At 38.3% G+C, this 144179-nt stretch overlaps 2 protein-coding genes and 1 pseudogene across 7 annotated transcripts; all 3 read left to right on the forward strand.

Moving 5' to 3' along the window:
• The first annotated feature begins 18670 nt into the window (after positions 1 to 18670).
• ZNF280D (zinc finger protein 280D) lies at positions 18671 to 98867 on the forward strand. Of its 4 annotated transcripts, XM_080934823.1 has the most exons (22): positions 18740 to 18755; positions 32553 to 32596; positions 33037 to 33098; positions 36283 to 36429; positions 39210 to 39275; positions 39376 to 39515; positions 46272 to 46389; positions 50185 to 50355; positions 50745 to 50854; positions 55388 to 55611; positions 58619 to 58776; positions 59166 to 59266; positions 60238 to 60384; positions 65051 to 65185; positions 66894 to 67201; positions 67321 to 67461; positions 71795 to 71857; positions 75565 to 75683; positions 75831 to 75867; positions 87980 to 88025; positions 95816 to 95871; positions 97050 to 98867. In XM_080934823.1, the coding sequence occupies exons 3-22, from the start codon at positions 33071 to 33073 to the stop codon at positions 97648 to 97650; spliced, it is 2916 nt and encodes a 971-aa protein (XP_080790949.1). In that variant the 5' UTR covers positions 18740 to 18755; positions 32553 to 32596; positions 33037 to 33070; the 3' UTR covers positions 97651 to 98867. The 4 variants fall into 4 exon arrangements, with proteins under 4 accessions (XP_080790950.1, XP_080790949.1, XP_080790952.1 ...); XM_080934824.1 differs by lacking the exon at positions 33037 to 33098 and having other exon boundaries at positions 18671 to 18755; XM_080934825.1 differs by lacking the exons at positions 18740 to 18755; positions 32553 to 32596 and having other exon boundaries at positions 33083 to 33098.
• A 23060-nt stretch (positions 98868 to 121927) lies between these two features.
• Positions 121928 to 122478, forward strand: LOC308434069 (large ribosomal subunit protein eL18-like; annotated as a pseudogene). Its single transcript has one exon. The product of its transcript is annotated as a large ribosomal subunit protein eL18-like (transcript).
• A 2459-nt stretch (positions 122479 to 124937) lies between these two features.
• LOC308433900 (general transcription factor IIH subunit 3-like) lies at positions 124938 to 125949 on the forward strand (the record flags this gene model as incomplete). 2 transcript variants are annotated; one of them, XM_080934036.1, is made up of 2 exons in its annotated part: positions 124938 to 125426; positions 125556 to 125949. In XM_080934036.1, 2 exons carry the CDS (start codon positions 124938 to 124940, stop codon positions 125865 to 125867), a joined length of 801 nt encoding a protein of 266 aa, XP_080790162.1. In that variant the 3' UTR covers positions 125868 to 125949. The 2 variants fall into 2 exon arrangements, with proteins under 2 accessions (XP_080790162.1, XP_080790161.1); XM_080934035.1 differs by having other exon boundaries at positions 124938 to 125949.
• Positions 125950 to 144179: the final 18230 nt, after the last annotated feature.

Here is a 144179-nt window from a genome sequence, read left to right on the forward strand (position 1 = left end):
AGCGTGCAATGGTGTGCTCATCCAGGGAGAACTTCACAGACTATCATCTTTCATCTAAACCAGACTCCCCCAGCTTAAGAAGTACCACTTCTATGCTCTGATTCAATAGTACACAGAAGGTATTTTTTTTATACTACATTTTCAGTTTTCAAAACCATGTGTTATTTACAGAAAATAGAATTCATGTGTTTTTGATTCATTTACACTTAACTCATTAAGAAATTCCTGCTAAACCACTTGGTATTCAAGGACTTTTCAGTTTTCTAAATAAGTTTCCAAAAGGGTTCTTAAAGATATGAAATGGTGTTAAATAAATATGTACATGAGTTTCCAAATCATGTTCATAATTTTTCTTTAGAATTCTGTGCCTTTAATTAGTAAGATGTGTATTTCTCTTAGCCAGAAAAAGATTAACGTGTGAAAATTAGCATTTGTTAATGCAAGAAAACCTAAATTTATATATAAGAAATTAAAAATATAAAAAAACTCACTTATGTATGTTACAGAAATTCAAATGCCAGACATCACAAATATTAGAAAAGATACTTAAGTTTTATTTATGTGTATCTGCAGCTGACAGTGTGTATGTGCATGAAAGTGCTGTGCTCGTGGAGGCCAGAAGAGGGCGTTGGGTGTCCTGGAGCTGCAGTGACACCTGTATGTCAGCCACCAGATGTGACTCCAGAGCTGAATCCATGTCTTCTAGAAGAGCAGAAAATGCTCTTCACCACTGAACTGTTTCACCAGCCCCCACAACACAATTTCTTTTAGGAAGAAAGCAAATTAATTTACTGAGCACATACTGGGTATTGTGTCCTGGGCTTAGCTTTTCATATGTGTGTGTGTGTGTGTGTGTGTGTGTGTGTGTGTGTGTGTGTATGTTAGGGGATTTTTTTAACCACATTTTCATAGAAGAGAAATCAAGAGAAGGACAAACTAAATGAGTTTCTTAAAGCCACACACCTTATTTATAGACAAAGCCGGAATTAAAAATCTTTATGATTCTTAAGTACAAATTATTTCTGCCTCCGACTGGATTTGAAATTCAGACATCTAGCGGAAAAGTATCTGATACGAACAGCAGGGCTCCTATACAAAGCTTCTGCCAGAGGGAATGAGGCAGGGTGGACCGGGGTCCCCTGACTGATCTGAACTGCTCCTCAGCTCTAGCCCACTCCCACTACAAGTTTGATGCAGCACAGTTTAGTTCTTTGAAATGACATATTCATTTGTATTTCACCTTGCGAATTTTCAGTGACTCTCCAAGACCTTAGAATATAAAGTGTTATATTCACTTTGTTTTAAATGTACATATTCAGCTCCTTCTTCTAATAAAGCTTTAGCTTTGGTCAGATTAAATTTAATTTCACAGTCACAAATCAATATGCACAAATGTTTTAAAGTAAAACATGAATGTTGCCATGTTAATTATTTGAACTTACAATTCAGTGACGTTACCTAATAAGACACTTACACCTGTGTGTGACCATCACCCCGCTTTTTCAACAATGTTGTGAATTTTTCACAACTTCTGCTTATGACTCTTGGTCTTGAGTCTAGATCTAAACCTTCCGCACTAAGGAAATCTTCCTGATCTGGGCTTATCTGACTAGTATGTACATTTAAACAAAGGCACTTCTGCAGACTCTGGGTCAGGTGGTTTGAATTCACACTCTAACTTACTCCTCATATCATCATGGCCAAGTGACTCAAACTTAGATATTTCTACAAGTGGTTTTAAAATGTGTGTCCACACGCAAACATGCCCATGAATGCATATAGCGATTTTCTTCACAACCACCCAGACCGCAAGCAAATAAGATGCCTTTAATACACAAATAGGCAAACTGTGGTACCGTCTTATGATAAAATACTGCCTGATGATGGAACTATGTGGCTCCGCCAGCTGTGAAAGGACACGGAGGAACTTGGAGGCGCACACGGAGGAACTGGGAGGCGCACCGCTAAGTGTATTAGTTACTTTCCAGTTGCTCTGATTAAACACCTTTGATGAAAAACAGTTTGATGAAAGGGTTTACTCAGGCTCACCATTGAAGAGCTGAGTCCGTGATATCATCGGGAGCAGGAAACTGGCCCTTCACATTTTCATTTGAACACAGTACAGCAGTCTTTTAGTAAAGTTCCACTTCCTAATGCTTCCATAACTTCTTCAAACAGTGCCGTCGACTGGGGACCCTGTCGTGTTCTATTACACTATAGAAAACACTTATTTTCTAAATAACCAAAAAAGGAAAGCACATTTGCATGAAAAGGCTATGGTGCAAATGATTCTAAGCATATAACCTTCTGAAAATGGCAAGACTATATACATAGACAATAAGACCAGTGAGTCCCAGAAGTTTAACTGGTAGGTGGGAGGGATGTAAACCACTCTTTGAGACACTGTAAAGGATATTGTCAAACCCATAGACTTTCACAATACAGAAGGAACCCTGATGGAAACTATAGACATCTGCCACAGTGTACTACAGTAAAGCAAAATGTTAATAGAGAATTTAGGGAAAACGTGAGGAAGTTATCTGTATTTTCTGTTCAACATTTTTGGTGAATAAAAAAAGTCAATTAGAAGTATATTTTTTAAAAAGTGTGTATGCTCTTTCCACCATCTTGGCGCCTGTGGAGGCCTGCTGGGAACAGGACTTCCAAAGATCACAAGTATGTCCTGAAGGCTGTGGTGCAAGGCCACTTTTGCTGGATACAAGCGAGGTCTCCGGAACCAAAGAGAGCACACGGCTCTTCTTAAAACTGAAGGCGTTTATGCCCGAGATGAAACCGAGTTCTACTTAGGCAAGAGATGTGCTTATGTGTACAAAGCAAAAAACAATACAGTGACTCCTGGAGGCAAACCAAACAAAACCAGAGTGATCTGGGGAAAAGTAACTCGGGCCCATGGAAACAGTGGTATGGTTCGTGCCAAATTCTGAAGCAACCTTCCTGCAAAGGCCATTGGACACAGAATCCGTGTGATGCTGTACCCATCCCGGAATTAAACTAATGGAGAGTAAATAAATAAAAGTAGATTTGTGCTCTTGTAAAAAAAAAAAAAGTGTGTATGTGTGTGTGTGCGCGCACGATACAGAGTCCTAAGAATCTTATACTTATTTAACCAGAATAATAAAAGGAAAGGTATAAGGGAGTAATGCAGAGGTGAAACTATAAGGAAAATAGCTAAGAATATTCCAGAAATGAAGAACAACTTCATCATTCATGATGATGATATATATGTAGCAAAAAATACTAAAAAAACAATCCTCGCCGGCAAGGCACCAGCCTATCCTCATCTCCTGGAGACTCTCTGACCCGAAATCTCTCCACCTGACCTGTTATGTTTCCATGGTGGGCTGTGGCCATGCTGTCCCCACACATTCAAATTCACACAACTAGCTGGGGGCCACTTCTCAAAAAACCAAACTTTTCCACCCTACCTTTCTCTCTGGAACCCGGCTGAGTGGCTGCATGAAGGAAAACACCGCACCAACTTAGTTTAGAATCAACAGGTAACACAACTGCGGTGCAGCAACTATCATCCTATTTGTGAGCCACTCTAAGTTAAATCCTCCAGTGGCGAATCCTGGCGGATCTGCCACCTAAACCAGGGGGCATCTTGTTTGTTCCATCTTGTCCTCCAAGCTCTCCCATCCAGGAGGAAGTCACCTTTTCCAGCCTCTTCTCGTCCTCGCTCCCACCTACTCCTTGCCCAGTGATTGGTCCCCTGAAATCTTTATTCATTAGGGGAAGGTCCTGCCACAAAAGAGGGCTGGAGAGATGGCTCAGCAGTTAAGAGCACTGACTATTCTTTCTGAGGTCCTGAGTTCAAACCATCTATAATGGGATCCAATGCACTCTTCTGATGTGTTGCAATATCCTTTTCAACCCAATCGCCAATTTGTTGCATTTTCCTCTTCAGCCCAAATAAACCCATTCAATGAAAACACAACTCAGTAATTAGGAAAACAAGCTGCAGTCTATTTTGGGCAGATTTACCACTACACTCTATTCCCCTCCTAGGAAATCCCTTCTCACTTGCCGTGAACAGTCCTCCTGTTCCCGTTCTGTCCTCTCCTCCTTCTCCTCTGACTCCTCCTCTTCCGTTTTACTCTCTGACTCCTCCTCTTTCATTTCCTTTCCTTTTTCCCACCTCCTCTCCTGTCTAATCATGTATTGCCTTAACATAAATCTACATTGATGTGTGTCTAAAGACAGCTACAGTGTACTCATATAAACAACAACAAAAAATATAGTTCACTTAGTTAAAAATATAATTCGCTTAGTTAATTGGATTATAAAATCAATCAACATTCAACCACAAAAGTTACAGAATTTTGTTACAGAACAATTGTGAAACAGTGGAATGCGCCACCAGACAGAAGAACTGATAACGTTGTAGCTAGTTAAGAACACCGATAATTCTCAAAATTTAGAACAGCAGGAGTTTGAACTATCTCCTGACCCCATTCCTGTTCTGGAGTATGTGACCAAGAGGATTGTGACAACCAGTCATGTAGCATGAAAACCTAGAGTTCTCCCTGAGGTATCTGGATAGACCCTGAATATTTTGCCAATGAAGTTTCCCTTCCTGGGCATTCCTTCCTGCAAGAGGTATTTGATCTCTGGTTCACCATAAGGCATATGCATCCTCATCCATCATGAATAAAACAGTTTGGACAAGCAAAGACTGTCTCCTTCATCAAGGACTACCACGAGGGTGAGGGTGCGCCCTTCTTCATACAGAGCAATGCCTAAGTCTCCAGTAGAGGACCCCTCTGCCAGCCCCTCCATACTCCTGGCACTTACTCGGAGCTAAAGTTGGATTCTCCCTGTCCTAGGCTTATCCCAGGCTCAATGTTCCCAACTCCTGACAGTCCCCAGCAGTGTCTCAGTACACAGGTGAATGGAAACCAATATCAACTCCAGTCTCCAGTAGTGTCTGGGTGCACAGGAATTTGAGACTCACAACCTCCATCCTAGTCCTGCTGTTTCTCACCTAGAGAAACACAGGCTGAAACCCCTTTCTTAGACTGTTTTAGCTTCCCTGATTGGCGTTTTGGCAGCCCAACAAGCCATGGGTAAGGAAGAAATACAGCCTAACACCCCAGTGTTTTGCCTCCCCTGAGCATCACATCTGCAGCATTCCAATGTCCCAGTGGCAAGGCAGAAATGCAGAACGACAAACTGTAGGTCCAATTGCAAACTCTTAACGATTTTCAAAAATTAACGGGAGATATTAATTGGCTGAGACCTGCAAGTGGATTAAGTACATAAAAGTTATTTGTTTCAAACATTAAAAGGAGATCCAAATTTAAACAGTCCAATATGTCTAACAGAAAAAGAGTTAATTCTTGTAGAACAAAAGACTGCAAGAAACATATGTCGATTGAATTGATCCTAAACTTGATTGTATTCTGGTTACTTTGGCTTCAACTCGTTCTCCTACTTGGCTCATTATGCAAAGGGACAATAGTATTCTGGAATGGATTTTCTCAGTTCATAAACAAAGTAAAAATTGAAGACACATATAGAAAAGATTTCTGAATTAATTATAAAAGGTAGAATAAGACTATGTCAATTGTCAGAAACAGATCTGGCTGAAATATTAGTACCTCTTACAAATGCTGGGATTATGTCATTATGGGTGATCAATGAAGATTGGCAAAGAGCTTATAGTAACTACTTGGGCACAATTAGTAACAAATATCTGAAAACAAACATATACAGTTTATAAAAAGACATAATTGGACCCTTCTATGTATTGTAAAGAGACATCAATTCCAGAAGCACCAACATTCTGTATTGAGACAAATAAGACAGGAATAGCAGGTTATAGTCAGACAAAATAAGCAAGGTGATCAAAAGTCCACACACCGCAGTTAAAAACCAGAATTATATGCAACCCTTATGGTATAGATTATCCTGAATCTCTTATATAATTACTGATTCTTTATATGCAGAAAGAGTTGTTTTGCATATAGAGACTGCTGGATATGTTCCTGATAACTCAGAATTACCTTTATTATTTATGCAATTGCAACAAGCCATCAGAGGTAGAAACCTTCCATTACATATTAGTCATCTTTGGTCTCATACATGTGTGCCAGATTCATTATCTCAAGGAAATGATAAAATTAACCAATTACTAATAGAAAATGTGTTTGAAGTCTCAAAATTTCATGAGAAACATTATATTAGTGGGAAAGATTTATAGGAAAAATTTCTATCACTTTGCAACAAGTCAAAGTGATAATAATAATAAAATGTCCTACATGTTATCTATATAACCAAAGTCCAATAGCTGATGGTTGTAACCCTAGGGATACCAAAAAAAAATTATATCTCAAAGATAGATATTTTTCATTTGCAGAAATTTGAAAACAAAGGTATATATATGATACCATTGACATATATTAAGGGTTTCAATGAGCAACAACTTTAAGTTCTGAAAAGGCTAATTTTATAATTATATACTTATTTAAAATAATGGCAATTATGGGGATATCTGCACAAATTAAGACTGATAATGCTCCTGCATATTACAATATGAAGCATGTTAGCGATACACCACACAATTCCACAGGACAAGTAGTTAAAGAAAGATTCAATCATACTGTAGCCATCAATTTTTTACACCGTACTTTTTAAAAATAATTTTTATTTACTTTATTTATATGAGTACACTGTAGCTGTCTTCAGATCCACCAGAAGAAGGCATTGGATCCCATTACAGACGGTTGTGAGCCACCATGTGGTTGCTGGGAATTGAACTCAAGACATCTGGAAGAGCAGCCAGTGCTCCTAACCACTGAGCCATCTCTCCAGCCCCCACATCCTACTTTTAATAAAGGTTCATTATGTCCTCTAGCCTACCACTCAGCAGAGATAATGAAAGAGAAAAGTTATTAGAACGGGGGGCGGTACCTATTCAGCAATAGTTTTGGGGGGCAAGCTCAATCTTCTTCAGCAGCAGTTCAGTCCTGTAGCAAACCTCAAACATGACTCAGCAGCTGCAGACCAGTCCTCTATGCAGGCAGACACCACACATGAAATTGGCCTGATAGGAGGCCATGTTAGCTGCAAGCTGCCGCAGGAACCTCAGGAGCAGTTCTTGGGTGAGTCTCACAACGCCAGCATTAGCACAAGTTGAGGTCAACAATGCTATGTAAGACAACCAATGCATGCATGCCATTAGCAGAAGAATAGCAAGGCAGAGCAAACCAAACCAATGCTCACTGTCTGTGGGGTCATATTTATATTATTTCGCAGGTCCTTTCACATGTTTGCTATATCAAAACATCCTTTTTACCTGTATGCCCCAGCAAAACATCATTTGATATAACTGACTTTCCAAACCTTAAAAGAGATGCTTATTAAACAAAAAGGAAGAGTAAGAAAACACCAGGGACAGACTAAATAGTGCTTTGTTAACTCTAAATTTTTTTAGTGTTATCAAAAAAAGAAACAATAGCAACTGGAAGACACTGGGTTATCAAAAACAAAACAAAACAAAACAAAAAAACCCAAAACCAACCAAACAAAAAAACCTGAGGAACTAGGCCAACCCATATACTATAAGAATGTGTTGACATTAGAATGGAAACCTGTAATAGTTTTAAGATAGGGATGGTCTCTCCTGACCTGTTGATTCTGTCCCGGGTTGATACGACTGCCCTGGCGTTTTCTTTTCTCCACTGCCCAGCACAAACATTACTCCAAAGCCTGATAGCTTTTCATGCAGGTTTGTATATTAAATTCTCAATCCACAAACCCTCTATACAATAAGATTATATCCAATGGACAAAGACACAAACTGCCCTTCCGTATAGATAAAAAGACCTATAAAATCCCTTAAGAATATTTATATCTACTTATCGCCAATTACGTCCACCAGGATCTAGGTCTGCTTTCTCCAGCTCCATCTTGATTCCCCCCCCCCAATCTCTGCTCCTCTTCTGTTTTCCTACCTTTTCTCAGCCTAACTCTCATGTATCAGCTAACATCAATCCACACATAAGCAGTTTTAAAATGTGGTGTAAAGTTCTAGTTTATGGTTCTTATTGTTTTTGTATGTGGATTGTTAATATTACAGAAAAAGACAGTGTTTTTGTTTGTTTGTTTGTTTGTTTGTTTAACATGAAGAGGAATATGAAGTGGAAAGTTTTGTATTCTTTGGAGGCTTAGTTGTGTCATGTGATGTTTTTCTGGAAAATTATGAGAGGATGTCTTGCTGAAGCAGACACATGCTGATTCAGCCGTGCCTCACAGTTTCTTCTAGATTGAGCTGCTGGTACTGACTCCTGTTTGGTGTTTGCTATTGAACTGAACTGCTGGTTTCCTGACAATGAAGAGTGGAGTTGCCCCAAAGAACTACAACTAAACAGATCCACAACTCCCTTTTCCTTAACCTTGTTTCTCCCCAACCTCTGGCCTGTGGGTTAGAAGGGAGGTTGGAGAGTTTAAGAACCCTAAATAAAGTAGGTCTTGAAAAAAAAACATCTAAGACTATGGGGTTTAAGGTAGGCTACTCCAAAATAAGAAACTAACATCTTGATGCTCCATGGATACTTTGGCATGCAGATTTTAAGGGAAAGTGTGATGGTGATGTACAATATTTTCTATGCCAAATAATTGCTGCTATGATTGATGGTATTGGATTTTGGAACACTGGCAGCCCATTTGTAGTTTACAGAAGAACACATTTACTTTCTGAAGATAACCTCATCCTTATTCCTAGCACTGATTGCTCTGGCAATACTCCAAGCACCAGGTGGAGTGATTTTTCTATCCAGTTAGTTTTTTGCATGTTTTAATATTCAGTAGCTACCTCCAATTCTGTTGATTATTAAGATATGCGGTGCTGTGTTCAATTAACAACAATGAATCTTTGTTTTCTAGATTTCTCTCTCTCTCTCTCTGTGTGTGTGTGTGTGTGTGTATACATGCTTGCATGTGTGTGTGTATGTATGAATTTCAAATTCAGAGCTGTTCACTATTTTCTCAATGATTAGTTGAAAGTAACACTAAGAAGAAATACTTGCAAGACTGCAGTTATCCATTTCTCTGATACACTAAAAATCTATCTCCATGTGAAGACTCCTGCCAAAAAGATGCACATTCAAAGAGTTTTGCTCTCCTGAGAAATAGAAACAGGCCCTACATTTATAACCTAGTATCTTCCTGCTTCAGAGAGATGTATTACTCAGAGAAGCAGGATGTAGGCATAGCTTCAATTCTGTCCTTTAAAAGATTTGTTTATTTTTATTTTATGTGTTTGGATGTTTTGCCAGCATGTCTGTGTGCCACATGTGTGCAGTGCATTTGGAGACCAAAAGACAGCATTGAATCCTCTGGAATTAGTGTTTTAGCTGATTGTGAGATATCATGTATGGCCTCCAGACCCCAGATGGACAGGATGACACACACACACACACACACACACACACACACATAGAGGGGGGAGGGAGGGAAAGAACCTGGGGGAACAGAGCAAATGAGCATGCAGGAATGCAGGGCAGTCCTCTTATATGCAGCCCACACCTGGTGGATGATGTAAGCTGTTGCTAGGTCCCTGGGAGGAGCCTTGTGGAATGGCCTGTAAACTATGTCACAGTAACTTCTCTTGGAATTCTTTAGTCTGAACAGCAGGGGGAGTTTAATTCATAAGACAAAGAACTCTAGCAATACCACAGCTTTCACCTAATCAACATGTGTATTAAGTCACATGATTAAAACAGTCCAGTGAGAACCAGGGATTCAGGTGGGGGTTTGATTTTGAGGTTTAGGATCCTCTCTGGAATCGGCTTCCTCTCTTTAGCATGGATCTTTCCGACCCTCCCTGCTCTCTGTGCTAGCTTTATTATCAGCTGTCTCTTTTCAGCGGCAGAATAAACAAGGATTACAATGTTTCCGGTATTCATATTCTAACTCTGCACTACCTAGAGAAAGGGGAAATATCTTTTCCCTGCATCCAGACAAGAGTCCTGAGCTTCATTCTGATAGACCTCTGAGTTTGGTCCATAGAAAACTCCAGTTTCTCAAACTCCAAAAAGCAGTCCAGTGAGCTTAACCCTAGCTATAGGACAATTTCTGGTCAGAGAGAAGCCCAGCACTCCTCAGGAACTTGTGAAACTGGTTCCATCTACCAAAAGGAGTCATTTCCCTTCCCTCTGGCTTGGGGACTAGAGGCTGCCAGTGCTGCTATTAGCATATCAAAGTTCATGCTGGCCTCCAGCTCCTTCAGTCTGGCAGGAGTCTAGTACACAGTTCAAAGTCCACAGCAGCAAGGAAAGAGAAACCCTTCTCAGCTCCTCCCCTCCCCCTCTCCTTTTTCACTTCATGTTTAATTTATTTTAGATCAACTGTTTACCTCTCTTCAGGTCAGCATTTTAATGTAAGGAGTATCTGTCAAGCCTATCTCATCCTCCCGTTAGAAATAATTCCAGAGTCAAAAAGAAACAGGCTCCTATAACAGGTCCCGAGACCTTAGAGCAACCATTCTGACCTCGATTATCACTGTCTGTTCTTGGTTACCAGGATGCGGTTTGTGCTTAAAAGACAAAGAAGGGTGAGGCTAGGGGCTGCTTGATTAGGGCAAGTTCCCCAGGCAATACAGACTTTCTATTCAGCATGAAGAGTGTCTTCTACCCTTTCAATCTAAGTGTCTCAGCAGGTGAAACTTGACCTCTGATCAGAAGGTGCTTTGATTGTAACCCAAGTAGTGACTGTCTTTTTCCCACTGGCTGGAGCACAACTTTGAAGTCTTTGTGATTCATTAGTTTTAAAAGAATTGAGGGTAAGGGAATGAAAGAAAGCAGGAAGGATTTGCTATTGAAGTCACTCCAGAGAATGCCCTGGGTCCTTAGAGTAAACAAAGGTTTTAGCAGGTGAGAGAAAATTCAAACATTTGCATAAAGGTAGGTGGTGGAGATAAAAATATTTGAATTTGAAATGTTTTATATGGGGGGCTGGAGAGGTGGCTCAGTGGTTAAGAGCACTGACTGCTCTTCCAGAGGTCCTGAGTTCAAATCCCAGCAACCACGTGGTGGCTCACAACCATTTTCAATGAGATCTGATGCCCTCTTCTGGTGTGTCGGAAGACAGCTACAGTGTGCTCTCATATATAAAGTAAATAAGTCTTAAAAAAAAAAGCTTTTCCTTGAAAGCAGTAACAGTATTCCTCATTCCTTGCTAGAGTTAGACAGCACGTCTCAACCTCTGCCTTCCTTTGAGGCTCATACATTAGATATCCTTCATATATCTGATAGTTACATTATGACTCATAACAGGAGCAAATTTACAGTTGTGAAGTAGCAACAAATACAATTTATGGCTGGGGGTCACCACAACATAAGGGTCACAGTCTTAGAAAGGTTGTAAACCACTGAGGTAGACGGAAACAAGAGCCAGTAAGTCAACCTAGTGTTTGGTTTCAGACAGGGGACAACAAACTGAGGCACATAGCCAACCTGGCCTCTAGGTTCTCCCAGCATCCCTCAGTCCCTACCTGGCATACCCTACCCCAACCCTGAACTTTCCAGCCCAGGGGTTGGGCTATCCTAATTTCCTCAGAGGCTCTCATCTACATACTCCAGACATTTTGCTCTCCTCTCCTCTCCTCTTCTCTCTCTGCATGCTTGCAAGTGCTCCATCTTCTCTAACCCTTCCCTTTCCCCCCATGGTGACTTCCCTGTCCTTGTTCCTTGGGGATAGTGAACTCATCTACCAGAGAGCAGCTTCTCAATAAACCTGACTTAAAAAAAATCTAATCTGGCTTGAATTGGCTTATTTAGCTGGCAATGGAGAAATAACCAACTGTAAGATTTCATGATTGGCAGAAAAATGATACCCCAGACTCAAATAATATGCAAAAGCAAAGAGTTTTATTCTGCAGAAGTCCAGCTTGCTGGGGTCTACCATTTACCAAGATGGAGCCACCTGGGTGATCTCTCAGGCCCAATTTAAGGTACATTAGAATTCCAGGAAAGGGTACGTAACCTTTATGTTAATTGGTTGGCTCTGTTGAGAGAGCAATTTTGGGGGGTTCAGACTCCATCTTAGAGAATCTGACCTAAGGTTGAACTCAAGTGAACCAACAGGCCGGTACCTAGCACCAATTTCCAGGAGACCCCCCAACAAGACCTGTGTCTCCAGGTTAACCTCCAACAAAACCTGTGTCTAGTACCAGTTTCCAGGTTATTCCCCAACAAATCTGTGCCCCCAGTTTACAAGCCTAACCCTGATACTTCACTTCCTAACAGCCACCAATCAGGAGGACAGCAGATGTTAAGTTTATGGTTTGGGTCCCAGCACCAGCCAATTATGCTAAAGGCTACAATAACCCTCCAATTAGATGCTTGCCAGGCATGAAACACTCACCTCTTGCCTGTCACTTTCTATAAAACCTTGTCCTGATGAGAGATTGTGTTTCTCCACCAAAACCGTCCTGTGGTTGGTGGTGAGTTAAGCCCAAGCTTGAGCTTGTGAATAAAGACCCTAGTAGAATTGCATCTGATCATTTCCTGATTGGTCTTTTGGTGTTTGTGAAAGTTTCCGGGTACTACACTATCTCTAGGGACATTCCAGAATCATTGTTTGGGGGTTGTGGTGGGGGGCTGCTGGAAACTGTTGCTGGGGAAGCCTGAAAACTGTTCTGGACTTGCTGCCCTTGCCTCAGGCCCAGTGGCAGGTCACCTGATTAGTTGCCAGAGGCCTAGGGATTTTTTAGTAACGACTTGCCTGGATTTGCCCAGTTCTGGGAAACAGAGACCTAGGCCTAGTTTCCTGAACTGCCAGTTTGGAGCCTGTCATGGAGTCAGCCTGTCTCAGGCCTCTCACTATCACCTAGGACTGCTTAATTCTGTAAGGATACGACTGCCCCGGCATGTTTCTTTCCTCCACCACTGGGTACAAACATGACTCCACAGCCTGGTAACTTATTAAACAGGTTTATATATTAAAGATTCAATCCACAAACCCTCTACAATAAGCTTACAACCAATGGACAAAGATATAAACTGCCCTTCTATATGAGATAAATAGACCCATAGAAACCCTTAGAAATAATAACAACTTCATCAAGCTAGAGATGCACTGAGAGAAATCCACATATCAGCTTCCATCTTTGTTCCTACCAGAATCCCCTCTTCTCTCTCCTCCTCTTCTGTTTTCCTAACCTTTTCTCCACCTACTTCTCCACTGTCCAATCATATATCACCTTAACATCAACCCACATATCACCCTTTCTGTTTACTTTAAAAGAAAAAACCTTTCCCTCAAATGTAACCTTGCTGATGTAACCTGTACCCCTAAAAAGTATAAAAACTGATTATTATATCCTTTTGAGGTCCCCTTTCAGTCACTCGACACGAGGGGCTGATGGGGGGCTGATTGAGGACTGACCCAGAAGCACCGGAAAATAAACCTCTTGTGTTTGCATCAGTCTCCAACCTCTCAGGGTTAGAGTTAGGGTTAGGTCTCATTCAAGGGAGTCTCCAGGTAGTTAAGGCTCAATTCAAGTCTTACAGTTCAGCCTTGTAGTGTGTAGTTTTATGAAAACACCCTTGCTCGAGCTAGGCTCTGGCTAGTGGTGATGGTTCTACACTGACCATCCAACCCTGTGGCTGGCTCTGCCAACTGCCAGGGACCTCCTGGTGGCTGCATCCTCTCTCTTGCCTACCTGAATCATCATGGATGGGAAACACCAGATAATCTTGTTGGATGGAAGCTGGAAAATGCTATCCATTACAATCAGGAAGGGAATGGTGTCCTGCATGACATCAAGTAAGGAGGGTGAGTGCTGTGAGTGTCCGCAGAGTTGAACACACAGCATGTAAGAGAGGTATGAAGCATTAGTGGTCAGTGGAAGCAAAGCTCTTAGAACAATAGGAAGGTGTGGGGAGTGAGTCAAGAGAGCAGAGATCAGTGAAGCCAGATATGGGGAACAGGAGGGAAAAAAACCTCAGAGCCTGCTGAAGTTTCTCACCAACTGAGAATCAAAAATTCCACAAAATCGACATTTTTCTGTGAAGGTTGTTAACACAAATATAACATTTCCCTTATATAATGATATTTTCAGACCAGGCAGTAATGATACAAGTCTTTAATCTCAACACTTTTGAGGCACACCTTTAATCCCAGCACTTGGAAGACAAAGGCAGGTGGATCTCTAGGTTCTGAGGCCAGCCTGGTCTACAGAGTGAGTTCCACAATAGCCAAGGATACAGAGAAACCCTGCCTTGTAAAACAAAACAAGATAAAACAAACAAACAAAGAAAAGCCTAAACTTTTGCTCTTGTCTATGTGTTAGGAACAGAGAGGACTTTATGGGCCAGTTTGTGTTTACACAATATAGCACTGATATACGTAGTCACAGGGCCCAAATGATTAATGTTAGACTTTGGCAAAGGGTGTCCGGTGTAGGTGGTAATGAGTCAGCACAAGGTGAGTCATATCGGATGTATGGGGAACCCAAAAGTAAATAGTGGTTCAGTAATGTAATCTGTCATAATTATTCCTGGCAGAATGCCATTTTGTGTTTGTGTGTGATTCTGTATATATGTTGATGTCTAAGCATTAGCTTTTGCCTAGGCTAGCCTGCCTGAAGTAACCTGCCTATATATGTCTCTCTATGTGTATGTTGGCCTGTGCATGGTCCATGTGTGCTTTTGTGTGGCTGAGTGCTCGATGCCTAGAGAGCTGTGCACTGGTAAATAAATCATGTCTTATCTACCTGCAACTTTACAAATTCTCTTCAACCTCCCGGTGTCCAGTGACACCCTTCCTTTGCTGACATTGGTGCATGGTAGTCATAATATACACAGCTGTAAGAAACAGGTTGTCGTCGTCCATTTGCAGTAGGACTTTCCTTCCACACTTAGGCTGGCGAGGAAGAACTCTATGAGAAAAGTCTGTGATTTTAATTGAACCAGATTGGAGGTGTGCAGTCTAAGCTTCAAACTGTTCACTGGTTAAGGCTTTGGGTCCTAGCCCAAGGAGATGGGGAATTTGGGAGGAGTGAAGGTTCAGGGTTATAGGAGAACAGGAGTTTTTCATGATAGGAAGATTTTTTTTTTTTTTTAAACTGCTGTCTTGTGCCAAATCAGTACTCCAGTGGTCATTTTTGGGTCTTTTCTCTAAGTCAGCATAATTGTATGTTTGTAACTGCTTTTCTTTTTCACTAGTCTCTTGAGCTTGTTATTATGTTATCTCCAATACTCATACTAACTTTCCTAACTCTTCTCATCTCTTTTAACCCTATGAAACTTCTTCCTGATAAACTCCAATTCTCTTGTGTACTGGCTCATCCTGAAATTCTTTTCTGGGGCAAAGTGAAAATCACATCCTTACTTGATTATGTCCCCCAAAAGGAGTTTTAAGGATGCAGTAATCAAAATCATTCAAATGTTATTTCTTGGGGAGATTAATTTGGAGAGGTAATCAGCATGTTGGCTACATTAATGAGGAATACCTGCAAAAAGTTTGGAGCTGTAGAGAAGAAACTTAAAACAGGAAGACAGGTTTGTAGGAACCAGTGTTTAACTAACAGGAATGGAAATTAAATATGTGAGAGGCAAGAATTTAAGTGTTGTTCACACTTGAGAATTAGGCTACTGCTGTCATTGATCGTTCCTTTTTTAAAGATTTACTTATTATTTTATGTATTTGAGTACACTGTCAACTGTCTTCAGTTGACAAAGGGAATCAGATCCCCAGATGGTTGTGAGCCACCATGTGGGTGCTGGGAATTGAACTCAGGACCTCTGGAAGAGCAGTCGGTGCTCTTAACCGCTGAGCCATCTCTCCAGCCCATCATTGATCTTTCGAGAGCTCTCAGTGTAGGGAACTTTCTGTTCTGATCAGGCTATGCCTTGCCCTGATCGGCTCCATCTTGCAGAAGCAGAATGACAACACTCAGACACTCTTGTTAGGCAGACCGATGTTTTTAATTTATTTTTACCTTTTGGTTTTTCTAGACAGGTTACTCTGTGAAGTCCTGGATGTCCTGAAACTCAAGATGTAGACTGGGTTGGCCTCAGACTTGGAGACCCCACCTGCTTCTGCCTTCAGAGTGTGTGCTGGGATTAAAGGTGTGCACCACAGCCACCCCACTGAAGCAGATGGGCTTGCTTATACATGCCCTCACCTTGCTAGAAATTCCATTCCTTTCCTTGCATTACAACCTACTTGTTCCATGTAATTTTAAAAACATGTTACCTCCTTGCCCGGTGCCATGGCCCACACTCAGACCTCTCCCGGTTCAGCTCTGTGACTGGTCACTGCCAACTCACTCAGCTCTGCTAACAGTCAGCTGGTTGTTTTTCCAGGGAGCTGTGATCTCTCCCGTAGCCCCTCTCAGCTGGCTTCCCCAAGCCACCACCAACAGTTCCAGCTGCCCTTTCTCCTCCTGCCCACCTTAGCTCCGGGGATAGAAAACACTACAACTTTATTATTTTAAAACTAGCCAGATAACTCAGTGGCTGGGTGAAGAAATTCCTGCCCTAATTCTATCAGCCCGCTCTCTCCAACGTGCCCCCCCCTCAAGTGGAAGCCACAAACTCTTTTTTTAAAAAAATATACATTATTTTATTACAAATTTAAAAAAGAAAAAACAAAAAATGCAACACCCTAAAAAAATCTTTTTACTGGTAATACAAATTACTATGATGCTTTTTTTTTGCTACCACAAGAAATTAAAGAAACCATTAAATGTTTAGAAACATTCAACATCAAAAGCTTTAAATCTAACTGTACGTTGTAACTCCTGAAAAAGCTACAAACTTTTTAAAAAGTATTTTCTCTACAAAGAATCTCATCAGCTATACAAAAATGTTGATCTGCACTTGAATTTCACATTCTCAGCAAAATTGCCTGAGCACATGTACTCCACTTTAGGACGGCCACTTATTCTTCATCCTCATCTTCCTCCTCTTCATCATCTTCTTTCTCCTCCTCTTCTTCCTCATCTTCTGGTTCATTCTTCTTCTTTGAGCCTGTTGGCCGACCAGGACCCTTCTTTCCTACTTCACTTTTGCCCTTGGCTCGGTATGCAGCAATATCCTTTTCGTACATCTCCTTTAGTTTAGCTGCTTTCTGCTCTTATGGTTGCTTATCTTTGGCAGACTGCTCAGACCACATCTCACCCCTCCCAAAGGTGATAAGAAAGGAAAGACAAAAGATCCCAATGCTCTGAAGAGACCACTGTCTGCCTTTTTCCTGTTTTGTTCTGAACATCGCCAAAAGTGAAGCCACAAACTCTTAAGTGGCCCAAGACCTACATGACTGCAGTTTCCTCCTCGTTCCAAAGCCTGGTCTGAATTCCTTTCCCTGTGACTTTTCTCTTCTCCTAGGACTCAGAAGTTCCAACTCTTTCCTTTTGCCCAGCAATTAGCTTCTGCCTTTTGTTATTGACACACTCAAGAACCAATTAGGAAATAACACCTCCCTCAACACCTACTCCTTTAGAATTCCAGCTGAAACATGCAGCCTGGATTGAGCAATTACTGAGTTCTGGACTTTCTGTCCATAGCCAGCCACTGTTGCTGTAACTCATTCTAACACACCCCCTTTCTATGCACATAGATTCATTCTCCGTGTTCAGTTACTCTAGAGAACCAATACAGGCGCCTGGCACTGGGATCGCGACTGCAACGACTCACTTTCCGAATGTATCAGCCTTTTGCTTTTGTCCTCTGAAATCTGCTGGTCTTTTTAAACCTTTTGTACCCATTCTCTTTGTGCGAAATGTATTGTGCTAGTATTTAAGACCAGACTAAAAGAAGCTGTGATTGCCAACAGCCTGACAGACACAGGCTACTTGGTAAAAGGTAGCGAATGACAGCTCATAGTATGTGAATTTATGTGTATCCGTGTTTTGTCTGTACATATGCCCCTGCACCACTTTAGTGTCTGGTGCCTACTGAGGCCAGAAGAGGGCGTCAGATCCCCTGGAACTGTAGTTGTGAGCAGCCATGGGGGTGCTGCGAGCCGTCAGGGCCGGGCCCTCTAGAAAAGCAACAAGGGCTCTTACTCATTTCACATCTCTCCAGTCCCCGTTTTATTGTTTAATATAAAATCTGACATCGTGCAAACACACAAATGTCCATCTACGTTTCGGACACAGTATGGGGACAGCTTCCTTACAGATCCGACCGACCTACGAAGTATTCTTACAAATACATCGGCCATTTTTTTTTCCCACTTCCAATTATGGGTTACTATTCATCCAATAGGAATGAAAAAGATACCCAAACAAGAGCGCACTTTCAAAAGACAGTGGGGGAACATGACGGAAATGAACTCCCTTTCCTCACAGGTTCACTCTTCCTTTCCCTTTAACCCTCGCTCAGCGAAGGCCGGAACTCACTGCTTGGCGCCTACAACTCTAGGCCTGAGGTGGCAGGTGAGCCCCACGGCCTGGCTCGGCCCGGTCCCCGCGTGGCCTCGCCCGCTGCCGGGGCACGACCGGCCCCGGCCTTCGAGGGCCCGCACCACGGCGCACATGCCCGCGCTTGCCTCCCGCGTTGGCGGGAAGACGGGGAGCGCGGACGCGCGAGGCCGACCCGGAGCCTACCCATGAGGCAACGCGGCGTGGCTCGCGACGGCCCCCTCCCCCATCGCGGCGCCCGGCAGCCCGCTCCGCGATGGGAGCCGCAGCGGTTGCGGCGTACGGCCCGCGCTCCTCCCTCGCCTCCTCCTCTTTCTCCTCCTCCTCAGGGCTCCAGTCAGGCCGAGCCGCTCCGCTCACGGTAAGCGTCCCCCGCCCCGCGCGGCCGCCCGCCCGCCCGCCCGCGAAGGCCCTCCCGCGCGGCCGCGCCGCCGCACTCCGGGGGCGCAGGGTGGGGGTCTCGGGCCGCGGCGCGTCGGCGAGAGCGCCCGGGCCGGGCAGGGGCCGGCTGCGCGTGGGCCTGGCCCGCCATCTTGCCCGGCCTGGCGCGGGAGGGATCCCGGCGCGACGAGGCGAAGCGGCCGGCTGCGCGGCGGCCCACAGTACAGGCCGCTCAGCCTTCGCCTCGCCTCGTCGTGTCGCCTCGCCTCGCCTCGCCGCCGCGCAGGCTCGCCCGTCGCTTTCTGAGCCCGGCTGTGCTCTCAGGGGACGACTCCTCTCGGTCCTTTGTACCTTGTCCACGGGTGTGTGGTGGAGACCCGAGCTCACAACACAACCCACTCGACTCTTCACACAAGAGCTGAACCCCAATGGCGTTCGCAGCAACAGCCACAGAGGCCCTGCCTTTTGCTAGACAACCGCTCCTTTCTATCCACCTTTCTTGTCAAAGGAATGTCCCCCACTCTGCCATAGGTTTCCCGCTATTGTCTACCAGAGAAGGGCTTTGAGGAGTCTGACAGATTTTCCAGCTGAGCTTTGCAGGTTTCACTTAATAAACCACAAACGAGTGATCGAACTGGGGTTTTAGCCTGCACAAGAAGATGGTGTTTTCACGACTCACCTGCAGTTGTAACCCATTAGGAAGGAAATATGCTGGAGAGAAGCATGGACGTTAACCTGCTGCGAGCATGGAGACTTGGCTTTACGAAGACTTTTAAACATTTGGCTTTATTTTCAATTTGGACTGAATCATCTACATACTTGGACGTCTTTTAGTGCCCTTAAGCATAAATTCACACGAGGAAAGTAGAGTTTGAAAGTACAAAAGCCGCCTTTGGGCATCTGTATGGTATCTTGCTTTGAGAGATGACTCAGGCTGTTCGGATGTAAATAACAGGAAGGTGAAGGGACTGGGTTTGAGGACCTGGAGTTTTTGATGGTCCAACATCTGCACCAAAGCCATCCTTGAGTTCTTATGTTTAGATCTGTCTTTGGTGTCAATGTAGACCTTTGGCCCCTTTAGGAGAGGTTTTTGTTGGGAGAGCTCTTTTGAAGGTCAGCCTCAGAAATGACAATGAGAACACTTGGCTACCATGGCCAATTACAGGACCTTGAGTTTTATGACTCCTCACTCAGTGCTTACCTCATTATTGTATGCCCCATTTTCAATGCAGTGAGGTTTCTGAGAATAAGCTTAGGCCTCCACATTTAAGAAATTCTCCACATTTAAGAAATTCAGTTTGCCATTTCTTTAGACCCTAATTTCTGGATCATCTGTTATGTTTAGATGTTATAAGTAATCATGTTTTTTCAAGCATATTGGGGAGTTGAATATAGCATATTCTGATGCCTACTACTTAGTGTAAATATTTGTAAACATTTTGTCACATTTGCTTTGTCTCAGTCTGCCCTATATGTGAATGTTTGTTGAAGATGTGACAGTTCACCCCTAAGTACTGGGTCTTATCAGTAAATGAAAGATAAAGGCCATTTTCTCTATAACACAATACCATCATCACACCCAAGAAAAATAAGAACATTTGCTAAAATGCATGTAGTACTCTGATAAAATAGATTACACTCTAGGAATGACTGGAATTAGGAAGAAAAGGAACAGTTTTGGAGACTATAATATGCTCAGTTTAATCAATTTGTAATTGGCCAGTCTGGTGGAGTGTGTTTTTGATCCCAATACTCTGGGAGGCAAAGGCAAGTGGATCTTTCTATGTAGACTAGGCAAGTAGGGTGGTATAGTGAAGCCTGTCTCAAACAAAAGCAACAAACAAAAACCTTTGGAATTGTTTCTGTACTGTGGTAAGGCCTAGAGATCAGTTGGAAAACATTCTGCCTTTGAAAATTTGGACTTTAGTAGCAGTACTGAGCCATGAGTTCCAAACTAGTAGGACTGTAAATCTCAGCATCTTACTTCTCCCTGGTTTATGCCTATCATGTCACTCCTCCAGGCCACTGTTTCCTTCTCAACCCTGTGTTTTGTAGAAGAGTAAAAGAATAACACCTGTTTTGTTTAATAGATAGTTTATAACTATACAAATAACTTTTCAATATCAATTGTAGCAATTCCTTTTTGACATTAAAACAGCTTTAGGTGACAGGACATTTATTATTGGCAACACTGTTATTCAAACGTAACTTTGGAACTATGAGAAATCTATAAAATATTCAAATAAATTGTATAATCTTGAATAACTCCTTCTCCCTCTTTTGAGGGACTAAAATACTTTTTATTTTCTCACCTATTTTTCCCCCTTCTTCTTTTGGAGATTGGGTTTTACTATGTAGCCCAGGCTGGCCTCAAAGTTATGATCCTCTTGCTTCAGTTTGGGGTTACAAATGTGTACCACTATGCTCAGCCTCAGATTGTTTTAAATCATGATTGAAACAATAGTTTGAATTGTGTAGTAACTTATATTCAAAACTGTATGTTTAGACTTTTGGATCATTTCTGCAAAGCAGTTTTTGTTTTGTCTTTGAGACAAGGCCAGTCTGGCCTCTAACTAGAAGATCCTGCTGTGTAGCCTATCCTGAGTACTAGGATTACAGATTTGCACTACCATACCTGGTTAACTTTTCAATTTTTAAAATTTTTTTATTTTATTTTACGTATATAAACACACTGTTGCTGTTCAGACACCAGAAGAGGGCATCAGATCTCATTACAGATGGTTGTGAGCCACCATGTGGTTACTGAGATTTGAACTTAGGACCTCTGGAAGAGCAGTCAGTGCTCTTAACTGCTGAGCCATCTCTCCAGCCCAACTTTTCAATTTTATTTTTGAAAGAAAGTAAACATTTCTGTCAATGTCAGACTACAACAGGTTATATAACCTGTATTAGACAGTTTCCATTTTAGTTTAAGTCTTAACACATTTTCCTTTTGATTACATTAGGAGAGAAAGTTGTTACTATTTAGGTTGGAATCAGAGTACTGTGTGTTCCTTCTTAAAAAAACACAACCAGATATATTACTTACACATTGATTGTTTGAGAACAATTTGGAAACCTCATCTGAAGTTTCCGGGTCTCTTTGTACTGCTTCTGATGTGCTGCTATCTCTTCATTCATTTGCTTTGTCTGATTGCACATTGTCAATTCTTTCTAATGTAGGCAAACAGTAAAAAAAAAAAAAAAAACAAAAAAACAAAAAAAAAAATTTGAATTCAGTAAAAATTAAAAGCAGATGAAAATCAGGACATACCATCAGAAAAAATGTCACTCTGATGTTGAATGGAAACAAGGAAAAAAAAAAAAAAAGGAAAGGACTTGACCTCTGCTAGGGATGGAAGAGGAGTAAGTTTATTATAGACATGTGGTTGAGTATAGCCAGAGGCTGACACATCTGGGTGAGTCCAGAGTTGTCATGCCCCTCAGCCTTGTGAGGAGAAGGGTAGGGAAGATAACTAAGTACAGCAGCCAGGAGACAAAGGTATAAAAAAGGGACAGGTAACCAAAATATTTGGATTATATAGGGTAGAACCTCTGGGGGAAGGGCAGCCCACCCCTGGACTGAAAAGTTCAGTGTAGAGGGTAACACCAGAAGAGCACATAAGATCCTATTACAGATAGTTGTGATCCACCATGTGGTTGCTGGGATTTGAACTCAAGACCTTTGGAAGAGCAGTAAGTGCTCTTAACCACTGAGCCATCTCTTCATCCCAATTTTCTTTCTTTCTTTCTTTCTTTCTTTCTTTCTTTCTTTCTTTCTTTCTTTCTTTTCTCTCTCTCTCTCTCTCTCTCTCTCTCTCTCTCTCTCTCCCTCTCTTTCTTTTCTTTTTTTTAAAGGATAGGTAAGAACAGTGGTAACCTAGAATAGTGGAAGTAGTAGCAAAATATTCAACACAAACACACAATGTAATGTTTTATTTTTAGTCAGAAAATTTCCCTTGTTTGAACATCTCTAGGAACAAATGGAAGTCATAGGAATTGAAGTGTTAAAGATGGAAAAAATTCAAAGTGTTCTGCGGAAATTAACAGTATCTGATGATGAGTGGTTAATTTTTCAGATTTCTACCTTCCTAATGAATGAATTAAGTCTGCCTGGCCTATGTTAGCTTTTTAAAAAATTACTGTATTATATACATCTCTGAGAAATATAGGGTGTTAGCTTTTTTAAAAATTACTGTATTATATACATCTGTAAGAAATATAGGTAGTACTTAGTTATTCTTTGAGTGATCTGTTCTAAGATATTTTCCTTTTTTTTTTATTGGCTATTCTCTGTATTTACATTTCAGATGTTATCCTCTTCTCCCAATTCCTCTAGGATATTTTTCTTGTTGGGAGTTTTTCTTCTAAATTTTACTTTTGGGCTGAAGAGATGGCTCAGCTGTTAAAGGCAAGGCTCACAACTAAGTTTTATTTTCAGAGGTCCTCCATAGTGAAAAATGGTAAACTGAAATCTTAGAGTCAAGATGTGACATTTAGGCTTTTTGATTAATCTGACTAAGCAAAAAAAAAAAAAAAATCTTTAAGTCATTTTTAAATATCATTTCTGATGTAACATGACATACAATGATGAGCACAAATGATTTGGGATAAATTTGTATGTATGTATGTGTGTGTGTATATATATAATACATATATATATGTGTATACACACACACATACACACACTTTTATTAGTTCTGTGTAGTTCTGATCAAATATTCAACAAGCACAAGAAAAGAAAGATTTATTATGACTTATGGTCTCTGAGAGTTCAGTCCATCAGTCCATTATGGCCTGAGAGTGTAGCAGAGCATGACATTTCACTTCATGGCAGCCCAGTGAATTTAGAACAGTAAATGAATATACTTTGTTCTTACTGTCTCTGTTTATCCCTTTCATTCCCAGCACCTAGAAGGTTGCCACCCACATCCTAGATCTTCCCTATTCAGCTAGCCCTATCAGATACCAGACTCACTTAAAGGTGTGTTTCACTAATCTCCTAGGTGACTGACTCTATCAAGTTGACAATGAAGATTAACCAGCATACCCTCCATCTGTTTTATGAGTCTGGATTCTTTTCAACAGAACAGGAATGTGCAGTCTGTTTACCACTCACTGCAGTCTGGAAAGTTAAGCAGTAAGACAGCCCAGCTGTGCTTGGTTGGCATAGTCATTTATGTTTGATATTGATCAAGACTGTATTTAATGTCTGAAAGCATAGTGGTCCAGACAAAGTATAAAGTGAACCTTAGAAAGTAAACCAGTTTAGTTCTGATACAAAGATCCAAGCACTTGAACACGTCTGAGTGAATACAGATTTTGAAAGAAAAGCCGTTAACACTGAAAAATTGATTAGGAATGAAAAAGAGAGACTTTGAGAACAAGTAAAATTCCAGAGATTCATCATGAAGTAGTAGTAGAAGAAGGGAAAAGTGCAAAAGAAATTTCTGTCAAGCATAGTTAGATTTGCACAGTATAGAATTACTCTGAAGCATAACTTCAATGGCATTTAGTATATCTTCATGTTATCCAACAATTAATGCTGATTCCAGAATATGTTCAAGTCCCTAAAAGGAAACTTACCTCTCATAAACAGTCTCTCATTCCCTCTTTTCAACACGTGGCAACCACAGGCTTTTTGTCTCTGGATTTCCCTATTTTGAGTATTTTAGGTAAATGTAATATACATTTGGTATGGAATTTGGTGGGCTTGAATTTGTACATATCTTTCCCAAATTGTTGTGTCTGGAAAAATGCTGTTTCCTGAAGTAATCCACTGCCTTTGGCTTTTTACAGCCTTTCTGCCTCACTTTCTACTCTGCATAGAAAGACCCCTAATCCTTGAGGAGAAAGGTGTGATAAACATATCCCATTTGGGATGGACTGGGTGTTGAAATCTTTCAATCTGTACAATGTCAGTTTTGAGTCTCTTAATTACCATCTACTATAAGAAGTTTCTTTTTAAAGATTTATTTATTATATATACAGTGCTCTGCCTGCGTATATGCCTGCATACAAGAAGAGGGCACCAGATCTTATTATAGATGGTTGTGAGCCACCATGTGGTTGCTGGAAATTGAACTCAGGACCTCTGAAAGAGGAGTCAGTGCTCTTAACTACTGAGCCATCTCTCTAGCCCCCAACAAGAAGTTTTACTGGTGAGAGTTGAATGATGTACTGGTCTATGGATGTAGATATATGTTCTTATAACTTAGCATGCTTTTAGAGTTTCATGTAGCATTTATCTGTTTTTTTTTTTTTTTTTTTTAAGTTGCTGAGTGATAATTAGATTGTATAGAACGCCACATTTTAAAAAACCAACTCATCAGGTAAACATTGGAGTTGGTACCACTTATGAATAAAATACATAATAGACCTCAAAGTTCGGTTTTCAGGGAAGGATATATTCAATTTAGAAATACTGAAATCAGGTGAATTTAAATATCTAGATGGGCTGGAGAGATGGCTCAGCAGTTAAGAGCACTGACTGCTCTTCCAGAGGACCTGAGTTCAATTCTCAGCAACTACATGGTGTCTCACAATCATCTGTAATGGGCTCTGATGCCCTCTTCTGGTGTGTTTGAAGACAGCTACAGAGTGTTACATGAAATAAATAAATACATCTTTAAAAACATAAATCTAGATGGCAAGGTGGACAATACACTATTAATCCCAGCACTCAGGAGTCAGAGTCAGGTGGATCTCTGAGTTTAAGGCCAGTTCGTTCTCAAGAGTTCCAGGACAGCCAAGGGTACACAATGACAGTTTTCAGTAGGGACTAAACCACAGGTGAGATGCCAGGGTCAGAGTTCATACCTCATAATTTCATAGCTGTGGGATTTATTCACTGTCTTTTAGGTATCATTTGGTAGAGCTAAGGCTATAGAAGTGTTACAGAAACCCATTTCTAAATGATTTTAGGGGGAAAATTTGGAGAATCTGTAAAGAGCTCAAAGCGAACAGCTGAATGAGAACTGAGTGCACTATTTTCAAGAAACAGAGTTAAAAATAACTACAGGCAAGCAAGACAGATGAACGTTGAAAGGTGGTTTGTGTTATGGTCCAACCCCCACCCTCTTCAGCATAGCTGTAGCCATTTTGTTCCATGCCTTTCAGCTGTTTCATATTGTTGCTGTAGTATGCCTGCCAGTCATTGACAGAAAGGTGACTTGGTTTAAGAGCAAGGACATCCTGACCACACACTGTTTTGTTCTATGTGAATGTTCTGTATGAGGTTTGCTAATCTTAAGAAATTACACAAAGACTTTATTAAAAGATTTTTATTGTATACATTAAAAAATGAAATTCCACAAAGCTATATGTAGGACCCATCAACTCAAAGGTCAATATGAACTGTTATGTTTAAAACGGCTCGGACCTACATATGAGCTCACTGTGGTTTTTGTGGCTGACACTGTGTCTAGTAAGACAACTGCTCCCTTCCTTGCCCTTTAAACTTTTGAACCTGTTTTTTGGTTTTTTGGTTTTTTTCCTCTATAAAAAGCATACTCCGAGAGCAGATAAGTATCACAATTAGGCTCCTGAGTCCTTTTTGCAGTCCTGAACGTACATTATGGTGTGCCTTCAATAAACTATTCTTACCCGAATTTGGTGTACCTGTGGTTTCTGTGGCAATTCCCTGAACCTCAACAGTTTGGCTCTTAGAGTTTTGGGAATTTTCAGATGGATACTTTTAGCAGAATAGTGTAGTGAGAATTTGTTTTTTTTTTTTTAAAAAACACAAATATTTGAATGTTTTTGTTTCAATCCCAGGTGTGGGATACGGCTGCTTCAGATTGTACACAGCAGCTGAATGTGATTTGCCTCATCCTCTAGCAGGAGCATGGTTTTGCCAGCAGCAGATAGTTTCTACAATTGTGTGACATTGGGAATTCTGGGGGACTTTTCAGGGGACATATAAATTCTAGGGTCTCAGGGGTTGTTGATAAGTGGTTGTTTAGTGTTTTGTTGCTGCTGGTCATGGTTTGTTAAGTTGTCATGTGCAAAGGAGAAACAACAAGAAACTATATTTCCTGACGATGGAGATCAAACTTCCCCAACCATAATGTCGCCCCCTTCCCTTCTATCCTTTTTTTTTAAGATTTATTTATTTTATGAATATGAGTACACTGTTGTTGTCTTAAGACACACCAGAAGAGGTTGTTGGATTGTATTACAGATGGTTGTGAGCCACCATGTGGTTGCTGGGAATTGAACTCAGGTCCTCTGGAAGAGTAGTCAGTGTTCTTAACCGCTGAGCCATCTCTCCAGCCCTGCCCCCTTCAATCCTTTTTTTTTGTGTTAGGGGGTTGAAAGATTGGAGGAAAAAGGGTGATGGGTGGAAGAAAGAAGAACCCACAAAGTCAAAAGACAGGTTAGGCTATAAGAAAGCATTGTATCTGGGCTGATATATTTAGCTCAATTTGGCTAATGAGTGAATAGGAAAAAAGCGAATAGCCTGTAGCCTAGATCAAATTTGTAAGATTTATTTGTTGAGCTGATACAAACGGGAGGGGTGTTGTTGTTGTTGATGATTTTTGTATTCTGCTGTGAAAATGTTTTTTTGTAAAGAAGTTTTTGTTTGTTTGATTGATTTGCTTTTTTGAGATAGGTTTTCTCTGTGTAACCTGTACTCATTTTGTAAACCAAGCTGGCCTCAAACTCAGAGTTCTGCCTGCCTCTGCTGAAATTAAAGTCAAGTGCTATCGCACCTGGCTGAACCTTCAACTCTTAACCCTTGGCAGCTTTGTGGAATTCTTGCAGCTACTGAGATTCTCTAGGCTTCTAGCAGCTGATTCTCGCCTTCTGTAGTTTTAACTCATTGCTGTCCATCACTGACCTTTTTAGTGCTCCTAAAGTCCCTTTTGTTTCCTCAGTCTGTACTTGGCCACTATTTGGAACTCTTCAGGTATCACCTAGAATGAACAATCTCTCCTGTTACCTTCTAGCTGTTGCTTTTGATGTCCCACTGCCAGGAACTAGAAGCCTGGAGTTTTTTCTGTTCTTAGTTTTACTAACTCAGCCTGATCTACTCTTGATGTAGTAGATCATTAAAAAGAAACAAAACAAAACCATTGGGTCTCATGTTACCATACTGTAGTAGGTTAGGCAAAGTACATAGAAGGGAAAGTACATCTTCCAGATCAGCATGCCAAACTAAGACATAGCCTGCCTATATAGTTACAAAAAGGGCATAGTATGCTTCTGCTCAGATTGTAATTTTACCAAATACAGTTCTGTTTATGTGTGGATGCTAGCTAGTTTTACCAGGCACAAGCCTCATAGTACACTAATGATAGGCTTTTTATTGAATTATAGGTGTTGTACATTTCCCATCCCAAGTTACAATACTGCAGAGTGTGCTCAGTGTGGTTTCTCTTTTTTCTTTTTTTAAAGATTTATGGGCTGGAGAGATGGCTCAGTGGTTAAGAACTGACTGTTCTTCCAGAGGTCCTGAGTTCAAATCCCAAAAGACACATGGTGGCTCAGAACCATCTGTAATGGGATCTGATGCCCTCTTCTGCTGTGTCTGAAGACAGTGACAGTGTATTCATATAAATAAAAATAAATAAATCTTTTAAAAAAAGAACAAGTCATGGCATGAAGCTGATGTGGCTACATTTTGATTATTGCTGCTAGAATAGTTTCTCTTCTCTTTTCATGAATTTTATTTATTTTACATCCAGACTACAGTTTTCCCTCCCTCCTTTCCTCCCAGCAACCCTGAAAACAACCTCAAAAAGAAGCTGCTTGGCTGGCAGTAAATAAATCAAGAATCTTATGGTTGCCATTCTGAGGGCTTAATAGCTAACAGTTTTACTCAGTACCCCAACCACCAACCTGCAAGTGGTATTTGCAATAAGACCTAGGAAGCTAACATTCTGACCATTGTTTAATAAAGCATTAACCCTAGCCACATGCTTTATGGAGGGATCCTCTGGTTTTTCTCCATATCTTTTCAAGTTTTTTTTTTTTTTTTAATGTTTATTTATTATATATAAGTACTGTAGCTGTCTTCAGAGACACCTGAAGAGGGCATCAGATCCCATTACAGATGGTTGTGAGCCACCATGTGGCTTTTGGGATTTGAACTCAGGACCTCTGGAAAGAGCATTCAGTGCTCTTAACCACTGAGTCATCTCTCCAGCCCTCAAGTTCTAATTTAAACCATCACATAGCTTTGGTAACGTGAAATTTGTATTGGTTATGATTATGAATTAGTTCTTCCCTACCAGAAATTTACTTATTTTGAATGAATTAGTTCTTTCTTCCCCACCAAAAACTTACTTACTTTGAATAGACTTAGTTATAGTGTTAGACTTCAGCCTGACTTCTTCATTCATTATATTGTACCTAGAAGCTTCTAGAAAAAAAAGTTGAATGTAATAGCTTGATAACCACAATGTTTAAGAGTCTTAAGTATGGCATTACAAAAGGTGAACAAATGAAAAGTTCTTCATCTGTCAGTTTAGGCTGAAAATTAATAATATTCCTGTACCAGATTAGGATTGGCATGGTCCTTGAGGGAATCTAGAAAGTCACAATTTTGATACCATATTTTATGAAAATAAAAAATTTCCTTTTTTTTCCAATTTGATGACATATGTTCTTTACAATTTATTTTAAAAAAATCTTTTAATTGTTATATTACGTGAAACCCACCTCTTTCTGGTAATTTTGGTCATTTATTCCAGGTGAATATTGAAATATTGCTGGCTTTTGCAATGAATGGGCTTGAATCTTATTTCTTTTTATTTTGGTATGTATATGTGAGGTTTTATGTGTACACAAAACGTGTGTGTAGGCCTGCATTTGATGTTGGGAATCTTCTAGATTGCTTATCTAACTTATTTCTGAGGCAGGGTCTCCCAGTCAAACCAAGAGCTCACTGATAGTATATTGTCTAGTACTCTGTGGTCAACTTACTCAGAAATTACTGTTATGGGCTTTGGGGATTGGAACTCCGGTTCCCCCCTCCCCCCATTGCAAGACATATTCCTTAACCACGGAGCGTCTCCCCAACCTTGAATGACAGTATGATTTGAGCATTAAATGAAATAATGGAATTTTGGTTTGTTTGTTTGCTTGTTTGTCTGCTTTTTGTTTTGTTTTAAGAGAGGTTTTCTGTGTAACAGCCCTGGCTGTCCTGGAACTCAAAAATTTACCTTTTTTCTGCCTCCTGAGTGCTAGGATTAAAAGCCTGGACTACCGCTGCTTAGTGAAATAATGTTTTAATTAGGACAACTATAATTGTGTAATAATTACAATGATTTTATAACTAGAAGTTATAATGATTTGTAGTAAAATATAATGAATGGAAGTAGTTGTGCTGAAACTTGATATTAAAAATTAAATTGTGTAGTTAAAGAGGATAATGATGTGTTTTTGAGACAGAGCCTTCTGTAGCTCAAGTTTGGCATTGAGTTTAAAATCCCTCTGCCTCAACCTTCCAAATGCGATTATAGGTGTATACTTCCATACTTGATTTATAATTGTCTAAATCACACTTGAGCTACAAAGACCAAATCACCTTCTCCTTTCTCATAATAAAATTGAAAGTGCAAGACTGGGGCATCATTTGGAGAAATTTTTGTCTAGAGTATTTTATGACTTGGATCAGTTATTTGGTGTGACTTCTCCATGTGGGCAAAAGATTTGGTCAACACAGGATGTATATGGTTGCTGGTGGCCTAACATGGAATGCTGTTTCATTCATAGCAAGTTCTTTTTAAAAAATAGTAAGTAGAGCATTCTAAACTAGTAACTTAAAAAACCCACGTATTCATTTACAAAGCAATAACATAGTTGTTTATTGTCATTGTAAAGTATTATATATAGTACATAATTATGTATATATGTATTTTGTCAAGGCTGAGTTCCAACTTTTTCTCTCATTTGTTTACTTGTAACTGCTAAGATCCTCAAATATACGGTCTTTTTAAAATCATATTTGCTGGGTTTGGTTTACTTAAAAAATTAAAACTGATATTTTTTACTTTGTTATTAGTGTGTTTGTGTGTGCATAGTGTGCATGTAGAGATCAGAGGACAACTTTCTAGGTTTGGTTGTTGTCTCTACCTTGAGTTCTTCATTTTAAGTCAGTACTTTCTGAGGCATCTTTGCGGTCTGAAACTATGTTGAAATGTATGACTTCCAAGTTTATCTTACTATTAAAAGCTGAGAAGAGGGCTGGACACATGGCTCAGGGGTTAAGAGCACTGACTGCTCTTCCAGAGGTCCTGAGTTCAAATCTCAGCAACCACATGGTGGCTCACAACCATCTGTAATGAGATCTGATGCCCTCTTCTGGTTTGTCTGAAGACAGCTACAGTGTAGTTAGTTATAATAAATAAATCTTAAAAAAAAAAAAAAAAAGCTGAGAGGAAAGGAGGATACAGGAAATGAAATACAGGTCTTGAGTATGCTAAGCATGCACTCTACTCTCAAGCTTCATTTTCAGCTACAATAAATAACAGTTTTTCATAACTCATTTTTTGGGCAATTTTTTATAGTTAGATTTGGGCTTTTTTGTTTGTTTGTTTGTTTTTTTGTATTGGGGATTGATTGAATACAGGGTCTCCTGAGTGGTAGGCCAACATCCTACCCCTAAACTATCTCTCTAGACTAGAATTTCAGAATTGCCAAACATAAATAAGAGATTATATGTATTTAAGTTTTGCATTGGTTTTTAATTTTAAAAAAACTTTTAAGGCATAATTTAAGCTTATTTTCACAAGCTAAAACATTTAATAAAATAAAACAATATTTTTAATGTATAAAAGGTTAGGTTATATTTTGAAGTCTTCTTTTTACATTTGTTTACTTATTATGTGTGTGCATGCCTGTGCACACGTGTGGTGTAGGTAGCAGGATAACTTGCATGAATAAGGGCTTTTTGTTTGTTTGTTTTCTGGGTTTTTTGTTTGTTTTATTTTTGGTTATGTGAGTTCCAGGAATCAAGTTCCAGTTTTCGGGCTTGCTCCAAACCCAGTGTGCCCTTGAACTTGATATTCTTTTACCTTAGCCCCCTAAATGCTAGGATTTCAAGTATGTGCCATCATGCCCCGCCAATTGTGAATTTTTGGTAATGTTTAGTGTAACTTTTACTGAAGACCAGTGAGTTATGAGTGTGGTTAATTGCAAGCTGTTTACATTTCTTTATTTTCACCTAAAACTTAACATATCACCTTCCACTTAGCTGACTAGGAGCACCTATTATCCCGAGTGAGTCAGTCTGCTGAGTTTTCTGTTTCCTTAGTTGATAAAGTCAAAGTTGTGTTTTATTACAGAAATAATTATATTTTTGAGTTTGAATAGGTAACTGTCATTTAGCATTTAGGCAGTAACATTGACTAAAACAGTACATAATGAGGAAATTTTTTGCTGTTACTTACATATATATAAATGTTATTTACATATATATGTATATGTTTTTTTTATTTAAGATAGTCTCTCCATATGTAGTCTAGGCATTAAGCCTGTGATCCTCTTGCCTCAGCCTCTCAAGTACCTGAATTATAGACAATGTTTCACATGTTTGTCACAAATAATAATTTTTAATTTACTTGTCAGATTTATTGAAATAGGAAGTACTTGATTTAATCACTATTTTGTTTCTGATATTTGGAATTCTTAAGGAATGAGCCAATTACTTTAAATAAATTTATGTATAACAAATATATCCAACTTAAACAGATTTTTTATTAAGAAGGGTAAATTAAATGTACATAAATTAATATAACCTGCCCTAATTGTAGATATCTTTATTTCCTAGAAAGGCAAACTGAGATACAATTTGCTGCTTTTTGTGGTCACATGGTAAGTTTAAATATTTAAATTTGATCCAAGAATTTCTTCTTTTATGTATGTTTTTGGTGTGTGAGTGCACATGTATGTTTGGGCAGATGTCCGAGAAAGACATTGGGTTTCCTGTCCTGTCACTCAGCTTTAGTCCCTTCATACACATGGTTTCAATGAACCTGAAAGCTACAGTTTTGGTTCCATTGCCTAGCTAGCAAGCTCCTGGGATGGAACTGTCTTTGTCCCACAACACTGAGGTTACAGGCCACATACTTCTAAAGACCTGGCTTTTTATATATATGCTAGGATTCAAATTGAGGTCTTCTTGTTTGCTCAACAAATGTTCTTACCCATCATCCTGTTAATCTCCCCAACTCCTCTATGAAGATTTCTTAATTTCAGGCTTATTTGTAGTTAAAATGACTCAAAATTGACTGATGTCATATGTCAATACTTAGGTGACAACGTATAGAAAGTCAGATCTGCAACTTGATGGGTGACAGTTCCTTTCAACTAAAAGGTAAAAGTTGCTTCAGTAACTGATACTCATTTGCAGGTAGTATAATTAAACTTTATAATACACTGTGAGAAATGGAGAACATCTTAAAACTTTACAACTGTTGAAGTGAACGAACTGCCAAGTCAAGTAGAAATGAAGTATTTTATCTCTATTAACAGACATAGCTACTGTTTATATTAATGTTTTATCAGTTTGGCATACATTATCATGTAGATATTTTCTATGCCTGTACAAGCATTTATTAAAAATTATAAAAGAATTATAACTTTTTCTTAACATTTTTTCATATATTAACAATGGCAGAGTTGGTGTGTGTTTGTGTATGTGTGTGCTGTATATTATATTAGTTTACTTATTATCATAAATTTATTTTTGGACGATTCTTGAGGCTAAAAAGTCAGGATCAAAGTATTGCTAGGCTCTGTGGGTTTTGAGATAAAAGCTCTGGGCTTCTTTTTTCTTAATTATTTATTTTATAAAATATTATAGTTCACAAAATTTGTTATATAATAATATATCTGGGCTTCTTATAAGTGGTCATATTAAATTTGTGACTGATTATGGCCATATTATTAAGAACATGGTAGAATGTCCTAATTTTGAGTCAAAAGTAGAAATGGCACTCTTCAGTAAAATAGAAAATAATACTTAGAAATGATAAAGATGTTATTTAAAATAGAACCTCAGATAATTTCTTTTGTAATCTTACTATCTTCATGTCTAGACAAGCACCTCTGATGCTCATGTACATGGCTGAGGTCATATATGTGTTTAAGTTTTTTGAGGCTCTTTAATTGGCCTTGCCAAAGTTTCGTAAAGTTGTGTGTATGTATATGTATATAGTGTTGCATTATCAATTTAACTAGCAGTGTTATGTAATTAAAAATGGATATTCTAGGTTTCTTTAAAAAATGTGTTCTTACAACTTTTTATTTATGTGTGTGCCTGAGTTTATGTGTTATGTATGCAGTGCTGGTAGAGACTACAAGAGGGCGTGGAATTGGACTGGAGCTGGAGTTACAGGGGATTGTGAGCTACCCAGTATGGGTGTTGGAAATAGAACTTGGGTCCTCCAGAAGAGCGGCAAGTGCTCTTAACTTGAACCATCTTTCCAGTCCTTGTTTTAGCTCTCTTTTTACATATGTATTTATTTTATTGTTTTTAATTATGTGTAATGGGGGGTGTTTAAGTTTGTGTGTAAGTGCAAGTGCTCACAAATTACAGAGGAAGTTGCCAGATACATCGGGCCAGTACATTCTTTTTAACTGCTTAGCAACTTTTCCAGTCTGTTCTTTTGGTTTTTGTTGTTGTTGTTTTTTAATTTTTCTCCCGTGGTCCCTGCCCTAGACAGGGTTTTTTTTTGTTAGTCTTAGCTATCTGTCCTGGAATTCAAACAGTAGGCCAGAACAACCATGAACTCAAGAGTTCTTCCTAAGTGTCTCCCAATTGCTGGGATTAAAGGATTGCACCACCACCACTCCACCACTGTTGGGCCTGTGAGATAATCTTAAAGTTATTTTTTTAATCCTTTCTTTGGTTTCCTAGAGAAGCCCTCCTGACATGCTGCTATCCTGCGTCTGTCCCACTTAATATTCTCTAGACCTATTGACTTACTCTCTTCTGGGACTTTGTTTTGTATTGAATGCCTGTATACCTTATGCGTTACTCTTTGTTTATGATACTTTGTGTGTGTGTGTGTGTGTGTGTGTGTGTGTGTGTGTGAGTGTGTGTGTGAGAGAGAGAGAGAGAGAGAGAGAGAGAGAGAGAGAGAGAGAGAGAGTGTGTTGTGGTAAATATTGAAAAGTGGAAATCTTTTATCTCAAGCTAGTTCTGGCACCTGGGGGGACCACATAGCACTTTGGGGATTTCTAACTTGGCAGCTTTATGCCACCTCTAAAACCTCAGGTGCCGTTCACTCCACTGCCCCTGCTGCTTCTGTCTCTTTTCATTCACTTTCCTCCACCACCCAGTACAAACATGACTCCACATCTATTAATTTATCAAACAGGTTTATATGTTAAGTTCTCAATCTACAAACCCTCTACACAATAAGCTTACGACCAGTGGACAAAGATATTAACTGCCCATCTAAATGAGATAAATCAGGCCCATAGAAATCCTTAGAGATATTCATGACAACCTTATCAAACTAGAGATGAGTCAAGAGAAACATGCACATCTGCTTCCATCTCCTCTGTCAGTCTCACCTACCACCTCCTCTTCCACTTCTCCAGCTTCTTTCTCTGACTACCTCTCCACTGTCCAATCATGTGTTGCCTTAACATAAACCCACTGTGTGTGTGTGTGTGTGTTTGTGTGTGTGTGTGTGTGTGTGTGTGTGTGTACACATGTACATACATGTATATATGTGCCAAAGTATATGGGGAGGGAGGTCAGAGGACAGTTTGTGGGAGTTGGTTCTTTTCCACCAAGTGGGTCTTGAGGATGGAACTCAGATCGTGAGGCTCCGCAGCAAATACCTTTATCCATTGAGCCATTTCATTTTTATTGTGTTCAGACATTAATTCTTTGATGCTTAAATATACCAGCTTCCTTACTTCTTTCGTAGAATCCTTTTAATTTGTTTTACTATCCTTTGGATCTTTTGTATAGAAAAATTTTTCTTTGTAAAATTTCTGGTGCTTGTTGATTGTTTCATCTACATTTAAGAGAGCAATACTTAACCGGAATGTCTCAGTAGTTTTTACTGCATTGCTTTGATCGATTTCTTTAGGGAGAGATGTGTAATTTGCTCTATTTGAGATAAGCCTCACTCCTTTCTTACATGTTCCTCTCATACCAAATTGCAGCCCACCCCCTACTTTTTTTACTCTACATTTTCCATTTCTAAGACTGGTTTATTCTAATTCTTTTTTCATCTGTGGCTTCTTAGTCTTACCCCTCCCTCCCTTTAAAGACAATGGATAGGATATAATTTCTTTTCAGAGTTCATTGTTATAACTGTATGACTGAAATCCATTTTGGCTGCATTTTTCATCTGCTCTACTTCACCATTATCTGTCTTAAGTCAGAGAGCAAGATCTCAGGTTCTTATTGTTACTATTATGTACTCATCACATTCACCAAGTTAGAAATTGTTACTAGGATTATTAAAGTGGATTTCTAATATGCTGCATATACCACATGCTTTAATTAAAATAAAGTTGCTTCTTTTAAACATTAGATCATTTAAAAATGGCAGAACTCTTTATGGAATGTGAAGAAGAGGAGCTGGAACCATGGCAGAAGAAAGTGAAAGAAGTTGAAGAGGATGATGATGATGAGCCCATCTTTGTTGCAGAGATAGCAAGTTCAAAACCAGCTATTTCAAGTAAGCGTTTACTTTAAATGTAGGCAGTGTGAAAAGGTTATTTTAGGGTTGTTGTGGAAATATCTTTATTCAACCATAAGTTAGGAATGAAATACTTGTTTGAGAGTCAGGGTGGAGTTTTGAGAAGGGATAGAAGAGAAATACCAGCAGAGCCAACAGGAAATGCCTAGGATTTACTGGTGGCATTGGAGGTTTTCTGAGAGTAGGGATATACTTTTAGTGGTGCTGAAAAACTTGGTCATCTGATTTTATTTCCACCTTTTTCTCCCTTAACTCTAGAATAGCTTAAAGGAAAAATTTAGAATGCTTAGTTTGAAATTTTGGACATACTAGAAAATTTGTTAGTCTCAGATGTAATCTCATATCCAGGCCCTGTTGTAGTGTCATCTATACGGAAGTACAAAGTGCCTAGTGATAGTGGGTCAGAACCTGACTACAGCTGTCTGTCAGCAGCTAGTTAGATCTGTGACACAGAGAGATGTTGCCTCTAGCCACTGTATTTTTACTAAGTTACAGTTATCACTCACATCAAAGACTTGTTAGTACAATAGTTTTTGGGTGATTTGCTTTCAGTTAGAGTGCTTGGACTTCACATTGTTAGAGTGTTAAGGTAGGAAAGCTGATACACAGTAAGCTGTCCTCACAGGTACTTCAGTTTAAGCCAGGTGTGGTAGCACACACTTTTTATTTACAATACTAAGGGGACACTAGGGACGCAGAGGCAGGTGAATTTCTGTGGGTCTCAGGCCAGCCTAGGCTATATGGTGAGACCTGCTCTTAATGGAAAAAAAAATATAAAGTCTTCAAATCTCAAAGATAAAAATATTCTTTTTCATTTTAATTTTATGTTTGTTTTAAACCAGAGGAATTTATTAAAGAATGTTAATGTGTTCAGCTTATTAGTATTTTTTTATTTACCTTGGTTAATTGGAGAGAGTACTATGAAATTTTCTGAGAGCCTTCTTGCTTTTCTTATAGGATTGGAATAGCATTTATATATAGTTTTTTTTTATTATAGAGCGAGTAATTTAACCAAGTGAAATATCAATATTACTTTCTGTGGCACATTTCCCATGGAATGCTAAGTGTGATGTTATTTGGATTGTAAAATGAGTTCAGTATGATAGTGTGCATATTGCTAATGCCAGAATGGTCTAATTTCTTATTTCTTATTTCTTAGGTATTGGTTATCTTACACTTGAATGTTATTATTTGCAAAATTATTATTTAAAATTTCTTGTTGAAAATGACAAGATTCAAGTTGAATTTATATTGATTATAGATGACTGTTAATTGTACTCAATTATAACAGTCTATTTTTAAAAAATAATCTCTAAGAAAGAGATTCATCCCAGATGCTTTCCTAAATTGTGAAGATGAAAAATTGAAATAATTGTGTTACTGTTTTATGTGGAGGCCATAGGAATTTTAACGTAGGATATATGAATTAAATGTTTAAGAACTTGTCTTTTATAGATCACAAGTACTAAAATAGTATACCAATAGTTATTTGATAGCTTGAATATTTTTTTAATTTATTTTATTTACATGAATACACTGTAGCTATTTTCATACACACCAGAAGAGGGCATCAGATCCCATTACAGATGGCTGTGAGCCACCATGTGGTTGCTGGGAATTGAACTCAGTACCTCTGGAAGAGCAGCCAGTGCTTTTAACCACTGAGCCATCTTTCCAGCCCGGTAGCTTGGATATTAATTTTAGTTTTTGGAATAAAAAATAATATCAAGTTGAGTTGTTTTTTTAAAAATAAACCTGATGTAGTACTTGATTTGTAAGCACTTGCGTTAACACTACTGAAAAAAAATTTAACTATTTTAAAAATATGTATTTATTTAGATATGTGTGTATTTATCTGCACATAGGTAGTTTCTAATGCCCATGGAGATCAAGAGAGGGTATTATATTCCCTCAAACTAACTTTATAGGTGGTTGTGAGACACTATGTGAGTGGTAGGAATTGAACTGTGTCCTCTGTAAGAATAGTAAATATGTTTAACTACTGTGTCATCTCTCTGGCTCTGAAAAATAACATAATTATGTGTACCTTTATGCAATTATTTAGTGGCATCTAGTTCTTTTCTATTAGGAAGAAAAATGATTTTTTATATAAATTTCAGTGCATCTTTTAACTTTTTCTGAATAAGCAAATTTAAGCAAATCTTTATTCTTTCAGATGTAAGAGTGAGAACTTCAAACTAATCCTTCAAAGTCAGGCCAATCTTCTGATGTGGTAGATAAAAATCCTCTTAATTTGTAAGATAGTCAGGTGAACCTTAGATTCCCTTTAGTCTATAACTTCTAGTAGTTTCCCTTTTGGAACAGAGGTAATGACATAGTCCATGGAGATTATGCAACTTTAGGGCTTTAGAGCTATGGGCCACTGTTTAATTAAGTCAGAACTCAAATATATACATACAATTCTTTCACCATACCAAAGAAGGCGTAGACTTCAACTCTATGCAGCCATATTTAAATATGTTTTTAGAAGATTTTTATGGGAATAAAATTTCTTTTCCTTGCAGTTTTTGCTTATGCACTTGGTTTTATCAATATACTGATGGCTTTTGGACATTTAGTTACAATGAGAAAGATTGCCACTTATTCTATAAAACATTTAATGTTGATAAACTATTTTCAAATTAGTGATAACATTCCTTCTAATACCTGTTTTACTATCCTTCTAATAAGTTTTAATGTCTCACTATATTGCATTTAAACAAATTTAAAGTATCATTTTTTTTTTTTTTTTTTTTTAGATATTTTAAACAGAGTTAACTCTAGCTCTCATTCAAGAGGAATAAAGAATGGTATACTTAATCGAGGTACAACATTATTATACTACTTTAATTGTAAACTAAAATATTTTGAAAAAGTTGATTATATAGAAATGCATTCAATGTGTTGTGTAATTTTAAAATACAGGTTTTACTACTTCATTCAAGCCTACAAGTCAACGCTGCCCGAATTCAGCATCAAATCCTGTGACTGCCTTGCCAGTAAATTTTCATCCTGAATCTAGATCTTCAGATAGCTCTGTTATTATTCAGCCATTTTCTAAACCTGTAAGTGTTTTCAAAATTACATAGACAGCTCAGGGAATATTAACCATACCTGATTATCTATATTATCAACAGATACTCTTCTAGTTGGTAGCATAATTGATATCAGAAAAGGTTACCATCTATATGACAGCTAATTAGTACCCCACCCTTCAGTAAGTTGGGGAATATGCTTAAACTGATTAGGTATAGCTTTGAAAACTAATATTGTCAAAATGTGAATAGAAGGATTATAATGAATATCACATGATAGCAAAATATTTTTGCTTTCAAACTGGGCCAGATATTTTTAATTTGGAAATTAAGGAGAAACTTTAGTAGTAGCATTTTATTCTGAGACATGTACCTTCATACTTTATTTTAAAATCTTAGTGAAAAATAATAGTGGTAATAATTACAATTTATTAAACTAGTAATAGACATAAGTATTTGTGCTAAATGCTCTACATAAATGGATCTCATAGTTTTTAAATATACCTAGGATGCAGGCATTGCTACTTCTCCCATTTCATAGTTGAATAAATACTAAAGTTTACAGTGATTAAATAATTCACTCAGATCTATAGCTAGGTGGGTCTCATATCTCAGTATAGGCTAATCAACAGTTTATATACTTATATTCACTTATATATCTTGTGTATGAGTGTTTAATTTGAAAAATGGAAATACTGCCCTAGTTCAGCATTCCCAGGGTAGAAATGGTGTGTTTGGAATTCAACACCATTCTGAAGATAACTGAAAACACTTTCTTTTTTGCTGTTTGACCTTTGCATTGATGACATAAAAACAGTGCTGAGAAAGCTGCTGATGGCTTTGTGTGAGTCAAGACAAGCACTCCTCTGTACCAGCGTTTGCAGGGTAACAACCCAGCCATGCATTCCCAATGAAATACTCCAGTTATAGGAAGTTCCTCACTGACATTTCACAATGTTTTAAACAAAATTTTCCATTACTGTTATTTTGTTAGCTATACTCTTGACTATGTGTCTTCTTAAATGTTCTGTGTGGTGAAATAGATAGTGTGCATAAAGCACTTCTGGGTCTGAAATATCTTTGTGTTTAGGAAAAGAATGTTTAGCAAGCTGAAATACATGTTGCATTTTAATTGAGCACATTTATGCTTGAAATTATGGCTGATAAACTGCAGTATATTTTTTTTTCTTATCATTACTGCCATAAACTATGTGATTTAAAACAATATACGTTAAGCATCCTAAAATCTTAGTTTCTTTTGGTAGGAGGCAGATCTTAGCTTAATTCGATCCTCTGCTTTAGGGCCTGTTAGGACTACCATTTAAGATGTGATCCTCAAAGCAATCTCATCTAAAGCACTACTGGGAAATACCTCCCAAGTCCAGGTAGCTATTGGATCTGTTTAGTTCCCTAAGGGGTCAGACTGAGTCTCAGTATCCTTTTGTCTTTTGGCTTTTGACTTAATTCCTTGCTAGTTGGGTCTTCCCAAAATGGTTACTTGTCTCCTGAAGGTAAGGAGAGTTCTTTTTTCTTTCTATTTTTTTACCGTCCTTAAAGGCAGAGTTTCTCTGTCCTGAAACTCACTCTGTAGCCAAGCTGGCATCAAACTCAGATCCGCCTGCCTCTGCCTCCCAAGTGCTAGGATTAAAATTGTGTACCTGCATGCCTAGTCTCTCTTTTTTGGAGGGTGGGTTATTGGTGGATCAAGACACAGATTCTCTGTAACAGTCCTGCATGTCCTTGAACTTGATTTGTAGACCAGCTTACCTTGAACTCAGCAATTTTTCTTCTGGCTCTGTCTCCCAAGTGCTAGGATTAAAGATATGTGCCACCAAGACAGGAGTGATGTTATTATTTTTAGGAAACAATCATGTTCATAAAATGTTACATACCTTGCCACCTTTACCCAGTTATGTTGTTCAGAATCAACTGAGTCGTCACCCACATTAAAAGGAAGGGAATCACACAGGGTATGAATATTAGAAGATGGTATCATGGAATCCACTTTAGAATGCTGTTTTTCAGTCCTCAAATTTGGTACAGATTTCCTCAAAATTAACACAATGCACCTGCCCCATCATCATTAATGGAAAACAGCTGATCGTGTTCTTTCTTACCAGTGATAAATTTGATTAAGCAAAGATCAAGATGTTGGAAAGCTTTAATCTGCCATTTTGATCCTGGTTTCTTCATAATATTTCAAGACTTCCTTGATGGGTAGTATAAACAAAAAAATAGAATTTTTGATGATATATTATGAATTTTTTTAAATGTTTGAAATAGTTGAATGAAACCAATAGTTTTCAAATAACCAAAGTATATGTATTGTGAGTAAATACTTAGTGTACTGTGAACTAATGATTTCAATGGGACAGGTAGGATACCACAAGTTCACAACTGAAAAGTTTCAGATTTCATAGTGATACACCTTTAAGAAAGTACTGGCTCATGAGTTTTGATTAGATCAGAGTAGTATATCCACAGCGGTTATTCATACTGTTAAAAAGCTCTTTCTTTCAATTACATATTGTTATAAGTCTTTATTCTCTTTTGAGATTTTAGCTTAGTTATTAGAGAAGATAGCTTGCCTAGTAGACACAATTTCTGGGTTCAGGCACATACAGCTAATACCAACACTTGGTGAGGTAGCAGCACCGGAGGATCAGGTGTTAAGTCCATCCTTGGCCACCTGGTGTGTTTGAGGCTGATTCCCAAAATGAAAATAAAAATTACAAAGATACAAAATAAGACTATTTTCATGCTGATTTATAATGGATTTAATACAATTTAAAAATAAAGTGATATTAATTTTTTTATGCTTCATTTTCTAGTTTGGTAAAGTAAATATCAACAAGTAAACGTCAACCAATATAAAAATGTTTTGGGACTTAGTTATTTTTAAATATGTAAAATTATCTTGAAGCTGGAAAGTTAGGTTAGCACTGATTTAGTGAATAGTCAGTTTTCTTAAAATAGTTCTTGTTTAGACAAAAAACTGTTGCTGTATCCTGTAGAATTCCATAGGCTTTTATGTATGTTCTTAAAAAATTAATGCTACAATTACCTTGTTTATTTTCTTATACTTATCAGCAGTTGTTTGGCATTTAGGGGAGAAAACTAGAGAGGAAAAGCTCACTGATATGTTAGACCAATCTCACAATCTCAGGAAGAAAGTGGCAAAGGGATGATACTTTAGTTTTTATAAAAACTAGGAAATAAAATCTTTTCAATTAAGAAAAGTCCATAGAAACACCTCAGTTGATGGTTTGTAATCCTGGAACCTTGTTGGGAAAGAATAGATTTGCTAGTTGGTTTGTATGGGAGCATAGGAATCATACATTTAAATTTCACAGAGGCAAGAGGAGAGGAGATGGGATGGGGGATTCCAGAGGGGAAACCGGGAAAAGTGATAATGTTTGAAATGTGAGTAAAGAAAATGTCCAATTTAAAAAAAAAAAAAAAACAAAAACAAAAAAAACCTTACTTATCATTGTCGTCAAAGCTAAAACCACAGACTTCTATTCTGAAGGAACTGTCTTATTTAAGAGACTTTCTCTCTGAATGTTGAAGTCTACTGATTTTAGTAAATTATAATAGTGCAATGTTTTATATTTTTTGTGTTAACTTTTTTATGGAATATCTTTGTATCTCAATAACTTTTTTAGTCAGGGATTAAATATATTTTAATTAATATCATTGATAAAGATAATATAATGTATGGTTAATGACCATGAATTTTATGTTATTATTTAGACTTGGATTATAGTTCCAATACCATCAGTAATAAAAGATGCTATATTGAGACCCTTCCTCAACCACCTAGCCTTAGAGTGTGAATCTATATAACTGGAGGGAATATTGTCTTTGTTAATACTACTGTGAGAGCAAATAAATTTAATATATACCAATGTGGCTATTTTGGTTTGAAAGATGAATGACTTGAAGCTCAGAAGTAACTTGCCCAAGGTTAAGTGGTTAAGTACTGTAGGTCGGCCTAATTCTGTTATAGTGTCTACTTTTCTTTCATTGTTGCATTTAACAAACAGTTTTTAGGTAGTTCATTTTTTAATTATTTCAAACTTACATTAGATATCAGAAGTTCTCTATTTGAAAATTCTTTTTAGCTAGTTATTTGTTGACTAATGAGTTGCTTTTTTAATACTGTGGGTACTTAAGTTGCCTTTTTGGGATGTGTTTAACAGGATTAACTTTATTACAGTTTTGTTAAAGAACATTTTTGGTTTTGTGAGAGCACAAATGAATATTTAAAAGTATAAATATTTGTAGAAAGTGTTTACTTCAATGAAGATTGTACTTGGTTAGTGTTAGGTCATGAAATTAATAATTTTTTTCTTTAAATCTTAAGGTTTAGATGCCCATGTCCATCTCAAATTCTAAGTGTAGTGTTGCTTAAGAGTGTAGATTTCTCCTTTGACTTTATTGCACTCTCATTGTCAGTAAAGGTAGTACAAAATGAAATTCTTAATTAAACTTTACTTTATAAGCACAAAACAAAACCTATGTGTTTCTATGATAAACATATCTGTGAGAAGCTTAGAAAAGAGATCAGTGTGCATATTATGAGGGTGAGATTGTATGTCAGCCCTTATACTTTTTCACTAAATCTTTACCATAACTTCTTGGAAGCAGAATAAAGGACCCTTTAGTGACTTTGATAGCTACTGGTTAAGTTTTTATTCAAAGCCATACCAATATATAACCTAGATTTTGCCAATAGTAAACATTATTCTTCTTTTAACCTTCTTAAAAGTATTATTAGTCTTTTAGAAGAGTTCTGATATTTTCCATCCAGCTTTCCTCATGCTAACGTCTTGTCTGTTATGTAACAGTGTTAACCAAACTTTAGATTTATTATTAGAATTTGAGCAGTTTTTCTACTGATGTTCTACATCTTTTTTTTGATTTCACTTTGCAGTTATTCTTTATTTTTCCTTACAACTTTATTTTAAAAAAAAACAGAGATACATGTACAGATCTTTAAAAGCATTTTGGCATAAAACTATATGAATACATTTTTGTCAGTACTTGATTTTTTTTAAAGGTTTGATTGTATGCATTGAAATCTTACTAGTTAAAATGAGCATAAAGTTCATGTAAAACAAAATGTAACATGGAAATAGTCAAAGTTTTCTTGGTGTGTAAAGATTAAACATAATGATTTTTAAATACCAAAAATTGCCACAAGGCTATCTTCTTAGCTCTTGAGTTATTAATGATTTAAGGTGTAGGTGCACCCCACTCTGAGAGGGTGCAATACACTTAGTGGGTTTTTTTTTCTTTTTTTTTCTTTTCTCTAAGAAGGACTGAGGCTTCCACTTTTTGTCCTTTCTTTTTTTGAGCTTCATATAGTCTGTCATGTAGTTATTCTTAACTTCTTTATAGTTTTGCAGATACACATATCTTTGGTTCATGATTCTAGCAATTAAATATTGTGAGTAAATTAATTTGTAGTAGACATCATTTTTAAACAGTGCCTATTTTATTGTTAAATATTTTTATTTACATTTCGTGCTCAGTAAGTTGAAAAAAGGGTTATATCATATTTATATAATATATAGGATTGCTCAGGCCGGCCTTGAGCTTGCCATATAGTTAAGGAAGGTCTTTCTGTTTCCGTCTCCTGAGTGTTAGGATCACAGATGTGTAACACTGTGCCTGTCTTTTTTGTTGTTGTTGTTGTTGTTGTTGTTATTTTTGTATTTTTGTTTTTTTTTGTTATGTTTTGTTCTTTTTGAGGGGTGGATCATTTTATTTTTAAGCATTGCTTAACTTAAAAACCTGTGGATTATGCATTTTAACAGGTTGAACATTCAGAAATCTCTCAGAGCTTACTTTGCACGTGATTGTTCCTTATATTGGAGTTTATTTGTGTGTGTGTGTGTGCACATTAGTATACTTGTTATATAGTATCAAAGCCTGTATATTCAGTTGTATTGACCACTTCATAATATGCATACACAATATGCATACAGTTACATAAAAACTGATATTGCTCTGTTCTCGACCACATTTTAGTCCGTTTCGTATTTTTCACCATGCTCTTGAGCTCTTCCTGCTAGCTTAGCTAAAAATTTCTTTGAGCTGCAGGTCTCCTGGAGCAGGCCCATTGACCAAGGTATAATCCCTTTCTGATTGGCCACTGTTCACTCCAAGGCCCACATTGCTTAGGTTTTTGCCTTATGACATTCCACCTTCCTTGGCTTAGCATAGGTTCCTGTGGGACAATTAGAAAAGTAAGGAGTCCATTATTTTCCTTTTTGACTACATAGTTATAAAGTTTTCCAAAAACAGATAGTTTGAAATTCATTTTATGTAAAATCATTCACTCTCTACAGTAATACTTCGGAGTAGAATTTATATTCCTTTCACTGTTTTCATTGTGCAGTTTTCATTTCTGTCATTTCTTCTTGATGATAATATTGCAATTTTAGACCGTCTTAGCATATATTAGTCTTACAGATATAAGATAAATTTTTATTTCTTTACTTTTAAAACATTGAATTAGAATCTGCTGTCCACATTAGGTGAGCAGTTTTAATAGGGCAGATAGGAACAAGCAAGTTCTATTCTCTTACTTTCAATTTTGATAGATGATAATCTTGTTCAGCTAGTAATTACTTTTGTGTTTTTTAACTTGTTAATAATTTAATCATCAAACAAAAATCATCTTAATGATATAGATATGCTGCTAAGTTGCTCTTATACATGTGTGTAAAAGAGTAGTTATGTCCAATAAATGTAATATTCTTTCTTCAAATTTAACAGGGTTATGTAACAAATTCACCACGAGTTCTATCTAATAACTCTTCAGAGTTACTGTTTGACTTGACCCAGGATACAGGATTATCACATTACCAAGGGGGACCAACACTTTCTATTGCAGGTTTGTTTTGTTACTTTTTCCCTTAAAATTGTTAAACGATGGATAATCGTATGGAATTAAGTTTCTGTTTTGAAATCCACATCTCTGTGTTACAGTATTAGTATATTTTAACATGGACTCCTGTAAATGGAGTTTGGGTATCTTGTTTTGAGGCAATTTTATTTAAAATCTTCATTAAACCACCTTGTACTTTTTTTCCTATGGAATCAATCATTAAAATGCTTTAAAAAATCAGTGAATTCGAGAAGGCTTTAGATACTATAAACATTGTTAAGAAAAATTAGTTTCTATGGCCACTAGTATAAAAAAAAGTGTCTGGTTATAATTAAATTCTTAATTAGGCTAGTGTCTTTCTGGCTCAGTATGCGATTTCAGTATAGTTAAGTATGGTTTTATGGTGCTATAAAGTGGTCACAATAAAGAAATACTTGGTAGACTAGTGAAAAAAGGACTCAGCAGGCAAAGCCACTTGGTTCCAAGCATAATGGCCTGAGTTCTAACCCTGGGACTCACATAGTGCTGACTCCTAGAAAGTTGTCCTCTGACCACCACATGTGTATTGTGGTATGTGTGTATCTTTCTTCCTCTCATAAATATAAGATAATTTAAAGAAGTGGTTCTTGAATGTGGTGGTGTACACCTATAATCTCAGCATTTGAGAGGCTGTGGCAGAAGGATTATTGTCAGTTTGATTTTAACCTGGAGTATGTAATAATTTCAAGGCCATCTTATGCTATATAGTAGGACTGTGTCTCAAAACAGACAAGTATTAGTGATTTAGAGATAGAGAATTAATGGAATGTATCTGTTGAAGACTTACAGTTCCTCTAGTTCATATGATAAGTATGCTTCATTAATTTAAAATACATTAGCATACCATGGAGGAATTTTGTCTTAGTGAAAAATTCTTTGTAAATAAGGAAAGTTAATTTTTGAACACTAGCAATGTATATGTATTTTAACTAAGATGGTACAAGAAAATTTGGAATGTGTAGATTGTTTCTAAATAGATTAATGAGGTGTTTACCAGACTCTTCTGCAATTTTTTTCATTATAGGGCTTAAAGTGCTTTTCCATTTTAAAAATACCTTATTTGATAAACACGTCTCTGAATGTCACTTACATACATAGTTTACTAAAATGTTTACTAATATCTTGTTAATAAAATAGGTACAAGCGAAAAGAAACGGAGAAAAAATATTTGTATTAAATCTGGCATTAGGAAGCTCATAGACTTTACTCATAGGAAAAGTCTGCAGTCTTGAAACTTCTGGGAAGAAAGAAACAATAAAGACTCCTATTCTCCCTCTCAGCTTTCTACTACAGTGAGTGAAACTTCATTAAGTGGGATAACTAGGAAGTTGTAGGTTTGAACCTCTGCTCTTAAGAATGTTTAGTCTTTATCAGATCACCTGACCTCTTCATACTTTTGATTTTTTTAATATTATTAAGAAAAGGGACTATTAATTTTTTGTGTAATTCATTCCGTTCTCCACACCTAGAGCAAGGCACCTGGAGATATCATTTTGACTCTTTTCTCTAGTTCACACAGGGCCTTTTTTGATGCCCAAATAAGTGAAATGTGAAAATGCATTTATAAGGTTTAAAGGACTTAATAATAAATATCAGTGTCAGTCAGTGCTGTTCATTCAGTAACAAGACTGACAGACCACTATCTATGGAGACTGGGATTTTGATTTTGACCTTGAAATAAATTAGGATTTTTACTGTTAGAGCAAGGACTGTTTGGGGATAGAGAATAGTATAAGCCTAACAAAACAGATAAAGGGACAGAATTTAAAATACACACACACAGCCAGTTGAGATGGCTCATTCAGTAAAAGAATTTGCTTCCAAGTTTCACAACCTGAGTTTCATCCCTGGAGCCTACACAGTGGAAGGAGAGAACAGACTCTCTCTCTCATAAGTAGTTCTGAGTTCCACTCAAGTACCATGTGTTGTGCATGCTCATATGCACACAGATAAATAAATATAAAAGAGATTGGAAAGAACAGAGTAGTTTTATTTAATGTTGGGATTTCTCATGTTAAATTGTTACATTAAAGAAATCTATTTTTACCATCTAGTCTATTTTATAATTGGTTGCTTAATTCAAAATGCCATCACCCTTTGTTTTCCAAATAACATAAATGTGTTAATGAGATTGCACTTTAATGAGATCTTTTTCATGTACCTGAAATATGTCTGTCTCTGACTGTTTTGAAGACAAGAAAAAGTTATCACTTTGTCTTTAAAGATGAAATAGTGAATTAGTATAATCTTAATTCTCTTGGCAAAAAAAAAAAATAGGCAAATCTATTTGAATAAGTTTTAGCCTTTAAAGCAAGTTAAAGTAAAAAATATTTTTTTAATTAATGATAATTGTTATTTAGTGTTTTATACATACCAAATATTTTAAGATACTTTGAATATGTTGTTTGACCTTAAAGTAACTCTGTAAAATAAGGTATCATACCTTCATAGGAACAGAAACTGAAGCTCAGAAAAGTTAAATAAAAATACACAGAGATGGACAGAATCTGGCTTTTTAACTTAGGCTATCTTACTAAAATGCCTAGTAATTCTAATAATAATTTTCTCTAATAATGCTTTTGTATCTAGTGTATAGCCAGGTCTACTTAATGTGCAGTTTGCAAATCTTTTGCACAAAGTACATAATGTTTTATTTTTTAAAGACTTTGTTCGCTCTAATTACAGTTTAACTGTCCCCTTTTCTATTGCTGATACTCTTAGGCTTAATTCCTTAGCTTTATTGTGATTTTTCAGAAGGAAAATTATTTTAAAAATGAAATCTCTATGTAAACAAAGATTGATGCAGAAGTCTAATAACTCAAATGGAAGAGTTTCTTTGTCAGGTATTCCTTAATAAATTCTCTAAAATGGGACACAGCTCCCTCTTTTATAAGCCCTTTCATTTGAGTGAGTAAAATATTATGCAGGCATAGAAATTTCTACTTGATATATACCAATAAGTGTGTAGCATCACAGGCCTTGAAGAGATCACATTGTTAGATGGGAAAGGACTTATATCACATTAGGCATTTTAAGTAGTTTTAAATAAGCATGGTGATGCACACCTTTAATCCCAGCACTCAAGAGGCAGAGAGGCAGGCAGACCTCTGAGTTCATGGCCAGCTTGGTCTACAGAGTAAGTTCCAGGATACCCAGGGCTACACTGAGAAACTCTGTCTTGAAAGGGGGGGGGGGAAAGAAAGAAATTTAAAGGATTTATAAGTGTTTAGAACAAATTATTGTGCATGTGTTTTATATATGTGTTGTTAAAACTTGAATGTATTTACGCATCTGAAGATAATTAATTGGTTTTTAGGAACTTCAAAATATCTTTTTTCAGTTTTATTTTTTTTCAAACCATATTGAAAATGTTCTTGTATAGAAAGATAATTTCACAAATTGATTGAATAAATAAAGTCTTTAATAGGTTTTTTTATGTTATTCCTTATTCTTTCTAAATTTATAACATTTAATTCCTTTGTTTCGTTTGAGATAGGGTCTTACTATGTAGCTTTGTCTGTCTAGGTTGGAACTAGTTAGGTAGATCGTGCTAACCTCAGATTTACAAAGCTCTGCCTCCTAAACACTGGAACTAAAGGTGTATGCCACCATGCCCAGCAATATCTCTTAATTTTTATTATTGATGCAGCATAGTTCAATTATGCCATATATTTCAGTTCCTACATATTTAGACTTAACTGTGTAAGAGTAGTATTTTTATAATGTTTTAAAATTTTTCTCCCACTGTTTAAATCATTTTAGGTTTGAATGAAACTTCATTTTTATCAAAGCGTTCTTCTGGTTCTGACATAAGCAGTGTTAATCCAAAAAAGCCTAAACCCAGTGAGAATATTTCTGGAACAGATGCCTCTTCTGTGGTCTCTTCCGAAAAATCTCCATCTGTGATGTCTCTCCAAGTCGTGCCATCGCAAGGTAAAAACTCTGGCTTAAGAATAAGAAATTTCTGTAGTTAAAGTTTTGCAAATGGTTACAAATGAAGAAACTAATAGTGGTTATTTAAGTTTAAAAGTTTTGAATTTGTGGGCTGGAGAAATGGCTAATTGATTAAGAACACTTAAAACTTTTTCAGAGATCCTGGGTTTGATTCCCAACCCTCACAGGAAGTGGCTCTCAACCACAAATTAAAGTCCAACTCAGGGGACCGGACATTTTCTGGAACCCAAGGGTACCAATACAAATGTGACATTTACATACACGTGTGTGCATCCAGTAATAATTAAAAATAATTTGTAAAAAATCGACAAACAAAAACCCTGAAAAATGATGCATTTTATTTCATAATTAATCTGAATTTGTCTTAGGTGCAAATTGTTCATCAAATCAATCTAAAAATGGAACAACTTTTCCAAGAGCATGCCCCAAGTGTAATATTCACTTCAATCTTTTGGATCCTCTGAGAAATCACATGACGGTAAATCTTTTTCAAAATCTAATTTTGAAAGTTTGAAAAATCCCTAAGAATATTAATGATTTGATTTATAGTAAATGATTGTTTGATTTGGTAAGTTAAGGATGAAATCTTCTTATACTGGATATTTTCGAAGAGCTTAGGTAGAAATTTATATTCAAAATTATTCTATATGATAGTAAAATGAAATAATTGTTATGATAAATTCAGAATAGTTTGCATAACATTAGTATAAAGTTTTTATTGGGGTAGGAAGCTTTTGGTTTAGATTTGAAGAAAATTTCAAAGTATGTATGAAGTATGAAGTTTAGGTAACACTCTTTCTTCAAATATTAGTTTTTATTGTGTTCTGCTATGCCTTTATAAAAATATTCTGTAATCTCCTTGTTCCTACTACCAATGGCAGGAAGGCAGGAGAAGATGAGAAAAAGGAGTACAAAAGGAAAGGAATGAACGAAAAAAATTAAGTTGCAGTGACGTAATACGGGAAGAATTCTTGCTATTTCAGAAACTGATCATTTTTAATTCATTGTTTTAAAAACATACAAATAGAAATATAGAAATAAGGTAATTTTGTAACAAATATTAGAATACCATAGCATTTCATGAAAGCAACATAATTCATATTTTATGAATGTATATATTTTGTTCCTTGTTTCATAGTGTGTATATACATCATCACCAAATCTAGGAAGGGTAAGTTCAAAATCGTGGGGCAGTTTTTCAGGCACAGAAATGCAAATACTACATGATCTAAAACAAGTTATCTCAGAAGGTGAAATAGTTTACTTGAGGCTGAGGAGGTTAAGAAAGAAGAGTATGGAGTGGTTAACAGTCAGCACTATGTTAACATAGGAGGTGGGTTCCTTATGTTCTGTGAGAACACAACACTGTAGGATGAATATAATCAAAAGAAGCACTTGCGTCTCTGTCAGAGGCCCTGGATCTGGTTCCTACCACTTACTTGGCTGCTCATAGCTATGTCTAACTCCAGTTCCAGGGGTAACCTGACACTAATCTGGCCGCTAGGGAACTACTCACGTCCACATACATAATGTAGGCAAAACACAAATTTCAATAAAAAATAATCTTTAATAAAAATTTAACTTTCTAGATTGATAAGAGAGCATAGATGGTATCTGATAGCTTGTTAGACTACAGACCCAGCACTCAAGCATTCAGTAGTTACAGATGGCTATCTCATAAAGAGGGATACGTGAATGATTGCACTACAGACTTAGGGCCAAAATGGCTATATGGTCTAACAAAGTTGGTCTGTTTATTTTGAATCCTATGTAGTTGTGCCCTCTAGCTTATTATCTTTATATAAAACCTAAATCTAAACTTAGTCCTTGTTTCTCAAGTTGTTCTTCTTGCCTTTTTAATGTTTTAGGATATTTTGATTTTTCTCAAAAGTGGTCCTTACTCCATTTACTGTTCTCTATTTTTTTGTTTTTGTCATTTGTTTTTTTTTTTTTTTTTTTTTTTAATTAAGGATCTAAATCTAAAATATTAAAGTAGTATGAACAGGAACTTTGTGCCTTTAAGACTCTGATCCTGTCTTTTTTGTGTATGAAAGAAAATAAAGCAGCAAATAGTTGATCATTTATTATGTATATTATAATTTATGAGCATGTTTGTGAGACCATTAACTTTTATAAATAGTAAAGTAGACATTTCTTGAGAACTTTAACTTAACTCTTCCATAGGTCATTTTATAGCTTCAGAAAAGAATCACAAAGCAAGTCTTAACATGGCGACTTCTCCTGAAAACCAGGTCTAACATTTAGGGTATAAAATCAATAATGCCCATTATTAATTAGAAGACTGAATTTCATATATTCCAATTTTCCTGCAATTTTTGTGATTCTTCCTCCCTTAGGAGGGTTTTAAATATGATTAGTACTTTGTCAATATAATACCATTGATACACATACTTAATACATATATTTTAAGTAATTTCTTTTTTCTAGTCTCCCTCCTAACACCTATCTTTCTCTAATTTAATCCATGGCCATTTGCTTGCTAGGCAAGTGCTCTACCACTGAATTGCAACCACATTTCCTAAGTGATTTTCCACAGTGTAATATAGTCGTTTTATTCCACACGGTGCCTCTTTACCTTAATATTAAAAGTAACCTTATTTCTATTAGTCTTATAAGTCTTTAGAAATAGCTTGATTTTTTTTTTTCTAATTTTGAGTTTATAGATGTTACATGTACCTCAGGGAAAATCTAGAAATAAGGCTGGGCCTTTTATCTCAGGACTCAGGCAAAAGCAGGCAAATCTCTGTGAGTTCAAGGGCAGATAAGATAGATGGTCTGCTTAGCAATTTGCAGGCCAGCTTTGTGTCCAAGAGGGAAAATTCAGAAACATAAATAACAAAGCCTTTTTTTTTTAAACCTCTTATTTTATTTATTTATTTATTTATTTATTTATTTATTTATTTATTTATTTATTCATTCATTCATTCATTCATTCATTCATTTAATGTTTATGAGTACACTGTATAGCTGTCTTCCGACACACCAGAAGAGGGCATTATATCCCATTACAGATGGTTCTGAGCCACCATGTGGTTGCTGGGATTTGAACTCAGGACCTCTAGAAAAGCAGTCAGTGCTCTTAACTGCTGAGTCATCTCTAGCCCCTTGTTTTTTTATTTTTATTATTATTATTTTGGTTGTAATTCCATTCTATCCAAGGGAAAAGATCATCTAATATACTTACCTCCCCCCCCCCTTTCTTTCCTTCAAGACAAGATTTTACTATATAGCCATGGCTGACCTGGAACTCACAGGGATCCAAGTGCTTCTGTCTCTGCCTTCTGAATGTTGACATTAAAGATGTGAGCTACTATTCCCAGCAAATACACATGTGTACAACTTTAACTTGTAAATATAAGTTAGTTCTTCTCTTGTGAATCAGCTTTATTCAGTATTTCTCCTATTTCCTAGATATATTTTAAATGTGGTTTTGTTTGGGCTTTTTTTTTTAATGTTTTTACATTTGTGGATTTAGAAATTGAAAAGCTAATTCTGGCACTCAGTTCCTTTCATTCAAGAATACTTGAATCTCCAAAATTCACATTTTATAAGGTCCATGTGGTGGTTCGTGCCTGTTGATCCAAGCTAGGTGGATGGTTCTCGAGGATGACACTAAGGTTCATTCTCTTCTAGTATTTGGGACTGACTAAAACAGCCGCATTTCTTTGAACGTGCATATGCATGTGTATACACACATACACAGTAACACATACCATATAAAAGATAAAGGCTGGCAATTAAATATAAATATAAAAAATTAAATGCAGTAGGAATAACGTAACCTTGCAGAAGACGCTGTAGATCTATCTTCTGTCACAGGACCAGCTCCTCATATTGTACTGAGTGTTTGATAGTGACAATGATCTGCAGAGTCACATGTGGCAGAAGAGGAAATGGATGTTGTAATGGCATGGAATAATGCTCCATTTCAAATGCTGATGTAGCACACTTAGGAAGTGCTTATGTTAGAAAAGAATTACCTATGTTGTTAAAAAACAAATATTTTTTAAGCCTTCACTTATAGAAATGACAGTTAGGCGGTCTAAAGCATTGAGTGCTAGGAATTACCATTTAATGAACTCTTACAGATTTTCTGATAAAGGTTTTTCTAGGTTTGCCTTCAAAGAAAAACTTATTTTAAAAAAATCCTATAACTGAGAATTATGTATAATAAATAAAATTAGCTATATCTTGATTTTTAGAAAGCCCATATGGAAAATTTCATATTGCAACCAGTTTTTGTGACAACTTTATTTTTATTACTAGGAAGTAAATTTCTTCTTTAAACATTTTAACATTCAGGATTCCAAGATATACTAGCTGCATTTGTCTTTATGTCCCAAACATTTTTTAAGTACTATGAATCTAGAGTGGCAGTTTAGCTGTGTCTCTGGAAGTTTTCATATAAGCTGATAGATCAAAGCATGCAACACTCACCTTCTACTGGTATTGTTGACATGGTAATGAGATAAAATGATTTTTGGTTATGAAACAAATGACTATTGACCATGTTTCTAAGCAGGTAAATTGCATGGGAAAAGTTTAAGTAGCCAAAACCTAGTCTTAAGGTTTTTTTTTTCATCTCTTTTTAAATTTTTGTTTTGTTAAGATAATGTTTATGGGCTGGCGAGATGGCTCAGCTGTTAAAGGTGCTTGCCGCCAAACCTGACGACTTGAGTTCAATCCCTGGAACCCACGTGGTGGAAGGAAAGAGCCGACGTCCACAGGTTGTCCTCTGACCTCCACAAGTGCACTGTGGCATTTACACCCATACACTAAGCAAATAGTCTACTTTAAAAAAATGTTTACTTTTCTAAACTTTTTAGAATATCCACCATAGGCTTTCACTATTCAGATATCCTATCAAGCATAGTTACATATGGTTTGGCCGTAGTTGAAAACATATAATAGTTGTTATTGCTGTGATTTTGTAATAAATAAGGCATCTTTTTTTTTTTTTTTTTTTTTTTTTTTTCCAATTCTCTTCTAGTATTGTTGTCCAGACATGATAAATAACTTTTTGGGACTGACTAAAACAGACAATTTAAATTCAGCAAATGAAGCTAAGACTCTTGATTCAGAGAAAGGAAAGTTGATAATGTTAGTTAATGACTTTTATTATGGAAAACATGAAGGAGACATCCAGGAAGAACAGAAGACTCATACAACCTTTAAGTGCTTCAGTTGTTTGAAAGTGCTTAAAAATAATATTAGGTATGTAAATATGTATTTTTATTTCCATAGAGATATGACCACTGTGCCTATCATACACTCCTGTCCTTCCAGATAATCAATTTCAATCCTTCTCTGTTGTTTTCAGACTCTTCTCTTAAATCTGTTGCTTTGTCTTTCATATGGCTTAAAAAAGGACAGATTAATTTGGAACAAAATGAACTTATTTTATTTTTTTAATAGTGATCTAGAAATCTAATTGTATATTTTTCACTTTTATATATCTCAGAATATAATAATTTTTCACAATACAAACAGGACTTCTTCAGAAATTGGCAGATTGACCTCTTCCTTATAATACTGTTTGATGATCAGATTTTCTGCTTTATATTTATCATGTTTATAATATGTATTTTATGGGAAATGTGTACTTTATCAGTGATAAATTAGTTCTAGGAGACATTATCTTTTAATTTTAAATTTTAAATAAAAATTAGGTATTTTATTAAATTAAAATTAGATATTTAAAATTGTATGGAATTTTTAAAATTGCCTATACAAATGTTTTTAATTTTAGGAATTTATATTTTGTAATCTTGTAGTGGCATATGTTATAAAATAGCACCTGTAATAAGATTGCTAAATGATGGTTTTCATTTTTTATATTCTAACATTTGTACTTTATTAAATATGACTTTTTTTCTACCCTTTTCCATAAAAACTTTCGAATATTCATCACAAAATTGAAAGTTCCATGCTGTGCCCTGCCACTTTGCTCCCCACCTCTGCACCTCTTGCTTTATTGTTGGTCTTTGTCCTTTAAACAATCTGATTTTTTTTTTTAAATCAATTAAGCTGTTGGTAAAAATGGTTTTTTTAAAGTAACTTATTTAAAATAAGTTACTTATTTTATTAAAACTATTACTAAAGTATACTTATTTTAGATAAGTTGTACTTTAGGAGTGGTTGTGGGTCAAGTTTGGGGAGATGGTGAGAATATGATTCAAACATAACAAAACTGGATCTCCAAAAAGACAAATTAAAATAGTACACAAATGCACATACATATGCACATCTTTTACAGTTACTAAAACCTTCCCAAATTACTATTCCATATAGCAGCAGTTATCCTCTTGGACCCTGGTTCATTTACTTGTCTGTCCTGTGTGGCTTGCTGCTAAAGTGATGCCCACGGGCTTCTTTATGCATTCCAGGGCTCTTACTACTTCATTTCTTCAAGAACTAAGGCTCCCAGTAGCTTTGTGTTTTGGATGTAATGCTGAAGCAGCTTTGAAGTGGACTTCTACCACCTAGTTCCATGATCTCTAATGCTAACATTCAGTCGGGAGATAGGTTAGATGTGTACAAGTGTGTTTCACTGTCTTTGTTAAGTTCTTCGTTAATTATATATACTGCAATTTATTTTAGCAAAAGTATTGGGGTTTTTTGTCATATTAGATTAGCCCATTTAATATTCAACATGAAAAATAACTTTTTAGGAATTTTTTAAGTTCCATTTGTTTATATTAGAATATTTAGAAAATTTATGCCTATTAACTTTAGTAACATGTAGAATCTGAACATTGAAAGCTATTACTTGGGAAATGTGCCCTTAATGGTAAATTCCTGGTGACATAAAGATACCGTATTTTTTTTGTAAAATTTGGGAAGACAAATTTTTGCTTTTTTGTTATTTTGCTTTTGTTTTTGAGACAAGATCTCACTATGTAGACTTGGCAGGCCCAAACAAAACTCAGAGATCTGCCCTTTTTTGACCCCGAAGTGCTAGGACAGGTGTGTGCAGCTATTCCTGGCTAGCAGTTGTTTATAATTTATATGATGGTACAAAACATATAAAGATTTCTATTTGACTTCTCATATAAGTCTTTCATTTCTGTTTTTTTCCCTTATAGAGTGTCACTAAAAACAGGTCATTGTAAGAAATTCCCATATATTGTCTTGAGAGCTATGCATTTCAATTAGTTCTTACGGCAACACTGAGAGAAATCAACTACCTGGTTAATGCATTACTTTATATAAATACACTTTAGTGCTTTAAGGGGTGAACTCAAAATTTACTTGCTCGTGTTATTTTGCCTATATGTAAATATTTAGCCAAGACTAGGATTTTCTGTAGGTTTTTTGTATAGCTCATGTAAAAATCAAGGGGGAATAAAAAGATACTTCAAAATGTATTACAGTTTGCTTTGAGAAATACTGTTCTTTAGAGATAGGAAAAAAAATAGATGCCACATCTTTCATGTTGTCTGTTCTCTGGATTGATAACATTTTCATATAGTTTCATGTTTATTTCTTTTGAAGCCTCCAAGAATTTTATCAATAAATTTATTAATTTTATTGATCCAGTCTAAAAATTCTTTTGATCATTAATACTACTTTTTATTTTAGCCAAAAGATTCAGTAAGCTTTTTATAATATGTATTTCAATTTATACCACATTTTACTGAGGGTCATAGTTCTGCTCAAATGAAACCTTGTAGGGATGCTGAAGTAGTGAAAGTAAAACTGCAATCTGGAGATTGCCTTAGAAAGGGGACAGTCTGCAAGTTAAAGTGAGTGGTTTATACTAACAATAAACACTATCAATAAATAAGTGAGAAGTTCTTGTAGACATTGAAACGGTTATTATATGCACTTAAAAACAAAGATTCAAGTAAAAATACTAGTAGCTAGATGTATTGTGTGTCTTCAGGGTCTTAAAGAATTTCTTCCATGACTCAGGCTACTTTTGCTGATAGGATTCTCTTTCTGTATTGAATTTTAATATGTAAATAGTACTACTTCACATGGCAAAGAAGACTTATTCTATCTAAAAACAGTCATCTGAAAGTAGTGACATTTGAAACAAAGGTGGAAAAAAAGGTGTCTTTTTAGCCATTTTGGGTCACTATTTAGGACATGCACTTTCCTAGCGAAGGATTCTAGGTTTTGACTAATAATTCACTTTTTAAAAAAATGAGTGGATTCAGGTATTGTGGGATTTCTTTGAGCTTTTAATTTGAACCTTTCTACCTGTTGCCCTTTGCAGGTTTATGAACCACATGAAGCACCATCTGGAACTGGAGAAGCAGAGCAGCGAGAGCTGGGAAAAGCACACCACTTGCCAGCACTGCTACCGGCAGTTCCCCACACCCTTTCAGCTCCAGTGCCACATCGAGAGCACGCACACGCCTCATGAGTTCTCCAGTGAGTTATACTGCATTTCAGGGTCCAGCGAAGCTGAGCAAATCTTGAGAAAACTTACAGAAATAAGAAGAAGAAATAGACTTTGGATTTTGGGAGCAAAATCGCAAAAGCTAACTTATTCTGAGCTTCAGTTCAAATCCCAGATGTGTGCCTGGGTATAGTAGCTACATGAGTTCAGGGAGGTTGAGTGGTACTGAGGCAATAGGATGACAGACATGCCTTTGTGGTAGTGCTCAGACGAATTGCACTGAGTTATGTATATGCACGACTGCTCACCACCTCTACTACTGCCACTTCTGCTGATACATTTGTTGACACTATTATCTAAGCCGAGCCTTTATTATTTATATATTAAAATGTTGTAATAACTTTCTTCCTTCCATCTATAGCCATTTGTAAAATCTGTGAGCTATCATTTGAAACTGAACAGATTCTTTTACAACATATGAAGGATAATCATAAACCCGGTGAAATGCCATACATCTGCCAGGTACATCATGTTTTATAGTGTTATTAACTGTTGTTGTTTTGGTGTTAAGATTTATAGGTATTAGATATGTTGTAGCAGTTTTTTCTTCTTAGTTAAAGGACCAAACAGTAAGCATTTAGTTTTGGAGGTATTACTGTCTCTATCACAGCTAGTCATCTCTCCCATTGTGGCAAGTTAGTAATGACAGTAAGGGATTGAATAGATGTATCTGTATTCAAATAAACTTCATGGACCTCAAATTTTGAATTTCATATAATTTTCATCCATAGTGAAATATAGTGGTGGTGTTTGTTTTGTTTTTGCCATTTAGGTAAAAATGGTAACTAAAATCAAAGTCCCTCTTATTTAATTTACTAGTGTAAAGTCTCTTAGCACAACTCATACATTATAGGAGGGGAAGTCAGTAAACTGGATTTGGCTCAGAAGCTGCTGTTTGCTCCCAAGCACTAGAAAGAGAAGAGCCCTGACTGGAAAACACTGGATTTCCTTTACCCAAGACAGAATACTGTAGCCATATGACCAAGGTACAAATGCTTAGTTATGCAGAGCCCTACCAAGTGCTTTGGGACAAGTATTTCTTGAGCATTTGAAGGAGTAGAAAAGCAAGAGAAAGATGACTTGCCACTGTAATAGTTTAGAGGCAGATTAACAATCTGATGTACAGTGCTGTTTTATGTAGAAATAAAGTATTTTATAGGACAGAAGGTTCTAAAGTTTCAAAATTCAAGACAGAATGGAGTGATAAATCGTTTGATAAAAATGAAGGTACCTATTATATTTTGGGAAACAGTCTTTAGCTTTGAAGGATGACCTTTTTTTGCTTTTGGTGTCTTCATTAGTGAACCTCCTGCATGCATAGGCATCAGAGCTGGATTGATAGTATCTAACCTAACAGATGATCCAACATTGTTAACTTGTAGTTGCAAATCAGTTACAAAATTTCAATTTAAACATAACCTTTTTATTTCTAGGTTTGCAACTACAGATCATCATTATTTTCTGAGGTAGAGTCTCATTTTAGAACATCGCATGAAAACACTAAGAATTTGCTATGTCCATTCTGCCTCAAAGTTATTAAAATCGCCACACCCTACATGCATCATTACATGAAGCATCAGGTGAGATTAATAATTCTCATATTTTCGTGTTATTTGAACATCACTCAGAATATTGTTTGGTTTTCAGAGGGAGTGGAGTTGATCCACACATGAAGTGTGTACTAAATTACTTGTGAAACTTCCACTTCTTTCCTTACTTCTTGTCTAGTGATACTTGGTCTATAAATGGTTGACAAGTCTTAAAGATGGCAAGAAATAGGACATGGGAAAGATTGGACACTTTAGGGTCTTGATAGATATGACAATGATTTTGAAGTACCCTCTCAAAAGAACATGAAAAAAATGAATTTGAACTGAGAAAAAAATCAAGATAGAGAATAGTTTTTTTTTTTTTTTTTTTTTAGTCCTCTTTGTCTTGGGTTTTTCCCCATTGTCCAGAACCCTGGTATTATTATAAGACATGTCATTATTGACCTAGATCAATGTTTCATAGTTATATGACAAAGGAAACAACTGTTCAGTCAATATTTAAACGCCACCAGAGCATAGCTTGATTTTGAATGACTTTTGCTAGTTTAGCTATGTAATTTCTGGAACTTGTTATTAGTTGTTTAATCTTCCTTGCATTTCTGATGTGATGCTTATTGATTCTTTTTCTGGAACAATTAAACCACCCTTTGAGCTGAAAATGTAACTGCAGCACTGACACCTGTCTTTTAGTAGCAGTGCTTTTGTTCGAGTCAGAAACCCATCCATGCCTACATTGGAGTTGATGGTGGTATCACGTTTTGCCGGCTCACTGAAATGCTCAGTGCATTTGTAATTTATCTTGTCTGCACACCAGGTATTTTCCATTATAACATACTTGTTTGCCAGGTTCATTTAATCAGGAAATTAACTTGTGTAGGTTTTGGTTTGGTTTGGTTTTTGATTTTTTTGAGACAGGGTTTCTCTGTGTGGCCCTGGCTATTCTAGAACTTGCTCTGTAGACCAGGCTGGCTTTGAACTCAGAGTTATACCTGCCTCTGCTTTCCAAGTGCTGGGATTAAAGATGTGTACCACCACCTCCTGGCTAACTTGTATTTTTAATTGGTAGAGAACTTAAAGGTAGAATTTTACAATAAATTTGGGTCCACTGTATTGTGAGTGTGATTCTACAGATCTTTTGAAAAAAAAAAATGCCAGCAAGATCTAATCTAGAATCTCCTTAAACATTGTTCTATGAGTTTTCCTCAAAATTTGATACAGGCATATTTGATAAATACCAGGCTTACAAAATTAAAGTTATATCTTTTAATGTAGAATTTTTTGGAACTTAGAAAAATATAGTATGCATCCTTTTCCAATTTATCTGGCCACCAGACCCTTTATTTGAGAAATAGATATTATTGAATCTTTATAAACAGAATTCAGGAGACACTTCATACTGTGTCATCTTTTGGTTTTAATTTTGAAAATGAGTACATATAGAGAAATATTTTATTATAAGGCTTTTAACCTTATTTGCTCAAATATAACACCTACGTCTAGAATGAGATACAGATACCAGATACAGGAATGAGTAATAATCAAGGTACATTGACCCTTCGTGTAAGCGGTGTAATTTCTTACGTCTTCACAACTAGAGTTGTCTTAACTTGCCACAAGTTTCATCTTTGTTTCTTTGTGCTTGTGGAATAGACAGCAAAAAATAGGGGACAAGCTGTTAATCAGAAGGATACAGAATCCTTCAGTATACTTACAACTTGCATGTTCGTGAGAAACTAGAAATCATAAGTAGGAGAGATGATAGATTTGAAACTAAGTTTACATTGCTTATACACTGCTAGATTCTAAGAACAGTTGTTTTCGTGCCTTTAATATTTTAAGATCTTAGATGTTACTTTTTATCTTGAGAAGATTGCATTATATCAGGTGATATTAATATTTGTGTATCTATGGGGGGGTATATGTTTGCACAGAGGCAAGAGAAGAGCATTGTCTGTTCTCCTCTGTCACTTTACCTATTCTTTTAAAGTTGGTATCCCTAGAACTGAGGCTTTCTCAGCTAGGCTGGAAGCTAGCAAGCCCAGGGGATTCTCTTATCTCTGCCTCACTCAGCTGGGACTATAGGAATGCGCAGGACATTCTATGGTTTCTGATTCTCATCAACCTGCCATCTCTCTGTCCTTCATGACAGCTGATTTTAGAACTAACAACACAGTTTAAATAACTGTTGTTTTTTGAAATCTCTTGTATCCTAGATTGGTCTTCAACTATTCATTGGGAAGAAAAGATCCCAGGGAACAAAGGACACAAGTGGAAGAAAATTTTAAAAATTTATCACAGTGAGGACCATTGTGATAGTGATTATTGGAGATAAAAACAAGGGGAAAGTGTTTGACAGGTTTTATTAATATATTGTATGTGGGGTTTGAGGACATCACCATTTTGTCTTAAGCAGTTCTAAGAATGTTTTCATATTCTAAAATACAGAAAAGCCTAAAGGAAGACCAGAATTGAGAGGGTAGAAGCAGAGAAGTAGACATAAAATCCAAAGTTCATTTTTATTCATGCCAACGTGAAAAATGTATTAAGACATCTAGGATTCTTATTGCTGTGATAAAGCACAATGACCAAGGCAACTTACAAAGCGTTTAATTGGGCTTATAGTTTCAGAGAGTTGAGTCCATGGTGGAGAAATAGCATAGGAAGCAAGCAGCAGGCTTGTTGGCTGAAATACCTAATAGCTTAAATTTCATCCACAGTAGGAGGCGGGGAAGGGGCAGAGAGAGACAAAGAAAGACAGAAAAAGACAGACAGACACTTGAGAGACTGCCTGCCTGCTTATGTAAACCACAAGGGGTAACATTAAATACATGAGTATATGGTATTTAAAGTTATGGACTGAGATGTTAGTTACAGAGAAAATGTTTCTGGTCAGTAAATTCAGGTGAACTGTCTTACCAACCTGTTTAGGTTTTGATTATTAGCCACATTTTCTGTTTTATTTCATCGTCTTTGAGTATACAAATGGATTTGTATTGCGTGCATTTGTGAAGACAATCTAATGTACCATATTTGTAAACTAACCTTTTAGATGAAACTAGAGCTCCACAATCTTATTACATAGTGCTTCAAACATTTTAACAGTTGCCAATTCTTTAAAAACTGTGTGTGGATGTTCTGCCTGTATCTAAGTCTGTATACCACATGTGTGTCTTTTGCCTGTTGTGACCACAAAAATGCTTCTGTTGGGTCTTCTGGAACTGGAGTTATAGATTGTTGTGTACTACCATATGAGTGCTGGAAATTGAACTTGGGGCCTCTGGAAAAGAACCCAGTGCTTTTAACTGCTAAGTCATCTCTTTATCCCCTTTAAAATACTATGCTGACATGTAACAGTTGTACGCTTTGAGGCATAAGGTGTGATAGTTTGGGACACAATAATGACATTTTCCCTAATCCTTTTAGCACTTCTTTGTACTCGGTAATCATGTTGGACAGCACAGCCACAGAATACTTTTGTTGTTGTTTTTTTTTTTTTTTTTTTCTTTTTTGAAATGTCCAGTTAAAATGTTTTGTTTTGTCCACCTATCGACCAATGGGAAATAGCAAATATTTTAAAGTAACATTTAAAAATTTATATATGTATGTGATTATTTGTACATGATGAGAATTGGACTTGGTTCTTCTGAAAGAGGAGCATGACCACTTAATTGCTGAGACATATCTCCAACCTACAAATAACATTTTTTCCTACATAAAAACAGTATAACTAATGTTAACAGTACCAGATCTTTAAGCACTTGGCTTATAACTAAGTTATAATTTACAAGGATTTTACATTATAATTACTAGGATTATCTGTCTTGGTTTTGTTGTGTTGTGTTGTTTTGTTTTTTATTGGATATTTTCTTTTACTTACATTTCAAACTTTTTTGGTTTCCCCTATCCCATCTCAGCTCCCCCGGCCTTTTTGAGAGTGTTCCCACACCCCTTTCTACCTCCCCACCCTAGAGAGGTATTTCCCTACACTGGGGCATTGAGCTTTCACAATGCCAAGGGTCTCTCCTCTCAAGAACGCCCCATAAGGCATCCTCTGCTACATATGAGGCTGGAGCCATGGGTCCCTCCATAGTCTTTGGCTGGTGGTTTAGTCTCTGGGAATTCTGGGGGGTCAGGAGCTGAAGGGGTTTTCTGTCTTGTTTTTTTTTGAGACAGGGCCTCACTAGATTGCTCTGGCTGTCCTGGAACTCACTCTGTAGTCTAGACTAGCTTCAAACTCACAGAGATCAACCTTCCTCTGTCTCCTGAGTGCTGGGATTACAGGTGTGTCCTACCTTGCCGGCTAGGATTCTCATTAGAAACTGTTTATAAAACTTATAATTTTGTTTGTTTTAAAGATTTCTTGTTTCTGGTTGTTTTGGTTTCATGTATGTCTGTGCACCACATGCATGCTTGTACTGCCAGCAGAGACCAGAAGAGGCTCCACTTTGGGTACTGGCAATCAAACTCAGGTCCTCTGGAAAAGCAGCTAGTGCTCTTAACTACTGACCACTTCTTAAACCCTCAAAACTTTCATGTTTGATTACCTTATAGCAGATAATCTTGAGATCCAGTACCAATAAATGTTTTAAAAATGAGATGATTCTTTGGACTTTTTTTAAACTAAAGTATAATTAAAATTAAATTCAGAACTTAAGATTTATAGCTATAGAAATTATTTTCCTTTTTTTTCTAATAGAAAAAGGGAATACATCGTTGCACCAAATGCAGACTGCAATTTTTGACATGCAAGGAGAAAATGGATCACAAGACTCAACATCACCGAACATTTGTAAAACCCAAGCAACTAGAAGGACTTCCCCCTGGAACAAAAGTGCGTTCAAATGCATGGTGTTCTGACATTTGTAGACCTAGCTTCTACTTAGTTTCATCTCTGGAACAAAATATGTTAGAAAATGACTTATGACTTTCATTAAGACTAATTTTGGATTTTACTGCTATTTTAGAAAGAAAAACATTAAATCATGTTTTGAGTTCAAACTTCCATATATTCTTTCATAAAAAGTGCAGTTAAACTATTCTGTTATCATGGGTTATTTCAATACTGTATGACTATTTGAACTTTTCTAGTTAGTAGTATATATAATAGTTTTAATAGCTGTATGCTAAGCTATTTAATATAAGGAATTATTCTTTCATTTATCTCTCCTGTACCTCCAACCTTTTTAGAGGGCCTAATGCTACAGTTCCCAGATGTTTGTTGAAGTTGTTATTGCTGAGTCTACTCTCAATGAAGCAAATTTTGCTGCTAGACAGCCTTGTGAGCAAAACACTTGTCTGACTGTAAATTGATGATTGTAATTTACTGTTCCCTTTTTGCCTTATGTACATTTGTTTTCTCTGACTTCTTTATATACAGTCAGCTCTTGAATATTTGCTCCAGTGGAGGGAAAACAGAGGCATGGATAATCCAAAGTGAAACAATCCCCAAAACATTTATATTTGCCTTTGGGTACTTACCTTTGAATGTGGGTATGTCTTTTATTTGAATTGACTAAATAATATAAAGCCATGCTCTGAAGACTTAGAGCAAGAGGAGCTAGCCAGCATCCTTCCCTGCAATCCATTCATTTCATGCTGGGACTACACATGCAGAATACTAATGTAAGCAGTGCAGTCCTCTCATTTCTTCCTATATTAGTAGTAATAATATTAGTGATACTAAATGTTTTTCAAGCACCTTAGAATGGCATAATTCTAAGTGTACTTTTTCATATAGTCTTACTTAATTCATACAGCAAAATTGATATACTAAAGTCAATATTACTATATGTAATAGATTTGAAAAGACATAGGATTCAATTACTTTTGTAACTAGGAAGGCAGATTGAACTTCAGTTTTTTTGATTCTTGGTCAGGTGCTTTTGCACATTACACAGCATACGAGTTAGTATGACTTCATTATTGGCTAGTCCTCAGATGTGAGTGGAAATGTATAGTCAAATGAAAATGTTGGTAGGTAATTACATTTCATTGTCAACCAACAGATGTAACAGAATATTTTACATTTCTGAATAGTAAATAATAAACCTTACTAATTCTTTTAAAGACTTTTAAATATTATGTTCTTATAGTATAGTGAATTGATACAACCAGTTGCATAAATCCTAGGCATTGTGCTCCAGAAAAAACAAGTCACTCTTGCTATAGATATTTATTTGATACTATAACTTTAAAGGGTAACAGGCCTTTTTAGTTTACTTTTTTTGGTCTTTATTACTTATGATTTGGGCTCTGTGAGAACAACTTTTAGTCATATCAGAGTATAAATATAACTGAGGTGGGATTTTATATTCATATAATTTCTATTGATCTTACATACAACTGATAAGTTAACATACCACTGATTAAGATACAAGAGTTATATTAAGTGAGCTAATTCATTTAATGGTTGAACATTTAAGACAAATAGATGACTATACCCAGTTAGCTTATCTGTGCTTTTAAAAAACACTTAATATTCAGCTTATTTTATACCGTGATTAATTTTTTTAAGGAAGTATTTTTCTTTATTTTTAAAGGTTACTATTCGAGCTTCAGTTGCACCTCTTCAGTCTGGATCTGCAGTTACACCTTCTATCAATGCAAGCACTTCCACCCTGCAGCTCTCACCATCAAGAACTGAAAATGTAACTGCTAAAAATCCCGTGAAATTGAATACAAGTACACCAAATATAACCATATCTGATCCCAGCCAAGTTAATGAGATCAAGTCTAATGGAAGTAAATCTAAAAACAGGTCAAAAGTCTCCAATATGCAGAAGAAACAAAGCACATTATCTAATAGTAATAAAAAAAGTAAAGTGAACACAGCATTAAGGCACTTGAGGTAATGCCTTACTACTGATACATATTCCTGGTTTAAACTCAAGTATAGCAACATGATATTTAATAATATTTCTCTTGACTAATTTTGTTTCAAAATATCTTTTTTTATGTCTCCACAAGGCTACGTAGAGGTGTTCACGAGTGTATTGAGTGTTCTTCTGAAGTAAAAGATTTTGCAAACCATTTTCCTACGTATGTCCACTGTAGTTTTTGCAGATATAACACTAGCTGTAGCAAAGCCTATGTAAATCACATGATGAGGTAAGATGAGTTCAGTATTTTGCCTATTATAAGTACAACTGAAGAAGCTTTTGTTTTGAAAGCAAAATTTCTGTATTAGAAGCTTTGTTCTCTGTTATAACAAAGCAGATCAAGAAAATACTGTATGAAATGGTTAATTAAGCCAATGAAAGTAAAATAAATTTTTGGAAGAGTAACTTATTCTTTCGGGTTTATTTTTCCCCAAAAATGGTTATTTTCAAACATAAATCTGTTTTAAATATATTTAACTGACAAATCCATGCATTCTCACGACTGTCATTCTCTTCAAATAAAAAAGATGTGAGGATTTTCAGTGATGCTGGGAACACTATTGGGTTCATTTTCTTTTCCCCTCTTTCTCTGTAAACCATCTATTTCTCAGCCATCTGTCTGCCCATATCTGAAGCTGTATGTGCTTACACCTATCTATTCAGTGAATATTGTGATGCCACTTTGGAATTCTTTCCAATAATGCGTTTATTCTGTGTTGGGTAGCCATCATTTGCTCTATGATAGAGTAATTCTCATGAGCCACTATTATTACTATTATTGTTGTTGCTGTTATTGGTCTTATTGAACTCGTTCCTCAAGGGTAGATTTTTGTAAAATCATGTCTTTTAGGATTTTGTTTATATTTATGTATCTGTCTATTTGTCTGTCTTTCTGTTTTGAGTGCATGCCACATGTGTATAGTACCCATGGAGATCAGAAATGGATGATGAATCCTCAGGAGCTAGAGTCATAGGCAGTTGTGAGCTGCCTATTTGGATGCTGAGAACTGAGCCTGAGTCCTCTGAAGAGAAACAAGCAACATGATTTTTAAAGAATATTAATTCTTTAAATGATTGCTTATTCAGAATGATGCTCTGGTGGGGGTTTTTATGGGGTTTTGTTTGTTTTTGTTTTTTTAAATAGAATTTATGTATATCTACGTTTTTTTTAGGTCATAGACCATATCCTAGCTTTCGTGTTGCTCTTTGATTATTACCAGATACTGCTTTCAAAGGCCATTCCTCCTTTTTTTAGGTGGCTTCAGGACTTTTCCCAGTTTTCTGTTCTTGATGATCAACTTGGTCTCCTGGTACCTGCCATATATAGTTTCAGCACTTACATCAATGTTTAATTCCTCTTTCTTACCTAAGAGGGCCATTTGAATGTATACGTATGGTTCATTTCTTTAAATTTCCACTAGTCTATGATGTTCAGAAGCTATTAAGTCCTATTATCACTGCATCATCAGGTCATATTCAACTCTGTTGTGTTTTCTCATTTACTCTCTAGTAAAATGCTCACTTACCATAAAGGCCAGCATAACGTTTGAATCCCCCCTTTTGTATTACATTTAATTCTGAAATATATGAGATTCATACCAATCTCACTTTATAACATGAAATTTTAGTGTGTGTATGTGCGAGTGAGCATGCATGTGCATGTCATGTACCAGGGAGTTTTATTAAGTTTATTCACGGGAACATGGGTGATATAGTCATTCTTCTTATTTTTGTTGAGGATTATTGTTGTCTGAGCTCATTTGGGCTTCCAAATGTAGCTTAATATGTTTTTTTCTCTTTGTCTGAAGAATGGTATTGGGATTGCATTTTATGTGAACATTTCACTTGGTAAAATGGCCATTTCACAATATTAATTTTTCTAGTTTATTAGCTTGTAAGTCTTCAGGTGTCTTTCTCAACTTGTTATGTTTTACTGTTTTTATCAAAGGGGCCTTTGAGTCCCTTTGTTATGAAAATTCCACAGAGACTTTGCATCTTTCTTTAAGGCTGTTATTAGGAAGATTATTTCCATGCATGATTTCTTTTTTTTCTCAGCATGTTTCCTTTTTTTTTTTTTTTTAACCTTTTTATTTAAGACAGATATTTCACTGTGTAGCCCAGATGGCTACGATTTTAAGTTCTCATGTCTCAGCCTCCAAAGTACTTGAATTACAGGTGTGTGTGTCATTACATCAACTTTCTCTCCCTTTTTTTAATATGCAAAATTGTAGAAATTGTATTTCAAATCTAGATAACACAAAGGCAATATAAATTACTTATAACTAGGTGTCAGATAAATTAAGTTGACTTCAATATCTCAAAGATGCAAATTTTAGATATATTAGAAAGCCATCAGGAAGATCTTAAAGTGTAATTTTCATCTTACTTTCCTAATAACTAATAAAGCAAAAATGGTATTCTTGTCTGAAGAAAAATAATTTTTAAATTTTATTTTTCTTCCTTGCAACTTTATTTTTAAAAAAGATTTTTAAGAGCATTTTGGAATAAAACTATATGAATATAATTTTTTCAGTACTTGATTTTTTTTTAAAGGTTTGATAGTATGCACTGAAATATTACTAGTTTATCATAAGCATAAAATACATGTAGAACAAAGCGTAACATGAAAAAGTTTTCTTGGTGTGCATAGATTGAACATACCGATTTTTAAATACTAAAAATTGTCACAAGGCTATCTTCTTAGCTCTTGAGTTATTAATGATTTAAGGTCTAGGTGTACCGCACTCTGAGTGGGTGCTATACACTTGGTTCATTTTGAGCTTCATATGATCTGTGAGTTATTTCTTGGGTATTCAGAGCTTTCTGGGGCTAGTATCCAATTATCAGCGACTGCATATTATGTCTGTTCTTTTGTGAGTGGGTTACCTCACTCAGGATGATATTCTTTAGATGCATCAATTTTCCTAGGAATTTCATAAAGTCATTGTTTCTGATATCTGAGTAGTACTCCATTGTGTAAATATACCACAATTTTTGTATCCATTCATCTACTGAAGGACATCTGGGTTCTTTCCAGCTTCTGGCTATTATAAATAGGGCTGCTATGAACATGGTGGAATAGTTAGTCAGTCCTACCTGAAGACCCAGTTATTCCACTTCTGGGCATATACCAAAGATGCTCCAACATACAGTAAGGACACATGTTCCACCATGTTTAAATTTTATTTTTAAGCTAGTATTTGATTCATGTTTTTTACGAATCAGATGGTCTTAGACTCATTATTCAAAGGAAACAATTACATATACAAATAATTTTCAGTCTTCTCGACTTCTTGATAGTTGAAAAGACCTTATTCTTGTGATACCATTATATGTATACATAATAATGGTTTACTAATACTTTCACTCAAGTTAAAGAAATAACATTTGAATTCCTGAGATTGTAATATCTTTGGACAGTGTTTTCTTAATTTCCAGCTAGCCATAATAATCATTTTTCTGAATATGCAGACTGTGTTATATTTAACCATTTACCTGGGCTTGCATTATATGACAGAAATGAATTGAGTTGGTTTGTGGTAGTCTGAATCTGCACATTTCTAAATACAGTCCTGCAGGTGCTGTTGTGTGTGACTTCCCTTTTAGAAATAACTGTACCAACCCAGGCCTGGCTTTCTAATACAGGTCAGAGTTAAAAGAGAGTATATAACCTCTGATCCATGGCTGAAAGTGTAGTTAGTGAACTTTTTTGTTCTGTGCTGAGAGAGGCATTGTTTTAATTTAGGAGTTCTTATCTTCATTTGTTTTAAAAGTACTGCTGGTAATCTCAAACACTTGTACTGAAATATTTGACTTTAAACATAAACAAACCACAGCCTTCAGCTCAAGTAATAACTTTTCTGTATCATTTGAATTTTTGAAATTAATTTAAATCATTTAAACCCTTTCCCATTTATGTAAACATGCTAAGATTAGAAGTAGTAAATTATTACTACTAAACATCCATATTATAGTGAAAATATATTAACAGAAATTTAAATTGATTCTCAATGCTTAATAGATTAAGTTAATGGCTTGTACTTTTTTATAACAATGAGGTACAGATCAGGAATATGCTTAGGGAAATAGATGTCAATAGAGAATACAAAAAAAGACTTTCATAATCTAGGACTTTGTTCCCACTATTCATGTAGCACTTTACAACCCTGTGTAAACTGTGTCAAGGGACTGAGTGTCTTCCATGGGCAACATGTGCACAGCACACACACATTGGTGCACAGACACACTTATAGGCAAAATGCTCATATCCATAAAATATAAATTTAAAACAAGGATACAGTCACATGTGGTGCTACATCCTTTTAAGTTCCAGCTACTCACAGGTCAAAGTGGGAGACCTCTTTGGCCCAGTTTTTGAGGCCAGTATCTAGAGATCCCATTTTGAGAGGAGATTGAGGATTATAATGAGATGAGAATATTCTCGTTGTGATATTTTGTTTAAAAAAGAAACTAAAATATAGACTTTAAATGTTTTTTATAAATTAGTAACTTGCTGTCCAGTAAAAGTATTGTAATAATACATACAATTTTTATCTTTCCAGCTTTCACAGTAACCGTCCAAGTAAAAGATACTGTATATTTAAGAAGCATTCAGAAAATCTCAGGTAAACAAGTGATCTTTGCAAAATCTTTGTTGAACAGTGTTGTAATTTACATTTTTCTTGTGTGATATCTTTATTGAGCTAAAATACGCACTGGTAGTTACTTTTTGTTGTTGTTGCTGCTGCTGTAAGTAACTGACATACACCTTAAGGAAGAAAGAGTTTATTTTGGCTCAGTTCCAGGGTACTTTGTTGTGGTTGGGAGATCAGGAAATGGTGCCTGGTTACATTGTGTCTGTACTCAGGAATCAGAGCCAATGAATACTGTCACTTAGCTTGCCCCCTCCCTCGTTCTTCCCTTCCTCCCTTCCTCCCTTCCTCTCTCCCTTCCTTCCTTCCTTCCTTCCTTCCTTCCTTCCTTCCTTCTTTTCTTTCATATTCTGTCCAAAATCCAAACTGTGGAATGGTATACCTACATTTAGAGTGTGTCTTCCCCACTCAGTTAATCTAGAAACTTCCTCACAGACATGAGGGAGGTTTGTTTCTTAAATCCCTTCTATTAATAATCAAGATTAGCGGTTATACATACCTTGTTCTTTATATGTTTAAAATGTAATATTGATTAATTTTAGTATGTTCAGTTGTACGTCAGTCATCATAGTATGTGTACATTTTTAATACTTTAAAATTTCTATTTATTAGTAATTATTCCCATTTCCTTTCACCCCCTGCCCATATCCAAGCAACTATAAATGTGTATTCATATAGACTAGCCCACTTAGGGTGGTTTTTTGAATAAGTGGGATGATATTCTATGTATCTGCTGCCTATGGTTCATCCATGATTAATAATATATCAATACTTATTTAAATTGATTATTAGTATCTTTTTTACTTTATATAAATACTATAGTTTATCCATTTTATTAATTTGAGGTCAAAATGAATAATGCTATGAACATTATTATTATTTACAAACATACATTTATTTCTGTTTTGTGTGTAATTAAGATTAAACTTGTTGGGTTGAATTCCAACTTTCTGTTAATCTTTTAAGAAACTGGTAGACTATATTTCATCATAGTGCCACTCTGTTACGTACTTACTAGTACAGTGTGAGAGTTTCTGCATCTTTTCTAGCCCTGTTACAGGCACCTGTTACTTGATCTTAGCCAAAAGGCCAAGAAGCGATATTATGGGCATTCTAACAGATACAAAATGCTTTGTCATTGTGTTTTGCTGTGGCTTTTTTAGTTAAACTAATGCCAGTGTGTCAGTTGGTTTCTTACAACTAGATGTTCCAGTGTTGTTACTGTCATAGTATATCAGAGGTACGTCATAATATTCATGGGATATTCATTGTAGTAGTTACAGTTGGGCCCAGATGAAGTACATGACCTCTGTAAAATCAAAACAAAAATAAAGCTTTCCAATATTTGAGTAGTGCAGAGTCTTCTATGATCTGTAGGAATGTAAACATGTTATAAGTTTTTTTTTAAATTATGTATTATTTATTGTTTGTGTTTGCATGTGCATAGGTGTCCCTCCATGCTATAGCACATAAGTGGATTTCAGAGGACAATTTTCAGAAGTTGGTTCTTTCCTTCTTATGTGGGTATTGGGGGTTGAACATAGGTCAGCAGCTCTACATAGCTAATGCTTGGACTTGTAGAAACTTTCTCATCAGCCCACTTCAGTTTTGAAGTACACTTAAGCCACTGAAAGCTTTACATCAATTTATAATCTTTTCTTACTAAAATATGGAAGGAGGTTGTGTTCATCTGTATATGAGGTGAGTTGTAGGTGAATCAGCCACATATCTTAGAATTGTCACGTAGCTAGGACTAATCTTGTAAGAATATGAATTAATGTACTGAATATGGGCTTTATCTCAAATGTATTCTGACCCATACAAGCTTTTTTTAGTAAAGTAATTAAGCTAATTCTAGCTAAACGGATGCTAATTATAGCATCTACTTTCAATTATTGTAAGATTTAGATGAGATGATGAGATATGTCTGAAACCAGCTATACAAGTACTCTACTGCTGATATTGTGAAGTGCTCAACAGCAACTATTTTTAGAAAGCAGAAAATCAGAACCTAGTTGGAGCCTCAGAATTAGGTGTACTGACATTTTTAAAAGATTAGCCAAGAAGAAACTAATTTGGGCACTTTTAGTTAGTTTTACTGGTCCAGCCTGTAGGGTAAAATAAATACACAGTATGCTGGAGTTGCAGGGGAGATAATATGACATAACCTATTTTTACTTTATTATGTGTATGGATAGTTTACCCTCATATATGTACCATGCTTTATGCCTGATGCTTGCAGATGGCAGAAGATGGTGTCTGCTCCTTTGAAACTGGTTTTATAGATGGTTGTGAGCCTCCCTGTGGGTGTTAGGTATTGAATCTAGATCCTCCAAAAGAGCAACCAGCACTCTTGCTGAGCTATCTCTCCTGCCCCTAATTTCACATTTTTTTTTTACTTTAAATTTATGATTGTTTGTTTTCCAAGACAGGGCTTCTCTGTGTAGTGATGGGTGTACTGGAACTTGCTTTGACCACATTGACCTCAAATTCAGATCCACCTGCCTCTGTGTGCTGGGTTCAAAGGATTGTGCCACCCTGGTTGGCTAATTTCCCATACTTAGAAAACATCATGTTGTGATGACTTCAAACATGTATACTTTGTTGTTAACTGACTCACATTGTATGATAATCTTTTTTACCTTAAGGAAAATAATATTTAAAAGGAAGTTTAAAGAATCCCACAGTATTCTTAAAGAATTGCAGCCAGAACTAATAAGAGAAACAAAGTCATTTGGAACCAACTTTTTAGTCTTCTTTACTTTGACGTACTGACCTGACTTTTTTTTTTCAACCTTTTCTTCATCATATGAACTTTCCCTATTAAAGTCCCATATGTAACATTTAAAACCTCCACACTTTCAAAATCAAGAAATTTGATTATAAATTTAAAAATTGTAATTATCATATATTTCATTTAAGAACTGCTGCAATCAAGCTTTGGGAAAAAGTAGTTTATCCCCTGGCAGACAGTCAGGGGGACTAGTTAATGAGCTTCCATGTTGAAATATTCAGACAGGTATATTCCAGCATCTTATTAGCTATTTTATGTAGTTCAACATTAAGTGAAGATAGCACTAGTTGTGATGAGAACCTTAACATATAGCATGTACTTGATGTACTTGATAGTGACTGTCATGTGACCCATCTGATTTTTATCTTTGCCTCAATGAAAGCCTTGATTGTAAATTCCATTGGAATATAGGCTGTACTTGTTTTTAGTTCACCATTATATTCATAACACTTAGCAGTGTGGTATATAAAAAGAGCCTTATTCAATATGGATTGGTGAATGAATGCTATAGCCTTACTTTCTTGTGGCAGAGGAACACTATAGCTCACCTACATTAATGCAAAGTCCTAGCAGAGCCAAGGCCTGTTTTGACTCCTAGCCTTTTCAACTGATACAGGAGCAAATGTTCTTAAAGTATTACTTTTTGGGCAGGAAGTACTGGGAACGAACTCAATACTTTGAGAATTCTAGAGTGTGCTCTGCCTCTAAGCTTTTCCCTTGTCTTTGAAAAATGAATATTTTATGTACATAATTTGGACATGACTATGCCATTTTAAACTTGTATAGCGAAGTGGTATGTTTTGACACAAAACCATGAAATAATACTATTGAACCTAAGTATAGTTTCATAAAAAATAACCCCTCCCTTTTTTTTTTTTTAAAATAGGGGCATTTCTCTAGTGTGCCTTAATTGTGATTTCCAAGCTGATGTTTATGGCTTAGATAATATGGCTACACACTTAAGTCAACATGAAACTCATACTTGCCAAGTTCTAGTAGAGAAAGGTACGTATACATATCTGCTGTTTCAGATATTTTGTATTTATTATTATTTTTGGAAAGCCAAAATATGGGTTCTTTACTAAGTCATCTTGTTTCACTCATCATTGTTTATATGCTTATGTAAATATGAAACTTTTCTTCTGATTTCAGTTTCTGTTTGTATCCCAACTTCTGAACGTCTTTCTGAGTAAGTGTAATATTTATTAAGTGAGTTTTTCTTTGGATTTTAGAACAATTGCATTCTTAAGTATGCCTTTAATAGAAGTGAAAAATACTGGTCTTGTTTTTATTTTTAAGCTGCTTGTTGAAATAGGTTCCTGCCCTGTGAAGCTCATGACTCGGTGCAAGAGAAGTTGGAATTTCCTAAATTCAAAGTTCTGAGATGTTACTTACACCTAGGCAGTTACTCAAGTCCATGATACCAGTGCTCATTTCAGCTTGCGCATGTGTCTGGATTCCTGTTCTCTTATCTGTGTGTCACATTCACATATCCTAACATACCTTTTCCTTGCCTCCATTGTCTCTAAAAATAACTTATCACTGTGGCCTTTTCTTTGCTTAAAATACTTTTGTGTTTTCTCTGCTGTACTTGCCTCCAAAGTAATTGTTTTGTCTTCTCTCTTCATACCTTATGCCCTGTGGTTTTAGGCCAGATGGATGTCTTTTTTCTCATTCATTGTCTGTCATTGTGCTATTTTTCTTATTTTTCAGATGCAGAAGCAGCCCAGAGATTTCAAAACATGTCCAGGTTGTACCTGGACAGTGTCCCCTTCGATGGACACAAGTGCTGCCTGTTTTCTCTTTCCCAGGAATGAGAATGAACTGACTGTGGGACCTGCTCTAGGTTCTGGCCTCCCATCAGGCTGATGCTGATCTGGCCCAAAACAGCCTCAAGGCCCACAAAATTAAGCATAGCTCCCATTGGTGGCTTTGGCTCTTATTCTTAAGTTTATGGGCAGATGTGACCAAGAAAAGCTCATCAAATCAATGCTTTGATACCCAAATTAAGATCTAGTCATTTTGGCTGCTGCTCTTAAATCTTCTTCAAGCACAAAGGTAGTCTAGGACATCTAGACACCCTGGTTGCTGGGAGATAATGCCTATGTCTAGTCCTCAGACAAAAGTTTTCATTGATATGTTCCAAAGTGCAGTTATTTTTACTGTCATCCAATCTATTTTGTCCCATATTAACTATAATTTTAATAAAATTCTCACATTCTTTTATTTTAATTTAAAACTGATAACTTCATCTTCTGTTCTCTGAATTATTGAAACCATCAATAATTTAGAACCAACAAACATTCTAAAATGTTATGTTTGTTTCATTTTGTCAAGAATCTAAAGAGTTCATGTAAGCTACCTCTTTGTAGCTTTTAAAATTAGGTGTTGCTTAGACCTTCCTTTATCTCTATTTGAGGAGTGCTAGTCTAAGTAATTGTGAATTTTAAGGTATAACAGGCTGATAAGACTTCTTGGAGAGTCTAGAAACAAGTTATAAAGTAACATTTAATTTACATGTAAGCTCTACTGAGTCATTAATAACATTTCTTTGGATAAAAATAATATTAGATATACAATGTAACCAATAGTATTCTTGCTTCTTCCTACTTACATATTAAACTTGTCACTTTTTTGTTAGTTACATTCAGTAAAAATCAATTATTTTGATTTATTAATTTAATAGATCTTTATTTGTTTCAGAAATTATTTTCTAATGAATAGTTTTTTATAAAACAATATGTTATCCTGCAAGTAGGAACATTGTTTAATTGCTGTATGGCGTCTGGTTGATTGACATGTCTACTGAGAATACATCTATTTATTACATTTCTGTTCTCATCAGCTCAACTAAAAGGCCACTGTTCTTGCAGCATGGATTCTTGGATTTTGGAAATGAACAAAGTGCTTTTTATGATCTTAACAGTCAGATCTGCAGACTCTGAAGTTATAGTTTAATCCTGTTTCTTGCATCTTAAAAATATTTCCTTACCCATCCTATTATCAGAACTTCATTGCTGCTTTTGGAGCATAGATAACGCTATTTTCAGATGACCACTTCTTGTTTTATTGTGTTCCTTGCAATTAACAAGGAAAAAGAGGTTGAATCCATTAGTCTTAAGCTTCTGAAAAATTTTGGACTATATCTGAAAGCACTTCTAAAGTCCTTAATAACAACTTGTTCTTTTAGTAGACTTGATACACCTGATTTTACTTTATAATTTTCTATACTTTATAATTTATTTTAAAAATTAACCAGGAAAAAAGTTTTTTCCATTTTTTTAACATTAATTATCTATTCATTTTGAGACTAGAGAGTTTGTTCTTCGCTGGTCATGGTTGAGTATGTGCACTCGGCCACCTGTTTCACAGAACTGATTGTTATAATGTGTACAAGTTCACTTCTTTGTCTGCTTGTTGCTTTCTTTCTTCCTTTTATTCATCTTTAAAATTTTTATTTTAAATGAAGCAGTCTTGTTATGTAAGTCTAACCTGTCTTTACCATTAAGTTTAAAAATTAGTTTATGTCCTGGTCACATAAAGACAACATGCCTGTGTGATTTTGAATTACAGCTGAATAAAAGCTATAGTTTGTACACTTTGAATCCATTGCCCGTTTGAAATTTGTATAGCTTTGGATTCTAAACCATTTTTGGAATAGCATCATATCTCTTAGACTTCATTTGTTCATTTATAAAATATTTACTGAACATGTAATTCATTCCTGGCTCTGTTCTGTGTGCTTAGAAAGCATAGCCTGGAATTGCTGTCCTTTTGGAATTTACACTTGAGTGGTAAAACAGACAATTAAAAGTAAAATAAACCTCATGCTAGAGTGTGGTCAATATAAAAAATGCAGTAGGAAAGAAGGAATAAAGGAAATACACTGTGGGATTTAGAAGGTTGGGGTGCCATTTTAGTGTTGGTGATCAGAAAAGACCCTACTAAGAGAGATGACATTTGAGTAAAGACCCAAAGGAGGTGAGGAAGTTTATGCTTATGCCTAAGTGTTGTTTTTCTTCTTCTTTAGAGGAGTTGAATTCAGAATCTGACATCACTCTTCCCCAAAATACTAACAGAAATGCTTGATGAACATTGAGAAACTAAATGCCCATTTTATTTGGGCCAGTTTAATACTACTATGTGTATTCTAATAAAGGGCATTTTTTTTTGTATACAAATAAAAGGTGACTGGCTCCATATCTGTACTATTTAATTAATATCCAAAATTTATACATGGTCTGAGGAATGTTTTTCTACAGTCAAATAAATTAAGGAAATATAAGTTAAAATTAGCTTTGTGTAGTGGCACACACTCTTAGGGCCAGCACTTGGGAGAAAAAGACAAGTAGATCTCCCTGACTTCAGGCCAACTATATAATGAGTTCAAAGCCATTTAGGGCTACATAGTGAGACCTTATCTCAGAAAGAAATGAAAGAGAAAGGTAGGGAGTTTTATTAATGTGATGTTTTTAATTCTATATGTGAATGTCTCAGAGAATATTGACCCACTTTTCAATATTTATTTAACACTGATCTCTTAAATTATTATTATTTATTATTAAAATCTAATCATGTAAAATCCTTATATATAAATTTATCATTTTTCTTAATTGGGTCTAAAAAAATAAATCCTACAAGTAGTTAGCTTAAGATTCCTAGAAAATACTCCTGAATTGCAAATAAGGTATAGTATATAATTAAGCACTAGCAAGTACATGTATATTCTCCTACTTATATCCTTGTATTTATAAAATCAAGGTAGTGCATAACAGAGGCAAACCAATTAACTTATTCTGCTTCTTTAGGCACAAAGGATGCTTTTATGAAAGAGCATGGTTACTTTAGTCTCCGTTTGAGACATTGTTTCTAGACTTACCCCATATGTTTAAATTTTTCTTTAATTTTTTTACTTTGTAAAGTTGTACTTCTTCCCTAAGTGGCTTCCAGAATTGACACACAGTTTCACATTAAATTTTCTCAGATTCTTAAACTGCTATGAAGTAGTAGAGAAGAGGCATTGTAGTAGATTGTGGAGTTTGGAGTTCCTGCTTTTTTTCCTAGATATGAGTGGCTATGGTTAGGTTACCTGACCTCTCTACCCCAGTTCATCTTTACAGTGCACATCACAGAAGAACTTGGTTACAGAAATTGAGGGAATTAAAGGAATTACATATGGTTCTCTGAAGGTACATAACACACAGAAGACAGTATGAAAGTGACCATTGTTACTGTTCTTAAGTCAACATCCATGGTTTTATGTCGGTCTACATTTTACTGAAAATGACTCTACCCAATTTTTAACCCCTTTTTCATTCTAGTCCACCCATATTATTTTAAAAACCATTGCTGCTAATTCTCTTTGTTAAACCTGTATACAGAGTTAGTATTGTAGATTGTTAGTCATACCATTAGACTTTGGTATTAAGTGCACACTACATTATATTTTGAGGAAATATTTATCAACATTCTAGGTTCATTTTATATATTTAAATTTTAATCACAATTTCCCACTAAATTATACTGCCTTGTACTTGACTACTTTATGACCCATCTCCTAATTTCAATGCACTTGTGATTTTGAGATTCTTCTGCAGCCTTACTCTTACCAGCTTGGCATTTGACTAGCTAGAGAGGATTACTGCTCCTTTCTGTTTCTCTGAAATACGAGATCCTAGTGATACTAATCTACACTGAAAATCTGTTTATCCACATCATGGTGTTGGATGGTGTTATGAAAGGAATGCATGCCTGAAATAAAGTAGACAAACATAGGCATAGATTCTAGTTAAATAGTCTATAGCTTCACTAAAATTTAACCCTTGCTAAGCCTCAGATGTTCCATCACTTAAATAAATAAATAAATAAATAAATAAATAAATAAATAAAACCAGTAATTCTTTATAGGGCAGCTATAAACACGTACAAACCCTGTTTGGAAATCAGTGGGTCATGTTACTAATTCAAATTATATATTTTAACATTTAAATTATTTGGCAGTAGAGAAATTAGCCATGTAGTAAATGTACATTGTTGCCACTGCTACCTCTGCAGCTTCTGCTTCTGCTCCTGTTGTTGCCCCAGCTGTGGCTGCTGCTGTGGCTGCTATTATTTTTTGATGACAGGAGACCCTGCTGATTGGTATCTGAAATCTCATGACTGAGTTTTAGTGACAGTTCATCTGTACTGTATTTATTTGTAGTTTTTACTTACAGTTCAGTCTTACAATATATTCTTCTCAATTGCTGGGTAATTGGCATCACAGTGCTTTCATTAAATATTGTGCAGCTTTCTAACACCAGAATTGAGTATGATTCTGTCTGCTTTGTCCGAAGACCATGGAACAACTCTACCTTATTGAAAACTAGTACAGAACCCTCTCTGCTTAGAAGAACCTCAGCCCTTTAGAGATGACATTTTCTTTCATATATACAACCTTTTTTTAAATTGACGTCAAGTAGGCATTTCTAAAATTCCATTGCTGCTTATCTAACCCAATTTTTGAGTACATAATTGTACTAGTTAGCAGTATCTTTATTCTTCTATAGAATAAAGAAGTAATCTTGAAAAGTAGTACATGTTTTTCCAGTTTAGGTCACATTGAACTGAGCCATGAAATTGCTGAAATTCTCTGTCAGTTCATCCTGTGTTCTCTAGTGTGCCTGTATAGACTCACTGTATAAAACGGAGCTGAAGTCAAGTACTTTATTTCCGAGATGCTTGTCTGTGCTGACAAATGAAAATAGAAGGATCATTCTCACCCAGAGTGGTGGTGCACGCCTTTCTTTAAATCCCAGCACTCAGGAGACAGGCAGACAGATCTCTGTTTTAGCAAGCCAGGAAAAGGAAGGAAGGAAGTCTCTTAGCCTTCTTCATGGCAGAATTCATGATAAATACATTATTTATAGCTCAAGCTTATAAAGAGAGTCTAGTTCCTTGAATAAAATACCCTATTAATGCCTTTTGAAATAGTTTTCAGTGTTTACTTAGTTCTGAGTATGATTACTAAATCTGTGCAAAGCAGAGACCCTACTGCTGTGGTAAATTGTGAAAATCGTCTTTGTTTTATAGAGTTAAATGATGTAAAATGCATATTTATTGGTACAAATATGTTTATTATTCTTAACCCCTTGAATTTAAGGACTACTAGAGAGAAATGAAAATAAAAAACTGAGTTTTCTTGAAATCCTCCATCTAATTTCTCAATCACTTAGCATTAGTGATACTCTGTAGCTGTTTCGTGGTCTGATGCAAGTAACTTCCTGTGTCCTCATGACACTGATGCTCATTCCCCACCTTTATACACAAGACTGCTAGGAATTGGAATAAAGGGTATGGTCTATGTCCCTAAAGTAATATAGAAAAGGGGGGGGGTGCAGAACAGTAAAACAGGTAGTCTACACTGAAACCATGTTTCTCACAGAGACACATGATCAGCTGATTGGATATGATTTTGTGTAATACTACATCAAAAGGGATCCAAAGTGAAATGCCATTTTTATACCACTGTCAACTAAATCAGTAATCGTCATTTTTCATGTGTACAAATAGTAAGCTTTTATTGGTGGAGACAACCTTTTTTTTAAAACCTTACATTTGAAAATATAAATAAAAGGATCCTTACTGAATCTGTGGGTATGTTGAATAGTATGTAAGAGCTAGTTCATTATTTCTTGTTAATTTCTGACCTCAATTAGAGGTCAATTCCTACACCTTGTCATAATTCAAGTTGTGGAGTTCAAATGTCATATTCATTTCATATGCCTTAATTAGTGTGAGGTAAAACTTGGCTGATCTGTGACATGTTGATTTGGGGTTCTATCCTTCAGTGAACCTCTGTATGATGACTGTGATATGAGATACTAGAGGGGACCTTCCTAGATCTCAGTTATTAAGATCGCAAATCAAATCTTCAGGAACTTATACAAGTTTCCTTACGTATAGGCTTTGTGGGAAATTTCACGTGATAGGCATGAAATGTGCATGAAGCTAAAATGCTTTTTGTCAGTTTAGACTTCTTCCATGACTTACTATAATAAATAAGGAAGAATGAGAGACCAAGCGAGATGGAAAAATAAATTAATTTCCTTGTAATTCCTCCATTTTAGGCTATCTACCAGACTCTACCATTGATTTTGGTTGATTTTTCCTAAGACTCGCCTTTTTCTCTAGTATGAAATGATGGGTTTGATTTGATCATCTAAAGCTAGATGATCCATTGATGAGGACATTTTTTCAGTCTTCTGGTACAGGACTTCGTTAAAAATGATAAATCAAGAGTGGGATTCCATAGGTGGTGTGTGTGTAGCTATTGGTGGTATAATTTTAGATACATTTCTGCACACATTTTGTTTGCTCCTTATCTGTCACTTTAAAAGAATATCTAGAATGGGATTTCTGCTCCTTAACATGTATTTATTTCTGTGCTAGAGGTCAAACCTAGAGTTTGGGACATGCTGGCTACTTCTCCATCTGTTTTCCTAGCCAAGTACTAGAGCCATATCCCTACCACTGAGCCCCCCAGCCCAGCACATGTTAGAGAAAGCAACTGACCATGTTCCCAGCCTGCTGGATAGCTGAGGTGATGGTCTAGCTTTAGATGATCAAAACAAACCCTCGTGTTGAGAATGCATAGATCATTTCATAGTAGAGAAAAGAAGGCTAACCTTAGGGAAGTTCAGTCAAGATTAATGCCTAATATGTTTTAGTTGCGGCGGAAGCATGGTAGACGTGAAGATCATCAGGTGCGAAAAGTAGCCAGTGTTGTACAATCCCAAGTTCTGAGCCAGAAAATTGACATCAGACTTTCTGCAGGGTAATATTAATAGGTAACATTTATTGATTACATCAAATATACCAGCTATTCTTTTAAAAATATTTCATTCTTTCTAGGAATTGCTCTGTGCTCTTATTATCCTGAGGTTATGGAAAAGTTGGATATATATTAAGGCAAATAGTTTGCCATAGGTCATATAACTGTTAAGTAGATACTCTTAATTTTAGTTTTGACTACCTTCAGAAGTAAAATTTCTAAGTATTGTTATTTCTTTGGTTGTATCTATGATTCCAGTGCAGTTCTTCCTGCCTTGGTTGATTAGCCAAGAACTAGATAAGACCCAGCTTCTTTTTCAACAGAAGGGCAGGTTTTAAGTGACACATTATAGCTCTGGGACAATATCTACCCCCTCCCCCTGTGTGCAGGGCATCATTTCTGATTCATGGTAACAAAACATAGAGCAAAGAGTCAAATAAAATTAGTCTTTTAGCAAGATTAACCTGACAGGCACCTAATGTTTTAGGATCAAAAACACTTTGAGGCAAAGAGATTTCCTTTTTTCCTGACATGGTAATTAGAAAGCCTAATTAACAGGAAAAGGGACGGTTAAGAAACAATACAGTAGGAGTGTACTGTGCAGGCCCATGTGTTTAACCTGCTTCTGTGGATTTGCAGCTTTATCACTGTAATACTTTGGTCCTCAGATTCTCTGATCTGTAAGATAAGACCATGATATAGTGAACTCTTCAGACTCCAGTGTAATATACTGTACCTCTGAGTTTAGTTATCAGCTGATTGGAAAACTAAGAAAAATGGGAGCATCTTGTACTGGGTGTTGATCCTAAAGTTACCTGGATAGAAACAATGCAGGGAGTGGTTGGTACCTACACATGGTTGTTCTGGCATCTCTTCCCAGTGCTTAAAACTGAATTTATCACCTGTAGAAATTGTTTATGCTCTCTGAGTTTTTGGGGTTCTTTGTTTGTTTGTTTTTTAAGTTAATATCTCTGACATTGTTTGACTAGTCAAGGCAGACTTTTATGGTGGGTTGTGTTTCTTTCTCCTCATACACCTTGTCTGGTAGACTTAAATTTTGTTTTCAATTTGCTTGTTGTGTTCTAAACTCCTAGGTTTAGTATGGACATTACCCATCAGTCTTCCCTGAAGTGAGTGAGCCCTGCCATGTCTGCGATGTCTTATTTATGTTCTCTCCCCTTCCGTTCCTGGGAGCGGAGTCTGTACTGCTTCAGTCCTGCCACTGCTACCATGTTCCATGGCGTTTTCATTTAATACTTTCCCTTTGTTGTGGGTTAGCCTTTCTTCACTAACCTCTGTTTCTCCTAAAAAGCCAAGTTTCATTGTGCTCTCTGCTGTCCCTGTCTTGCCTCCTGATCATAGTGGCTTGTGCCTTTAAGAAGGCATTGTACCATATAGATGTTTCTTTTCTAAATATTTATTTCAGTAGGTTTCCTTGACAGTAACCTCCTCAAGAGGAGAGACTGATTCTTGGGACTAGAAGACTTAGCACACAGGTTCATGCACAATATGGTAAATGTCTAGCTAAGGCAACTAGTCCATGCATCAATCTGTTGACAATTACAGAGAAAAGAATCAGAATATTCTTGTGTTTCACTGTCCTTTCATAGTCTGATGCTGTCCTTTTAGTCTGATCTGAAGTGTTTCATGTCACTACTGAGGTGTTTCTCTTTGCTTCTAATTTCCTTGGAATCCAAGTTCAGTTCTCGCTCTTGGGCAGAAGCACCTTACCAATTGAGCCATCTCCACAGCCCTCTTTTAACAAAAATACTTCCATTGAAATTTACATTTGTAAAATGAGAATGTGGGACACTTAAAACGAGAGTATTTTTGTCCTTTTGGGTCTTTGCCTTGCCTCAGTGTGTTTATAATAAGAAATAACTACCAGAAGAGCACATGGCTATAACCGGACTGGTGTTCACATGGTGTGTAGCCTTGTGTTGTGCACATGATCTGCAATAGAGAAAAGGCAATTAACCTATAGGAACTTTTAAAATTATTTATTTAATGTATGTGAGTACACTGTACCTGTCTTCAGACACCAGAAGAGGGCATCAGGTGCCATTACAGATGGTTGTGAGCCACCATGTGGTTGCTGGGAATTGAACTCAGGACCTCTGGAAGACAGTCCATGCTCTCAACCACTGAGCCATCTCTCTAGCCCTATCGTATAGAAATTTATCAGAGATCTATTTTAGCAAGTTTCCATGGGGAAATAGTAATAAAAATTACTTAGTTTCGAATCATGTTGAAATCACACTTCTGTTCTTTGTAGTGAAATCTTCTTGTTTGTTTAGAATAGTAGACTACATTCTGTAAAAGACATAAACTCACAGTTGAGCCATGTAATTGCCTAGTAGCAGATCATTAGATCAGAACTTTGATCTTAGGAAAGTGACTACATCTCAAATTATAACTATTTCAGCAAGTATCTTTAATATATTTAATTTAGGTAATATTTTTATTTTTCCATAAATATGAGTGATATATTAGTACGTGTATTTAAGTTTAAGAATCTTAAAGTATGCTTTGTTTTTATAAAATCATAGTATACTTTTCATTGATGAGTTTATAATTATGGAGTTTACAGTATACGTTTCTAATTTATTGTAGAGTTTTTCTGAATCCTAATGATTATTACATGTTTGTCCTATAAAGAGACTATTAGTATGGTAATAAATGCACAAAGCAGGTTTGAGGTAATAAGCCTCTTAGAGCTAGTAAAATGAAGACCAGTGAAAGTTTTTACCAGCTGTGTGTTGCAGACATATTGAGAGGACTCACTTTGAACAGATTAAATGCTGTAGATATGTCAAGGTGATTAACAATGGTACTTGCTAGGATTTTCTGTAGTAGAGTTGAATGGAAAAAAAATCAATATTTTTAAATACTTTCTTGATGCAGCAGCTTGTTGCAATTTTTCAGACTAATTTAAGATGTTTAAATGCTTAGAAATGAAACTTTTACAATAGACAAATATTTAATTTCAAAACATATATATATATACAAGTTTACTTTTTCAGAAAGCTGTCTTCTCATTTATATATAAATCTTAAAGTTTTTCATTTTTTCTATGTACTTTAATAAAGCAATGAAGTTGTACTGTATAATTTTTACATGTATATCATTATGCAGTTAAAAAATATTAACGCCCAAAAGAAATAACAAAGTGTTTTAATTTTCTTTGTGTGAATTTTACTTTCTCAATTTTAAACTAATTATAAATTATTATAGTTACTTCTAGCATGGTGGTCCAACAAAAATTATTCATTTTGTTACACTTTTAACTAATAAGTACAATGTTGATTATTTCTACAGTTATTTGCTAATACCTAAAAAAGCATTAACAATTACAACTTTATCTCCTTTTTTGGTGGTAGCACTATAGGTTAAGTGTAGAATTTTTTGTATATGAAACAGATTCTTTACCACTTAGCTATAACCATCTGCATATACCCTGATTTTTAAATTGTATTCTTACAAAAGGAGGGTGTGTGCTAAGCTTCCGTGTTTCATTTACTAACCATGGAAAAGGCCATTATGGTAGTTGATAGTTCTGTTAGATACCTTTATTTTTGTGCATGAAATTTGTTGTAATTGCTTTATGTTAAATATTATTCTTTATACATAACTATTTAATCTTTATAAAATTACAAATCACTTAACTTCATAATGTATTTCAGGTCAGGTTACCCACATATGCTTTTTTAAATCAATTTTAATTATTTAGTTCTCAAGAGTTTCTAACACAAAGGTCCTTTGAACAATTTTGCTTTTATATTACATTGATTTTTTAAAAAGATATGGAAATGTCATATGTCTTTGTTAAATTACAATTTTTTTTAGAAGTCAAATAAAACTTTAATGTATTTTGAATGGTGTTTTTTGTGAGGATTTACCCTCAAAATTCTTTTTTTCTTTTGATTTTTTTTGTTTGTTTTTGCTGCCTTCAGAATAAGTTGTTGTATGTATTTTGCAATAGGTTTATCTCATTGAGTTGATTAAAGTCATCTTTTACTTCTTATGCCCTGAGAGCAGTAAAAACTCTTGTAAATTGTACATACAGGTCTTTTGGTTGCTTGCCATTCTTAAAGTGTTTCTTGGAAGTTATTTTACTAATGTATTTTTTCTTTTTGTAAGACGAAGAGACAGTTTCTTAAATTCTCTTTCTCATGGAAAGACAGAAATACATATCATTTTTCTTCTTCTGGGGATTATACAAGAGGACCTCACTCATGGCCTGGCAAGCACACTGTCCCTGCAGGGTCCTGTCCTGAAGTACAGTCATCCATTCATTTAGCATAGCCATCCAGCCTGCTGTTTGTTGTCAGGACTTTATTCTTACACTAAATATTTTCAGTATCAGTGAGTTGTACTATGGACTGTAAATTAATTTAGATTTACATTTTAATTAAGCATGCCAAAAAGCTAATTCATATTTTATAATTGTAAGTATAAAAAAATAATCAATACTTATTTTGTTTTTAAGATTAAAAACTGAAGCTCCCACTAAGGGACAAGAATCTGTGTCTAAGGTAAAGTTTGTTTTATTTCATAACTTCATAATTTTTTTATTTGAATTGTTGCTACAATTTTTCAAAAATTTCAGTTGCAAATGAATGTCAGTAACAATTATTGCTGTTTGTAATGTGAAAATAATTGAGACTAAGAAAGTCTCATTTGAAGTAAAAAAATGTCAGGTTTTTGTTTTGACAAAGAGGTCACATATTTTGATTTGTCTATTGCTTAGTTAAACTGATGAAAAATTTGTGAGTTAAATTTCAACCTCAGTAAAACCTCAGGCATTTACACAGTGCGAAATTAGTACTTCCAGTTGACCTAATATTTTGTAACATGTAAATTGGCAAAGAATATAACAAACTTTTAAAATAAAAGTATTTTGTGTATGTGTTATTTTCATTATGAATAGAAACCTAGGATCATCATGTAAACATCACTTGCTAGACAGTCTGGTAGATCTTTCTGACAATTTAAAAGTCATTTTGAGCTTACCTTTGCTTTCTTGATGGTGGTTTGTTTTTAATCCTTTAATTTTTTTTGGCTGCTTAGTCATTAGAATGAAGAGAATCAGATTGAACATTTGTTTTAACACTGATTTTTTTTTTAACCATATAAAGTTTTCTTTGGTTTAAAACGTTTTTAGCTATAAATATGTTTCTTTATTGGATGTTGGATTTTCAAATTGGTTTCTTCTTGAATGAGTTTAATTGGTTCCGGTTTTTGAGGAATCTGTCCATTTTTACCTAACATGCTGAATTATGTTGAATATAGTGTTGCTTGTGGTGTTTCTGTTTGCTCTTTTAAATTCCTGTGGGATGTACAGTGATAGTGATGCCTCCTTTTGCTCTTGGTAATGAAAATGTATTCCCCTCCATTGTTCTTGTTTTACATTTGTATACGCTATAACGACAGAATGGAATTGTGTGCTTTATGTGGTTAATCTTTTAGTTATTGATACTATTTTAATGCTTTTTTTATAAACCTTTTTCTTTTCTCTTTAATTTAAAGACCTTTCATATCTCATGTTATACAGCTTTTTGTTACTGTTTTTACTTTAAAATCTCTTAATTTGGGAAGATATTTTCATTGGATGTAGGTTTCTAAATGGAGAGCTTTCTCATTTTCTTCAGTGGTTTAAAGTTCTTGACAAGATGTCTGATCGTCATTTCTGTTTGGTTTCCCAAGATTTTATCTTCATTTGTGATCTGTTAGAACTTGATGTGCCTAAGTCAGATGCTTTGGCTTTCTTGTGTGTTTATCTATTGGTATCTTCAGTTATTTTTTTATATTATGATAATTGATATTTTTCAACTGTCTTTTACCTGCTAGCCTTTGGTCTTATGTCTGTTAAGCAATTGATGTTAGCCCTTGTAAGCCTTGTGCCAGTTTCCAGTACCCAATTCATTCATTCTTCTAAGTTTCATTTTCTTGTTTTGTTTTGTTTTGTTTGGTTTTAGTTTGGATACTCTCTGTACTGACCACCCAAATTGTGCAACTGGGTTTTCAGTTTTGCCAGTATACTTAAAAGCCTTAGTGTTTGAACTGTTTTCTGATTATCACTTATGATTCACTACTGAAATTTATATTCTGTTCATGCATGCTGTTCATTTTTCTAGCTAAAGCATTTCTAATTAATTGTAGTAATTTAAACTTTTTGGGCTGGAGAGTTTAGCTCTTTGCTAGCTTAGCTCTTTGAGAGCAGCTCTTGGAGAGAACTGAGGTTCAATTCCTAGCAGCCACATGTTGTCTTATAACCCTCTGTAACTCCAGTTTAAGAGAATCTGATGTCCTTGTCTGGCCTCTATGGATACCCGGCATGTACATGGTACACAGACATACAATCAGGCAAAACACCCATACACATAAATTAAATATTTAAAAAGTTCTAAGATAGTGTGTGGGTAGGTAGATGGCTCAGCACTTAAAGACACTTGTTCTTGTAGAGGACCTGGGTTGAGACCCAGCACCCACCTGGCAACTCACAACCATCTATAACTCTAGTTCCAGGGTATGCAACCCCCCCTTCTGACCTCTGAATACTATACATGTATGTGGTACACATACATAAATGCAGACAAAATATTCATGCATATAAAAATATTAAGTCTCAAATTAATGTTTTTTTTTTTTTTTTTTTTTTTTTTTTTGTCTGAAGTACTTGGAAGATAGCTCAGCTGGTACTGTTTGTCACTCATGCATGAGGTTTAGAGTTCAATCCCCAGCAGCCACATAAAGAGCCAGTCCTGGTAGCACACATTTCTAATCTCAGCATGAGGAAGGCAGAGACAGGTAGATCCCTGAGACTTGCTTAAATGTTATATGCATATTGAACCTTTTACTACATTTTATTTTGTGTTTGTATCTGTGTGCACCTGTGTGTGCAGGTTCCCATAGAGGCCAGGAGGCAACATCAGATACCCTGGAGCTAGTGATAAGCATTTAAGAACCACCTGCTGTGTGTGTGTGTGTGTGTGTGTGTGTGTGTGTGTGTGTGTGTGTGTGTGTGTGTGCTGAGAACAGAGCTCCAGTCCTCTGTAAGAGCAGCAAGCACTCACAAGTGCCAAGCAATCTCCACTGTTTCTCTGCTCCATCCTTTTCGTTTCTTGTATGTTTTGATAGGTATATTTTGACACTGTGACTGACTGTGATGGTAATTAAAATTCTACCTATTTAGACCACCTCCTCTATCTTCTGTTTCTCTATATCCATCATTCTACAGGGATAAAATTAGAGTAAGCCAGATGAGGCTTTCACATCTGAGCCACAAAAATTAAAGAGGTGAAGTCTCAAATTTTTAATAAGCAAATTAAGTACTACTTTAATTCATTGTTTTAAACCATCACAGTAAATGCAGAATAATTCACAATGAGCATAATCTGAAAATGTTAAAGACAGAATCTTGTTTTGTTCGTGTAATTTCTTCCTTTGTTGGGCAGATAATGGAGAGACCCACTTGCATTTGACATTTTCCTCTGATGCTCCTTGTTCAGTCATGAGAGAAGCAGACAGGTTGTTCTCACTGTTCACAGTGTCAACCTGTAGTTGTGCTATGCAAACAGGAATGTTCAATTGATTACAAATCTTTGTTGAGTTTCAATATAGTTAGTATAGATAATAGTTATATAATAAATGCAATTTTATTAACATAATTGACCTGTTACAAATGAAACTTGAAAAATGTTAAATAATTTTTGAAAAATTTTCTTACTAGGGAAATTGACAGTTTCTCTGTTTAAAGCAGTGATTGCAGCCATATGAGATGGTTCAAAGCAGCATTTCCACTCCTAATGTGCCACAAGGACAAGATCTTTCACTTTATTTGGGGTTCTCTATGCTATAAATTTATTGAATAGGTTTCTGGGTCTTGTTTATTTTTCACTTATTTCTAACCTATGATTCTTGGGTTTGGTGGCTTCATCATGTCCCAGGGTTACTGAAATTTTTGATAAAGTTTAGTTTTTGTTTTTCTTTTATTTCTCTTTAATAACATCTGATTGCAGTATTTCCTCAGTCTTGTTCTTCATCCCTGCTGTTCTCTTCTCTGCTTCATCTAGTTTATTTGTGATAGGTTGCATTGTGCTGCTTATTTTAATCATATTTTCCATTTCTAAACATTGCCTTGCTTTGTAAACCTTCTGTGTTTCTGAGTTATGGTTTATTTGTCCCAGTTCATTTAGAAGTAGGCAGCCTTCTCTCTGAGGGCTCAAGTCTATAGTACTACTCCAAGAATAAACAAACTGCCTTAATAGGCAACAAAACAAGGCATGAAAATAGAATTTGAATCAATTAAAGCCAATGACTATCCTACCAGTAACTAATAGAAAATAAAATGGCACAGGCCAGAAAGGTAGCTAGCAGGTTAGGGCACTTGCCATCAAGCCCATAGAACAGTCTCCTGCAAATTGTGCATGTGCATGTACATACAAATAAAATAATAGAGATGGTGTTGAGTAGGACATAAGTTAGAAATTACAATCAGTTAATAAGAATAAACATGATGGGCTGGAGAGATGGCTCATCAGTTAAGAGCACTGACTTCTCTTCCAGAGGTCCTGAGTTTAGTTCCAAGCAACCACATGGTGGCTCACAACCATCTGTAATGGGATCTGATGCCCTCTTCTGGTGTCTGAAGGCAGCTACAGTGTACTCACATATAATAAATAAATATTTAAAAAGATGATAAAACATAAAATACAAGGACAGGCAAGTAAAGAGGTAAAAAGAAGTGGTAAGATTGAGTGGAAGGAGAAAAGTAATGAATGTAAAGAAAAAGAAAAAAAGGAACATGAAATAAGAGAATGCAATTTTTTTTAAGGATGAAGAATTTTAGAGGACCCTCCCCTCTCTTTTTTTTAGTCCTCTAACACTTGAGGAAACTGGTATCTGGTGGTTTGAACCCGGGATCTCTTCTCATTTTCCCCTGTTCTGTCCTGGGCTGTGTCCCCTTAGTGCTGAATTTTCCTTGTGCACTAGGAATCACTGCTGGCCACATCTTAGTTTTGTGGACTGAAGGTTAGACAGTTTCTTACTTGTTCCCAATACCTTTCAGGTTGTGTGCCCTTGGGTGATGAGAATCCAAGTTGAGAAATTTTCTCAAGGGCATCAAAGAGTAGAGGAAACAAACTAATCTATGCCAAAGAGATCTCAGGGAACCAAACAACTTCAGAGCCTGCCTAGCAGTGGATCCCCCTGGGGATGGGAAAGAAGAGGCTTAAGTCTCTCATTCTTGCTAGCATCAGACCTCACAGAGCAAGGAGGCATCACCAGAGTCTGAGCAATCTGCCAACTGCAGGCTGAGGGCTATTATCTCCCCAGTGGTCCCAGTTTCCCAAATTGTCATATGTGTGTTCACTGACCACCCCCTTCCCAACAGGAGTTTCCTCCTGCCTAAACTACCCAGCGTGTTCGCTCATCTTGCATTCTCTTCTCTTTGTTAGTGTCTTCAGGCACCCTGGCTTGTGATTCTCCTTTGGGTTTTTTGTTGTTGTTGTTTCCAGAGTAGGTCAGGCCCAAACAGGTTCCTTCTCAAGATGGTATATTGTGATGTAATATGGGGCTGTTGTCCAGTGCTGGTCCTGCCATACAAGAAGTTATTTTTCTACTAAAATTTCTTACTAGATTTGTGATTTGTGAGAATTGTAGGCTTATCCTGTGACTAGGACTACTATCCTGACTTCAGCAAGTTGTCTGCCTGACTCTCTTTGTGGATTTAGCTTCTACTTCCTTCTCTGGGAGGGGTGTGCTAGAGCTGAGATCCATTTGCTTTTGTTGCTTATGTAGTTTTCTTTGTCTCCAGCTCTACAGCTAGCGATCTTTAATTCCTAATGCTTTGCCTCTTCCTCCTTCAAAGTAAAATCCACCAGTCACTTATGAAGTCACATGTAGATTGCTTATAAGAATGCTGACTTTTGTTTTGTTTTGTTTTTGAGACAAGGTTTCTCTGTAGCACTGGCTATCCTGAAACTCTCTTTGTAGACCAAGCTGGCCTTGAACTTCCAGAGATGCACCTGCCTCTGCCTCCTAAGTGTTGGGATTAAAGACATGTATCACTCATCTAGCCAGATCTCTGCCATTTTTAATCCAGACATCTTGTGTTATATTTTGAATAGATCTTTTGTTTATGGTAAATCATGTGCTAATGATGGAAATGCCCTCTGTTTTGGGGTTTTCACTGACTTAGATAGATCTACAGAATGTTGATGTGCTACAGTATATGTCAGTCTTACTCATTAATACTGGCCCTGTGTTTATCTGTGATGCATAGGAGTTTCCCAGAAAAAAAGTTCTTGCTTGATTTTTGTTGCTAGCAGTAAAACACGTTTGTTTTGGGGGTTTTTTTTTGTTTTGCTTCAATATGTCAAGTTCGATTTATGGAATATCAAAATCAAAATATATGTAGTTTGGCTTTCATTTAAAACAAAAGTGACATTTTATGAGGGGAAAAGTCTGTGTTCAGTTCATAACACAGCCATACACCCTGGTGCTTTAAATATACACAGAATATTGACAAGACATGAGTTCAAAGACTGAAACCTAAGGCTGTGAGGTGTAGTTCAGTAGAGCTCCACTGTACAGTGCACATAGCCCTGGGCTGATCCTCAGCACTGTGGTGGTGATGGTGATGATACAGTAGTTCTGCTTGTGCTTGGTAATGGACAATACAGTGACTGCCGGTTTCAGTTCGAGTGCTTTTGTCTTGATTTGTGTTATGGGGGCAGCATTTTTATTCCTCACTACTCTTGTATTATACTAGGAACTGTGACGTCACTTAATTCCTGAAATCTAATATGGATTCCTTGGGTGTCTGTGAATCATATTTTGAGACCTACTGATATAAACTTAATGTAAATTCACCTCCTGAATTTGTGTTCGTGTAACCTTCACAGTTTGCATGGATATTGTTTAGACTTGGCTGCAGTGAATCCAGTGTGCTAAGCTGAGGAGAGGAGATTTCCCATACACACAGGAATGGGGGTTTTGGACTGATTAGTGTTTATAAAGAAAAATTTAGTGCCTTGTGCTGTTCTTTGCTGTTTCTGGTCCTCACGTAGTCTTGATTAGATAGTTCAAGAGCTGACTGTTCACCTCTGTGATTAGGGAAGGAACCTACCTATTGTGAGTTGGAGAAAGAGCAGTTAGATTCCCATCAGTTTTGCCTTTTACATGTTCTGCATTAGACTAGGTTTTTCTAAAAGCCTCGTATCTGAGCCTCTCTGTCCAGAGCGACCCCTCCCTACCTCCCTGTCCTCCTGTGGGCATCACTGTCACCTCCACCATCCTGCTGAGCCCTCATTCAGCCACTGGCCAGCTTCTAAAACTTTGCTGACATGTCTTTACTAATAATCATGGTTGGTATTTTCTTGTTTTTTATTAATGAAATCTCTTAATTCTCAGGTATAATTTTTAGCAGAACTGGGGGAAAATAGAACATAAATGGTGTGACTCGTGTCACAGGCTTGAGTCAATTTGCCGAGTTAAGAGCGAGACCTCTATTCTGTATCCCCTGAACTTCGTGCTCCCTCTGCTTCTCACGTGTACTAAATGAAACTCACTGTAACTGTTAGTATACTCCACACAGCATATGAGATTGGATGCTGGTGGTTGTCAGGGACTGCTGGACCGCTCCCACTAGATGGAGGTTTTTCAGTATTCCTTTCTCACACTCAACATTTGAAATAAGCAAAATGTTTCTTCAATATATTCATCTTTTCATATGTGTGGCTTGACAGTGGAAAATTAACAATTCTTATTTTAAATATGAAATAAAAATTTCATGTGTTTTTTTTCTAAGCATCTGAAATATATGTAAGACTCTGAAGGTGCTACTTTGTTATTTATATTCAAGTTTCAGCTAGTTTTCTGCTTGAATAACTTCCACATTTGCAAACCTTGATAAGGGAAATAGGCAATATCTCACTATGTGGTCTTTAGTGATCTGGAACTCAGTATGTAGAAAAGGCTGGCCTTGCACTCACAGAGATCTGCCTGCCTCTGCCTCCCAAGTGCTGGGATTACAGATGTAGGCTACTCCATTCAGCTGGGAAATAGTTCTTAACAAAGTTGGGTACTGCTTCTTGACTTTAACTCAAATTTTTTTGTATACTGAAAATGTTACAGATTTGAAAAAATGCCTATTACTCTACTGTACACTTAAGATTGAAAATTCATTTTCTCTTCCTTTGGTATATTAGCTTGTACACTTAAGTTGCTCCTATCCACGGCATTTAGTATAATGATGATGATGATGATGATGATGATGATAAAATAATGTTTAGCCATGAATGTAAAAGTGTTATTGTTTCAGGAAACAGCAAGACATAGTACAGCTGAAGGAGAACCAGGAACACCACATTCTGAAAGGTAAGAATAAGGGAAAAATTAGTCTCTTGAGCAGGTTTATTGAAACAAATTAATATCTGACCTAAATTATATTTCACTGACAACTATCAGTTTTCTCTATTAAATAAAAATAGTTATAAGACACTACAGATTATGAGATTGGACAATTAAGTTATATAATTTTCTCATTTCTAATTTTACATTCTATCGTAGGCTATTTGCTAATCTGTTGGAAATAACACCCTAACCAACAAAAAAGTAAAATATTGAGACCTTATCAAGATGTTTTTAGTTTTCACTAGTAAAATAATGTAGCCTCATTATATCTTTATTCTAGAGTTCTGACCAAAGAGGTTGAGCAGAATGTCACCTAAGCAGGAGGAAAATAAATGCATCACCTGTACATTACTCAACAGTCTGTCCAGAACTGAACAAAAAATTAACTTTACAAATTTGAAAGGAAGAGAAGTATGTAGTAATCTATGACTAGTGAACATAAGAAAATGAGCTCAGAGCGAATAATTGAGTTTTTTTTTTTTGTTTTGTTTTGTTTTTTTATGTATGTGAGTACACTGTAGCTGTCTTCAGACACACCAGAAGAAAGCATCAGATTCCATTACAGATCGTTGTAAGCCACCATGTGGTTGCTGGAAATTGAACTCAGGACCTCTGGAAGGCTCTTAACCACTGAACCATCTCTCCAGCCCAGTAATTGAGTTTTAATTAAGATGATTGGATAGAATAGAATATTTCTGAAAGACAATAACATGTGATTATCTGATACATGAACAAAAATGTCTGTCACAGCAGCACCATAAATGAGATATGTATGGAGACAAGCTAACGTTAACTGAGCTAGCTTTCATGGGAACCAGTGATTCAGGTGAAGATCTCAGTGTAGTGTATTTGGAAGCTCACAGCATTGCCCCAAGATCGTCTAAATGCAGATGAGTAGAAAGCAAAGTAAACTGCAGAAAGTTACTCCTAGGACAAAGACGGCTGGTAAGCTCTCGGGTTTCAGGTTCCTTTTTATTTGTGCCTCCAGCAGTTTTGCTTTAGGCCTCTCTCAAATTATAAGAGAATAGCCAGGGCTCACCTATCTGTTTTGGTAGTCAAGTCTCTTTAACATGTTTTACCTCTGAGTATGTCATTTTATGTTACATCATTTTATGAATGGATAATAAAGTTTTGTTTTTCAGTAAGCAGGATAAAGTTCCTTCATCAGAAGACGACACTGGGCGTGATGCAAGTATATGTGAAGCTGCAGCAGCAGCAAACTGTGAAAGAAATGTAACAGTTTCAGACACAGAAAATGTAAACAGCTCAAAGGACATCTTGAGTCATGATCCAGATGTTGGAACAGACAATATGGAAAAGGAAGAACAAACACATCATACCAGTCAGGAAATAGAGATGAAAGTGGACCGGAGTTCAGAAAGCACAGATTTATGTGATCAGAGTAAAGAGCACAATCCCACTGAAGCTGTGCTGTCTTCAGAGACTAGTCAGGATTTGCAGTTAACATCAGGAGGTGTTGGCATTGATGAGTTTCTGGGGCAAGGAGATGAACCTGAGTCTGTGAATTCTGATGCTACTGAGCAAGGCAGCATTCATTTGGAACCTTTGACATCATCAGAAGTACTTGCCTATGAAGCCACAGAGACCCTCTATAATGGTGATGACCCTTCAGCCAACACCAGTGACACAGTATCTGATCAAACAGGTGGCAGTCCTGGAGGAAGTAGCCCTCGTAGAGCAAAGACAGCAGTAGACCTGGCAGATGGAAAGGAAAGAAGCTGAAGTGACAGTCATTCCAAGTTTCATGCCCGACAGAAAGCACTTAGAACAGTACTGTGTGGTGAGCTCAGGAGTGCCGTGGTGGAGGTCAGCAGTGGGAGATCTGAGGGGGTCCTTCATACGCTTCATCTGTATGCTCAGTCTTAAGTCAGTCTACCAGTAATAGCATGGTTAGTATGAATTTACACATTTTTAAAACCTGAACAGAACTTTAGTGAAAACTAAGTTTGTCATCCAAAGGTCTCTTAGCACTTTTTGATAAAATCTTGTTTACCAATATGAAGTTATTATGACTAATAGCTATGTTCATCAGACTTTTCAAAGTTTCATTAGTACTAAACTTAAAGTCTTCATCACCTGAATATTCCTTTTAGTAAACTTGAAGAGATTTAAAACCATGCATTTTTTAAAATACCTTTGAACTGCTGATCAATTGTTACTGTTAATGAAGGCTTAGTTTTTAATATGATCCTGGTAATAAAGCATGCTTAGAGTGCTAAATTGGCCTGTTGAGAACTTGGATGAATATAAAAATTAAGTTTGGATTTAATATAACATTCCAATCTGTCAGAAGCATGCAAACAGAATTTTAGAATCTGTGCACCTCCATACAAGTGTTAGCCTGCCAGGCTGTCAGCTTACCTTTATTAAACTTTCAGTGAAAGTGAAATTATGAAAATATAAGTATATTTGTGCTTTTAGTCAGTGTATAAGCTGTGCAGAACCCCCACCCCAGCCCCTGTGGACTAGTTGTATAAAGTAGAAATCTGTTATTGAAACTCTTAAATAGCTACTATGCTTTTAATATTGTTTCAGTGATTTTTAGCAGTAGACCCATAAAAAATGGTCTGGAAACCAAACCAAAGTATGGTAGAATTCAGGCAAAAAGAATTGACCTAGAAACATGCCTCCACATACACTCAACTATGTTAAGGACGTCTTTAATTGTAAAAGTAGAAACTTCAAATGGAACCCTAAAGCATATGTTTAAAGGGGAGGTATGGAAATTAGCCTAATTTATCCATAAGTCAGCTACTACGTTGATTTTTTTAGATATAGAAATGAATATGAAAAACAATAATTTGCATTTAAGTACTAATAAAATTTTATTTTAAATGCAGCATTTTTAATGCTTAAAATGTAATTTGAATTCTTAAACTGTTGAATTAAATGTTAAATGTTTTCAAGGCCTGTTAAAATTCTGTTGTATATAGTAGTTTTTGAGCAAATATTTGCAATAAAAACCTGTCTTTGAATAATTTTATATTCAGATCCCTACTTGGTTAGCCTGTCTTTGGTGCCGTCATGTGTATTGTAGGCAGTAGTTCTTTGTACAGTAAGCTCTGTTCTGTGTGCTTTACTAACGTACTGAGAACCACCGGAAATACACGGACACTGCTAATAGAGAGGAGTTCTTTCACATCAAGAGAAATAATAGTATCATACATTTATTTTCCTCATCAATTTAAAGAGGTTGAATAGAAAAGATATAATTGTTTTCTTGAATATTTGAAGAGAGCTGGTTTTTTCATCTTTTCCTTCTTCCAAGACAAGTTGTAACACAAATCTACTACAGGAAACTATTGTACAATATTACATACCCTTTGAGCCGGAGGATAGAAAAAAGTTTTCCTATGTGAAGACCACTTTCTATATAGCATTCTTAATTTCTTGTTAAGCCTGTTTTTCTGAACTCATGTACAAAACCCTTAGATCAGAATAAGTCTCCAAAATCTCCAATTCCTTAAGCTTTGTAGAGTTTGCATCTCTAACCAATAACCATATTCAAAGTCACTGAGGAACGAGCTGCTTGTGCTGGCCTGTGTGAGAGGTCCTGGTGCTACGTTCTGAGTTGCCTCACCCAGAAAGTAAAGTAGCAGGATGGAGGACACGTGCTACCTTCTTATAGTCTTTGTACTTCCTCGGAGTCAGGAACTGACAGTTCAGATAGACAAATCCAGCCTTTGAATAGTAGTGAATAGTCCAGAAGCGAACTTGTCCACAGTGTATACTGAAGTCTGTGTGGTTTGTAGCATGAAAACAGCAGTGCGGAATATGTAATTCTGTCTGTCTGTGGAGCTTTATTTAGAAAGCAGCGTGCTGGGTGCATGTGGGCCTTCAGGTCACATACGTACTTTGAGTTTGGGTAAAAGGCTAGGATGTACTCAAGTGACCTTAATCAGAAGATGCAAGTTGCCTTGTAGGTACAACACTTTAATGACATTAAGAAGCATTATATTGTGTTGTGGTGAGTCTTTTTAATTTATATTAAAACTGAATACTTTTTTCTTGGATTATTTCTTCTTTTTTGCATCTTTTCAATGTTTTAAGGAAAACCTTATAAGTTTTTTGTTCACTCTGAATTAAAAAAAGAATGTGTACATGATGTAGAATTGGAGGTGTGTGCATGTAATTTCAGGTATGTGGATGTCAGGGAAGAACTCTGGGGTAAATTCTCTCTACCTTTATGTGGGTCCAGGGGGGATAAACCAGGCTTATACAGCAAGCCCCTCTCCTTGCTGAGCCATCTCTCCAATTCTCATCCCATGATTATTTAAATAATTATTTTAAACATTAGTTTAAAAAAACTGAATATATATAAACACATATGTGTGTACTACCTTGGCTGTACACACAAAATTGAAGAAAACAACACCCTAGCAATTACTGCATAAGATTACAATGCCAGGACTTGATCTTATTCTAAAGCTGGTGTTTCTGCCACACCCACAATTGATAGCACTAAATGTTCTTATTAAAAAGCTTTTTTTTTTCCCTTCATCTAACTCTTAAGTTTACCATTTCACAGTAGTTATACACATGGAACCAAAGATTTCTTAACCAGCCATGGTTAGCATCGTAGCACATGCGTTTTAATGCTAACTTCAGGATGCTGAAGCGGGAGGGTCAGGTTCCAGGCCAGCCTAACTCCATAGTAAGAATCTGTCTTACAAAATAACAGCCCAATGTTTTTAAAATAAATGACTCCTGGTATTTCCTTCTATTAATAGCAATAAGGGACTTTACCTCAAGGGGAAAGGTTAGCATATAGTTTTATACTTAGAAAAGTAACCATGTAATTTAAAGATGCATTGCACTTTTATAGCTGTTAAAAGTTGTTTTTGTGGTTAACATTTCTGTTCCCATCAAAATTATTCCCTGAGGCGCCATACAAAAAGCATCTGCTACACAAGGATGAAGATCAGGGTACAGATTTACAGCACCTACATAGGTGCACCCTGTAATTCCAACACTTGGCATGAAGTGACAGAGATGGGATCCCCAGAGCCAAATCCTCAAGCTTAGGGCTCAGTTCAGAAATCTTTGGCCTCCTACACGTGGGCAGCACCTACACATAAAAACATGTGTGTTTGGACTCAACACCACATGCACATACACACACATACCTGTTACTTCAAGTCTATAAAATTTTATTAACTATAAAACAGGCTTACATAAGTTACATGCTCTAAAGAGGGATTACAAATGTCCATCTTTACTAGATTATTAAAATGCCATGTGCCTTTTCAGCTAAAACAGCTGTTTCTAAAGTTGAGGGGAAAAAAAAAACATTAAGTGTGTGTGTTTGTGTCCATGTTCTCAGATGCCACAAGAGGAGTATCTGATCCACAGATTTGGAATTTGCAGGTTGTGACATGCATGATGTGGGTGCTAGGATTCAAATTGGGTCCTTAGACATGGAGTCTGGAGAAAAAAAAAGCATCTGTCTAGTAATGTTTTTGACCTATGAGTCTTTTAGGGCCTATCTTCCTATATATGGATGGGAAAAATATCAGAACACTTGCCTTGCCAGCTCCCTTGAATTGATGTGTGAGCATTTGATTTTTGACAGCTAATCAGGTGTGCTCCGTCATCACTCAGAGATAATGAACCAGGAACAGTGAAGCAGTAATCTTTAAACAGTGACACATCATTATTCTTTTAAGGTAGCATTGCCAATGAACCCTCTGCAAATTCAGGTCTGTCTCACAACAACGTGGGTGGCATTTAAAATTTGTTAAGGTGGAAGCTGAAGAAATGGCTTGCTTGGTGGTCAAGCACCTATACTACTCTTGCAAGAGACCTGACATATCTATATTACGTGTTGGGTGGTTTGCAATTGCCTGTAACTCCAGCTCCAAGGAATTCCATGCTTCTGACCTCCAATAGCATTCACATACATACACAGAATTCTTATTTTAAAAAATTAAAAATTTTAAGGGAAGTCAATCATTTTAAAGTGAGCAGTGGAAATAGCACATAGTGTCTACCCTACCTCTGGCTCCCAAACCTTTCCGGCTAAAGTAAAACCATCTTGCCAATTAAGCAGCTTCTCCCAATTGCCCACTTCCCTTAATGGAAACCACCAGTATCCACACTATAGGTTTGTTTTCTATTCTGGATATTTGTATACTAGAACTGTACAGTCAGTGACATTTTGGGTCATAAGGCTACATCTGCAGCATCCAAACACAAATAACTAGAAAGATATTCTGTCTGTCAATTTTTTAAAATGCTGTCAAAACCTACATGCTCCCTAAACAAAGATTTAATCAAATCCCTAGCCAAACTCCAATGACACTTAAAAAAAAAAAAAAAAAAAAAAAGCAAAAACAACATTTAGAAATCTGTAGAAGTGCAGACATTTCTGAATAGTTTTGGGCAAGAACAAAGCTAAAAGCATTATACCCCCTAATTCTAGAAATTACTAGAGTTACAGCCATCAAAACAATATAACTGTAAAAGTAAACCTGCAGGTCTAATGAATAAAGAAGGCAAAAAAGAACACACACGAACACTGTCAACTGATCCTCCCAGAAGGGAATCAAGAATACACAACAGGGAAAAATTTTTTTTCTCAGTAAACAATGTTTGGGAAAATTGAATATCCATCTGCAAAAGAATGAGATTGGATCTGACCACACTAAGTGCAAACACCTATACCTGTGAAGTGTTGCCCTGGTCATGGTGTCTGTTCACAGCAGTAAAAGAAATCATCAGATCCTACTACAAAAGCCTATACTCAACAAAGCTGGAAAATCTGGAGAAAATGGATAAATTTCTAGACAGATACCAGATACCAAAGTTAAATCAGGACCAGGTAAACCATCTAAATAATCCCATAACACCTAAAGAAATAGAAGCAGTCATCAAAAGCCTCCCAACCCAAAAAAGTCCAGGACCAGATGAGTTCAGTACAGAATTTTATCAGACATTTATTGATGACCTAATACCAATACTCTCCAAACTATTCCACAAAATAGAGTCAGATGGAACACTACGCAACTCCTTCGAAGCCACAATGACTCATTCCTAAACCACACAAAGAACCTACAAGGAAAGAGAACTTCAGACCAGTCTCCCTATGAACATTGATGCAAAAATACTCAATAAAATTCTTGCAAACCGAATCCAAGAACACATCAAAATGATCATTCACCATGATCAAGTAGGCTTCATCCCTGGGATGCAGGGATGGTTTAATATATGGAAATCCATCAATTTAATCCACCATATAAACAAACTCAAAGGAAAAAACCACATGGTCATCTCACTAGATGCTGAGAAAGCATTTGACAGAATTCAATACCCCTTCATGTTAAAAGTCTTGGAAAGAGCAGGAATCCAAGGCCCATACTTAAACATAATAACAATATACAGCAAACCAATAGCCAAAATCAAACTAAACGGTGAGAAACTTGAAGCAGTCCCACTAAAATCAGGGACTAGACAAGGCTTCCCACTCTCCCCCTACCTATTTAACATAGTACTGGAAGTCCTGGCCGGAGCAATTAGACAACAAAAGGAAATCAAAGGGATACAAATTGGAAAGGAAGAAGTAAAAATATCGCTATTTGCAGATGTTAGTATACTTAAGTTACCCCAAAAATTCCACCAGAGAACTCTTACAGCTGATAAACAACTTCAGATAAGTGGCTGGATATAAAATTAACTCAAATCAGTAGCCTTCCTCTACTCAAAGGACAAACATGCTGAGAAAGAAATTAGGGAAAAGATACCCTTCACAATAGTCACAAACAATATGAAATACCTTGGTGTGACTCTAACTAAGCAAGTGAAGGACCTGTATGACAAGAACTTCAAATCTCTGAAGAAGGAAATTGAAGAAGATCTCAGAAGATGGAAAAATCTCCCATGCTCATGGATTGGAAGGATCATCATTGTAAAAATGGCCATCTTATCAAAAGCATTCTACAGATTCAATGCGATCCCCATCAAAATTCCAACTAAATTCTTTATAGAGTTGGAAAGAGCAATTTGCAAATTCATCTGGAATAACAAAAAACCTAGAATATCGAAATTGTTCTCAACAACAAGAAAACTAATGTGGGAATCACCATCCCTGACCTCAAGCTATATTACAAAGCAATTGTGTTTAAAACTGCATGGTGTTGGTACAGAGATGGGCATGTAGATCAATGGAACAGAAGTTCCAGAAATGAACTCTCATACCTATGGCCACTTGATCCTTACAAAGGAGCTGAAAACATTCAATGGAAAAGAGGCAGCCTCTCTTCAACAAATGGTGTTGGTCCAACTGGCAGTCGGCATGCAGAAGAATGAAAATAGACTCTTATCTCCTTGTACAAGGCTAAAGTACAAGTGGATTGAAGATCTCCACATAAAACCAGACACACTGAAACTATTAGAAAAGAAAGTGGGGAAAACCTTAGAACACTTAGAACAGGAGAAAATTTTCTGAACAGAACACCAATGGCTTGTGCTCTAAGATCAAGGATCAATAAATGGGATTTAATGAGATTGCAAAGTTTCTGTAAGGCTAAGGACACTGTCAAGAAAACAAAATGGCAGCCAACAGATTGGGAAAAGATCCTTACCAATCCCACATCTGATAGAGCTTTAATATACAATATAACCAAAGAACTTAAGAAGTTAGACTCCAGAGAATCAAACAATCCTATTAAAAAATGGGGTACAAAATTGAACAAAGAATTCTCAATTGATGACTATCGAATGTCTGAGAAGCATCTAAGGAAATGCTCGACATCCCTAGTCATCAGGGAAATGCAAATCAAAACAACCCTGAGGTTCCACCTCAGTCAGAATGGCTAAGATCAAGCAGATGCTGGCGAGGATGGGGAGAAAGAGGAACACTCCTCCACTGTTGGTTGGGTTTTAATCTGGAAATCAGTCTGGAGATTCCTCAGAAAATTGAACATAGTCCTACCTGAAAACCCAGTTACTCCACTTCTGGGCATATACCCAAAAGATGCTCCAACATACAATAAGTACACATGCTCCACCAAGTTCATAGCAGCCTTATTTATAATAGCCAGAAGGTGAAAAGAACCCCGATGTCCTTCAGTAGATGAATGGATACAAAAATTGTGGTATATTTACACAATGGAGCACTACTCAGCTACTAGAAACAATGATTTTATGAAATGGATGTATCTAGAGAATATCATCCCAAGTGAGGTAACCCAATCAGAAAAGAACACACATGGTATGCAGTCGCTGATTATTGGATACTAGCCCCAGAAAGCTCTGAGTACTCAAGAAACGACTCACAGATCACATGAAGCTCAAAAAAAAAAAAAAAAAGGTGTATAGCATTCACTCAGAGTGCGGTTCACCTAGACCCTAAATCATTATAACCCAAGAGCTAAGAAGATAGCCTTGTGGCAATTTTTAGTATTTAAAAATCATTATGTTTAATCTATACACACCAAGAAAACTATTTTTCTTGTCACATATTTCCATGTTACATTTTGTTTTACATGTACTTTATGCTTATGGTAACTAGTAAGATTTCAATGCATACTGTCAAACCTTTAAAAAAAATCAAGTACTAACAAAAATATTCATATAGTTTTATGCCAAAATGCTTTTAAAAATCTGCACATGTGTCTCTCTCTCTTTAAATAAAGGTGTAAGGGGAAAAATGGGGTACAAAGCTAAACAGAGAATTCTCAATAGAGGAATCAAAATGGCCAAGAAGCACTTAAAGCATTTGCAACATCCTTTGTCGGCAGGGAAATGCAGATCAAAATAATCCTGAGATTCCATCTTACACCTGTCAGGATGGCTAAGGTCAAAAACTCAGGTGACAACACATGCTGGCAAGGATGTGGAACAAGGGGAACACTCTTCCACTGGTGGTGTGTGTGCAAACTTTTACAACCACTTTAGAAATCAATTTGGTGGTTTCTCAGGAAACCAGGAGCTATACCACTCCTTGGCATATATACCTAAAAGATGTCCCATCATACCACAGGGACACTCGCTCAACTATGTTCATAGCAGTTTTATGCATAAGAGCCAGAAACTGGAAACAACCCAGATGTTCCTCACCTGAAGTGTGGATAAAGAAATTGTGGCATATCTACACAATGGAATATTATTAAAAGACATCCTGAATTTTGCAGGCAAATTGATGAAAATTGAGAATATCATCTTGAGTGAGGTATCCCAAAGCCAGAAAGACACATACAGTATGAACTCACTTCTAAGTTGACATTAGCCATAAATTGCAAAATCACCATGTTACAATCCACAGATCCAAAGAAACTGGCTATTAAGGAGGTCAGGGGGAGGATTTGGAAATCTCACTCAGAAAGGGAAAGTATTCATTGGAGATGAATGGAGAAACAACTCGGTAGGAGAGGCGGTGAAGAGGGGACAGTGATGGTAACCAGGTGTGGGAAAGGGGCTGGAGAGGGCTGGGATCGAGAACGGAGATTCGTACGAGCATCTCTGGTGACTATCTGAAGGCCTGGGATGGAGGCATACAGGAAGTCTATAGGATGACCCTGGCTGAGATTCCTACCAGAGGCAGATATAGAGACTGAAGTGCCGCTTCCTGTTGCCAAGCAGAATCTCAAGTGGACTGAGTGGGACATCAATCCACCCACAAAACCTTCCATCTAAAATATGTCCTGCCTACAAGATGTGCAACTTGAGACCCATCCCACAAGGTGGGGGGATCTTGTTATTCATGAAAACATCAATGATATGCTGGGTGAAATAAACCAGTCATGGAGGACAACAACAAAGTCCTGATTTTACAGGAGTCCCATTAACTTGAAAGTTTGAAGTCCAAAATGGCCTAAAATCAAGTCTGAGCTGATAGCCGACTTCAAATGGATGGCTAGTCTCACCTCTGACCTCGTGCTACAGAAGAGAAGCTCACAACACGGTGCTCTAAACACCCCCAAAGGATAAAAGGCCTCTTGTACAACGTATATATGAAGGTGAGCAAAATAGTGTATAAAATTCCCTCCAGCCAATGCATGTGATGTGTGCACATGAATTTATATAAGTGAGCTTTATATGGGAACTTTCCTGCTTATATTTTGAAAACTTTCTGCATCCCAAGCATTTCAGTTAAGGGACACACAGGCTGTACCGGGAATCTAAAATAAGGGAATCTGTAGGAGCACAGAGAAGAAATGTGGTTCCCAGACGGGTAGGAAGATGCCAAAATGTGCTGATACTGCCAAAGTTGCAAAAAGTTCCAGAAAAGGCTAGAATTTGGATGACTAAGAGTAAACACCTGCACAGAATAGCACCTCTAGCTAGCAACTCCAAGTTGTAAACTTAAATTTATTTTCTAGGACATATGCTTAGCCCACAGACACTAATTACCCCAACAAAGAGCAACATTGACTGTGGTTGTGGTTTCAGGGGCAAACACCCTCAACCTCACTAAGTTATAAACATTGCTGTATCTTGTTATGTGTTCATTTTACCTCAACATGTGATTTTATTTGTTAATTATGTGTGTTCGGGCGCACATTTTTGTGCACGTGCATGTATGTGCATGAGTGCCGGGCGGGCAGAAGGCAGAAGAGAGAGCGGGATATCCTGGAGCAAGTGTTACAGGCCGCAATCACGTGGATGCTGAGAACCAGACTCTAAACCACTACAAGGACAGTGAACACTTAGCCACTGAGTCACCTCTCCAGCACCTACAACATGATTATTTATTTATTTATTTATTTATTTGGTAAAAGTTAAATTTAAGACAAAGGAAATGCTGACATGCTGCAGCGTGGATGAGTCTTAATACGCTCAGTGAGATAAGTCAGTATGGCGAAATGAAAACCATTCCCATTTTGCTGGGCCTGGTGGAACATGCCTTTAATCCTGACTGATCTCTGTGAGTTCGAGGCTAGCCTGGAGTACATATCAAGTTCCAGGCACGGTTCCCATAGGCTAACATATTTAGATACTTAGTTTCCACATGGTAGAATTGTTTACTAAGGAATCTGGGCTGTGGCTGTGGCCTTGGGGATGTATCACTGGGAGCAGGCTTCAAGGTTTCAAAAGCCCACGACAAACCCTGAGTCTTCTGCCCTCCCCTCCCTTCCTCCCTCCTCACTCCCCCTCTCCCTGTAAATCAGGATGTAAGCTCTGAGCTACTGCTCCAGTGTCATGCGGAGCCTGCCTGCCACCACACTCCCCACCATGATGATTATGGACTATCTCTGAAACTGTAAGCAAGCCTGCAATTAAGTGCTTTCTTTTAAAAGTAGCCTTGGTTATGGTGTCTCCTCACAGCAAAAGGATAGTAATTAAGACAGTCACAAAGATACAAATATTCGATGAATCTGTACGCAGTATTAAAATTCATAAAGGGAGTATGTAAGATGGCAGTGTCAAGAAGCTTAGGGAAAAGATTAATAAGGAACATTAATTCTGTGTAATTAAAGCCTGCGTGTGTGTGAGTACGCCTACCGGTGCGGGCAAGCGGGGAAGCAAAAGGTTTACATCATCACGATGGTTTTCTTTGGTCTCCTTTCCACCACCTCTTTAGAGACATTGTTGCTTATTGAAACTGCAGATTGCCCATTCAGCGAGGCTGACTGACCTGTGAGCCTTCTGTATCCAACTGTCTGCACAGCCCCCAGAGCCGAGGTTTCAGGCAGACTGAACAGTACCTGACTTTTTAAGTCAGTCCTGGGGCTTTGAACTCAGTTCTTCAGGCACAGAAAACGTTTGCTTGAAACTCTGAGCCATTTCTCGGCCTCTGAAACTATTATTTAAAGGGCAGATGCTCAGCACTTGGGAGACAGAAGCAGATGAATCTCTCGGAGTTCAAAGCCAGCCTGATCTACAGAGAAAGTTCTAGGACTACCAGGATTGCAAAAAAAGAAATGTCTTGAAAAACAAAACAACCATACAAAAAAGGTATAAAGTTTCAGCTTTGCGAGATGAAAGGAATTCTATAAATAAATCGTGTGAAAGTTTAACAATAATAAATGCTGTGGACTTTATATTTATTTCATGGGCAGTACCCTCATGGGGAGTAAAGTTGTCCTCTTCTTGCTGCGCTAAGAACCACCATTAGGACCCTGACAAAGATGTGGTTTAAAACTCTGAACTGTCTTCAAGGTTATCTAATGGTCAGGTGCACGTTTTAAAGTATTTTTATTATTTTAAAAATGTATATATGTGTGTCGGGGATATGTGCGTTGAGCAGGTACCAAACAGAGTCTAGAAGAGGGATTCAGATTCTCTGGAGCTGGAATTACAGGAGGGTTGTAAGCTAAGTGCACGCTGTGAGTGTGGGGAACGGAGCTCGAGTCTTTTAGATAGGAGCAGCAAGCACTTTTAACCAGTAAGCAGTCTCTCAGCCCTGATCAGATGTTGTTTACAATAGGAATTTAAGAATGACCAAGCAGATCATTGGGATGAAGAAGTGAAACTCTAGAGAAGCTTCGTTTTACTTGAATCTAGAGGCATATCTTCATGTAAGGAAAGATTCCAAAAATATAAACAAAAACCACTTCAAAATTCTAATGCAGGTTTGTTTCAAGAAAGATGATTTTAATTTTCTAGCCCAATTTGAAAACTTGCCATTCAGTTACTAAATATTTAAAAACGTTTCAGTATGTTCCTGTTTACATGCTTATAAACCTTTCATGAGTTAGGGGGTAAACTCAGTGTAGCCTTCATGAATAAGTAAGCGCCAAGTCTGGATTGATGCACACTCAGTGACCATTGTCTTTGTTTGTCATTTGGCAACAAGAATAAACTCAGCACCTAAATATAACTACTGAATTTGTAATGTTTTGTTCTATAACCTTCATTTTCAAACAGTTTGTATCTATTTAGCATCTGTGTTAAGGTCAGAGCCAAAGTCAAGCTGTTGAATGAATCCTGGTTCCTGCTGGTTAGGTAGAGACCCACTACACCATAGCAACTGAACAGATAGATGTACCTGATGAAATGGGAAAGACCGGCAGTATATTCTCTTCTCATCTGAAGACTGATGTCACACGTGTCTCTGCCTCTAACCAGGAGTCATCGCTCAAACCTGACGACTCCAGACAGGGAAGGAGGCACCAGAGAACACACACCAGATATATTTTGAAGTACTTCTCGGTGTGATTTAGCTAACTTGGAAAATTATTAGAGCTTTTCAAAAAATAATTATATAAATATATATATATATATATATATATATATATCACATCTTATTTATGTATATGTATATATTATGCATATGTATGTGTATCTGTATCTATATATCTGTGGGTAATCACAAATATTACTTGGCAGAACCTGTGTAATTTGTGTAGCTGAAGATGACCTTGAATTTCTGACCTTCCCAACCTCCACCTCCCAAATGCCAGGATAACAGGTGTGATCTACCAAACCCAGTTTTATGTGATGCTGGGGCTGGAACCTCATGCTTCATGCATGTTAAACAAGCTCTCTGCCAACTGAGAAACATACAGCCCTCTTTAGAGATATGTTCAATGTGTTTGGTTTCTTCCATGTGTCTGACATTTCATGTCATGTTTCTTTCTTTCCTGAATTTCATTTGTCATCTTCTAAAGCTACAGTTTGGACAATACTGGATACTAATCTCAACCTGACATTGTACTCATAATTTGGGAGAAGACAATAATCCAATCCAAATTCTAATATTGAAAGGAAGAGAAGCCAAGGCTGCAGGCGCCTGTAAGTCAGCAGGATTCTACATTCATGCTGTTCTAACACTTAAAACTGGGTCATTGGTGCAGTTCAGTCTCGTGGGTTCTCAAGAGGAACACCTGGGGAGTAATGGAGAAATAAGAATTGCCTGCTTCCTTAGCCTGGCCAGGGTTGACCCAGAAAGATAAGTCCCTATGGAAAGTTGTCTGAGCCTAGTTTTATGCCAAACCACTCAACTGTTCTTATGGTCAGAATGCTTTTGAAGTGTCCAGTACAATGTAATCCAGAGAAATTCAGAGCCAACCTGATAGTTCCCTGTGCATATATTAACTTGCACAAGCTACAGTCATCTAATCAGGGAAAACCTTAATTGAGAACATGCTTCTGTAAGTTCCAACTGCTGCGCATTTCTTAATTAGTGATTGATGAGCGAGGATCCGGCCCATGGTGAGTGGGGCCACCCTGGCTTGATGGGCCTTTCCTGGGTTCTCTAAGAAAGCAGGCTGAATAAACCAGAGGAAACAAGCCAGTCAGCAGCACTCTTCCATGGCCTCTGCATCAGCTCCTGCCGCCAGGTTCCTGCCTTGTTTGAGTTCCTGCCTGACTTCCTTCAGTGATGAACAGGGATGTGGAAGTGTGAGCCAAATAAACTCTTCAAGTTGCTTTTTGGTGAGGTGTTTTGTCACAGCAAGAGAAACCCTAGCTAAGCCGACCTGCCATGGGGAAGCCCTCTCTGTGATGCCCATAGTCGCTCTTGTTATACCAGACTTAGAACAAAGGGTCGGTCACTGTGTCTTCTTTTCTGTATCTGAAGCATCGATTCAGGATCTATATATAGGTAGTGAGAGCTCAGAACCTGACACTGTGATCCCTAAACCCTCAACAATGAGGCCACAGCAGAGGGCCTCATGGGTCTGTAGGGGCTCTTTTGTCTTGGCCTTTGGTGGCTGCTAGGAGAATACATGACAGCTTCCTTCCTCCTATTCTTCCATGAGTCCCCATCTCCATCCACTGTTTGGCTGTGGGTGTCTGTATCCGTCAGCTGCTGGGTAGAACCATCCTTAACCCTAACCCGAACCCTAACCCATCTCTCTCCTTCCCAGTTCTGTCCCTCCATCTGCCTCCCAGGACTATTTTATTCCCTCCTCTGTAAGGACAACATGCTCTCTCTGCAAGCACAACAGAGCATCGTTAATAGTGTCAGGGATTGGTGCTTGCCCATGGCATGGGTGCCAAGCTGGGCTGGTTATTGGTTGGCCGTTCCCTCAGTCTCTGCTCCATCTCCTGTGCCTGCATTTCTTGTAGACAGGATAAATTTTGAGTTGAATGTTTTGTGGGTGGGTTGGTGTCTCTGTTTCTCTACTGGGGTTCCTGGCTGGCTATACAGGAAGTGGACTCTTCATATTCCATATCCCCAGTGTTGGGAATCACAGCTAAAGTCACCCCCATTACTCTTGGGTGCCTCCTTTATCTAGGTCTTTGTCTCACCCTGGAGATGCTCCCCACTTCCTCACCCCCGACAGTTGCGGATTTCCATTCATTTTTGCGGTTGTCCTGTCCTTCCCCACACCTGATCCTAACCCTCATTCCCCCTTCCCTCTTTCCCCATCTGCCTCTTATGACTATTTTATTCTTCCTTCTAAATGAGATTCAAGCTTCCTCACTTGGGCTTTCCTTCTTGTTTAGCTTCTTTGGATCTGTGGGGTATAACATGGACCCTGTGTTTATGGCTAATATCTACTTATAAGTAAGTGCACACCAGGCATGTCCTCTGGGGACTGAGATATCTCACTCAGGATGATATTCTCAGCTTCCTTTCATTTGCTTGCAAAATTCATGATGTTTTTTATTTTTCATAGCTGAATAGTATTCTGTTACGTAGATATACTCTATTTTCTCTTTGCATGCCTCTGTTGAGGGACACTTAGGTTGTATCCAGTTTCTGGCTATTATGAATAAAGCTGCTATGAACATAGCTGAGCATGTGTACCTGTTGTATAATGGGGCATCTTTTGGGTATATGTCCAGGAGTGGTATACCTGGGTCTTGAGGTAGAACTATTCCCAGTTTCCTGAGAAACCACCAAATTGATTTCCAAAGTGGTTGTACAAGTTTGCACTCCCATCAGTAATGAAGAAGTACTTCCCTTGTTCCACACCCTCATCAGCATGTGCTATCTAAGTTTTTGATCTTAGCCATCTTGACTGTGTGAGATGGAACTTCAGAGTAGTTTTGACTTGCATTTCCCTGATGACTAAGGGTGTTGGGCATTCTTTAAGTGCTTCTTGGCCATTCTCGATTCCTCTATTGAGAATTCTCTGTTTAGCTCTGTACCCCATTTTAATTATATTATCTGGGTTTTTTGGTGTCTAACTTCTTGAGCTCTTTGTAAATTTTGGATATTAGCCCTCTGTTAGATGTATTGTTGGTAAAGACCCTTTCCAAACCTGTAGGATGTTGATTTGTCCTATTGATGGTATCCGTTGCCTTACAGAAGCTTTGCAGTTTCATGAGGTCCCATTTATCAACTGTTGATCTTAAATTTTGAGCCATTGGTGTTCTGTTCAGGAAAATATCTCCTGTACCAGTGTGTTCAGGATATTTCTATTCTTATTCAAATCACCACAGACGCCGTTAGGTTTACAAAGTCTGGAGTATATGTCTACTACATTTGTTTATTTGCGCAGTGGTGGGTATATGAGGGGCTTCCATTTTTCAGCTGTTGTCAATAACTTTGATGCTTTTTCAGTAATAGTTATCCTAATGGACGTGCAGTACTCTTTCAAGGTTCTGATTTCTTGAATCATGGATGATATTGAATATATTTGTCAGCATCATCTAATCGTTTTTATATCTTCTTTAGGGATATGCCCATTTAATTCCATTTTAAATTTTAATTTATTTTATTGCTTTTGAATTAAAGATACTAACACTATATTACATAACTTATTTAAAATATTTCTAATATTATATGGTCTGTTTTTTTCTTTATTGACTGCATTTTTGAATGTTTAGAAATTTTAAATTTTGATAGTTCAATTTGTCTGTCTTCCTTTCTATTGCCTGTGATTTTATGTCATATTATTGACAAATTTGATACAACATTTTTCTTCTAAGATTTGTATAGTTTTAGTTCAGAACTGGAGAGAAAGCTCAGTAGTTAAGAGCACTTGCTGCTCTTGCAGATCTGGGTTCTGTGCCCAGCAGCACATGTTAACTCAAACATGCCTGTAAGTTTTTCCCAGGGCATTTGACACTCTCCTGACCTTCATGAGCACTGTATATACATGGCACATATTCATGTAAACATGCAGATAAACACTCATACACATAAAACAAAAGTAATTTCAAAAATTCAGTTTCCTGTTTATCTTGCTTTTTCTCCCATGGATTTTACTGTTGAAGAAATCAAGTTGGTTGGAGCTGGCTGGGTTTCTTAGACTGTGTGAAATGATTCCATCCCCAGTAAAGCTAATGAAGGCATTACTTGGTTTCTTGTTTTTCCCAGAATTTTTGCAGTGAAGTCTAGGACCTTAATCAGACTTGCTTTTAACTGAATATGGCGTGTGACAAAATATATTCAGTACAAACCTTACCACTTATGTATTAAACAAATGCTTATTCAGTGGCAGTGCCTACATTTACAGTGTTTGTGACCATCTCCAAGAGGAATTCTGTGCTGAGTAAATCCTCCCTCTGACCCCCTTGGTGACCTTGACAATAGTTCTCCCTTCCTGCTGTAAGGAAGACCCCAGACTTAGGTAGTATTCGAAGACAGAGCATTTATTCTGCAGGAACAACCAGTGTGCAGGGTCAAGCATTCTTGGAAATGGTGACCCCAGATAAAGACATACAGGTCTTCTTATAGGGAACCAGGGGAAAGTTCTGGAAGGATTGGGTAATCTAAAATTTCATTGGTGGACGCTAAGGGGTCACAGGTTGTCCGAGGTCTGCACTCCTAGGTTGTGAACATTTAACCATGGGATGAGATAGGGCTGCCCAGCGCAGATGGCCCATCCTGAGATATTTCCCCATTTTTGTGGTTCTCCCCAGGCTGTTTTGGGGGTGAGGGGATTTTATGACCTCGTTTCTGGATTTTATGGTCTGTTCTTGAAGCTGGTGCCTTATGACCTAGTTCCTGGGACTTAGGGTCTGTTCCTGAAGCTGGTCCATTATGGCCATTTTTGAAATCAGGCCTGGTCCTGATTTCAAAAAAATAGAGCCAGATGGGTTTCTTAAACAGGGATAAGTGGGGTTTATATTGTCCTTTCACTGTTAGAGAACAAAGTCTAAGTTACACAACGGAAGCCTGAAACCACAAAGGTCTAGTAAAAAAATCCTACCCTACTTCTTTTCCCCATGAGTAGATACCTATAATAAATTAATACATTAGAGCAAGATTTTAATAACCAGCAATGAAATATAATTAAAATAATATAATAAAACTTATTTAAGCCTTTAACAATTATAGTTTTAGCTGTAAAGCCTTAAAGTTCACCAACATGTCTCTAACAAGTCTCCAGTTCCTACAGTTTCTACAACCTTCCAAACCAGGCCCACCAGCTGCAGATCTAGTACGCAGACAAGTGAGTATATGGGGGTCATTTTGCATTTAAACCACAACAGTCTTACGTCGTTAAGAGGATTTAGCGAGGGGCTGGAGATGCTTGGCAGTTAAGAGCACCAGCTGCTCTTGCAGAGGACCAAATTCAGTTCCCAGCACCCACAGGCAGCTCACAACCGTCCATAACTCCAGCTTCGGGGCATCAGATGTCCTCTTTCGACCTCTAAGGTCACCAGACATACAAGCGGTACATACACATAAATTCAAGCAAAAACCCCCACACACATTTTAAAAGCTCTCAATTTAAAATAATTTTAAAAGAGGAAGTAGTGACTGGTTTAAGTTCTTCAATTATGTAGCTCATTAACTTGAAATCAGTAAAGGAGAAATATGTAAATCTCAAGCAACTTAGGAAAACAACCACAAACAAACCAACAGGCAAATAAAAGCAAACAAAACTGAAAAAAGCATGATGTGGTGGAGAAAACATAAACATGAGAAAGGAAGCCTCAGAATGATCTTTTGAAAACAGGAAGATTGCCAAGTGAATTCCAAAATGTAGTCTAGTTATGTATTTTATAAAATTAACCCATAAGACAGTGGTACCCACGGGGGTAAGGTCATAGGAAACAGTCTGCTCTTAGAGATGGATCTGAGGCTGTCAATGTGGCTCACTTGGGAGCTACTACTTACCTAGTGTGATGGTTTAAATATGCTTGGCCCAGGTAGTGGCCTTGTTGGAAGTTTGTCATGGGCATAGGCTTTAAGATCCTCATGCTAACTCCCTAGAAGCCAGTCTTCTCATGTTTGCCTTTGGAACAAGATGTTAAACTGTCTGTTCCTCCTGCACCATGCCTACCTCCATACTGCCACACTCTCATGTTGAGGATAATGGACTGAACCTCTAAACCTTTAAGCCAGACCCAATTAAATGTTGTCCTTATAAGAGTTGCCTTGGTCATGGTGTCTTTTCGCAGCAGTAAAACCCTAAGACATCGAGCAAGCATGAAGTCTTAGGTCCCATCCATAACGCTGCACAGTAAACATCTGTAATCCCAGCACTTGGGAGGAGCAGACAGGAAGATCAATAGTTCAAGACTAGCTGCAGCTAGTTCAAGACCAGCCTGGGCCACACGAGACCCTGTCTTTTCAGAACAACCACTGCCAAAATTAAAAACAACAAATCCCAAACAACAGATCTTCAGACAAATGATTCACATATTTTTACTCCGTTATTAAAGACAAGATTCTTTTTCTCCAGTGTTCTTCATTTTCTCAAACGGAGGTATTATTAATGTATTGGTATGTAAAGGAATAATTTGTTCCTGGACAAAGGTGCCTTTGGGTTTTCACATATCAATCTGAAAAGATGCCAAGGTTCACTTACTTGAATGCATACTTCTGGAGTAATTCAGAGCATACGAGCTCATTCTGGCCCCGCTGTAATAAACCAGAGTGGCAAAGCCATCAGAGAAGCTTCATTTGCTGCACTAAACATAATTACCACCCATTCCTCGGAGGGGACTATAAAAAAGGACAAAGGGATTTTGTGTGTTAGAGGTCTTAAGCAAATAATCTAAATAAAGTCCCCTCCACCAGGTCATTTGCTGGTGTCAGATGACAAAGTGCTTTCCCACCACTCTGAGCTGTTACAGTTTTTGCTGTTAGAGAGTTTATTTTCATTGACTATGACCACAATTATAATTAGGTATAAGGTATAACTGAAAGACTTGTGCTTTGCATTGGGTTTCTTAAAACATTAAGCTGGGCCAAGAGGGGTGATGCATACCTTTAATTCCAGCCACTCCAGGGACAAAGGCAGGCAGATCTCTACAAGGTGAAGGCCAGCCTTCTCTATATAGCAGGTTCCAGGTTATCCGGAACTACAGAGTCTCAAAAAAATTAAAAGAAGAAAGGAAGAAAAAGAAAAGGAAAGAGGCAAAAGTTAAGCTGGGAAATCTCTCATTGCTCATAAGATATGAGCACGCTCATGTATTAATACTTAGAAGTAATATCCAAAGAGAAGATAGATGGAGTAGAAGGAAGTCATTAATAAGGTCCCACAAATATAGGAGTTTAGTATAGGACAAGTGTGGGTGAATAAGGAAAAGACAGTCTCCAGTAAGTCACATTCAGGCGACATGTGCCTTAGCACATGTAGTAAAACTCTGTAAATACAGGAAGACGCAGGTCATCCATCTCAAGTCATCTGTGAGTAAAGATGGCCTTCATATGCTATAAAACCAAAATTTTACCCAAGAGGGATGGATTCAACAGTAAGAAACAGCTGAAGGAGCTCTGTGAGAACTTCCCAGCAATGCTCTGGTTTCTCTTCAGACTGTATAACTTTCCTCTCATTAAAAATTTCATGGAGAGGAACAACCCTGAGTCTTAACCCATGGTTTTCAGTTTTTGCAAGAGCATGGCTGGTAACAATGGAGGGACAATTCCATGCGAAGTCACCCTGGCAGCACGTTACTCCAGGCCCAGAGGTATCTAACACTGGCCCCCAAGGGCTACAGACAAACACATGCACACAATTAAAAGGCAAATCTCTGAGCTGGGGAGATGGATTAGTGGTTAAGAGCACTGGCTGCTCTTCCTGAGGACCCGAGTTCAGCGCTCACACGGTGGCTCCCAACTACTTGTAACTCCAGTTCCAGAGGATCCAATGTCCTCTTCTGGCCTATGTAAATGCCTGAATACTCACAGATGCACACCCATTCACATACACATAAAATAAATCATAATGGAAGAAATATGGGAAGTAACAGATATTTATATGGGACGCTGGCATGAATAAAGTAAACATTTACAGAGTTTATGAAATTTTTAAAATTATTTTTTACCTTTTTTAAACCTTCATTTTTTAATCTTTATTTTTTTAGCAAAGATTAAGAAGTTTACTTAATAGTATTCATTGTTGGAGGAATGTAGATAGCAGTGTCTTCATCCCATCAAGTGCTAATTTGAGCTCAACAAAGTCTCAGAATATCAACAAATTTCCTATTACTACGCTCCAGAAAAGAACATATAAACACCAAACTTTAAAAATAAAAATTTATTTACAAACACGGGAAACACACTTAGGTAGAATCCCAAAAAGGCATGTATTGGATTGAGGGACTGAAAATCACGAAGTGCCAATATGTCAAGAGTCCAGCTGCAGTACCTGTTTTTAAGGGGAACCCAGTCCACTGTCCTTGGATTTGCACACAGCTGTGCCCAGTTCTTAGCAACAGTTCAGGAAGCCCTGTTTCAGACGCAGGAAAGATTCTATGGAAATTACCAGGGAAAGAAGAACTGGACTAGTGATGACGATCCAGGCTTCGTGACATTGCTGCAAGGTAGTCACCTAGATTAAGAGGGCAGAAAGAGAAAATACAGAGCCACAGAAATATATTCATCAAGGTTCTGGCTAGTGTACAAAGCCAATCTCGATGAATGTAATGCCGTTCCTTTCAGCAGTGACAAAACAAATGGGCATCCAAGGTGTAAGCAATGAACCTTGGCCGCGGATTCACAACTTAAGCAAATTAAGTCAGAATGGATCTCATACTTAAACAGAAAGCGCAATCTTATAAGACTTTTTAGGAAAAATAGAAGAGAGAATCTTCAGCATAGAGAATGGGGGAAGAATTCTTAGATTTGTCACCCAAAGCATAAATCTGATGCGAAAATTAGCCTACCATCATTAAATGGAAAAGTTTTGTTCTTAGGAATCCCTTAAGAAGAAATGACAATGGAGGACAGTCATTTTCAGATCACATGACCCTGCGTGTGCAGGCGCAGAGGATGTATAAAGAACGCCCAAATGTCAGCCAGGAAAGAAATGGCCACAACACATTAAAGAGAGATTTTTCTTTTGGTTTGTGGTATTATTTTCTCATTAATTTGTTTTTCAATATTTTAGTGCTTGTCTATAACGCATTCTGGCCACAGTTCTCCCTCCGTCCTTCCTTCCTCATCCTCCTCCCACTCCAGGAGCCTCATCCCTCAAGCCCCAATATTACTTGTCTTATTTTTGGTGTTTGCCTAAGACCCACTGGATTTAACCAGAGCCGCCCACACTGGCATGGGTGTGGAGCCATTACCAGAGCAGGAGGAACTGAGCAGTGCCTGTGTCCCTGAAGACAATGGCTTTCTCTCCTCCAGAAGCCCACCTCAGCCCCGAAGCCCCTTCCTCCACCATGGCTGAAGGTTTATAGACTCACGCTTGTGCGCGCATCCGCAGCTGCTGCGCAGTCACGAAGCCACGCCCTTTTCACGCCCATACAAAGGACCACTTCATTCAGGAGGCACATGGATGAATAAAAGCACATGGCACTGGGCTCAGCACCACTCACCGTTGGTGAACTGTAAATTCCAACCACAATAAAGTGTCATGGCTAAAAATGCCAGTGACGGCCAGAGCCTGGGTCCTTCTGATCCTGGTGTGAAGTAGCCCGGCAGTGCCCCTCTGGAACACAGTTTGGCAGTATCTCGACAAAAGGAACATGCCGAAGACTCAACCTGGTGATTGCAGTCTAGGTCATTTATCCCAGGAATGAGGATATTCCAGAAATGCGGAATTGTGTTCCTTCTACCTGCACAACACAACCTCACTGCCGTCTAGGAATAAACAGCAGGGCTTAGCGGAGAGTCCCAGGGTTACCTGTGCTATCTATGAATGAGCACTCAAGGGCTTGCTGGAGAGTCCGAGGATTGCTGGCCTCAGCATCAATAAAGTCCAAAGGGCTGGGACATTAGTAAGCGTATCCTTGCATGAGCTACTTGGCCTAACCTGTGTAATGTCTGTCCATGTGACCTTTCGTAATGGTATAATTATGTAGAGGCCTTTTCCAACAAAGTTCCAATAAGATATAAGAAAAATGACAAACCCTCTTCTATCAATCTGCATATGGCTGAATAGTTGTCTTTACCAGGAATTAATATTCAGAATGAGAATGAACGGCTTCACTGGAAAAGAGACAGATGGGGCTTTTCTGGCTCACTTCCTTCTGTGTGTATCTATGTCTTACTTTATTTTGCTTTGGTATTGTTTATTTTAAACCACATATCAAACTCACTCTGTGGTTCTAAGACCAGTTTCTCTCGTCATCTGCAAAATAAAAAAAGACGAGCAGACAAGATCATGCACACCTTCAACCCAGTACTGGGGAGGCAAAGTCAGGCAGATCTCTGTGACTTTGAGGCCAGCCTGGTCTATAGAGTGGGTTCCAGGACAGCCAAGGCGACACTGAAAGAGGTCCCTTCAAAAACAAACAAACAAATGGTAAGAGAGATTATTTATATTTAAACTAAAACAGACTCTCAACATACAGAAAAGATTAAACTCAGGGCTGATGACTTAGCTCAACTGGAAGTGTATGTGTAGTTTGTAGGTTCAATCTAAGCTTTATAAAGACAGGAAGTGTCCCAGCACAGGGTGAGGCAGGAGGATCAAAGCTGAAGCTCATATCCTTCTAGGCCAGCCTACGTGAGAGCCAGGGTTGGTTGGTTGGTTTCTGGTGGTGGTGGTATTTCAGGTTTTCTTTTTATTCAGCAGTTATGGTTGACATTGTAATTAAGAGGGCCCCCCCCCAAGAAGAACCCTAATTTTCTTTCTTCTTTGAAAGAAGCCTAGGGATTCTATTAAAAACAAAACAAAAAAATATGAGCAAGAAGCAGGGTTAGCAAGGCCACAGAACCCCAGATCTAACAGTCCTTCTATATGGTTGTGTGTGGACTCACCACGTGGGTCCCTAGGCTCAAACTTAGGCCATCGGGCTCCGTGGCACAAGCTTTGGCCAGCCCAGACAGCTCTCTGCCTCCACTTTTATTTTTTAACCTATTTATTTCCCCAATGTAACAATTTAATAGGATAACCAAGTGATCCTTTCCACTTATTTAAAGAATAAAATATTTAAGAGTCCAGGAAGGGTGAGATCTTCATGTTGAAAACCTTAAACCCCTGTCAGGAAAAATTTGTGAGCTACACCAGTGGAGAACAGGGGGCATTCGTTGTGTTCAGATGGCAAAACTCCCCAGTTAAAAACTAGAGTCAACAAAGGTCCCACAAAGAGTCCTGGAGACTATTTTGTAATCATTGGCAAACTGATTTTAAAATTTAGAAGAAAATGAAAAGCACTAAAAAGAGCAAACAAGCCCATAAACAAAAATAAGTAATAAAACATAAAATGTTACAAAGCAAAGACGTCACGCTGCCTGATTTTCTGACTTACCTCAAAAGTTCAGAAATCAGTGTAATGTAGTATTGACAGAGATGACATTTAAACCAGTGTAGAGGAAGAGAGTTCAGAAACACATGCATAGCTATTGTTGGTTGTTTTTTGAGTAACAGTCTGGAACAGTTCTCTGGGAAAGGGTGGTCCTCTTTCATTAAGGAGTTGAGCTGGTTACATATCTGTCTGTCTGCATTCATTGGTCTCCTTCCCAGGCTAAAGAACATGAGCTCTTACCTCACATCACACACAAAACCATTTCACAGGAATTGGAAGCCGGCATTAAAAATAAAGCTGTGTACTCCTAAGCACAAATCATTTTAAAGCTGGTCATGCAGACCATATTTTAGACAGGTTTTCTTTAAAAAAAAAAAACTATTTAAAATAAAACAAAACAAACAAACAAAAAGCTGCCCAGCAGTGGTGGCACAAACCATCAATCCCAGCCTTTGGGAGGAGGAAGATCTGTAGTTTGAGGCTAACCTGGTCTACAGAGCTAGTTCCAGGCTAGCCAGGGCTACACAGAGATGCGCTTTCTGGACCTGGCTGAGCAGGAGGCGCCATCATGGGTGTTGACATTCGCCACAAGGACCAAAAGGTTTGGTGCAAGGAGCCCAAGAGCCCGGACATCTACCTGCGGCTGTTAGTCAAGCTGTACAGGTTTCTGGCCAGACGGACCAACTCCACCTTCAATCAGATTGTGGCCGAAAAGGTTATTTATGAACCGGCCACCTCTGTTCCTGGCCCGAATGATCTGAAAGATGAAGCTTCCTGGCCGGGAGAACAAAATCACTATGGTTGTAGGGACAGTCACAGATGATGTGCGGGTTCTGGAAGTGCCTAAGCTGAAGATGTGTGTGCACTGTGGGTGAGCGGCCCGCCCGAAGTCACATCCTCAAGGCTGGGGGTAAGATTCTTACCTTTGGCCACTGCCCCCGGAGTCTCCCAAGGGGCGAGGAGCATCCTGTCTGGTCCTCGGAAGGGCCGAGAGGTGTACCGACGGGTTAGCAAGGCCCAGGAGCTCCACCCAGCCACACCAAACCCTACGTCCATTCCAAAGGCCAGAAGTTCGAGTGTGCCAGAGGCCGAAGGGCCAGCCGAGCCTACAAAAACTAACCGTGGACCTTACTGTTAATAAAAAAGCTTTGGATGTTGGAGAAAATAAAAACATTTTAGGTGATTTTTATATATGATGAGAGATAGGTGCCTACTTTCATTCTTCCCCGTGTGGACATCTGATTTGTTTTCCAGCTCACTTTTTAATCTTCACCTTGTAGGTGACAGCTGTGTGAGCTGACTTCCAGGCTGCCTGGTCTCATTCATTGGCCCCTGTGTGTTTGTATGCCGGTACCACAAGGTTGGTCTCAATTTCCATATTTTAGTATGATATAGAAGTATGGAAATCAGCTAGAATAATGGCTTCTTTGTTTCAGCTCTCAATTGCTTTACTTATTTGGGGTGTTTCGTGATGCACCCCAAATTTTTAGCAGCTGTTTCTAGCTCTGAGAAGACCATAGCTGGCATTTGGGTGGAGATCACACTGCATATGTAGATCACTTTGAGTGGTGTGACTGTTGAAATAATATTGCTTCTGCCAACCCATGAGCACGAGATGTCTTTCCATGTATGGTCTTGACAATCATCTGTGGTTTTGTAGTTTTTTGTGGAGTTTTTGTCTTTGTAAATTTTGTAATTTGTAATTTTCACCTCACTGGTTAAGTTTAAGGATGAATATTTTTTTGAGGTTGTTTTCCTCATTTTCTTTCCAGATAGTTCACTATTGGCAACTTTGTTGAATGTATCAGTTCTCTGGGTCTTCACTGGAGTTTTCCAGGTCTTGTCAACAGCTGCAGTGACTACCTGCTGACTTATTTTCCCACTTGGACGCCTTCTTTTCTGTTTTCTCTGATTGCTCTGGCTCACACTCCCAGTTGGCTTTTTCTGAGGTAGTGAAAGTGGACATCCCCATCCGGTTCAGGCTTTGTTTGTGCTTTTTACCACACTCAGTAAGACACTGACGTACAGGATCTGCCCCACCCCCACACACCTGTTCTTAACAACGAGCTACTTTCCTGCTTTGCTCAATTTTTCATTATACAGAAATGTTCAATTTTATCTAATGCTTTCTTTGCCCATATTGAGGTGATCACATGGCTTCATCCTTCATTCTGTTGACTCTCAAGATGTCAATGATCTGGATTGATTGTAGCCAGGGCAAGCCAACCAAAGACAATCAATGTGCCATAGCATTCTTCCGAGAGTCACTGAAAGATTGCACAAACAACTCTGAAGACATTTCATACGTCCGCTCATCTATTCTTCCTCCCTCCCTTCTTCCATCGGCAGCACCTGTCAGTGAGACCGGGCCTGAGAGCTGGATCGGAGCTGTGCTCCACTTCCTCAAACCATTTGCAGTCTGGGACGCAGAGGCACGCAGAGGCACACATAAGCAACCCGGTGTGATGAGGAAGGGAGACACCTGCTGCACTGGTCTGTGGGTGCCCCTATACCTGGGATGAAGGCCAGCATCCCAGCTGCACAGCTGTGGTTAGAACACTGCAGCCAGCAACAGTCGAGATGAGGCCAAGATGGAACCGCACCGCTGCGGTTAGCAGGTGCTGAGCAAGGGTGAGGGTGACCTGAGATGAAGCGACAGCCAGGTGTGAGAGGGAGACACGCTCCAAACGGTCAGAGTCTCAAGCCTTTCCCTGTGGTTTTACCAGGTCGAGCTCTTGCCAGGCACACAGCTCTGACGTGGAAACGGAAGGAAGGGTGACAGTACACTGTTTGCTATGATGTCATGAAGACTGGGCATTCCCAGCACTCCCACAAGGGCCTGGCAGTGCACACTGTAATTTCAGCACTTTGAAGGCAGAGATGAGTGAGTCTCTGCAACTTGCTGGCCAGCCAGACCGGCCAAGTCAACAAGCCCCAGGTTCCTCTCTCCCCCTTGATGTCCTTCTATCCCTCTTTTCTTCCCTCCCAAGTATATCCTTTGTCTCCATTCTACTTTCCTGGTTCTTTTATTCTATGGTCTGTAGACAGACTGACAGACAGACAGACACGCACACACGCATGCACACACACAATGGCTTTCATTGCTCTGGCAGAAATGAGTCTGGTCAGCATATGAGGAAGCACAGTACCTTCACTGTGTTCCTCTCAAGTCAGCACAGCCGAGTCTTAGCAGAGTCAGTGTGTAGTAGAAAGCACTGGGTCTAGTAATTAGGTGCATGCATGTTTCTGTATTTGGCTATGCAGATATTTTGGGGACAGGAAAGGAGACACTTCTTGGTCTGAATTCATCTCCTGGATTTGCCACAGTGAGGAGATGGTCACCTTCTAACCTCTGCCACTTTAATGTCTAACATGGCTATAGCCTAGCCACCTGCTTAAATAGGGTTTTGGTGCACAAGGTTCTTTTGTCTGAAATCCCTATGATAGATCTGTTGAACTGGAAAAAACAAAACAAAACAAAACAAAATTAAAAAGACATGGTTAAGGTCACTCATCAGCGCCGGAAGCCGACTGCAAATCGGACAGTGGGCGGCTGTTCGCCGAGGCGTAGGGGAACCATGGCCGCAGACGAAGATGAGTTGAATCTTCTGGTTATCATAGTTGACACCAACCCGATTTGGTGGGGAAAGCAGGCACTGAAGGAATCTCAGTTTACTTTATCCAAGTGCATGGATGCTGTGACGGTGCTGGCCAACTCCCACCTGTTCATGAACCGCTCCAACCAGCTGGCTGTCATCGCCAGTCACATTCAGGAAAGTCGATTCTTATACCCGGGGAAGAACGGCAGACTTGGAGACTTCTTTGGAGACCCTGGCAGTGCCCTTCCTGACTGTAATCCCTCTGGGAGTAAAGATGGGAAATATGAGCTGTTGACAGCTGCAAATGAAGTGATCGCTGAGGAGATCAAGGATCTGATGACCAAGAGTGACATCAAGGGCCAGCATACAGAGACACTACTGGCAGGGTCCCTCGCCAAAGCCCTGTGTTACATTAACAGAGCAAACAAGGCAGTTAAAGATAATCAGGAGATGAAATCAAGGATTTTGGTGATCAAGGCTGCAGAGGACAATGCACTGCAGTACATGAACTTCATGAACGTCATCTTTGCTGCTCAGAAGCAGAATATCCTCATTGACGCCTGTGTCCTAGACTCGGATTCAGGGCTCCTCCAGCAGGCTTGTGACATCACTGGGGGACTGTACCTGAAGGTGCCGCAGATGCCGTCTCTCCTGCAGTACTTACTGTGGGTTTTTCTTCCGGATCAAGATCAGCGATCTCAGCTAATCCTCCCACCTCCGATCCACATCGACTACAGGGCTGCCTGCTTCTGTCATCGAAGTCTCATTGAGATCGGCTATGTCTGCTCTGTGTGTCTGTCTATTTTCTGCAATTTCAGCCCCATCTGCACTACGTGCGAGACAGCTTTTAAGATCTCCCTCCCCCCTGTGCTGAAGGCCAAGAAGAAGAAACAGAAGGTGTCCCTGTGATAAGCCATACGAGTTTCCCCGACTCTTCCCACAGGCCGACTCTCTGTGGGGAACATGGAGGAATCTGAAACACGGCTCTTGTCCTGTGCCTCTAGGGTGTGAAACTAAAGAGTACCCACACCCCTGGTTTATCTGGAAGAGGGGGACAGGCATTTATTTTTGTTTATTGTTGTAGGGTAGCAGTTGCCTGGCAGATGCTAAGCTGTTGTTTTGTTAGTTGTTGCTTTGATGCTTGGTGCTGTTTTTTTGTTTGTTTGTTTTGTTTTGTTTTTTGAACCACATCCTTGCACAAGCTAGGCCAGCAGCCCACCACTGAGCCACAATCAACTCCCTGGGACTTTGTTCTCAGATGATCCTCTCCATCAAAGCTTACTATGGTGGATGCTGGGTCTTCTGCACCTCAAGATGGGAAATGTGTGAAGCTGGGAAGGGGACCGGCATGGGACCGGCATGGGACCGGCATGGGACCATGGTCATGACAGAGCACCTTAGTTGCTCAGGTGGTACACTCCTAGAATCTTGAACTTGGGAGGCTAAGACAGGAAAGTTTTAGATTCAGATCCTGCCTGGGATATATATAAGATTCTGGCTTCCTTCCTTCATTCCTTCCTTCCTTTTTTTTTTAAAGAACATTTTACTTCAAATATATTCAAATGTAACCTGACCTAAAGGCATTCAAGCCTTCAGTATCAACACTCAGGGAGCAGAGACACGTGTATCTCTGAGTTTGAGGCCAGCCTGGTCTACATAGTGAGTTCAAACCAACCAGGGTTGCATCTTGCTACCTTGTTTACAAAAATATGAAAACCAAAAACCAGTAACATTAACATTGGAGAACTGTTGAATTCTAGAAATGTAATGAGTTCAATAGAAACATTTGTAATCTCAACAATAAAATTCCTATTTTTATATTTACTAAAAAAAAAAAAAAAAGGCATGGTTAAAACAAAAAGACAATGAACAGTGGTAAATGTGTTTGTTCTGCAAGCACGGGAACTTGAGGTTGGGTGCCCGGCTTCCATGAGGAAGTTGGTACAGTGACGTGTACCTTTAATACCAGTGTTGGGGTACAGACAGAAGACTCGCTGGAGGCTGCTGACCAGCCAGTCTGGTCAAAGGGCAAGTCCTGGATTCAGGAAGGCAATCTCTCCTGTAAAAATTAGGTTGAGAACAAAGAACAAGCACACGAGTGTACATATCCGAACATACACGTACACACGCCATACATTAAACACAAATGTGTAATCAAGCCCCAGGATTTGACTCAGTATGGAGAGGGCTTGCCGGGCAGACATGAAGCCCTGTGTTTGATCCTCAGCTCCACATCAATAGGTATAGCTCAGCCTGTAACCACAGCACTTGGAAGTTCAAGGTCACCCTCAACTGCATAATCAAACAAGACTTTTCATTCATAAAATCTATAATTTGAAGAGTTTATAGCTTGAGAATAATATTTGAGAATATTGAATCTTAGGAATAATTAATATTTGATGGGACACTTTGAACAAAGAGAAAAAATAGAGTAAACTCCCAGGAATCTGTGACAACGACCCTAGCTAAGACCCTAGCAATGGGGGATACGGAACCTGAACGGTCACCTCCTGTAACCAGGCAAGACTTCCAGTGGAGAAATTGAGTCTCCCACCCAGCCATAAAATGTCTGACCTACAATCTGCCTACAAGATGTGCTGGGGTAAAGATGGAGCAGAAATGAAGAGACCTTGAGACCCTTTCCCTGAGAGAGAGCCTGCTCCTGACACGGTTAATGGTTCTCTGCTATTCTTGCAGACAGGAGCCTGGTATAACCCTTATCAGAGAGGCTTCACCTAGCAACTGACGGGAACAGATACCCAGAGCCAAACATTAGGGAGAGCTTGGGGAATTCTGTGGAAGAAAGGGAGGATTGTAGGAGCCAGAGGGTCAGGGACACCACAAGAAACCCACAGAATCAACTAACTCGGGTCCATTGTGGCTCACAGAGACGATCAGCCAGGGAGCCAGCGTAGGACGGGCCTGGGCCTCTGCACATATGTTCCAGTTGGGCAGCTTAGGCTTAATGTGGGATCCTAACAGCGGGGGCAGGGTCTGTCTCTGACTGTTGCTGGCTTTTGGGAGCCTTTCCTCCTTCTGGGTTGACTTGTCCTCAACAGGAGAAAACACCCCTAGTCTTACTGCAACTTGATAAGCCAGAGCCATTAGATAGCCATGGGAGCCCCCCCCCCCATTTTGAAGAAGGGGTAAAGGGGAAGGGATGGGAGGAGAGGGGGTAGAGGAAATGGAGGTGGACACGTATAACTGATTAATTTAAATACAATTAGAGTTTAAAGTATATGATGCTTTTGTTCCAAGATTTGGCCCTCAGTTTTCAGGCAGGATTTTTGTTTGAGTCTAGGAGCTTCCACATCCTGCAGTCTTTGACTAACTCCAAATAATAATCCCCACGGGGCCCTTTGAGGAGATGAAGATTCCTAGCCCACTCCGTGAGTTCTAAATGGAGTTTTAGAAGACACCTAGAAGATATTATGGGTGAGTACTATTGTTAGCATGCCTAGGGGAAAAAGTCTCAATGCAAGTGGAAAACCTGCCTTGTGACAGTTAGGAAACATTCAGTGCGGGGAATCTGATTCCTGCATGGTCTCTCCTTGGCAGAGTAGGGAGGCACAAGTAAGAAATGATGCTAATTAGCTCTGATCTTGCAGAAGCAGAACTCTGGGCCAAGAGCTGATGACAACAGCTTTTCCAGCTGGGCCCAGGGACCAAGGCTCAAGTTAAAATGCAAGCATTCCCTTCTCCTCTTTTGGCGCCAGCCCTCCTACAAAGAAATGGAGGTTTAAAATTCTAACTCTCTAATACTTCCGAGGGTTTCTGCCTAATGAGAAAAGGACTGGAGAAGTTATCTTTAAAATTAACCCCTTAAGCGGGTTCCCTAGAGAAACTACATACGGTAGCATGTCGTTGCGGAGAGGCGGGGGTGGCGGTGGTACCAGGAAGGCCTGACGGCTAGCTTAGGCTTTGCCTCTGAGGGAATATTTACAACCGCTAGCTGCCAAAGGGGCTGAGGCACCTCCATGCTGTCGTGGGAAATCCGTTCTGGGAGCTGGCAGACGGCCGGAGAATTCTGAGCTTGCGTCTCTTCTCCTGAACGAGTCTCTCCCAGTGGCTGTGTTCAGTGAGTTAACCGAGCGCCTTGGGTGGATGAAAAGCCAAACGGGATCCATGGAAGCATCATCCACCTGCGACTGGGGCATGGCTCCTGCATATTCGTGCAGATCCCGACAAGCAGCAAGAGAGCTGTTTGAACCTGGATTATGTTTGCTGTGTTCCAAAGCTAAGGTACAATCTGGCCTGGGCTCCCTGCGGTCTAACTAAGGCAGTAATGAACTGCGACAGCGTGATGGCTCGTGTTTCCATCCAATTCCCAGGCCATTCTGTTCCGGGAAGATATTTGCAAAGTTGAAAATGGAGACCGTGTAATGAGTCCCACTCGGAAATGACAACTTTCATTGTAAAGTCACCTGTAAATGAATTGAGCTAACGATGCCTTAAACGACTCCTCTGCTCCTGAAGTTATATTTGAGAGTCTTATTGTCAAGAAAATATGATGGGTTTATTAAATACCCCATAGGCTACTGTTCTAGAAATGCCTGCTGTATTTTACATGATTTTTCTATTTAATCTGAGGTGGATGTATGCTGCTGCTTCAAAACATCTGGGTACAGCGACTTTTTTTTTATCCTGCACCTGCGAGGGTAAGTGCACACATAAACAAACAAAAAAAGAAAAAAAAAAAAAAAAGAAAGAAAGAAAAGAAATTAAATCTGCAGCGCTGGGGGTGGGGAGAGCGCCCAGCCAGCCACGAAGCTCCCAGGAGCAGAATGACAGGCACTAAGCTGTAAACAACCTTGAGAGGGATTTAATTCTTATGACAAGTGCCCGTGGTGGCATCTCACATGGACTCAGCATATGCACACACTTCAGAGAAGAGCCACACAGGATTTCATGCTAATGGAACATCTGAAGGAAGGAAGAACTGCAGAGACTCCCAGCTATAAATAGTCATGCAAATCAGGGCAAGCTCATGTTGTAATTATCTTGATTTTTCAGAATTTTTACCACTCAAAAGAGATTTTTTTTTTTTTTTTTTTTTTTTTTTTTTGAGTGCTGTTCAGCCACTGCTGGAGGGTTTGGTGGTTGTGATCCCGTATTTACCAGGAGGCTGCTTTGCAGCCTAGAAAATGACTGAGTTGCCTCAGTGGGTCCCGCTCTTGTCGTTTCAGAATCAAATAAAAATTTCAGAGGACAGCCATTCATCATCCTGTGACAGTCACTTCCTCACCATTGCTTGTGACTTCTAGACTGGCACCGTGGGGCCCTCAATACTGAGTTTGTTAGTGGCAGGGAAGCTGAGCTAGAGCCACAGACCCAGCCACAACCCAGAAAATGGATTCTTTGCAATTAGAGAATGCCACATGTTTGGATCTATGTTTTATCTCCTGATGTGTTTAGGAGCTACAGGGTAGAACTGGGCAAGGGTCCAAAGGCCTCACTCCATAAGCAGATGAAAGTCTCCAAAACCCGATGACCCTGAGATCCAGATGAGACCCCCCCAAACTGCAATCAACATCTTGATTTCAGTTTGGTGAGCAGAAAATCCAGTATGCTAATTCGTGCTTGAATTCTTAACCCTCACAGGCCATGAGCTGGTACAGATTTGTTTCATTAAGTCACCGAGTGGTCATTTGTTAAGCAGCAACAGAAAACAAAAATACAACCGCAAATCCAAAGATGGGATCCAAAGTCTGGTATGGTGGAACGCAATTAGAACCCAGTTCTCAGGAGGCTGGGGCTGGGAGACTGGTGAGCCAGCCTGCCTCCATCTTAGGCTTGAAAGCCATCTTATAGTAAAGACAAACTGGACTTGTTCTTGTTTATGACTAAATCTGTTTCGCAAGGGTCTGGCTATGCCCCACCTGCAACCTCAACTACCAATGGGTCTGAACCAGCTGTTCCTAGAGTGGCAATCATGTCTTTGTTTCAAAAGTTATAATGACCGCCTTGCAACTCACCAACCACTGTTTCAGAATGTTGTTATGACTGCCTTGTTACAACCACCTTGTTATGATCTGTTTCCTCAATCCTTCTAATTTTGCTACCAAATCCCCCATTTGAAACCCTTCACCCTTGAGCTACAAAAGCCTTGACTTCCTATGCCCAAGCCTGACCTCTCAAACCCTGCCTTAGGGGGAGGCAACCCATGTACACAAATAAAAAAGTATGCCTTAACTAATTTGACTGTAATGACTTGGGTTGGTGGTCTCCCCTCTTTGGGATTGACAGATTGCCTAGACTTCCAAGAGCACCCTGAGGTACCTAGCTAGTACAAGGCTGGCCGGGCATACATATCAAGATCCTGTCTCAGAAAGGGTGTGGGGAGATGGACAGAGACAAGAGGAAGTAGAGGTGGAAAGACAAGAGGAAGAAAGTCTTTTCTAGAACTTTCCTTCTAGTGGCTTTGGGTACTGGATACTGTACTCTGAAACAGTCCCACCAAACCTTGCAAACATATGCAGTAGTAACATTCTCTCTCTCTCTCTCTCTCATTCATGGTTCAACTCTAACAGTTTGTGCCTGGTGAGATGAACAGGGTTATCTGAATGTAAACAGATTAAAGCCAGCAAAAGCCCACCAGGCTTTTCCCAGCACAGATGAGATATTTGTCCCTCTACTCCTGTTGGTCCTGCTCTCCTAAGTTCCCACATAAACACTTCAGGGAGTCCCCTCCTTTCTCATGCCCCCAACAGCTAAGAAGTCTGCTGTACTGCAGGGTACACACCCTGGCACTCCGTGGCTATCCTTGCAAACAGTTTGCATTCTTGTCGTTTCTGTGATGCTCAAGTGGGCTCTTCCTTCTGAGACCTCCAGACTACAGCACCCATCACTTCGTGGTTTGGAAACTACTGGATTCAGAACCTGAATTCTAGACTCAGTTTACCTTCCACCCAGCAAAGAACAAGGGTTTCTCTGGGCCATGTTTGCCTCCGTGCACAACAGTGAAGAGGTTTGGAGTCTCACTAAGACTTCTATCAGGCCTCAGAATCTAAACAGGTGTTTTACACAGTGTAAATTTACATCCAGGAAGTTCAGAGCCTCAGGGCTCATCCACCACCACTGATCTGGACTTGCATGAGAGCCTCCACCCTTTGGTTGGGGAAAGTATATTCAGACTGACCCAGTTATAGGCAAAAATGTTCAGCCTTTTGTCTTTCTTAGCTGGTCTTTAGTGTCTTACTAGGTCAGTCAGGCTGGCCTGGGATCACAGCTTCTCTCCGGGATGGCCTGGTTCATGTGGAGCAGGTCACTGGCTTTTGTCATGTGTTGTCATGATTGAAGAAGAGATTTAATCTCCTTAGACTTGTTGTGTCCTCTCTCAGGCATCATGTCCTCTTTGTTCTATAGACTAAATAAAGCTTGGACACACAGGATCAGAGCAGAGGATTGTAGGCATTATCTTTATTGTAGACCACATAATTGTGGGATTATGTGGTCTCTGCTTAGATCACCTGATTCTGCAACCCCAGAGCAGCTGTCCACAGTGTGGAGAGGAAGGGGTGTGTATTTACAAAAAGGGGTCCAACCCAAAGGCTGTATTTTATCTATCCCTAGAGGTTTCTTGGCTGATACAACCTGTGTGTGTGTGTGTGTGTGTCTGTCTGTCTGTCTGTCTGTCTGCTTATCATTACCACACAGGGTTCTAATGGCACCAACTAGCTCCTTAATCAAGGGGTCCTGAAGTCACCTCTAGAGTTCCAGGGTAAATCCTCATGGGCCCTACCTCAGAGTCAGGTCACAGGCTCTGTAACAAAAGCAGGCTCTGGTGTTGTTCTGTATACCTTGTTATGTTTTGAGAGTGTGGAGCTTTGTCCCCTAGCATAGCAGCCATTACTGTCTCAACCGAAGCAGCTGTCACTATCCACAACCAGCCTTCAAGACCCAACCTGTTGAGATCTCCTCATAGGAGAGGCTGGGGAGTGTGGTTAGACACTGAGCAGGGAATCCAGATACCCTGTCCTGCCCCTCCCTAGCACCCAGCTGTACGTAATAGTGTCCAGGCTGCATGCAGTGTTGGGAGGTGTTACAGTATGCAGTGTGGAATGTTAGGTTAGGAGGAGAGTGGCAGGGCCATCTATTGCAGCCACACTGGGGTGTGGTTTTCTTCTTTCCTTTTTTTTTGGTGATTCAGTTGTTTTGGAGACAGTAGGCCTCCAATACGTGCACTGGTTCATTAAGGTAGATGTGGGTTGAGTGTTTACTTAGGCTTGTCACTGGTGAATGAGAGCTTTACGTCTATCCAGGACATGTTTGTGAGACACTTGTTACCCTGATAGGGATGAGGCAGAGCCACATATTGTTTGGGAAGGGCAGTTACATTGTCCCTCCCATGAGCACCAGCATCCTCCATGTTGTGTGGAGTGGGACGCTCCTGCTGTAATGCCAGTTGATCCCTGACCCCACTGCAAGTTATGATGGGCAACAAGACTGAGCAGTCTTCCCAGAGGGAAAGCGAATATGGAAAGTCTGGGGGCCGGGGGGAACTCTCAGTGGTGTTATCTTCCTCTATAACCTATGAATCCTACATGAATGTGGCTTACTATCCTGAGAATGGATTAGGGGCCTGAACATGGCGTGTACGGAGCAGGGAACATGGGCAGACATACACCGCGCCTGCTGTGCAGTAAGACATCAGCGCAGACAGAGCTGTCTGCCTAGAAAGTATAGCATGAGGCACTAGCCTCCGGACTGGTAACATTGGTAGAGGAAAAGAGAGAGGGAAATGGAGATGTTGGCTTGCCATCTTTCTCTTTTCTTTTTTTTAATTTATTTATGTGTATGTTTTACCGTCATGCATGTCTGTGTGCCACATGTATGTCTACTGCCCAGGGGAGCCAGAACAGGGTGTCAGATCTAGTGCCCTGGGATTTGAGTTATGAACATCTATAAGCTGCCATATGGGTGCTGGGAATTGAACCCAGGTCCTCTAGAAAAGAAACCAGTGCTCTTAACCTCTGAGCCATCTCTCCATCCCTGGCTTAGCATTTCTTAGTGTCGGGGTGACAGGAAAAAAAAGAGCATGCTATACTTCTGTTGTAACACTTCGGGTGACGCTCCAAACCTGGAGTCCACGGAAGAATCTAACAAAGGGGAGGGGAAATGCAGTGGAAGGGACAGTAAGGGAGGCAGCAAGCAGAGAGATGGTGTGATGTCCCCTCACAGGGCCAGCCAGCACTGGAGACCAGAAAGGAAGTCAGTTCAGCAAGGACCTTGGGGTTCTAATACAGCTCTCTAGGTTTCACTGAGCCTCATGTTTCAATAGGGGAGAGAGGCCCAGAGGACCTGAATAACTTTGACATGTGAACTGGGTGTGCAAAGTGCTAAAGCAATCAAGAGTGGATAAGACAAAGGGGGGAATAGAACAGTGAAGGGGACCTTCAGGGGGTCACTGAGAAGTACACGTGGCAAGATTTGTGTTGAGCTGGAGAGCCTAGGAGGAAACTGACAACTGGTATTGGCTGGTGATCTCTGGAAGGCTTTAAAACCCACAGCAGGTACACAGTTGAACACCTACTCTGTGCCAGTAATGAGAAATCTTGTGTAGCTTCCCTAACTGGTGAGTAGTGGGGACACGGGTAAGGTCTCCCACAGATGAGGACCAGGAGAGCCACCAGAGGCTCTATGTTGACTTGACAATGCCTTGGCTTTACTTATGTGTATACCATTGGAGCTAAGTGGATGCCAGAGCCAGGAGTACCTTGGTTCTGTTGGCTCCCCAGGGTATCTTCATCAATGAGTATCAGCTGGTGTAGGTAGACAGGATTACGCTGAATCTAGGGACAGGTAATCTTTCTTCACATTCCTAAGTATGTGGTGCTAGTTTCTTCCTTGGGTGTATAAACTGTTTGCTTAGCCAGGATCACTTTTGGCAGCCTGGTGTTGCTGGAGGGGAGGCAAAGTTGGCATCTCTGGCCCAGAGACCACAGCGAGCTGTGTAACACTGGGCATTTCTGTACCTATCCTGAGTAAATTACTTCCCCAGGAAGGAGAAGATGGGAAGAGATGGGGCAGGGAGGACTTTACAACCCATTGACTAATTCCCTTCTTACGCTGTCTTGGTGTGAGAAAGGTTTTTCTCTCCTGAAGCACGCACACCCCTTAGAAGAGAGTTACTTCTTCACATAGGTCTTCTATGTGCTTCATTATTTCACGGGTTCATGTTACTTAGCAGCTGTTGCAAGCATGGGTGGCATTATTTCCGAGATCATATTTCCTAATTACTTCTGCTATAACGAATACACTTTTGGGTTTTATGAACTGATGTTGTATTTGGCAGATCTCTAAATATCTGTATTGATTTGAGGAATTCTTGCAGGCTGATGGCCCTCCAGCTTTTCCATTCTGTACTGTAACCCCGTCTATTTGAGCAGCCTGCCTCTTTTTCTACTTCTTGAATCCCCTTTTGTGTGGTGGGAATTGGTATTTCTAGAAAGTTCAGTGGGATTTGTCTAATTCTGGAGCTTGAGGAGTGGTTTTGTTCTGTTTACACTGGAAGAGTGGATCCTGTTGTCAATTTCATTGAGTCCATTTTATTGTATATTTTATCATGTATCAACTTTGGTCCTGTATACTTTCTGACACATTGGTGTTGCCTATATTTTACTACATTCGTGTGTTTCTATTTCTATAATTTCACATCTATAATTTTCTGTATCTTATTTGCAATGTCTTGTGTGAATGCATATAGCAAACATACATGCAGGTACATGTCATGGCATGCATATGGGTTCCACCACATGGGAACAAACTCAGGTTTAGGTTTGTTGACAAGTGCCTTTCCCTGCTGAGCCTCACAGGCCTTTGAAAAGTCTCTTTCATTATTTTTCTAGAAGCTTGTTTGGTTGGCTGATCTTAAAAAATTAGGTTTTGCTTTGGCTGCATCTCTCTATTTGTGTGTCACCATTGTCCAATATTTTATTATTTATTTTTAAGAAGCTTTTATTTTTAAAAATCTCCCACATGTGTACCAAGTATCTTGGTCTTACCCCAACTCTCTCCCCAGAGTATTTAATTTTTAAAATCTCTTTCCCAAGGCTAACCCTTCTGTTCAGTTTCCTCAGAGGAGCACATTAGCTAAGTATTTCCCCCAACTCATGATTCGCTGAGCCTTAAAGTTTTCTCAGTGTAGACTGTTTCATTTCACAGAGGGTTTTGTTAGATTTTTTTTTTTTAGTTTTTTAGTTTATTTTATAGGTATGTAACTATAAATTTTCCTTTTCATATTATTGGCCTTGTATTTTATTGCTTATTGAGAATGCATCATTTGATTCTTTGGGATAGTTTATGGCTTCCTCTCTGTCTGTTAAGTAGTGATGTGTAAGGTGCTTCAGATGTGCCTGAGAAAGAAGTACATTTTCTTTTAAAGATAAAGGACACATAGCAGGTAAGTTGAGTCCATGGGTGGTGGCACACACCAGTAACCCAGCGCAAGCTGCAGAGGCAGGAAGGTTACCACCCTGTTCTTCATAGTGAGTTCCAGGCCAGCCATGACAGTGCGGAGTCTGTCTCACAAACCCGCCAACAAGCAGAAGTGCTCTATGTCCACAGGCTCAAGTTCTTCATGCTGTTGTTTCTGTCTTCCTCATACTGCTTTCTTCTTTCAATGGAAGTTGGCCTTTGAGACCTAAATCTCATAATCCAAAAGTTTAGTGTCAGAGAAGATACTGGCTGTGGGCTGAGTGGTGGAGGAGGAGTTGAATTGTTTTCTGTTGACTTTTCTCTGGGAGCCCTCTGAATCGAGGTGTGTGCTCTATGGTGTTTGTTCTGGAAGGAGGAGATCTGAAGGAGACAGACTAAATGGATGTCTCCATGGGGTGTTCAAGTGGATATAGAAAATATGTTTAACATGTGCGTGTGTGAATGTGAGTCCATGTGTGAGTCCATGTATGTGTGTGCATGTGTGTGAGTGTGCGTGTGTTTGTGTGTGTACCAGAGTACAGTTTGGGGAGTCTTCTCTCTGCCTTCCATTTCACATTAGGAATGCAGGATTACAGATGTGTCTCATTCAGCTTTTTATGTAAGTTCTGGGGATAGAACTCTGGACATCAGGCTTCTAGGACAAGTACTTTTATTTGGCTTACCCATCTCACTGGCTCCACCAAGAACGTGTTCAAAAGTTGCTTGGATGTAAAACTTGTGGCTAACATACAGTCTGGAGAGAGACAATAATGCTCAGGTATATGTGAGTGTATGTATGCATATGTGTAGGGAAGTACGTATGTCTTTCATGAGCCACAACAGGCGGGCACCACGAGGCACTGCATGTAGACACTAGCAGACAGTTGAGGAAAGGGAACGAGAATGCCTCTTGTCACCTCAGAAGCTTTGAAGGGTAGGAAAGTTCTAGACTGCAGGTGTCTGGAATGGGTAGTTAGCGTCCGTCTATTTGCTTTTAATAGTTCTTGCTTTTGTGTTAACTAATCTCAAATTCACCAGAAAGGCAGGTGTAATGTGCAGCCCACATCTGAGGGGTGGCTGTGCCTGAAGCTAATTTTGTTTTTTTAATGCCCACAAATACTCCCAGGACTCACAGACGTATTTTGAGAGTTTGAACTGTGCAATCAAGCAGGAGGAGGCCCAGGGTCATCGTCTTTTGGTTATTAAATGTTAACATAGCTTAATGGGAGCTGTTGGTTCTTTAAATGTTATTTCTATGTTGTATGTATCTAGAAAAAATGTAAATATCCATATAGTTTTTTTTTCACAGTATGTGTAGGTGCGTTAACCTGCATTGGCTATTCAGCAACACACCATTCGCATAGTATAACAATAAAAAAAGGTGCTAATAATCCACAGCCAGAAAGGAATACGTTGAAGATGTTAGGTATTCACCCGCCAGCTCCCTGTCTTATCAGGCTCCATTTGCTTAACAGGAAAGTATCCAAACATTTAAGTATGCAAATGTGTAAAGCCAAATGAGACATCATTTAATTCTTTTATTGTCTTACAGTGAAAGAGAGCAAATGAGGAAGTGGATGGTTTCCTGCCAATTACTTTGAGTGCAGCGTTGTCTTTTATGCTAAGGTATTGCCGAAAGCAAACCCTCACATTCTTGCAGCAATAACATGAATATTTTAGGGGCTGTGTGATTTCTTTTGTGGGTTATGGTTGGAAATAAAAATTTTAGGTTGCAAGTGTTCTGGCAAATACATAATAAACTGCCAAGACTAAAACTCCATGTTGCTTTGGTCCCAAACCTCTTCACAAAGATGTGGCTAAGGCGCTTTCCCAGCCTGCACAGAACATCCATCCCCAGCAGCATCCAAACTGAGCTTGGGGGTGCTCGGAGCTTGGGGGTGCTCATCTGTTGTCATCTCAACCCTTAGGAGGTGAAAGAAGAAGGACCAGAAGTTCAAGGTCACCTTGGCTCCATGGCAAGTTTGAGGACAGCCTGGGATGTGTAAGACCCTCTGTGGAAAGCAAGGAAGGGAAGAGAAGGAATCAGGGAGGAGAGAGGAGGGCAGAGGGAAAAAGAAGAGGGAAGGGGGGGAAGAAATGCTTGGACGTCTGAGGCCTTCCATAGTGTGACACCCCCTGCCTGTCTTTCTGTGTTAATCTTTTCCTCACTGCGCCTAACTCAGGCCACAGCTGCAGTGCCACAAGCAATGCCTCTCTGTAGGCTGGTGGGTATTTTAGAGTGAGGAACGCTTGGGTCGGCAACAATATATAGGTCGATGACATCAGGGGTAGAACTCTGACCTCAAGGGAGCCAGGCCGAGTAGGCCGAAGGTCCTGGGCATCTCAGTCCTGTTTCCTCTCCCATCCCTCACAGACTCCGAAAACAGTGCTCTGCAGCCCTTCCGCAAACCTGGTACTCTGTAAGGAAGCAGCATGGGAACATTCCTTCAGATTCAGAGAGCTGCTATTCTTGAGGTAAACCCATTACATATCCAGCCCATTTAAAAGTGCTTTTCCCATTCTAGAGGACGGTTAAGTATCAGATTCCTGGGCCTGAAGCTCTTCAAGAATTTATAACCTTCATTTCTTTTCTTTTACCCAAAGCACAGTATTGCTTCAAACCATGAGCAAAATGCTGACCTAGACAAGGGTTTTCTGGAAGTCGGGGCCTCAGCACAGTGTTTGACAGGCATGTCCTTGCAAGCAGTCACTTAAACAACAGTCTTGTTTTCACAGAGACCAGAAATCCCTTTTTGTAATGAAGTTGACTCTGTGCTGCCAGACACTGGTCACTCCATTCCTTTGGTACCATTAAGTCTTTTGTTTGGTGCTGTTTCTGCTGAATTATTTGGGGCTCCACCTACCTGCTTGAGCTTTGTATTCACACCAGAAAGTACCTTGCTCTGTTAAGTCCCCATTTCTCGAGAACCCTCAGAACCAGAACAGGCTAATACACACACACACACACACACACACACACACACACACACACACACACATGTGGGAGCATGAGGAGACCTGTGTTGGCGCCTCAGGACCTGTGAGAAAAGCTGGGGTGGGTGGCACACACCTGAGGAGACAGACAGGAAGATCCCTTCGCCTTGCTGACCAGTCTAGCCAATCAGCAAGCTCCAAGTTCCGAGCCCCTCTCAGAAAAACAGTAAGTGGAGGGCGGTGAGATGGCTCAGCATGCAGAGGCACTTGTGCTAAGCCTGATGAACAGTTTGATTCTGGGGACCCACATGGTTGGAGAGAACAGATGCCTGAAAATTGTCTTCTGACCTACACACATACAGCTCAGAGTTAAAAAATGAATAGAACAGGAAAACAAGAAAGATGCTGAGCACTGACCTCGGGCCTCCACACACACACACACACACACACACACACACACACACACACTCACATACATTCACTCACACACACACTCACATACATTCACACACACACTCACACACATACTCATATACATTCACACACACTCACACAAAAGCACACACACTCACATACATTAACACACTCACATACATTCACACACACACTCACACACATACTCATATACATTCACACACACCCTCACACACATACTCATATACATTCACACACACTCACACAAAAGCACACACACTCACACACTCACATATATTCACACACTCACACAAAAGCATGCACACACTCACACAACACACTCACACACATGCACACACACTCATACACACACACATGCATGCCTATGCACACATACACACTTATACGTACACTGCTGGAACACAGACCTTCCCCTAAACGACAAGGATCCCTTTGAAAGGTCAAGATTCACAGCATGAAGAGATCAGGGAACGCCCCTCTGCAGCTCTCTCTGTGGAGCAGAGAGCTGACCAAAGCTGGACGAAGCGACTGCACTCTTACTCTGTGATACTCCCACACATCTCCTGCCCTCTCCCTCTCTCCTGCCATTTCTTTTTATAAGATTTATTTATTATATATAAGTACACTGTTGCTGTCTTCAGACACACCAGAAGAGGGCATCAGATCTCATTACAGATGGTTGTGAGACATCAAGTGGTTGCTGGGAATTGAACTCAGGACCTCTGGAAGAGCAGCCAGTGCTCTTAACCACTGAGCCATCTCTCCAGCCCCTCCCTCCTGCTATTTCTCTCATGCTCCTCCACACATACACCTTAATGACACTCCTTTAAAAATAGTTATATTTCTGATACTTTCCCTTCATGTACGTCTGTGTGCCCCATGTGTGCCTGGTGCCCACTGAGGTCCGAAGACAGTGATGGATGTCCTGGAGACAGAGTTGAGGAACGGAAGCTTGGACTTCCCACCAGCCCTATCCTTTCCGGGTCTTAAAGGGAAGCTTCTCCCCATCACACTTAGGTTCCTCTCCATTGTATTGTTTCTGTCCAATGCTCGTGCCCCAGCCTCTCTGTCTGAGCTCATCTTTAGGTCCTTTCTCCTAATGATGCATCTTCTAAAGGGAATGACGTGTCTGCTACTTCCAAGACCGACTGCTCCCGTTTTATTATTACTTTTTAAATTATATTTAGCACACACATGAACACATGTAAACATGTAAGGGTGTACATAGTCTAACACCACAAAAACAAACCTGAAGATTGTGGGAGGCAGCCAGAAGATTAAGAAATCATTTGCTATGGTAAAATAAAAAGTCACATTCATCCAGCCATATATTAAATATGTAGTATAGAGTTACATAATGTTAGTTAAAATTATAAGTACTTTTGTCTAATTTATATTTTATTTCTTGCTAATCAAAAACAAAAACTAAATGCAAGACAAAACTTTATCTGATTCTATTTCTCGTCCCTTCCTTCTCACAAGAGGAAGCCCAGCAGCCCTGTGAGCTGGTCTCAAGTGGCTTGCTCAAAACAGACACAGGCTGTTTGGTCTTCCTCACACACACTTCTCTGGCTTTCACAAACCCTTTCAGGAAGCCTCTTCTACCCAGAATGTCTGCCTTGAAGCCTCCGGTCCCTTCTGTGCTCTCCAGAGAAGGCTGGTTAATCAGCTCTTTCCTGAAGGGCTGCCTTGGTCAGTACCACCTGGTTTCGGGCATTCGGGTAGCTTTGCTAAATGTGGACACCGTACTGCTGTGCACACCAGCTTTTTATAAAGCAAACGTTTGACTCGCTTTGCTGCTACCATTCCTGTTCACTTGGGTACTCCGACAGCAGTGTCCTGCTTAGTTTCCATTTCCTGAGCCGTGTAACTGAGAGGGCAGAGCATCGGTCTGGATTGGAGCGCCACCTACCGATACAGCTGAGCACTGCCGGCTACCTGGTCCTCAATGTCTCCCACACACATTCACATATGCTCAGCCACGAAGCATCTCCCAGTTGAATTAAGCGCTGCAGAATGTGCTACAGCTAATTCAGACTTCATTCCCATTTTAATAAGATCTGCTTTCTTCCCAAAATAAGCACAGTAGAAAATAACCTGTCTCTACTCAGGAGATGATGAAATGGCATCTCCGGAGATGGGAATCCCAGACTTGCTCACCAACTATGTTTTTGCAACATAGCTTTAAAAAAATATTTTTCAAAAATCATACACGAAATGAACCAAAAGAGTGGGGTACTGGGATGCGATCAGGTCCCTATGAAGAGGCTTTATAAGAAGACTGGCTGTCTCGTCTGTGTATTCCAGTCCTTCGTCTACATCTCCCTGCAGAACTAACCATGTTTATAATAACACCCAAGTCGGCCTGGATGCTCAGTGCAGATAGCGGAGTAATACTAGCGACCGTTAATCCCTAAAAGGATGTCATTTTCAGTCTATTAAACATTTTCTCAAACCTAATCAATCTTAACTTTTCCAGTCTTAAAAAAAACAATTAGCTTTGTGAGTGGATATACATAAAGCACACAGAAGTTGTTCTGCATTGAGAGCAAGCTTTTCTTTGCCCACACAGGGGCTGATGTGGGTAACGGGATCATTAGCGACCAAACAGATGATGCCCTCTCTCTAGCAGAGACTCGCTCAGCTGCAGAGAGCCCTTCAATTCCAGCAGAGAGGTGAGCTCAGAACTTGTCAGTGGTTTCTGCTTGTACTTAATCTTCCTGTTTATTCTTGCTTCATTAAAGTCAATCTCCACAGGGCAGACTGTCATCCGAGCTCGGCCCGTCCTGTCTGCGCTCTCCAGAGAGTGTGCTTCATCCTGATAAACAGGCTGTGCTCCAAGCACGTGACTGAACGTGACTGAACTTCTTAAGGTAAAGAAGACACAGAGGCGCCCCTCCCACACCCACACAGCAGAATTAGTTAGGCAGGGCCATCCTGTCAGTGGGGATGATGCTTTTCCAAAAGACGGGCTTTCAGACGGTCTGAAGGGAGATAGAGAATGCTTATTTTTATCGTTGTGTGGCAGGAGGCCTTTCAGGTTGCTTTGGCTGTTGTCATTCATGCGCCACGCCCCTCTCTAGGGATTCGGTATCTTCTAGAAGCTGTCTTCCGAATGATAGTCCACCCTGCTAGGAACTGCAGATACTACTTGATACTGTGTCTGGGTTACTTCCTCGCCATTCAGATGTCAGACTATCCCAGCTTCCTCAGGATCTCAGCATGAGAAAACAAGAAAGGCCTTGAAGTCTGGACCCTTTCAATTACTGCTACAAGTTCCACTGGGGGTTTACTACCCCACCCAAGGGGGTACACTGGGCTCCAGGCTACCCTTCAGTGTCTCAGTGCTAAGAGCATTAGTGAAGTGGATCGCAGAGGCAAGCACTGCCCGGCTGCATGGGGACAGGGTGTGGTTGCAGCCTCCGAAGAGCTTCCCACAGTCAAAAGCTCAACACTCTATCTCCCAGCAGCGGCTTTTCCCTTGGACCACTCCCCTCGCTCCTGTTTCGTGGCTCTTCTTAGGATGTATTATTTGGCACCTTATTTTTTTTTCCAATCTTAAAAATCTAATTCTTTCTTGTATGTAGTGCTTGCGTATCTTTGATGTCTGAAATACATGGGAACAGTGTATGGTTGGTGTTCGTTAAGTTAGGGACTAGAAACAAGAGTCTGTGGAAATGTTTATGCAGTTTCTTCTTTTAAGGGACTAAGGGACTGTCCCAAGAGAAGTTTCTCTTCTGGGTGCTGCTGGGAGACAGACATCGAGATGTGAGGATTAAAGAGCATTGTGCTGAGGTCACCAAAGGAGGGACCCTCAAGGGAACGGCTAGAGTTCGGGTAGGGGAAGTAACAGGTCAGTCGAGGGATGTGCTGATTTTTATGGAGACAGCGGCATCTGAACTCAGTCATAAAGGGTTTGCTCTGTGGGGTGAGTGATTTTATCATTGCCAAAAGCTGAGGATACCACTTTGTATAGCACATGTATAGCACAAAACATTAGGAGTGTCATTAAAACCATTTCAGAAGTTGTTGAAGTTAAAAATTTTTTTGTTAGTTTCTTTTATGAAACTCAAGCCAGCAAATGATAATAACTGGTTTTAAAATCAAGCATTCTTACACAATACAATCCAACAATACGCTAATTTGATACTCACATAGTAAGGAATGATGGGACAAAAAAACATTAAATGTCTTTGTTTTCTATAATCAAACCATTGTGTCTCTAGGAGAGCCAAAGACCTTATATATACAGTAAAAACCCAACTGCTAACATCCTGAGCTGAAGTCATTCTGTCCACGGGTGATGTGTGGCATGACAGCCCACTTGGTACAGATTGGCACATGGTGTGTTCAGAAGCAAAGCTATCATGAAGTCACATGAAGGAGCAATGACAAGTTCTTTCACAGACACGCCGATGTGTCACATGTTTAATTGGG

The sequence above is a fragment of the Micromys minutus genome (assembly GCF_963924665.1).
Source record: "Micromys minutus genome assembly, chromosome: 21".
In the NCBI taxonomy this organism is placed as follows: Eukaryota; Metazoa; Chordata; class Mammalia; order Rodentia; family Muridae; genus Micromys; species Micromys minutus.

Bases quoted from the DNA above. Each gene is read 5' to 3' on its own strand.
- ZNF280D (XM_080934823.1), top strand. From the start codon at position 33,071: ATGGGTGACAGTTCCTTTCAACTAAAAG. The intron at 46,390-50,184 runs GTTTGTTTTGTT...AAATCATTTTAG, and splicing joins ACCAACACTTTCTATTGCAG to GTTTGAATGAAACTTCATTT. The intron at 65,186-66,893 runs GTGCGTTCAAAT...TTATTTTTAAAG, and splicing joins GACTTCCCCCTGGAACAAAA to GTTACTATTCGAGCTTCAGT.